This window comes from Medicago sativa, chromosome 8 (assembly GCF_051527215.1).
Source record: "Medicago sativa cultivar Bolivia chromosome 8, Bolivia_mono, whole genome shotgun sequence".
Lineage (NCBI taxonomy): Eukaryota > Viridiplantae > Streptophyta > Magnoliopsida > Fabales > Fabaceae > Medicago > Medicago sativa.
The window spans coordinates 7,358,975-7,475,555 of NC_140756.1; the positions used below are offsets into that span (position 1 = coordinate 7,358,975).

The 116,581-nt window shown below is 35.2% G+C and overlaps 7 protein-coding genes, 2 long non-coding RNA genes and 4 pseudogenes across 27 annotated transcripts; 4 read left to right on the forward strand and 9 right to left on the reverse strand.

Moving 5' to 3' along the window:
• The first annotated feature begins 2,154 nt into the window (after nt 1–2,154).
• On the forward strand, nt 2,155–4,676 carry LOC146896573 (non-specific phospholipase C4-like; annotated as a pseudogene). Its single transcript, XR_015023441.1, has 4 exons — nt 2,155–2,864; nt 3,102–3,511; nt 3,604–3,774; nt 4,150–4,676. The product of XR_015023441.1 is annotated as a non-specific phospholipase C4-like (transcript).
• LOC146896574 (NAD(P)-binding Rossmann-fold superfamily protein) lies at nt 4,511–8,390 on the reverse strand. Its single transcript, XM_085737591.1, has 9 exons — nt 8,099–8,390; nt 6,539–6,651; nt 6,194–6,247; nt 5,960–6,044; nt 5,706–5,811; nt 5,319–5,405; nt 5,130–5,227; nt 4,920–5,029; nt 4,511–4,761 (listed from the first exon to the last, which is right to left on the reverse strand). The coding sequence occupies exons 1-9, from the start codon at nt 8,361–8,363 to the stop codon at nt 4,696–4,698; spliced, it is 984 nt and encodes a 327-aa protein (XP_085593717.1). The 5' UTR covers nt 8,364–8,390; the 3' UTR covers nt 4,511–4,695.
• A 22,846-nt stretch (nt 8,391–31,236) lies between these two features.
• Nucleotides 31,237–33,777, reverse strand: LOC146896575 (uncharacterized). Its single transcript, XR_015023443.1, has 4 exons — nt 33,632–33,777; nt 33,272–33,343; nt 32,935–32,981; nt 31,237–31,669 (listed from the first exon to the last, which is right to left on the reverse strand). It is a non-coding gene; the product is annotated as an uncharacterized LOC146896575 (long non-coding RNA).
• On the forward strand, nt 31,569–33,622 carry LOC146896576 (uncharacterized). The gene is made up of 2 exons (XR_015023444.1): nt 31,569–31,708; nt 33,340–33,622. It is a non-coding gene; the product is annotated as an uncharacterized LOC146896576 (long non-coding RNA).
• Nucleotides 33,778–34,159: 382 nt separating the features above from the next.
• On the forward strand, nt 34,160–63,484 carry LOC146896577 (uncharacterized). 13 transcript variants are annotated; one of them, XM_085737610.1, is made up of 13 exons: nt 34,160–34,373; nt 34,482–34,839; nt 34,964–35,182; nt 35,297–35,356; nt 35,479–35,529; nt 36,084–36,145; nt 37,906–37,971; nt 38,147–38,364; nt 38,668–38,777; nt 59,207–59,299; nt 59,411–60,718; nt 62,103–62,862; nt 62,998–63,484. In XM_085737610.1, exons 10-13 carry the CDS (start codon nt 59,239–59,241, stop codon nt 63,173–63,175), a joined length of 2,307 nt encoding a protein of 768 aa, XP_085593736.1. In that variant the 5' UTR covers nt 34,160–34,373; nt 34,482–34,839; nt 34,964–35,182; nt 35,297–35,356; nt 35,479–35,529; nt 36,084–36,145; nt 37,906–37,971; nt 38,147–38,364; nt 38,668–38,777; nt 59,207–59,238; the 3' UTR covers nt 63,176–63,484. The 13 variants fall into 13 exon arrangements, with proteins under 13 accessions (XP_085593736.1, XP_085593730.1, XP_085593731.1 ...); XM_085737604.1 differs by lacking the exons at nt 37,906–37,971; nt 38,147–38,364; nt 38,668–38,777 and adding exons at nt 58,640–58,681; nt 58,721–58,961 and having other exon boundaries at nt 34,482–34,559; nt 34,671–34,839; nt 35,096–35,182; nt 59,207–60,718; XM_085737605.1 differs by lacking the exons at nt 37,906–37,971; nt 38,147–38,364; nt 38,668–38,777 and adding exons at nt 58,640–58,681; nt 58,724–58,961 and having other exon boundaries at nt 34,482–34,559; nt 34,671–34,839; nt 35,096–35,182; nt 59,207–60,718.
• LOC146896578 (uncharacterized) lies at nt 39,298–40,489 on the reverse strand. Its single transcript, XM_085737613.1, has 2 exons — nt 39,624–40,489; nt 39,298–39,546 (listed from the first exon to the last, which is right to left on the reverse strand). The coding sequence occupies exons 1-2, from the start codon at nt 40,350–40,352 to the stop codon at nt 39,448–39,450; spliced, it is 828 nt and encodes a 275-aa protein (XP_085593739.1). The 5' UTR covers nt 40,353–40,489; the 3' UTR covers nt 39,298–39,447.
• Nucleotides 46,798–49,825, reverse strand: LOC146896579 (uncharacterized; annotated as a pseudogene). Its single transcript, XR_015023442.1, has 2 exons — nt 49,691–49,825; nt 46,798–49,615 (listed from the first exon to the last, which is right to left on the reverse strand). The product of XR_015023442.1 is annotated as an uncharacterized LOC146896579 (transcript).
• Nucleotides 63,485–65,781: 2,297 nt separating the features above from the next.
• Nucleotides 65,782–66,552, reverse strand: LOC146896580 (peptidyl-prolyl cis-trans isomerase FKBP65-like). Its single transcript, XM_085737612.1, has 3 exons — nt 66,454–66,552; nt 66,193–66,368; nt 65,782–65,925 (listed from the first exon to the last, which is right to left on the reverse strand). Exons 2-3 carry the CDS (start codon nt 66,334–66,336, stop codon nt 65,800–65,802), a joined length of 270 nt encoding a protein of 89 aa, XP_085593738.1. The 5' UTR covers nt 66,337–66,368; nt 66,454–66,552; the 3' UTR covers nt 65,782–65,799.
• Nucleotides 66,454–67,837, reverse strand: LOC146896581 (uncharacterized). The gene is made up of 7 exons (XM_085737615.1): nt 67,771–67,837; nt 67,555–67,629; nt 67,289–67,438; nt 67,125–67,210; nt 66,939–67,019; nt 66,665–66,840; nt 66,454–66,552 (listed from the first exon to the last, which is right to left on the reverse strand). The coding sequence occupies exons 1-5, from the start codon at nt 67,820–67,822 to the stop codon at nt 66,978–66,980; spliced, it is 405 nt and encodes a 134-aa protein (XP_085593741.1). The 5' UTR covers nt 67,823–67,837; the 3' UTR covers nt 66,454–66,552; nt 66,665–66,840; nt 66,939–66,977.
• Nucleotides 67,838–70,386: 2,549 nt separating this feature from the next.
• Nucleotides 70,387–80,554, forward strand: LOC146896582 (pre-mRNA-processing-splicing factor 8A-like). Of its 4 annotated transcripts, none has more exons than XM_085737595.1 (6): nt 70,387–76,890; nt 76,993–77,271; nt 77,384–77,626; nt 77,856–78,079; nt 78,250–78,300; nt 80,289–80,554. In XM_085737595.1, the coding sequence occupies exons 2-4, from the start codon at nt 77,014–77,016 to the stop codon at nt 78,048–78,050; spliced, it is 696 nt and encodes a 231-aa protein (XP_085593721.1). In that variant the 5' UTR covers nt 70,387–76,890; nt 76,993–77,013; the 3' UTR covers nt 78,051–78,079; nt 78,250–78,300; nt 80,289–80,554. The 4 variants fall into 3 exon arrangements, with proteins under 4 accessions (XP_085593723.1, XP_085593721.1, XP_085593722.1 ...); XM_085737597.1 differs by having other exon boundaries at nt 78,250–80,121; XM_085737594.1 differs by having other exon boundaries at nt 78,250–80,554.
• A 930-nt stretch (nt 80,555–81,484) lies between these two features.
• LOC146896583 (Putative membrane lipoprotein) lies at nt 81,485–82,228 on the reverse strand. The gene has a single exon (XM_085737614.1). It carries the CDS (start codon nt 82,144–82,146, stop codon nt 81,631–81,633), a length of 516 nt encoding a protein of 171 aa, XP_085593740.1. The 5' UTR covers nt 82,147–82,228; the 3' UTR covers nt 81,485–81,630.
• Nucleotides 82,229–84,097: 1,869 nt separating this feature from the next.
• On the reverse strand, nt 84,098–88,762 carry LOC146896584 (putative disease resistance protein RGA1; annotated as a pseudogene). The gene is made up of 3 exons (XR_015023445.1): nt 88,614–88,762; nt 85,711–88,464; nt 84,098–84,683 (listed from the first exon to the last, which is right to left on the reverse strand). The product of XR_015023445.1 is annotated as a putative disease resistance protein RGA1 (transcript).
• Nucleotides 88,763–107,132: 18,370 nt separating this feature from the next.
• LOC146896585 (uncharacterized) lies at nt 107,133–113,746 on the reverse strand (annotated as a pseudogene).
• Between the last annotated feature and the right edge of the window lie 2,835 nt (nt 113,747–116,581).

The window sequence follows — 116,581 nt, forward strand, 5'->3', positions numbered from 1 at the left end:
AATCAAACAAAAAAATTCAATTGTAAATATTTTGGATGTGTAAGTTTGTATTTGGACTAAGAAGCATCTTGGTTCGCCCTCTCTCATTGAATCGTGAAAGACATGATTATAATTAAGCCAAGAAACGTTGTTGTAGCAAATATAAAAAACATAGATGAAATTATATTTTTAGTCCTTTAACTTAAATTCGGGTAACAGTTTGGTTATTTATCTTTTTTCATTTCAATTTTATCATTTTAGACCATTCGCATATAGATTTTCAAGCTTCAAATTTAAATTTATATGTAAACAAAGATGAAAGACCATAGATTTGAAGATTGAGAGACCATAAGAAAATAAAAACATGAATTTTAAGCTTGAAAATCTATATGCAAATGGATTCTTGAAGGTCAAGTATAGTTTTGTGAATTGTCACCGCTCAACGTAGAATTGATATTAATAATTAATAGTGAGAATAAATGAGTTAATAATAAAAGAAAAGTAATATTCTCGCCAATAAAAAGAAAGTAATAATATAGACTGAAGTGGTCCCTATCGAATAGTTCCTGCTATCATCATAGGCTGTGTTTGGTAAACAAAAAAAGCTAGCTTATAGCTTGTTGGACTAGCTTATAAGCTCGTTGGATGAAAACGTGATGTGTTTGGTAACAAGCTTTTTTCACGAGCTTATAGCTTTTTTTGAGAAGCTATTTCAAGTAGCTTTTTAGCTTATAGCCGATAGCTTTTTACATTTTCTTCCAATAATAACCTTATTATTTTATTTTTATTACTTTTGTACCCTTCGTAAACAAAAGCAACTGTCCCACTACTCACCACTCACTCACGTTTCATTGTTTTCCTCTTCGGCCAAATTTCTTAAAGGAAGTAAATTTTTGTCATTTTTTTTTCTCTTTTAAATCAATGTTTTTAAGATACACAAAGTCTAGTATAGTTCTTTAGATTTGTGAAATGATAATTTAGTCACTTAAATGTATATGATCGAATTTATTCTTTTTCAAATTTAGCATTATAGAATGTTTAATTTCATGTATGAAGAAGGGACCAAAGACAATACGTGACTTTCATAGATTTTAATGAATAAATATTTTCAAGGGTTATATTTTTTTTGACATAATTTTGATTTTTTTTTAAATTAAATTGTCATGTACTTTTAGGTCATTTTATATTTATAACGACTAATTTTACCAAACACATTATTTTTAATTAGCGAGCTTTTCGGCTATAAGCTATCGGCTATCGGCTACAAATACCGGCTATCGGCTAGCTTTTCGGCTATCGGCTAGCTTATGACTTCTTTTTACCAAACAGAGCCATAATCAAAAACTTTCACGTTTGGCATAATACCGGGAGCATGATTCGTTTGTGTGCATGTTCGGATTTCATAATTCATAAAAGTAGTAGCTTAGTATCAAAGAATTGAGTATTGAAAAAATTGATATATATGTATCATTGCATTATTCTATTATTGTTGGTTAGCGATATGATTCATTAATTGTAGAAAGAAAACTCAATAGTCAATAGCGTGAACATGATAGTTATCGTACAATAATATCATTGTGAACATGTTAAGGTTCCCCATATGCTAGCTAACATGCACCTTATCACAACCCACTTAGGTTGGCCTTTGGTGGTATTGGCTTGGGTCTTGGGAGTGTGCTCCTCCGCAAGGTCTCAAGATCGATTCTCTCCGGTGCCAATTGTGGGCTATTTAGCTTCTTCAAAAAATTCTTCAAAAAAAAAACATGCACCTTATCACTTGTCTGTTACATTTCATATCCATTTTCCATCACGACAAGTTAAAGGAACACATGCATATTTATGTTACATTTCATATCCATTTTCCATCACGACAAGTTAAAGGAACACATGCATATTTATGATATATTTTCCTTATTTAACAAATTGTATGCAGAGGATTTTAATTTTATTTAGATACTTGACTTGAGTCTATTTTTCACTTAATTTTTTTTTGTAATTTATATAAAATTAGTATATATAGATGATATCTTTTTTTTTTAATCAAATAAAGAAGTTAATATGTCAAATAGTGCATTATAGTATATTCTTTATGCCTTCCTAAGTTGCTTCACCAAGAATATAACTTCACCGCATGATTGAGTGTATTATATATATGTCTCGCTTTCTCGGATTGGTATTCCCATTTGAGAATTATCAACAAAATCCACACACAAAAAAAGGAAATTTTCAAGAAAATGACTTCAAATTCTAGCACTACTATTCATAGCTGCCCCATAAAAACGGTGGTCATTTTGGTTCAAGAGAACCGTTCTTTTGACCACATGTTGGGTTGGATGAAGTCCCTCAACCCGGAAATCAACGGTGTTATCGGTACAGAGTCAAACCCAATCTCCACGTCGATTCCAACTCCAACCGGGTTCAATTCGGTGACCGGTCAATCTACGTTGACCTGCACCCAGTCATTCCATCCAAGATATTTACGAGCAAATTTTTGGAGAACCATGGAGCGAAGCCTCAGCAGCAAAAAAGTTGCCTCCAATGATGGATGGCTTCGTTCAAAATGCAGCGAGGCAAGAGAAACCAAAAAACGCGACGGTGACAATGACAGAGGCGGTTATGAATGGGTTTAAACCGGATTTGGTACCCATTTACAAGGAGTTAGTTAAAGAGTTTGCGGTTTGTGATCGTTGGTTCGCTTCGGTTCCCGCATCAACCCAACCAAACCGGCTCTATGTGCATTCGGCCACGTCACATGGCTTAACTAGCAATGACACAAATAAGCTCATTGGAGGGTTACCTCAAAAGACCATATTTGATTCTTTGGACGAAAGTGGTTTCAATTTTGGGATCTATTATCAACAACCACCATCCACCCTTTTCTACAGGTTTGTTCATTTCCATTTTCGTACCTTATAATATCTTGTATCAAATTTGATTGCCTTTGTAATATAGATTAACGTCCATTTTAATGAAGTGAAAATTAGTTTTTTTTCTATAAGCAAAAATTTAGAGAGAAACTTGGTTTTAGAAAATCTTTTTAAAAGCTAGATTAAACATTAGTTCATGCTAGCTAATACTATACTCTTATTTCGCTGACAAATAATTCTATTAATCACTTTCAGGAGTCTTAGGAAGCTGAAATACATAGATAAATTTCATGAATACGGGTTAACATTCAAGAAGCATTGTGAAGAAGGGAAATTACCAAACTACGTGGTGATAGAACAAAGATTTTTCGACTTGTTATCAATACCTGGAAATGACGATCATCCATCTCACGATGTAGGAGAAGGACAAAAATTTATAAAAGAAGTGTATGAAACATTAAGAGGCAGTCCGCAATGGAATGAAATGTTGTTTGTGATTACTTACGATGAACATGGAGGATTTTACGATCACGTGCCAATGCCGGTGGACGGAGTTCCTAGTCCAGATGACATTGTTGGTCCTGAGCCATTCAAGTTTAAGTTTGATAGGCTTGGTGTTAGGGTTCCAACCATCTTTATTTCTCCATGGATTGAGCCAGGAAAAGGTAAGAATAAGATGCATATTCATGCAAACTAAAATAGTTCTTACACTCATTATTATTACACAGATTAATCATAACATGGTTACATTATACAGTATTGCATGAACCTTCTGGACCATTTCCAACATCACAATATGAGCATTCATCTATACCAGCAACTGTGAAGAAGATATTCAATCTCCCTGAATTTTTGACAAAGAGGGATGCATGGGCTGGAACATTTGAGGGCCTTCTAACTTTAAGCAGTCCACGAACTGATTGTCCAGGTAAAATATCAATATTTGTTCTTTATGTTCTTCACCTTTCTTCTACTGTGACTATATTGTATTTTTATAATTTTATATACCTTTTGGGTGTGAAGTAAAAATAGTATTTTACTATACTATATTCTAATGCATAAGAAATTATCTAATATATGTGTGTTGTTTGAGCTTATAATAAATAAAATGTTACCTCAATTCATGTTGGATCAGACTGCTCTAAAGTAAGCAACTTACTTTAGAGTGTTGAATAAAGTCGATCAATTCTGTTTTCAGTGATTATAGTGTCTATCATTAATCAATTATTGATATTACATGTACGTGAATAACAAATTCGACCATCCATCGTGTTTCTTGACTATTTAAGTGTTCATTGTGCAGAAAAACTGCCCGAACCAATTAAGCTGCGTGAAGCTGCTGCTAAAGAAGAAGCCAAGTTGAGTGAATTTCAGGAAGAATTGGTACTAATGGCAGCTACTCTAAATGGGGATCATAGAAAGAGTATATATCCCGAGAAGTTGATCGAGAACATGTGTGTTTCAGAAGCAGTTAAATATGTTGAGGATGCATTCAATACATTCTTGAATGAGTGTGAGAAAGCAAAGCAAAATGGAGCTGATGGTTGTGAAATTGTTGATTGTGCTAATACATGCAGTACACCACCCAATTCCAAAAATTTCTTTCACAAGATGTTGTCTTGTATAACCTGTGATCGGTGGTGAATAATCAACTTTGCACATAATTTATTTATGAAACAAGTGCTTATAATTGGCAATATTGTCAATGAAACTACCCTGAATAAGAAGTTTATATTCACCTTCCAATAATGAATGAAGAAGTATATATACAATAATTGTAAAGCTGAACTCCCTATATGATGCATATAAATTGCTTTTATTTGTATACAAGTTTTGATTACAAGTCTAGTCAGCTAGAGCGCGCGGCCACAAATAATTCTTGCCACTTCTGAGCATCATTTCCAGGACCTTCACCCTGAAACATATGCATTTCAGCATGAATAATAAACAAATCTTAAAAATATTAAGAATTTTACGGTTTTGATTCTATAATGGGATTTTGGATCGCATATACTTAACACATCCATGTATAACTATATATACCTAAAAACAAAATTACCACTGAAAGTTTACCTCAACAGAGTTAACTTCGTATATTTGGTTTTCAGTGACTTCTAGATCTAGTGCCTGTACGCAAGCTTCAGCAACCACAATTCTACTGGCTTCACCCACTAGTTTATCTCCTGAAAGCCGTCACAAAATTTCTAACACTTTAAGCAAAAACACTTTTAGAAAAGGTATAAACTATCATATAAAATTATGCGATGAACATTATTGGCATACCTTGACCTATAAGCACTGCTCGCCGTTGCCCAGCTGTTGCTTTGAGTAATGTATTGAGATCATAAGACGTGTATGGTCCATCTGTCAACCTTCCAGGTCTAAAATGCATTTTAAATATATGAGGAGATTTCGGGAACATTCAACATTTTGGTTATCAATGTAACAATATCTGCAACATTTTCATCTTACCTAATTATAGTATATGGAAAGCCAGAATTCTGAAGAAATTCCTCCCCCATCTTCTTGTACTTCAAGACACCAAATAGGTTCATAATGCTACGTGAAAAATGAAGATTAACAAGTCTATGAGAGAAGTCCATTTATCAACATAGTTTACATAGTTTTTTTTTTTTCACTTAATGAAACCGAATCTTAAATCAAGAAAGGCCAACAAGTAGCATGGTAGTAACCATACGTAGTGAAACCGAATCTTAAATCAATAAATGCCAACAAAAACAAGTATCAGCTAATTCTTCCATTAAGGTCACACTAGATGCTGGAATAAAGAGTTTATAGCCGATCATGGATAGGCTACACTAAAGTTTAAACTGAGAACTAATTATTAGGTATGCTTACCTCCATGGCAATTCATTACACTTGGTCACACCTATTGATGATACAAGAATAACTCTTTTCACTGAGGAAGGCAACACAGATACTAGATTCTTCACTCCCACCCAATCTTCAAATAAATAAAAATAGTCGAAATCAAAATATTGAGATGTGCTTGAAAAGTTGACGATTAAGGAATTTTCCACACACGAAACTATATATTTCAATTTAGCTATGAAACCGAAATCTGCAATATATATGCAGAATGTGATTCTTACCAACTCTTTCTGGTGTATTTTCATCATCCCACCGCCTTGAAGGAAAAGCTGTTGTTCCTGTGCAGCAAATCACATGAGTGACTCCCTACAAGGATAATCAAAGAGAAAGAAACAAAAAATATTACCAATTTACCATATATTCTCTTGGTTGGATGAAATGATGAATCCAAATAAAAACAATACTGATGAAACAAGTATCAGTTATGTATTTGTCAGGTGCATTGAAGAGTTTACCTCAAACATGGATGGATCCAAATCATCATGCTTCCTTGTGTCTCCTTTGAATACCTATCATATTCAAGAGCTCTTTAAGAAAATATATTGAGAATGAATGACATAAAATTGAGCCACAAAGCTTTTTCTTCCTTGGTGGTACCACAAAAGCAATTAAGGGCCTTTTTGTTAAAAAAATAAAAAATATCAATATGCTCTCTGTTCTTACTTGCAATCACAAAATTGTCATCTGATTTTTGTATTTATATGTGAAAATAACGAAACAGAAACAGAAATTTTTCCCTAAACCGAACAAGTCCTAGACTTACACTGTCTGTTAACTATAGTGTAGATGTCGTGATATACCTGCAGTTTCTCTTCATCTTGTTCACCAAACAGTGTCTTGGCTTTCTCAAGATCCCTAAGTATCAAGCGCAACTTAATATTCCGCTGAAGCAGTGATGCTACAACTAGCTGCCCTGAATATTAAGTCAAGTCAACTGATTCACAAACTCCCCGAATCAAAACTATTGGCATAGATTATGTATGCACTTCCACATTTTACAGTTGTTTTCTGAATGCATAAAATAACACTAAAAAGGAATTCCTTATTCCACAATGACAATACGACATATTACCAACAAGGTTGTTAATACTATTCATCAACAATATTAAGTTGAGTCTATGTCACACAAGCTAGTATAGCTCACATGTCCTTGGATCGTAACTAGACTCTGATACCATATGAAAGTAAACGATGAGAGAAGATGAGTGAAACATTTGTCATTGATCTCAACGGAATTATTGAATAATGAATGAAACACGTCTTATTTACAAGATCAAAAAGTTGAACTAAAACAAACAAACTGAAACAGAAATCTAACCAACTGTAACAGATTGCCAGCAACTAACTACTAACTGATATAACTGATCTAACATAAAGTCAACATAATAAACAACACCCACCGAAATATTTTTATAATTAGTAAAAAAGTCAGCAACCACTAAAGGCCTCTATAAATTAGCTTATTAGAGCTTATCCACTAACATAGATACTAGTGATACTTTTTGGGATAACTTATGAACACAGCTTATCACATGTTTATGAGCTGCTTTCAGCTTAGTTCCATAAGCTCCTTAGGGTAACTTATGAAAACAACTTATAAATTATACAAAAACAGTTTGACTTTATTCTAACCTGTGTTATTGAAAGAGCTTATTCATAAGCACTTATGCTATAAGTTGCAAAATAAGTTGTTTATCCAAACATGGCATAAATGTTTGATACCTATTTCAATCTTCAAATATTTATTGAGATTTCTCAAAAATCCTGACCAGGACTCCCCAGAGTAAAAAATCCCAACGGCCACTGCAGTATGCTAGTTCAAGCCATTGGATACAAATCAGATGGCTCAAGGACTCAAGGTAAATTGGTCTCAAGTCTCAACCATTTGATTTTAATCATCGTAAATGCATCTAGAGTGACTAATCATTCTATTTTTTCTACTGAGTTAAACAATATGTAAATATTTCGGTATGAAACATTAAGAACCTGTTTGGATTGAGCACAAACACTTGTGATACTGGTTTGGAGAATTTATGAAAATCGCTCATGACATGTACATAAGATGTTTTCAGCTTATTTTTATAAGCTATTGAAGATAACTTATGAAAGAACTTATTACACATACGAAAACAATTTAACTTTTGTTTATCTTCTGTTATAGAAACAGCTTATTCATAAGCGCTTATAATTTAAGCTGCAAATTAAGTTGTTTATCCAAACACGGTGAGCCTAAAGCAAATTCAAAATCAAACTAATTTCACTCAAGGAGATAACAACATGTTTGATTTCAGAAAACAAGTTATATTTTAAAATTTGAATTACAAATGAAAGAGAAGGAAGAAGAATGAATGAATGGTTACCAACACCGCCTGAACCACCAAGAACAAGGACAAGTTTGGAGGATGATGATGAGGGAATGTTTTGGTTGTTCTCAATGAGAGGTTTCTGTGAGTCAGTGGAAACAGCTTTTGAGTAAACGCGCTTATAATTGAAAGCACGTTTAGAAGTAGAAGATTGGGAGATTGGATTGTTGTAATTAGGGAGTTTGGTGAGGAAGAGTTGATGATTAGAAGAAGATGAAGAAGAAGAAAGAGAGTGAAACTGAAGGAAAACAGTAGAAGCCATTATTCAACTTACACAAGTACACAACACACAAAATCTAGTTACTTACGTTCTACATAGTACACTTCAACTCCAACCTTAATTAAGCACCACATGTTTTTTATTTTCCACTAATAAATGCTGACCTCATAACTCACGTGTCATTCTTAAGAGTAAAATCTCATTTTCCTCCTTCATTATTTTCTTACAATTCAATTTCATCTCTGAAAAATAATTAATACACCTGACATTTTTAATCTAAAGATAAATTAGTCTTTAGAGTTCATTATAATACAAACACTAATTTATTTTTAGTATGAAAATGTCAATCGCTAGTTTTAGTATTATTTTTAAAAGAAATGTTAACAAATGACCTTAGAACATTTGTTTAGAAGTTTAAAGTAAAAAATTTATTTTAAAAATTATGCACATTGAAACAATAAAATGTAACTTTTTTTCCCATAAAATTTATCAATTATTTCTATTTTTGAATTCTTATAAAATTTATAAATTATTTTTATTTTTGAATCCTTAATAAAAACAACAATTTTTAATTTTATCTTAAAAATTGGGTTAGAGACACCGAAACACTTGTTAGTATAACTTTATTTTTCATCATAAACTAAATTGAGAAAATTGTGAGTTGCTAAAATATGTTTTCTCTTTTTTATAATAGTGATGGTTATGAAATTATTATTTTTTTGACGTTAAAGACAATTTCATTAATGAAAGTCGGCAATAAATCAAATGCCGAGACCGAAATACAAGGCGGAGTTTCTTCAATCCATATGCAATCTAAATTCTTAAGAGCATATTTTGCTAAAAAAATGAGCACATTGGTTGGCTTCACACCTAACATGTGAAAAATTTAAACTACGAAAATTACCCTTAAAACTAATTCAATCTTGAATAATTGATCCAACATAGTTTGGAGATTGTTGGTGAGCATTCAACGCTAAAACCACATTAGAAGCATCGATTCTCGCTATAAGATTCGAAAAAACATGTCTTTTGCAAATTCCAAACCCTTCCGCATTGCTAAAGCTTCGCAACCTCTAAATCTGGTGATGAAAAGACTTGCCAAAGAACTAGCCCCAACGACAACACCTTCATTATCTCTCACCACAGCACCAATACCCCACTTATCACCCTCTATCGGACTGCCGCATCAACATTAAGCTTATAGAAATCACTAAAAGGAGGTGTCCAATGAACATCGTATATTGGCAAAATTGGACCTCCACTTAGAGTCTCCACCAACACCGTACTAGCACTCTTAAAATTCACAATAGATCTTTGTGCCTTTTGAACAGATCAACATCGGTCCCCTCAAAACATTTCTTGTTTCTAGCACACCATATCTCATAACACAAGGCCAAAACATAGACTATAATATCCTCATCGACATCAATAATATTTTCCTCCAACCACTTATGAAAAGGAACATACCCGGAATCATGTGAATTAAATATCACGCCTAAAGAGGAAGCAACCCATATCCGCTTTGACCAATGACACTCCAGAAAGAGTCGTGAAATTGTCTCATTATGTTCCCCACAAAAAAAAACACAATGGATCGTTACTCATTCCTTTTTTAAAAAGATCATTTTTTACCGGTAGTTTTTCATGTAGAATCCTCCAAGAAAAGTGGATGTGTCTTGGAATACTTTTTATTTTCCATAATTTTTTCCACACTTGGCGATTATTGTCCAGCATTGAGCTATGTGAGCCAACCGCTTCACGTCTTGCCTTTAAGAAATGGTATGAACTCTTCACGGAAAAAATAGCCGACCGCGAAGCACCCCACATAAATTCATCTTGCAATTGAGAGAAAGAAATTGACAATTGAAGAATTTGTTGAGCCTTAAAAGGGAGAAAAATTTCATTAATTAAAGGAGCATTCCAACATCGAATATCATGGTGAATGAGATCCGAGACAAACATAATATCACAATTAGGAGGTTTAGGGGACCAAATCTTGTGCCCGTTTTGATAAGGAAGCCAATTATCCTCCCATACATTAATTAGACGACCGTCTCCTACTCTCCAAGGACCAACTTTCTCAATAACATCCACTCGTGCTTGCAAAATACTTCTCCATGTATAACTCGTGCGGTAACCGGTTGAAGCTTTCAAGAAATTGCTTCTAGGAAAATATTGTGCTTTCGGACATTGTGAGATCAATAAGTCATCGTTGTGCATAATACGCCAACCTTGTTTAGACAACATTGCAAGGTTAAACTCATGAAATGTTCGAAAACCTATTCCACCTTTCTTTTTTTCCTTACATAATGTCTCCTTTTTAATCCAATGAATTTTACGCTCACCTTGTTTGCTACCCCACCGAACTTACCGATCATACTTTCCCATCGGAAGTAGAAAACAGCTCATTACATACGTAGGAATAGCTTGAACCACCGATTTGATCAAAACTTCTCTCCCGGCGGTTGATAGAAATTTTTCTTTCCAACCTTTCGGCTTCTTCCACACCTTATCTTGGACAAAATTGAAAACATGTTTCTTAGACCTACCAACAAAAGCGAGGCAGTCCCGGATACTTTGAATGACACTCAACAACCTTAATTTGCATCCAACCTTGGAACAAGATTTACGATCATCGTGTATATTTCGGCTAAAAGAAATTTCAGATTTGTCCAAATTAATAAGTTGACCGAAGCAGATTGGTAAGTATTAAGAATTTCTAGAATAGTTTGAGAATCTTGAAAAGAATCCCTACGAGAAAATGAGGCTATCATCCGCAAAAAATAAATGATTAATTTTTGGAGCTCCTCTAGCAATTTGAATTCCATGAAGACCATTGTCTGTTTGTGCCTTATTTAGAAGCCCGAAAAAACCTCGGCACATACGATAAATAGGTAAGGAGATAAAGGGTCCCCTTGACGGAGGCCTCGTTGAGGATAAAACTTCGACAAGGACTACCATTCAACAAAACAGAGAAAGAAACAAAGTGGAAATACAATTGAAAATCAAGTTACGCCATTTCGAGAAAAACCCATAGGCGAAGCACCTCAATCAAAAAATTCCACTCGATACGATCACATGCTTTTGACATATCTAGCTTTAACGCCACACACCCCTTCTTGCCTTTTCTTTTTTTTTCTCATATAATAAAAGACTCAAAAGCTAGTAAGGCATTATCGGTAATTAAACGTCCCGGCACAAAAGCACTTTGGAATTTTCCAATGATATCCGGAAGAATCAATTCCAACCTATTCACAATTGTTTTTGTAATTATTTTAAAAATGACATTGCAAAGAGAAATAGGTGGAAATTCCATGGCACCTTCGGCTTCTTCTTTTTTGGAATGAGACAAATATATGTATAATTAATGCTGCTCGGATTTCCACCACCATTGAGAATCTTCAAAGCAAAAGAAGTCACATCTTTGCCAACTATACTCCAAAATTGTTGATAAAATAAAGCGGGCATTCCGTCCGGTCCCGGGGTAGCTTGCGGCTTTAAAATTTTAGCGGCTAAGAACACTTCATTTTCTCGTAAACTCGGGTTCCAATATGTTACGCATATCATCCGACAATCTATCTTTGACCACTTGCACAACTTCATTAATTCTTTTTGGGTGACTTGTAGAGAAAAGATCTTGAAAGAAATTATTAAAAACTATGGCAATGTCATCCTCATCATCAAATTTTTCCCCATGATCGTCACATATAGATTCCACCCAATTTCTAGATTTTCCGAGAAGCTTTATGATGGAAAATTTTTGTATTTTTATCTCCATGCTTTAACCACAAAGCACGAGACCTACCGAGCCCACCAAATTTCTTCACTCTCTACCAAGTCATTTAATTTAGCCTTAACTCGTCTAATTTCGACATCACCCCCTCATGTTGAGTTTGCTTATTAAGATCATCCAATTTCTTTTGAAACATTTTTATCGATTGGGGACATCACAAAAACGATCCTTACTCCGAGTTAGAAAGATCATTCACACATCGATTAATTTTGTCGGACATAGAATCCCCCGCCACCTCCCAAGAACCTTTCATCGCTTCCAAAATTCCACTATCACGCAACCAACATTCTTCAAAACGTTGTAATTTAAGAACATTTTGTTTTTTCTTTGGCTTCCTAGAGGCAAGCCGCAACCACAAAGGTAAATGATCCGAAGCATATCTTGTTAAATGCACCATCGAAGCCGAAGGATAGCATGAGGACCAGTGGCGTTGCTACCATCCTATCAAGGCGCGCCTTGATATTAGCCACACCATCTTGTCTATTATGCCAAGTAAATTTATCCCCCTCAAAACCTAAGTCGAGAGATTGTGATTTTGAAGAGTGTCCCGAAACATCGAAATCATATGAGAGCTTCCAAAATTCCCACCTTCCTTCTCATCCCGTGAAAGAATTAGATTAAAATCCCCCATGAGAAGCCACTTATCGGTACTTTCCACCAATGATAACCGGTTAATTAACTCGCAAGTTTTATGCTTCATCCGAGACTCAGGAAAACCATATACCCCGGTAAGCCTCCATTTCTCATCTTCATTCTCAACAACAATTAAGACATCAATATGGTTAGAGGAAAGGGATAATACCTCCACTTCAACTCCTTCCTTCCAAAACATTGCAAGACCCCCGACACGTCTATTACCTTCTCCCGAACACCTAACGGCAACAACACTAGATAAACCTTGAACGTTCCGAAATTTGTTCATCTCAAAATCTTTTTTCTTTGTCTCGAGAGAAATACACATGTGGGATTTTTATCTTGCAAGAGCTTTTTGAACGCACTAATCGTTCGCAGATTACCTAGCCCACGACAATTCCAAGCTATGCAACTCATTGTCTCCGATAAACACAAAAACTCCTTATTAAAAGGGAATACAATACTCCTTATTGAAAGGGAAAAAAAACAATACTCCTTATTGAAAGGGAAATTCGGTACTCTTGGGAAAACCAAAAAACATTCTTCATTAGTAATTCATCAAATAAGTTGAGGATATCCTTACTTGATATTAATAGAGGTGGATGAATGAATTTCAATGGTAGCAGCACGAAAAAACCCTATTTGGAAATGCAAAGCGTATGTTTTCTCAACGATCAATCATCCCGTCAAAGTCAATAATATGTTGAATTTTTTAAGGATAGCTAAAACCCTTTTGATGAACCCACCAAGTAGTGCTTCCAATACTTATAAATTGAAACAACACAACAACCCCTACCGGCTTTTGCAATAACTCAATTGTCTTCAACACTCATGATTAAGCAAGGAGTGATAAGACAAAACAAGAGATGTGGCACCTAAGGGAATATTTGGTTATACATGTACGCTAAAGAATTCCAAAACGGTAATCGAAAATCGCACCGCTTCAAAAGGCTAGTTGTTGTTTGAAGGTTATGAAATTATGATTATGAGAACAACGATTTTATTATAGTTACACATTTTTTAACATACTTATTATTTTTTCCTATTGAAGGGCTAATAGACTAAACAAAATCTCCTTAGAATACGAACAATTTTTTTTCTTTCTATTTTGGTTGATCATATAATTATTTAGTGATTTGTTTGTGTTATAGTTTATGTCTGTTGTTGGTTGACAATTGTTCTTATGTTTGGAATCGTATGATTTGTTGTGTATAAATATGAGTTAAAATTATCTTCATTTAAACTGTTTTTCATTTTTTCCATTTGTAGAGATAAATACATAAAAATCTTTAAAATAATTAATGATAGTGGGACTTATTTTTTCCATTTAAACTATTTAGTGATTGACTTGGTAGCAAGTAAGTGTTGAGGTCATTGTTCGTTGTTTGTGTGTGGCTTATGTTTTAGAGTAACTTCAATAAGTTGAAAGACAAAAGCCGGTTGTTTTTTGCTACGAAGCGTATGTTGACTTCAACCATTTTATTGACATACCGTCCGTAGAAGTTTCCTTGAAAATAATTTGCCGTCATGAAATGAATAAGAAATGTAGCGTAAAAGAAAGAAAACTATATTGAAATGTAACAAGGCAACATGTTAGCCGGCAATTGGGGAACCATAACATTTTGTTTATGAATAAATAAATTGGGAACCTTAACATGTTTATAATTGAGTCAAAATCCACTTTATTTATGTTTTTTTTATTTCTTTCGTTTACAAAGATAAAGATACATTATTTTAACAAAAAAAGAATTAAAGATATACAATTTTGAAAAACATAAAAAAAATAATCAATGACAATGAGACCCACTTAATAGACATTCTATTTTTTCTCGTATCTCTTTTTAAATGACATTCTCCATTTATTTTCATACGACAATGATCATGTTTACGCTTGTATTTTATTTCTACAATTAATGGATCATTTAACTAACCAACACTAATATAACAACAATGTTCTTTAAAAAAAACACACTAACATAACAATGCAATAAATACATTTGTTTTTTATATTATTTATAGCTAGTTTTACATAACACGGTCATAACTTAAATTATTTAAGCACATAAAAATAAATTAGTCACATCATTCAATACTATAAAACCATTTTCTCTTAAAAGAAACATTTGTGTTAATTTGTTAAAATTTTACCTGATACTGCATTTGTGAGAGAAAAACCTTTATTAATTTGGGTTTGCCTTTTTTTTTTTTATGTGTTATAGTTGGATATGTTTGGGTTTATAAGATTTTTTTGTGGTTAATGATATAATTATTTAGTGATTTGTTTGTGTTATAGTTTATGTATGTTGTTGGTTGGTTATTGTTCTTATGTTTGGAATCGTAGGATTTGTTGTGTATAAATATGTATTAAAATCCTTAACATGTTTATGAATAAATAAATTGAGAACCCGAACAATTCATCGGCAAAAATTCAACCGAAATGGCGGCAACAAACGATCTCACAGATTTAATCGCCGAAATCGGTCGTCTCGAAGGTCTAGTAGAAGGAAATCAAAGGATGATAACCTTTCTACAGAGAGAAATTGATGGTGAACCAGCAACCAAAGTTCGTAAAGCACAACTACTCAATGAGTTGACGATTCGGCAAACGCAACTTAAGCGAAGCTTGAAGATCTAAAGCAAAGAAAGAAAAATTTGTCATACATGAATGAGAAAAATTGATTCTAAATATTGTTGGCATCTTGTTTTTTGCCTTAAAGCATCATGTTTTATGTTGACACTAAAACTCATTTTTCATGTAGTGTAAACATCGAAACACTATCATGGCCGTTGAATATCCGTCCAACAACATCTATCCAATCACTAAAACTTATGATTATGCATGGGAGGAAAAGGTTAGTGCCGCATCCAACAACATCTATCCAATCACTAAAGATTGCATTGGAGTTCGAATTGTTGTGGCTGGAGACAAGGATACGGGAAAATCCTCCCTCATTTATGCCCTAGGCATGACCGAGGTCGATGTTGGGGATGAGGACTACGATGAGGGCTACGATACAAATTTCTTGAGCGTCCTATCCTTATTACATCCCTCGAAGTTACCGATCAACTTTTTTCCCGATCCGGTGCAAGCCACCATTGTCGACACCTCTTCGAGGTATAAAATTTGAAGTTCTTATGATAGAAAATGAAATGTGTTTTGAATTTATTCTTTATAACATATTTACTCTATATTGACTTCGATCGAAAGAATCTACCGTTGATTCCGAACTAAAGAATGTTGATGCTATAATACTCACTTTTGATTGTGCTCGACCTCAAACTCTTCAAAATACCGAAACAATATTGGTTGAATCGTGTCGGCAACTTGGAATTGAAGGTTCTAATATCAATTTTTTGTCTTTTTTTTCTTCCTCAACTCCATTTCCTTTTTCCGTTTGTTTTTTTAAAACACTCACAATTGTGTAAAATCATCTATTTACGTACAATTGTTGTTCCATTGATACTCGTTGGATGTAAAAGTGATCTGGCGTATAACCTTTATACGGTCAAATCGGATGTAGAAAAAGTAATGAAAGATTTTCCCCGGTTCGAAAAGTACCAACCGTGTTCGGCATTTCAGCGGGACAATGTAACGACTCCTTTTGAAATCTAATTCTAATTAGTTCAAAGTGACACAATTATATCCGGATAATATAATTTCCTTTTTTTGTAGATCGAGGCAGGTTTTTATGATGCTCATAGAGCTGTTCTCTTTCCGAATTTCCTTTATTTCTTCGGAAGTCAAACTATGTAGCTCCAACGCCTCAATTGACCAAAGCTTTGAGGGCCATTTTTAAAAAGTGTGACCGTAATGAGAAGGGATACCATAGCTCGGATGAATTGAATGATTTACATGTTTTAGTTTTTTAACATTGGCCACTTGTTTATTATCCAAGTATTATAGCATGGTGCATTTTAGCTTTATTATATAAGCTTATTAAAAAAAATAAAAATTATGACAAGTTAATTGTTTCATGGCTCCTTTGCTCGTAGAGAAAAGGAATGAACTTGGAACTATAAGCCGAACACGAATTTATAACTCTTATTTGCAATCAATTTGGTCGTCTTGAGATAATATGGACTTTACTTCGAAAGTATGGATATGATGATGGTCTTGCATTGCCTCCTTAAAGCTTGCACTTTATAGATTCAAAGATTTCCAATCTCGGTCATGGCAGCGCCGTGGCGAATTTTCGAGGTAGAATTTTGGCTTTCCGCCGTGGCCAATTTATTGAAGGATGGTGGCACGATGACGCCATACTCGGATATGGCGGCACCATATGTTGGCCGGTATGCGGGTTTTTGGCTCTCCACCATGGTCTACCATCGACAATGCTTGGAGCATGCTCTGGATCGGGTACGGTTTATGTTCACTTGATCTTGTTAGTAGTTACATTCTTAGGTTATCTTGCTAGGTTCCTATCACCGTAACTTTGAAGGTTTTATTGTTTTCATAATCATTGTTTACTATCGTGTATTGGACTACAACCGGTTGTATTCCTTATACTTTGCAAATTATCAATACATCATTCTCTATACAGATTTCTAAAAGATCTATAACCTTGTACTTATTAGAGTTTCCCTAATTAATATATGAATATAAATCTAAATAGCTTTACATTTTCATCAAACATACACTTTTTTGAATGTAACCTTAACTGATTGGTTTGCCCCTTGCTTGAGTATATGTTCGTTTCTAATTTAAGCCGAGTGAGAAACCATTATGCTAGTAGTTTTTCTTAATATATAATCAGTAATCAAATCAAAGTCATAGAAAATACGCATTTCAACATTATTTTACATATAAACAAGAAACTAGCTATCCAATGTTCCGCATCCACTTCATACCTCCCGAAACATGGTCACCGTGACTTGCGGTTTTTGTGATTGAATGCTAAGTGCATCTTGAGACTTAGGTGCCCCTTGTGGTAGGGTGTGATCTATGATTCAACTTTTAATTATTTAAATTTTATGTTTAAGAAACGACATAATACCGATTGTTACAACCGAAATGTTATAGCATTCCATTTGGTTGGAAATTGCCTTGTTTTTATCTTATACAATATTTTTTTTGTATTTTTTAGGATCATGACCGGGCGCCGATAGCCTTCGAAGGTTGTTGTCGGCAAAGCTGATCAAGGTATTTTGCAATATGTTTCATTATGTCATAACTCATCCATCTGAATGCAATAAATTTGTCACAGATGCTTTTGTTTGTATTTTTGTTCAACCGTGGTGCACTACTCTTAACAATCGTATGCATTATTGTAGGAACATGAGGATTGAATGAGATTGAAACATTTATAGTATAGGCTTACTGTCTTTACTTCTCTTATCTTTTGGAAGGGGGTTATCCTCTAGATCTTGTTTCACACTTTGGATAGCCGCAACCGCAATTTTGTTTTGACAATAAAATTTGAAGTTTTTTCTCTCTAGCAAATCGCATTTTAACTATATGATCTTACCGATTTGTTTTTTCGATCTCAACTCTAGTGCATTTGAGTTTATTTCTATGTTCAAAACCCGACTTGAACTTGTTGCTAGACATGTAACCGATGATTGTCCGAACTCGCTGCGGTTTATTTGTTTAGAACAACAATCGAAAAAGAAGTTACCGTGGAGGAAGAAAAAGATGCATCCCCAGCACCAACCGCAAATCTGTGGAGGAAGCAAGCTATGTGTTTTTTATTTTAGCCTATTTTTAACTAAGCTATGTGTTTTTTGTGTATCTCTTTTTAAATGACATCTTCCACTTATTTTTATACGACAATGATCATGTTCACGCTATTGTATTTTATTTCTACAATTAATGGATCGTATCACTAACCAACACTAATATAACAACAATGTTCTTTAAAAAAAAACACTAACATACCAATGCAATGAATACATTTGTTTTTTTTATATTATTTATAGCTAGTTTTACATAACACGGTCATAACTTAAATTATTTAAGCACATTAAAATAAATTAGTCACATCATTCAATGTTATAAAACAAATTTCTCTTAAAAGAAGCATTTGTGTGAATTTGTTCAAATTTTACCTGATATTGCATTTGTGAGAGAGAAACCTTTTTTAATTTGGGTTTGTCTTCTTTTTTTTTATGTGTTATAGTTGGATATGTTTGGGTTTATAAGATTTTTTTGTGGTTAATGATATAATTATTTAGTGATTTGTTTGTGTTATAGTTTATGTATGTTGTTGGTTGGTTATTGTTCTTATGTTTGGAATTGTAGGATTTGTTGGGTATAGATATGTGTTAAAATCCTCTTCATTTAAACTCTTTTTCATTTTTTCTATTTGTAGAGATAGATATATAAAAATCATAAAAATAATTAATGTTAGTGGGATTTAGTTTTTTCATTTAAATTATTTAGTGAATGACTTGGTAACAAGTAAGTGTTGAGGTCATTGTTCAATGTTTGTGTGTGGCTTATGTTTTAGTGTTACTTCGATAAATTGTAAAACTAAAGCGGGTTGTTTTTGCTCCGAAGAAGATGTTGAATTCAACCGTTTTATTGGCATACTACCCGAAGGAGTTTCCTTGACAACAATTGCTGATTTTTGTCATCTGGGAGGAATTGTAAGAGCCTTGAATAGATGGTTCAAGGATGACTTTACCGAAGAGAAGTACAAAGACCGCCATTCCCGCTTGAATATTTTAAGGCATTGCGACAACGTCATGCAACGAAACCGAAACGGGAACCAAAGTTAAAACCAGTCATCTTAAAGCATAGCGCACAACCTTTTGAAGTTGGTTATACTAGTTTGCCGCAAACGAAAAGAGGAGCAGTGGTCTATGTATATGTTTACTAATGGCATCGTAGACGTTGTTGAAGAGTCCGGTGACAATGTCTCGATTACGATACCGGTTAATAGATGCCGTAAAATATGATCCTCTCGCAAGCAAGTTCTTGGACTTAGCTCCGGTCTTAATCTCCATAATTCATTGTTTTTGGGCGGAGTAAGCGAGGCCTTGAAAAATCCTCTCCATAATTCCTAATAATGTGTCTCACTAACATTAAAAATATTGGTGATATTTATTATCCAAATTGAGATAATTTTCATAACAAAACAAATTATTTTTCAATTGAAAATGATCCTACGAAATTAATCTTAATCTTGACTTTCTTGAATAAATTATATCAATATTGTAATGTCAAATTTCTTGAATTGATTGAAAATATTGCAAAATTGAATTTGATAGTGCAAGATCATGCGAGACACATTCATGATCATGAAATCGATGTGAGACGCCTTCATGATCATTTTCCAGGTGCTATTGTTCTCTTCTACGGTGTTTTATTTTATTTTGGTGTCTATAAAGTATTTGATTTATTTTCGGACGTTGCGTAAAAAAATTATTTGGTAGTGAAAAACGGTAAAAAAACAAAATGAAGAGCTAATAAAATCACAACAATGAGCAAAAAAATTATGGCGTATTATATAAGGGGCCTTTTTCTCATATCATTTCTAAGGTCCGTAAAACTCTAGGAACATCCCCGCTTATCGTAAAGTTGAAGGTTTATCATTTGTTGCATCCCTCAAATGATGCAAATCTATTTTGTGATGTATTTTTGATCCAAAAAATTTATGGTTTTCAATTTGGATGTATAGTTTATTTGGGGTGTATTTTGGATGAATATGGATGATGCAACAATATCATCTTATCCATTATCATTTTGGAACTTCTACGGTACACCCGTAAATTAAGGTGTATCGGTACTCCTACTTTAAAAAATGTTAAATTAACTATTATTTTAATGGAATAATAGCTATTTGTTGATATTTATATTTTAGAAAATGTCATTTCATAAGAAAAAAATATCATTTCATTGTTTATAAAAATAATACTAATTTTTTTCTTTTACATTTTATTGTAAAAAATAATCAAAATTCTCTATTATGAGTACTAAAAATTCAGAAAAATTAAATTTTATTTCGTCGACGTTTTTGATAAAATAAGATTTAATTATTATAATTATAGGTGATAGAAAACAATTTTTCTCTTAAAAAAATATCACAATTTTTGGTACCAATACACTCAAATTTTTAAGTGTACCATAGAATTTGCCTTACTCAGTTATTTCTTGTACTCTCTTGGCATTTTAATTAATGATTGTTTTTCGAACATGGGCTATCTAGCCATATATAATACCTTGCAAATAATGTTTATCATCTACTCACTACTCTTTTGTTCTCTTTGGTTCCATTCAAAGGGTGAAATTAACATTTATCATTTTTCCTATTTGTTCGTTTTGGTTTGTTTCAATTTCTCCACCGAATGCTAATGAAGAGTGCATTTGGTTTGTTTAAGTGTGTTTTTTTTTCTTCCATTTGTTTCACTAATAATTAAAAAAAATGTTATCTTGTTTTCATTTTGTTTTTTGATTTTTAAATTATTTGATGATAGCATACAGCAAGTCTCATGCGACTCTTTCTAATTATACAAACACCTTTTATGTTCTGTGCTTAAAAATTGAATACAGTATGTTTTGTTGAGATCAATATCATGTAAATAAAAGAATTATCGATTGAGAGAAACCCTCTCAGGAAATTTATAATGCTAACTTATTTACATTTTAGAACCCAAATACAAGTAGAAACTCTTTAATTTAATACTCGGTAAATTAATAAACTCTCTAAAATAATAAATTTGTCCGGTCCCGACTTGGGCCAATGTAAAAAATTGAAAAACTCGATAAAATAATAAGATAATAATTTTTCGGGAGATCCCTTTATAATATTCGGTCCCAAGAAATTCATAAATTAATAATTCATAGAAACCGAGAAAAATATATTAAGAATACATTGAACACATTTGTTCCTCTTGTTTACATTTACCGTACTTCAAAAGTCATTATTGATTTCCAATGCATATGAACACCGTAGTTACTAATTTACGTTGAGTCCCAAAGTTCGCCGCAATGTAATTCTAAGAGGCATAGACTAATTTGCCTTTTTGTTTGGTATGTACGGTATAATTACTTAAAAACTCTTTAAATTAATAATTATTAATTTATCGATAAATTAATAACTCTCTAAATTAATAAATTTCTCCGGTCCCGACATTATTAATTTATAGAGTTTTAAGCGTACCTGAGTTTTAAGGATCAATATTCATAATTATAATACGATTCTATTGCTAATTGGAAGGGAAATCAAAGACTATCAATACTACCTACCAACTTGTGCACATACATACATTATATGCATGAATATTTTTATATATGTATGTTATCCTTGGTTTTCGAAGAGATTTAGTGAAGTCGATAGTAATTTACTAAGCCTAGCCTACTAAGTTATCTTAATATCTATTTATAGAGTTTTGAAAACCTGTCCTCTTCATAATATCTGGCACTTCTCTTTACATATACTTGTGCGATTGAAATCCCTCTTATGATAATTTTCTGATCAATTTGCCGTTATTTTTGTTAACCCAAAATCCCTTAAAAAAATTAACAGGACAGGATTTTGATCCCACTACCCTCCTCATAAGTTTATGACGATAACATAATTGTTTTGGGGTGGTTTAGGGAAGAAGAGAGTAATATCTAATTAAACGTGGCATAAGTTTGTGTAAATAAGTTTTTTACACTGTCAATACATAGAAATTAAATTGAACACTGAATATTACATGTCCATAAGAAAATACTATAAACTCACAGGTCCAAGTTACTCTAGAAACATCAACACATTTGCGTCAAGAAAAAAAGAAACATCAACACACAATTCACAGCATATTGTATGTACCATCTTTGGCCCGAATTTCTGCATGCTCGATAAATGTACAAGATTAGATACGGAGACAATCTAAATAAACCATCTATTTTTTGACTTGAACTTGACATCATATGCAAATGCCAGGACAACCCTTGGAGTGTTTCCTCCTGCATGAAAGTTTCCGGTTCGCAGCCAACGTTTTAGTGCCTAGTCGGTAGAAACAGACTTTTGAGTAAACGCGCTTATAACCGAAAGAAAGCACGTTTAGAAGTAGAAGAAAGGGAGACTGGGTTGGTGTAATTAGGGAGTTTGGTGAGGAAGAGTTGATGATTAGAAGAAAGAGAGTGAAACTGAAGGAAAACAGTATAAGCCATTAGACCATGTACAATGGCATCAAAAACTCAACACCACTTTTTCTCTTCCCTAAAACACTCCACGTTATTTTCTCTCTCTTCCACGTAATAACTCAACAATCATTCAACTTTTACCCTCTCCAATAGTTTTTTCTTTCAACACTCTACCCCACCACTTTTTATTTAATATTGTTAATTAATTTTATATTTTTGTTTTTATGATTATATAAAATTACAATTATCGATTATAATTAAATTAACATAATAAACCCTTAACAATTTATTTTTTAGTTTTTTGTAAGGCTTAATTATATAAATGGTCCCTTAAATAATTATGAAATTTCAATTTGGTCCCTTTATTAATTTTCGTCCTAATTTGGTCCTTTAAATTACCTCCGTCCATCAATTAAGTCCATTACGTTAAATCTTGTGGAAAAAACGTTAACATTCATCATCTCTCCTTCATCATGTTCATCATCAAACGCAACAACATTCATCATCTTCATCAATAAACCCGGCAACATTCATCATCTTCATCATCAAAACCCAGGAAAAAAAATTAAATTATGCAAATCCGGTAGAACGAATTCCAAAACAAATCAAACGAATCCATTAACGTTTTTTGTACAAATCAAAACTAATTCATCAAAATCAAAACGAACTCCAATCAAACTTTTTATCTCAAATCCCTTCAAATAAATTCATTAACCCTTCTCAACTCCAAACTTCAATTTCATTTTTGTTCTCGGATTGAAATCGGACATCTCAATTCCAAGATTCTTGAATTTGCAACTCATCCATTATGATAATAATAATAAGAGGAATGCTAGGGACACACTTCCTAACACACTCTTTTGACACACTCCAATAATAATAAGCCATGTCATCCATGTTTTTCTATTCTTTTACCTATTACGGTTGCACAACCGGTTGCACGAGTTCTATGAAACAAGGTAAACAATTTTTTTGAATTAAAAAAAAAAGTCTTTATCCTTCCTGTCTCTCTCCACACTCCATTGCGTCTTCGGGTTTTTCCATGAATCCTTCGGTCCGATGCGAGTTCTATCGTATTCCTCGCGAAGTTCGATCCGTCTCATCTCGCACTCTGTCGGCATCATATACGTGGCAAGATTGGTTGGCCTTTTTGTGTCTATTCTCTTTGTTGCAAATTATGGACAAATACAAATAACACAAATTAAGGAAAATCCACAAGCGAGGTTCAGCTCATTATGGACAAATACAAATGGAAGGTCAAGCTTCTCTATGTTGAGTTTTAAATTAATAAAAAAAAAATTGTTCTTCAAGTCATTAAATTTCTTGGAAACATTCAACCGAAACCCAAAAAGTTGAGAAAATGCAATACATTGGGGTTTATTTCCCCAATTTAATCACTCGGTTGCTATTGTCATGTTTATTGTGCTTTCTTTATTTATTTTTTTCAATTTCATATTTCACCCTTTGCCTCATTGAAAACCAAAATTTGTAGAGGGTTTCTTCTTGTTGTTGTTGCATCTCGACCAAAGCTGCAAAATAATCATGCATCACGTGGCTTGAATCGCGAGATTCATTCGGGTCGTATACAAGTCTTTTGACCCGGTTACAGCCGATATGGATTTGGGGAGGTTGGTGTTGTTCTAGTGAGAAGAGAGAATAAGAGACGTGAGTTGTGTGGAAAAGGGAAAGGGGCGTGTGAGAAGAGAGAAGAAGGAGAAGAAGAGACGTGAGGTTGGGGAAGTAGAAGCAATTGATAATTAATTTTTTTTAGTAAAGCAATTGATAAGTAATATTACCGGTTTCCCTCAAAAAAAGTAATATTACTGGTTGTGTTTCAATTCATTTTGGAAGTGGAACAGGGAAAGCTTTTATTTGTTTTTTTTTTTTGAGGGAAGCTTGGTAAATGAGTTTAATTTGTTATTTGGTGTTTTGAATTTATGGGTTTAAATTTTGTTAATTTTAGTTTTTTTTTTGATTTTGATGATGAAGGTGATGAATTTTTCGGGTTTATTAATGAAGATGATGAATGTTCCGGGTTTGATGATGAACATGATGAATGATAGATGAATGTTAATGTTTTTTCCACAAGATTTAACAGAACGGACTTAATTGATGGATGGAGATAATTTAAAGGAACGAATTGAAGCGAAAATTAATAAGGGGACCAAATTGAAATTTCATATTTATTTAAGGGACCATTTATATAATTAAGCCTTTTTGTAAAAACAAAATTTATTTAAATAATTTATTTTTATTTTATTAACTTAAAATACAATACAATAAACTAAGCACGCGACACACAAATAACTTAAAATGCAAGACAACAAACTAAGACATAACACGCAAGTAACTTAATTAGTAGTACAATTACGGACGTTGAAATGATTATTATTGGGATCCATTTCACTAAAAAGAAGATTAAAATGAGCAATATAGCACAAATAGAAAGATACTAATAGTGAAAAATTCGTTTTTTTTTGTGTCCAAATAAAATGAATCAAGTCTCTATTTATGGACAAAAAAAAATCATTAATTTTGGTAAAAAAAAATTAATTTGGAATGAAATAATTGAGTTCAAATTATTAAAAAGATAAAAAACCATACAGCGAATCACGTATCGCCACGTGGCGACTAAATATCTTTATCTTCCCTTTCTCTCTCTAGCGCTGTAGGCTCACTCTCCTTTGTCGCGTTTGTACCACACGCTCCATTTTGGGCCAATGACAAGCTTCCGCGTGTTCTGTCTTTTGCAGTCAAGTGGTGTTGAGTTTCTCAACTCCTCCTCTCATCCACCTCAACAAGTACGCACACAACACACAAAATCTAGTTAGTTACTTACACTCCAACCTTAATTAAGCACCACATGTTTTTTATTTGTCTTTTTTATTTTCCAACCAATAAACGCTGACCTCATAACTCACATGTCATTTTTTAAGAGTAAAAACTCATTTTCCTCCGTCATTATTTTCTTACAATTCAATTTCATCTCTGAAAAATAATAAATAATACACCTGACATTTTTAATCTAAAGATAATTAGTCATTCGTTATAATACAAAGACTAATTTATTTTTAGTATGAAAATGTTAGTATTATTTTTTAGAGAAATGTTAACAAATGACCTTAGGATATTTGTTTAGAAGTTTAAATTGAAAATTTTATTTTAAAAATTATGCACATTGAAACAATAAAAAATAATTTTTTTCCATAAGATTTATCAATTATTTCTATTTTTAAATCCTTATAAAATTTATAAATTATTTCTATTTTTAATCCTTAATAAGAATAACAAGTTGGGAAATGTTAACTTGTGCCCTTGAGGCACAAGTTTAGAAACTAAACATAAAAATATTTTATTGGAAATTGTGCATTTAATGCATTAAAGTTTTAAAATTTTATCTTTTCAATACAAAAGTTATATTGGAAATTGTGCATTCAAGACATTGAAACACTTGTTGGTGTAACCCTATTTTTCATCATCATAAACTAAATTGAGAAAATTGTGAGTCACTGAACTATTTCTCTTTTTTATAATAGTGATGGCTATGAAAAATTATGATTATGAGAACAACAATTTTACTTTGGTTACACATTTTTTAACATACTTATTTTTTTCTCACTATAGAAGGGCTAATAGACTAAACAAAATCTCCTTAAAATACGAACAAATGCAACAAATGAACCAATTATATAGAAATGAAATGATTCAATTTCTCTAATGTCATATAGATGAATTTCTTGTCAAGATTGGAAACTTGATGAGATTGCGAAGATGGGATGTATTTTTGAACAATTTGATATAGAAATGCGTTATGATTCTAAATAGCACACGATCATATGCATTTGGCATAACCTAATTGATTGAGACAAATTAACATGTGATTATCGGTTTTAAAATAAAGGAAGTTGATGTTGTACTTAACTAGGGAAATGATGATTAATAGTGAGTATGAAGAAAAATGTTGAAGTCTCACCTCTCTCCCTTTGGTACTCTCTAGTACGGTGATGACTTAGTCTTAAGACTTGGTTTTCTTCTATCTTTCCATTTCTCTTCTATGTAATAAGAACGCCAAATCTAATTGGATTCTCTTCTATCAATTTTATCTTTGAGTTAATAATCAATTATAGTTATCCATTTATTTCATTCTCAATTTTGAGAACCAATACAAAATGATGCAAGTTCTTAAGGAGCTCACATTGTGTTGTTTCTTACTTTGAACTTGACGAGCTCACTTGTATTAGGCGCGACCTTGGAGAAATAAAATTACGCAAACAACTAAGCAAAATATCGTAACATTCAAATGTATTAGGATTTGTCGAAGAAAAAATATAAATGTATTTTTTTTAAGAAACAAAAATGATATATTATAACCAACGAAACGCTTCAATAGCACAAGGTGTGCCGAAGAAGTCGCCTAAAGTTTACAACCACAACCTGCTCGACAAGAAAAAAAAAGGCAAATCAACCAATGTCCAAACAAACAAGCGGGCAAGTCCACCAACGCTAATGGCCAAAAACAAAAGTGACATTAGTTGCCTTTAGCCACCAGAGTGAATGAAATTTTACGCTATCTAGCAACCGATCTATACATTTTTCTTCTTGATTGATGAGTCTATTATTTCTTTCACTCCACAAAACTCAAACACAAGCAAGCCAAATTAGCCGCATCAACGAACGCCACGCTTTTAAGGAGTCGGTGAAAAAGTGAACTCGAACAAAATAATCATAAATACCGTTCGGCTCCGCCGTAGATACACCAATCCAATTTCGCACTAGGGGTCGAAAGCCCGAAGCAAGTGCAAGAAAGAAACAAGTGCATAGCCGATTCCAATTCACCGCATCCATTTGCACATAACCGCAAGTCTTGAGAAATAATACCCCGTGCCGTCAAGTCTTAAGGAAGAAAGAAGATTATAGTGAAATGTAACATGTCAACATGTTAGCCGCAATTGGGGAACCATGACATTCGTTTCGAATAAATAAATTGAAAACTACTCCTTTCGTCTTAAAATAATAATCGTTTAAGGCCCGTGTACGATTTTTAAGGAAATGATTAATTGTGTTTGGTGGAGGGATATCGTTATGTTACTTCACGGGGTGGGTTTAGAGGTGAGAAGTTGGTTTGACGATAATTTATGACGAAAAGTTGGCGATGGGGTAAATTCGTTTGTTTTTGTGGACCCTCGATTGGGGGGTTGAAGGGCTTTGTGCGTATTGTTCCCGAGGTTGTTTGAGTTACCGGATAATAGGTGGGAGGTGGTGGCCGGTATGTTCTCTTTGGGTTGGGGAGAGGGAGGCGAGACTTGGAAGTGGCGGAGAAGGTTGTGAGCGTGGGAGGGTTTACTTCTTGATATTACTTTGCAGAGTTAATTTCGGTGACAAATGATTGTGGCATTTAGATCGAGTTACTTTCAACCACAACTTAAAGTGCTTTTACGGTTTGATTGTCTCCTCTTTTTCTCGCCTATAAAATTGCTTGTGTAAATGTGCTCCTCTATTTTGTATTTTTCTAATACCCTTTTGTTTTGTTTGTTTATTTGCTTTTTTTTTTTTATAAAATGTTTGTGTTTTTCTAACCGTGTGTTTTATGATTTATTTGAATGTTGTTTGAATGGTTATCATCTTTCCTATCACGCGAGCACCAAGCACATGATAGAATAAATGTGTATTTTGCAACTATCATATCGTATCCTTCTTTAACCTTTTAGTATATCATGTTTCTATCATATTCGTACATCAAACGGTTGAGTCCACCGTGAACCGTTGTTTAATACGTGACCCATACACAATAATTAAAAAAAAACAAGGGTTAATTAGGTATTTAATTCCCACAAATACGTCCCGCTATGTTTTTAGCCTCTATAAAAAAAATCATACTTTTTGAATAATGCTATGTATCCCGACATAAACAACAAAGAATGCCTCGCAAATAACATGCCCACAAAAATCACACGCGTAGTGTGTTGGCCATTCGGTCATCTCGTACGCTATCACACAACTTATATGATGATTAACCTTCCAAGCATCGTCAATTGCATCATCGCCTATCACCTCGGCCCTTGCTTTATTAGATTTAAGTGTCTAAAATTGATCTCAAAATGACAAATTCGAAGGTTGTAAATAATAAATCAATCAAGATTAATGTGATAATTTGATTGCTTTATATTTAGTAGTAAATATTTGTATTTAATTTATGTTTTGTTAAATTTTTTTATTTTTTCTGGGAGAAATTCTTACAATATTATAATTTTTTTTAAAATTTTATTTTAAAATATGAATTCTAAATATGAATTTATTGAAAAGGAGAGAACAAAAGTGAAAATTGAAATTTTTTGAGAACTCAAAGTTGAATGTTTTTTAAAAGGACTAAAATGAAAAATTAAAATATTTATTTGAATAAAAAATATATTTAACATTTTTTTAAAGACTAAAAAGTTAGATTTTTTTATAATAACTAGTAACAAACCCGTGCCGACGCACGGGTACAATAAACGTTTGTTATTTGTAAAAAATCATTAATTTATATAATATATTATAAATAATTATCATAGGTATAACAAAAGTTATAAACGAAAAGTTGAAAATGTAGAAGTCAAGAATACTTAACCGGTTTGGTTTGTTCAAAGTATTTCCACCATAACAACTTCTCTCGTGTATCATAATTAGTTTAGTCAAATAACAACTCATCCCGTGCATTTAGATCTACAATTTTACTCAATGCTCGTTTCTCCCATGCATTTTATTTATTTACAATATTTTAGACAACATCCATTTATCATGTGCATTTTATCGGAGAGTTCAATATAATTTTAGAATTAAATTGATGTAATATTCTAAATAGTATACACGTTTTATCGGGAACAATTTTTTATAAATGACAACTTGTCCCATATATCAAACTTAATTTAGTCGAGATAACTTATCACGTGCATTTGAGTTACTTCGATATTTGAATCAATGCTCGCTTCTCTCATGCATTTTATTTATTCACGATATTATAGACAATGTCCATTTATCCCGTGCATTTTAGTTGATGAGGATTCGATATAATTATAGAGTTAAAATGATGTGATATTCTAAATAGTATAAACGTTTTATCAAGAATTGATTTTAATAAATGACAACTTGTCATGTGAATCAAAGTTAATTTAGTCGGTGTCAACTTATCTTGTACATTTGAGTTAATTCTAAAATTTTAGTCAATGCCCACTTCTCCTATGCATTTTATATATTTACGAAATTTTAGACAATGTCCATTTGTCCCGTGCATATTAGTTGATGAGAGTTCAATATAATTGTAGAATTAAAGTGATGTGATATTCTAAATAGTAAAACGTTTTCGCAAGAACAATTTTTTATAAATATCAACTTCTCCCGTGTACCAAAGTTATTTTTGTCGGTGACAACTTATCCCGTACATTTGAGTTACTTATGTCAATGCCCGCTTCTCCCGTGCATTTTTTTATTTACGATATTTTAGACAATCTCACTTATCTCGTGCATTTTAGAAGATGACAATTCATTATTATTGTAGAATTGAAGCGAGGTGATATTCTAGATAGTATAAACGTTTTATCGGGAAGAATTTTTTATAAATTACAACTTGTTCAGGATATCAAAGTTAATTTAGTCGGTGTCAATTTATCTTGTACATTTGTGTTAATTACGAATTTTTAGTCATTGCCCACTTCTCCCATGCATTTTATATATTTACGAAATTTTAGACAATGCTCACTTATCTCTTTAATTTTAGTTGATGAGAGTTCGGTATAATTGTAGAATTAAAGTGATGTGATATTCTAAATAGTATAAACATTTTTGCTAGATCAATTTTTTATAAATGACAATTTGTCTCGTGTATCAAAGTTAGTTTAGTCGATGACAACTCATACCATGCATTTGAGTTACTTTTGGAATTTTCTTGACCGTTTCTCTCATGCATTTTAGTTGTTTACAAAATTTTATATAATATCCATTTATCCCGTGCATTTAGGAGTGATGAATTAGTTATTGACAATTTTTCCGTGTATATTAATTATTTACTTGTTTATTTTGAATTATAATTATTTTAAAATTTGTTTAAGGGACGACTTGTCTCGTGTATGATAATTATTTTAAAATTTGTATCAGCGATGATTTGTCTCGTGTATAATAATTTTTAATAAACAACTTGTCCCGTGCATAATAATTATTACTAAATTTGTATTAGTAACTACTTATCCCATATATAATAATTATTTTAAATTGTTAGCGGTGACAATCTATTCTATGTATAAAATTTATTTTAAAATTAATATCAATTACAACTTTTCCTAATACATATATTTAAATAATTAATTGAGTTCCTTGGAGAAAAAAATAATTAATCTCCCGTATACCATAAAAATTGAAGGGAACTTTTGGCAAAAAAGAAAATCTTGAGATGCAATAATTTTTAATAAGAAAAAATAAATAACAGGCATGGGCTTGTTTAAATTTCGGCCCAATAAAAACCAACAACCCAAATATAAATACCAAGAAAATCATAAACCAGTATTCATTTCAGCTTCCCTTCCTCTCTCTGTCTTCTCCGCCCCTAATAGAAACCCTAGCCGCTGCCACTCTCTTTCTGGCCACCAACCCCTCCGTCCAGCCTCCTTTTTCCAAACGAAATGCATATTTTTGATGCTCCCTTCATCCTCTATCCTTCTATCAAATCATAATTACAAAAGGAGGAATCTTGAAAATCAAGTAATTTTTTTTATTTGTTTGTAAACTTTGACCATTTTTTTCTGTTGACCACCGTACTGAAATTTTCACCACCGTATCAGAATGTTTGCACAGTAACAACATGGTGCTATTTCTTCTCAACTTTATGCATGCAACAACATAAGAGATAGTCATTAAAATGTAAGTATCAAATCTGGTTTGGATTTGGGAATTTTGTTTGCTAAAATGTTCCACAGGTAATTGAAATTTAGTTTCATCTACAATTTTAAGTTTCATCTACAATTTTAGAGATTTTTGAGGCATTTTCTTTCATCTGGCTATTGGTTTGTGTTGATACATTCTCATGAATTAACTTTGTTGATAAATTAAGCAAAAAAAAAAAAAAAATCTAAGCCATATGGATTTGCTTTCTTTTTTACTGTTTGCATTTCTCTTAATTGATTTTTGTAATAGAAGTTGTATGACATGATTTTAAAAAACATGATTTTCTAGATCCAAAAACTCATGTGCAATTTTGTTTTTACAATGAATAAAAATTGGATGTATCATTTGTTCCTTTACATAACATAAATAAAGTAATGAATACATAATATTTTTATTTCCATATCTGTTCTGTAGAAAAAATATGTGAGCAGGACATTTATTTTTAATATATAATAACTAAAAATAGTGCTTAAATAGTGTTTTTTTATATAGTAACATTTGTTGCATCTCTAGAAATAGGTTAGCATAAAAAGACCATTTATCTTGTGTTTTGAAGAAAAGAAAACAGAAAGAGTTCAATTATCCTCAAGGCACTATTGACATGGATTTATCTCCTAGTTCATCTATCTGCAACAAAAAATTTCAAATTTTTTTCTTTTCTACCACAACATTATACAAAAAAATAGTGACACCTATCACCACTGTTTTTTCTATTATTATTATTATTATGATAATTTTTTTATCACACATCAATTCCTCAACTGTTCACACGTGATATGTCATAACCACAAATCAATGACCCATCAACTTTTTCTTAAAAAAATACACATCAACTCTTTATTTATTGTTATTTATTAATAATGAATAGTTATTTTTTTAACCTAACCAAGTAAACATAATTTTTCATCTCTATGCACCAAAAAAAAAAAAAACTTAACCTCCTTTGCTTTTTCATCTCCACCGTGTACCACCAATTACACCAACCACCTTTCAGTCACACCCATTTCACCTCCGGCGAGTTATATATTTTTTTTTTGAATATTATCCACCATTTCATTCTCCTCTCTTTCTTTTCAAATCAGATTTTCAGAAGGAGTTACCTTTAAAATTCATCACTTTTTTAACTCATAAAATTGAAAAATACATTTATGACCACATAGAAATATTAGTACTCTTATAGCTGTTTTTCATCATTTATTTACCTTCTTTGATGTTTCTTGGAGAGATAGAACATTGTTTAACATTCCTACTAAGAAAAAAAAAATTCCACTGTTAAAACAAATGAAGTTAAAGATGACTATGACAAATAATGAGATTAGCATTTGAAGGATAGATATTTGAGCATTTGATTTTGTAACACAAGAAAGCATGTCTATGAATGAAAGTAGAAATGTGTCCAAACATGTATTTTATGTAGATTTTATTTTATTTCTTGAACTCTTATTTTGACTTATTAGTTATATATATTTTTTTCAAAACAGCAAGTATTACTAAAATCCAATAGAAATGGAAGAAAAAAAGAAAGGATCGTTCACTTACCCATGTTTTCTTATCATTTACTTCTGCTTTTCTTTTAACTTGTATGTGCTTTTCTTCTTGTTTTATAGTTTGCTGGAGACACAAGAAGATCATTCAACATTCTTGTAACATATATGAAGTAGAGATATCTAAGATAAGAAGATGAGAAGATGCAAAAGCTATAAAATGTGTCCACTCACTTCTTCTCCCACTTATTCATTGTTTTATTTCCTCTTATATGTATATTGTTTCTTATGCATTCATGGAGAATCTTACAAAAAAAGAAGCTTCATTTAACATGTTATAGAGATTTGATATGAAGAGGGAAAAAAATTAAAGACAATGCACAACTAAAAAGTGAGTTTATTATCATCTTCATACCTTTGTGATGATAAAAGAAGTTTCATTTATCTTCATGTGTTCAAGATTTTTCTGCAAAATAGAGATGAAAAAATGGTTAGAAAAAATTGAGAAGAAAAAATAGTATACATAAAAACAGTGAAAGAAGAAAAAGGGAGAATGATATAATAGTGAAGGAGTATTAGATGATATATAAAAGAGTATTTGAATTTTGAAATTTGAATTTTTGCCCCCCAAGAGTACAACTTGCAGCATTGGTAAATGATATAAATGCTGACGCAAAAGTAATTTATCTAGTTGCAATGTAAGTGAAAGATTGTTTTTGTAGAGCAAATAAACTAAACCAAATGCCTTTAGTAGTTACATGACATCATCATAGTTAATTTTGGTCATTTAGTTCAATAAAGTATTTTTTAGACAACTTTTACCCTCAATTGTGTGATTTGGCAAGCAACCAGCTTAGGGTAATAATATATTTTCCACAACATCTTCTCTTCTTATATTAAGAGAGAGGATTAAAAACCAAACTGAAACGTAAGTACATCGACCAAACCAAACATAAAGTACGAGAAACATAAGTGATGTTTCAAAAAGAAAAAAGACAAAGAGGAACATAAGTGTTCGACGAGATCTATCCCTAACATAAAGTACATCTATCCCTGAGTACTGCGACGAGATCTGGATCGAGAAAAGAGGTTTCGATGATAGAACACCATGGTTGTTGCGTTTTTTCGATAGAGAAAATGGATAGTTGAACGAAGAGGTATTGTTTTTACCAGTTTCAATCTTTTATTCGTGAACGAAACAATATTAAAAAAAAAAACTATCCTTTTCATCTGATTCAATTTTTACATAATTTTTTATTTTGTAGGTCTGGATCGAGAAAGGAGGCTTTGGTTTTAGAATTTGCGTTTTTTTGAGAGAGAAGAATGGATAGTTGATCGAAGAGGTATTGTTTTTACCAGTTTCAATCTTTTACTGGTGAATGAAACAATATAAAAAAAAATTATCCTTTTCATCTGATTCAATTTTTATATAATTTTTATTCTGAATTTTGTAGGTCTGGATCGAGAACGGGGGCTTTGTTTTAGAATACCATAGCTCTATCCCTAAGTGTTGCGATGAGATCCGGATCGAGAAAAGAGGCTTTGATGATAGAACACCACCATGGTTCTATCACCAAGTGTTGTGTTTTTTCGAGAGAGAAGAATGGATAGTTGAATGAAGAGGTATTGTTTTTACCAGTCTCCAAGTTTCAATCTTTTATTGGTGAATGAAACAATATTTAAAAAAAAAAACATTATCCTTTTCATCTGATTCAATTTTTACATGTAAAAAGTTGTAATCTTGTAGAGAGTGAGTCGGTGGAAAGCCCTAGAAACTCACTTCGCAATGTCTCTTGTTAATCAAACACCTGACGTCTTTGCGATTTCAATCATTCAAATGAGGGTTTAATTATTCAGATTTTGGTTTTTTCTATTTTAGGTTTTTGTTGAACTTGCTGAACTTCAGGATAGAGAAGTTGGAGATGGTACCACTTCTGTTGTTATTGTAACTGCAGAGCTTCTCAAAGTAAATTTCCACTTTTTTATGTTTTGTTTATTCTCTCCATTTCATGCATTTATTTATTTTATTTTTCTCTTATGTAACATGTGTTTTTTTATTTGTTTTTGGTGTTTTGAGTAGAGAGCAAATGATCTTGTTAGGAATAAGATTCATCCAACCTCGATTATCAGCGGATATAGAGTAAGTTTTTATTTACCTTTTCAATTTTATTTGTCATCTTTTCTAAGACTCTTAATTTAATTGGGAATTTCTGTAAGATCTTGTTCTTTTTTTAACTAATCTGTGTTGATTGTTCTGAATAGCTTACCATGCGAGAAGCCTGTAAATACGTAGACGAAAAGCTTGCCGTCAAGGTAAGATTTCTCAAATATACCATTTTCCTATACATTTGTTATGCGTGTTCTTTTCTCACTTTTCTCGCGTTTTATGGAGTCATTTATGTCCAGAGCAACTTTATGTTGTAGCTCTACACATTTTGAGTATAATTTTTTGATTAATCTTTCCTATTACCAGGAACATCCTGATTTTGTTTGATATGCTTACTATTCCTGTTTTTATGTTTAAATCACAAACATAAACAAACAGGAAGTTTTTAATGTAATATGCATATGTATTCACTTCAATTTTTTATACACCAGTTGAATTTTGTAGCATGTTATGTTCGTATCGAAGGTTTGAACCCTGGACTTACTTGGGGACTGTATATGTATTCAATTGATTAATTAATTGATTAAGTAAATAATAAATAAGATTAATGAAAGCTTGCATAACTTGGCCACTGTTCCCTGTCTTATTTCTGGAAAGCATTCAATGGTTTCATTGTTTTGTGACTTTTGTCTGAAAGTTAATGCATTTAGAAGCTGTTGTATTTTGTGTTGCTTAGTCAGATTGTTCTCTTCACTTGTAGGTTGAGAAGCTTGGAAAAAAAATTCACTAATTAACTGTGCCAAGACCAGCATGTCCTCAAAGGTGATAGCCGATGACAGTGACTTTTTTGCCAATTTGGTACCTTGACATCATTTATTTATGGGTTAATTATGTTTTTGGTCCCTACAAAATTGCGACCTTGTAAGTTTAGTCCTTATTTAATTTTAATAGCTTTTTTAATCCCTACAAAAAATTTCTGCACTCAATATTAGTCCTTACTCAATCCAAATTTGTTTAATTTATGCTTAAACTCTTAAGTTTTTCAACAATTTTTTACAGGCGTGTTAAGAACGTTATTAAAAGGTCCTCCGAAAAAAATATCGCAAAAATTTAATTTCTACGTCTATATTTTTGTTATATCTTAAACTTTTGTCGTTTTAAAAAATTCATATTTAATTTATTTCATGTTAAAAAATTATAGATTTTAGTAAATGAACCTTTCATAGTGTTCTAAACTTATATAAAAAAAATTGTTAAAAAATTTAAGAGTTTAAGGATAATTAAACAAAATTTATTTTAGCAGGGACTAAAATTATAAGTAATTTTTTTTTTTTTTGTAGGGATTAAAAAAGCTATTAAAATTAAGCAAGGACTAAACTTAGATGGTCGCAATTTTATAGGGACCATAAACATATTTAACCCTTTATTTATTTATATTGAATGTTGGCCGTTTACATCACTTTAAATTGTTGCAAAGCAACCATATTTTGTAAATACTAGTTTGTTCACATCCAATTGTTTAAGCTTATATACATCATTATGTTTCGTCTCTCAAATTTTACTTGGACTATAAGTTGAAAACTTGATATTGACCAAGCTATATATAGCATTTACTTTTCCCCATCACAGTTATAATTATCATAATTATCGAATAGCTTTCGTAGGTTTTCCACTTTCTGCTTGAGAGGAAAGGAATTCAAGTATATTGTTGGTTTTCTCCCGGTTTCTACTCTAGTTGTGCATTCAATTGGTTGATTGTATCAGTCAGCAATGTTCTGAGAGATATAGAAATGATTATACCAACTATTAATTATTGGTTTTCATACTATTCTAGATATGTTTTAAATCATACCAAATTGCATGAAGTTATCAACTGTTTGCTATTGTAGTTCAAATTTTGCATTTAATGGCATGAACCTATCAACGTTCTATGGTTGATTTGAATATATACTGTCGCACGCTGATAATTGGCTTTGTGGTACGTTAGGTAACCCAAAGTAATTGATGGAATAGTTTTATGGAATGATTCATTGAGATTAGTAGAGAGGTATCTCCTCCTAAAGTCTCCCCTAAAAAACGATTTCTTCATTCACCAAATTTTACAAATTTACAGAATGGTCCCTTTATTTATTTAACCAACACCTTGTATCCATTTGATCTAACCTACTGCCATCATTTCCTTACCCCCTTAGGCATCCTCCTGTCCTAATAGTACGATTGCTTTCACATGAAACTGCAATAAAAGCTTTATCCTTTTTTCTTAAAATTTTAAAAATCAATCCCAATGATGTCGATGTTATAATGACTCTGAAACATTTGTTGTGGAGAGGGTCATTGGATAATAAAACCTTTGATCTATTGATTTCACTGACTGGACAGTGTAACTTTTGTAATCACGGGGAATGTAATTATTAAAGGCAGTTATGATTCTCATAAGTTGTTCTGAATGTATTGATTGATTATTAATTGATTATGAACAAGATGCTAACTTCTGTTTTTGATTGAGTTTTCTGGCTGTAGGTTTAGGCACTTGATATTCGTTTCAGTTGTTAAATTTACTTGGGGGTATGAAATTCATGCAGGTTGTAGAAGCAGTGCAAGCTGTAAAGATGACTAATGCACAGGGTGAAGTCAGATACGCAATCAAGGTTGGTAGGAGAATTTGTCTGATACATTCTCACGAGGCTCTGCTTTGCTTCTGGATGAAAGATGTCAATTTTGAGCAATATGTTGAACATCTGTAACGTGCAGCTCTATTTTGCTTATGTGGTTTAACATACTTTGAATGAATTTAATTCTGTTTCATTTTGATTCGGGTTCCAGGGAATCAATATATTCAAGGCACATTGTGAAAGTGCTAGAGACAGCTTTTTGATGAATGGTTATGCTCTTAATACTGGACGTGCTGCCCAAGGAATGCCTCTTAGGGTACCCCCTGCTAAAATTGCTTGTCTTGATTTCAATCTTCAGAAGACAAAAATGCAATTGGGTGTTCTAGTATTAGTTTCTGATCCCAGGGAACTCGAGAAAATTCGCCAAAGGTAGTCTGTCTGGCTTCTACCGTTCTATGTATTACCTTCCTAGTTCCACTATCTTTCCTTTGATATAGTAAGAATAAATTTATTATATAGCTTGTAAAAGTATTCAACAGTATCGGTCTGATGATAAAACATGTAGATTATTCAAAGTACTGTTAATCTATAAGCTGGAAATATTATGATTAATCATTGTGGAAATTTGATCGTGCTCGATTTGGGGCAGTTCTTCACCATTGTCGTTTTGCAGGATTAAGCAACATGTATGTAATATGTTTTTAACAAATCATCACTTTTTTCCTCTTTCAGAGAGGCTGATATGACTAATGGAACGCATTGAGAAATTACTGAAAGCCGGAGCCAATGTTGTTCTGACTACTAAAGGAATTGATGACATGGCACTAACCGGTGCAACATTGGTATGCCTTTGTTTAATTTAAATCTATTTATTGAAACTGTGAGATAATCTAGTAAGTTTGGCAGTAAATCAGAGTGTCTATAACCATGCACTTTTGAAAATGCACTGTTTTCCGTTCCTCCCCTTTTCTTCTGGAGTTGAATAAAATATTGGCTATGTTGTTCCCATGTCTTTGTTGGCGAATTTTCTCGAGTATTAGGTGTCAATCTTTGTTGGCGAATTTTCTCGAGTATTAGTTGAATAAAATATTAAGAAGTGTCAATCTTTTCAAAAGACTACCATTCTACGTATGAAGAATTCAGCATCAATATCTACTTAATGCATGGAGACAAAGACATGGTTTGCAGTTCTAGTCCACAAAAGTGCAACATAACCATGTCTTTGTTTCCATGCATTAAGTAGATATTGATGCATTAAGTAGACAAAAAATGCAATTGGGTGTTCAAGTATTAGTTTCTGAACCTAATAAATTCAGGACACATGTTCTTTATTGCACGAGCAACCAATTCAGATTGTTAAGATACACCAAATTACTGATGCAATGAGCCAGTGACGAAACTGATAAAATTTTAGAACACCATCCTCTAAAATATTACAATTTTTTTTTGTAGACTTTGTACCTGCTAAAGAAAAATAAAAATTCTGTCCATAGTCTCCTCTGCTAGTTGAACCTACTTATCCGGCTCTAAATCCTTATCATCCTTTGTCTCCTTTTCTTCATCCTTAGAAGCCTTTTTCTTTGAAGCTGCTGATGATCTTCTAGGAGTCTCCTAAAATTAAATAATAATTAATATTTAAATAACAATAAACTTCTGGAAATGTATTTTTGTTTATAATTTGGGCTAACCTCAGGAAAGACATTTTTAACTGCAATGATATCATCTTCATTTGTTTCTTTTGCGGACATCAATTTCCAATTAATTTGGTAATTTGCTTCTTTACTTATCTGCACTGCCTTATTTGGGCATACCACTGTTGTAATGAATCCCAATTTTCGCATGTGCTCAATCACATTCTTATACTTTTTATCCTCGCCAATTAAAACAAGATGATGATCATTTTGAACCACAAGTTTATCTATGACTTTTGATGTTGCCCAATACTTCAAGATTTTCCATGGTGCACCAACTTTTCTCTCTCCCCACAGTACCTTGTAATTCCAGAGAATAATTGCTTTCATTATGTCATAATCAGTTTCATCCCTACCATGCGGTGTAGGAACATAATTGATTCCGTCAGCCATTTCATGTGTCATTCTCTCTGTATTTGAGTATAACGTAATTGAGAGATCCTCCTCTTCTATTGACTCTATGATCTTATTATTTGTCAGAACTTTTTCCAATCTCTTCTTAAATTGAACTAGACCAAACCCCATACCAAGTGATAAGTTCTCAAAATCCCACAATACATTAATTTGTGGGATTTTCTGATTTTTGTATTTCGAATGGGAGTTTAGTAAAAGAAATGTGAACAACAGTAGCTCATTTGTTTTTGTTATATCCCTCTTTTTGCTATCAACCAGCTGGACCACAACAGATCTCAGTATTATATCAACAATATCTTCCATAAGTTCCATAAGTTCCAAATATTTGTACAACAAATCTGATGTAATCCTGAAAACAATAAATTGTATTCAACTACGTTACTAAAATTTAATATATGGACGGTGTAACAGTGTTGTTAAATAGTGGCTTTAGCGGCGCTATACCGCTATTCCGTAGCAGAATTTGAACAAATTGCTTCCTTGATACGCTATTTAGTACAATATATTGTGAAATAGCGGCTATGGCGACAGTATAGCACTGTTGCATAGCATGATATGAACAAACAACTATTTTCTATTATTTGCAATTGACATCATTTTGGTGTAATTGATTTTAAAAAGCTGATCTTGATGCTACAATTTGTACATGTATTACAGGTCCTCATAGCAATGCTCATAAAAACCATGTCAATAATGAGAGGAAGAAGAAGGTTCAGGTATTAGTATTAGGACTTTGTTTTTCATCAAGTTTCAAACTGATAAAACAAATCCCTACTAAAATTGTGTTGATATTTCTTTAGGTGGTTATGGCATTGTTTACTGTGCTCATAGAACAACTGATGGAAAAAGACTTGCTATAAAATGTAAGTAACACCTATCTTTTATGTTAAATGTGTATCTGCTGTTCCTGAAGTGTTATGCTAGGAAAACGGAAAGGGATAGGGTCAAGGGTCCTTTATTTGTACTCTACTGGAAAACAAAACTGCTTATTTGTAATCAAGAATCCAGTTACTTGCATCCTTTTTCCAACTAAAAATATAAAACTGGAAACAATTCTTTGTTTGTAATTGTTCTTGTATTAATAGAAAAACAAACATGTGAAATATAATAGGCAGGTTTGGAAACATACCTAGCTATAAATTGGAGATCTTTCTCCTTTTCTCTTCTTTCATCCTGACATTTTCTCTTCTTTTCTTCTCTTTCATTTGCCAAAGGTGAAGAATCAACTATAAAGAATAATCAAATTAAAGTATTAGTATTAGTATTAGTATCTCTTATTATAAAAACTAGGGAGAATTACATTGACCTCCCTGAGGTTTTGTTAAATGTCACATATCTCCCCTCTAGTTTCAAAAAATACATAACCTCCCCTCAACTTAACCCTGTTAACCATCTGTTAAGTTGAGAAAAACTTGTCAAAATAGCGATACTAAGAATTACCAATTAAGCCTGTACAGCCATTTAATTTTAACAACATTAATCTAAATTCTTTAGGGAATGGATACAGGCAGTTTTGCGGTGGCAGTGTGTTCATGTAGATAAATTTCTCTTCCTTTTTTTTCTCTTTCCATTCCCAATTTTATCTTTAAACTCTGGTAATTAACTTCAAGTTTCACACAAAAAGAAAATCAAATTTAAGGTTCGTTTTCCAAACCCACCGGAGGCTCCCAACCAAGTCTTGGTTACCACGATAGTGATTTATCAAACATATATTTAAAATTGAACTGGCTTGTGGTTAATCCTGTTCATCTGCAAGTCCCCTTTTGATATGTTTTAATTTTTTTTTTTGTCTTTAAGCTTGTATGCTTCAGATGTAGGGTGAAGCTTTGTTTCAGAAAATTTAGAGCATCTTGCTATGATGGAGAGCTTAACTTCTTGTTGCCTTGCATATTCAATTCATCGGAGGACTTCTCTCAAGGGTTTAATAAGCCATTTGAGAGTGCTGTAGATAACTCACCCAATGAAGTAAGTTATGGACCAATCCCATCTATATAAAACTTACACGAAGTTTTTGTTCCAAGTTAAGCTTCCTTGATTTGGTATATTTATTTTGTTGTTTTCTGTTTGTAAATAGGCTTTACTGTCTGAGGAGGAGAATATCTTGATCATAAATCGTCTGCACCAAGTTGAGACCATTTATACTTCAGAGGCTTAATTACAAGGTCATTAATACTCAACTTTGAACTTATTTCTTACGTCTCCTTAAATTTTCATATACTTGTGTCTATGAGCACAGTTTGTTATTATCTTATGTATATATACTTGTATGTCTTATGAGTTATGATTCTTGTTTTGATTCTTATAATCAGTTGTTCACTTAGTAGTACTTGAAATAATTGTATATTATTATCCTCATCTATTTTTGAAGGAGGGGGAGACAGGGCATGCTACAATGCATGTACAATATGACTTTTTTTTTCTTTTCTTTCCATTTGCAGGTAGATCACTATATACCTAAGCATTATCTGCCACCAATTATTAGTCTTTGTGGGAAGCTTGAGATGTTGGACCGTGTTTTACCTAAATTGAAGGCAACAGATCACCGGGTATGAAATCCTATATGTTTACGCTGGATTACTGCATCTAATTTCCATCACATTGGTATTGACATTTGTTGTTATATCTGTGATGAAAGATATTTTGTAAACTTACTCTGGATGCTGAATGTGTATGACAGTTTATGTTCCCTCTGCGAAGTCTATGGAACTAAACTGGTTCTTATGTTTTGGTCAATCTTTTGAAAATTTAATTCTTAATGTTTGATATCGCTAATGCTTTTACAGGTTCTTTTCTTTTCGACGATGACTAGGCTTCTGGATGTTATGGAAGAATACATAACTTCAAAACAGTATCAGTACCTCCGGTTTGATGGGCATACATCAGGTGATCGTGGTGCTCTAATTGACTTATTTTACAAACCTGATTCCCCATATTTTATTTTCTTACTCAGGTAATTTTATTTCCCCATATTTTATTTTCTTACTCAGGTAATTTTATTTTCTATTAGAGTACTAGGTGTGGTTGTGAAATAGTCAATTGTAGCATTAGATTTTGGAAGGAGGTTTATATTTTGGGGTTTTGTTTCCAAGAAATTTTATAGTATTTAGTCAATGGAAACATTTGAACCTTAAGCCATATGTTGTAACTGGAACAACACGATGGAAAGTATAACTTTCATTGACTAACTTAAAGCTTTGTACTGGTTTTTGGGATTAATCGATCTTCATCTTATTTTTTGTACATGAACTGACATAAAAATATTTTTCTGATTTTTATATATTTAAATGATTTCTAACTGAAGATTTTGATTTAAAATGCATCTGACTAGTTGGAAATTTATGATCAGAAATATAGAATATAAGAAAACTTCAAGAACCATGTATGCACTATAATTTCTAGTTAATTTCTCCTTAATAATTAATATGATGACGAGTTACTCACTGGTTAATGTAGGCTTGTTATTCTCAGCTATCTCCTTTTTCCATGCTGTTCCAGATGCTGTTTTATTGATCTCTGTAAAAAAATAGTAGACATTAAGCGGAGTTTATTAAATGAACCATATAAATGGAAATGGAAATCTAAACAGATTTGTCACTTTACCTATCTTCATCCTTAAGCAAACAAGACCTAATGGTGTGAGTGTCGTATTTAGTGGGGCCAGAATGCTTTGGCTGATAGATTGTTGTCTCTGAGCTGCTTCCAAATACGGCACATTTTTAAATTTTTCAGCCAATGCATTTTTAACCAAAAGAGCAGTTTCATGATGGTAATCCCTAACCCCAGTTGCTTTCTCAGCATTAAGGACCTGTACAAAGGAAATGATTTATTAAACATAGTGTATATACAAAAATAAATTTGTGTAAATAACATCAGTTACCTTAAGTGAAAAAGATGTATTCAGTGTAATTTGTAACATGTCTGCACTGTGGACCAAATCATTTGTAGTTTTTAAATGTTGCTCTTCCACGGAAACGGTCTTGACAACACGGTCCAGAAAAGGGACCGTGCGATGGAAACCGACGGGCAAGGCTCTATACTTGCCAAACCTTGACATAATCAGCACTGATCTCTCTTCAACCATTCTAACCCTGATTTTTAGAAGATCTAGCAAGGCTTCACGGCACTGTCCCAAATTGGACTTTAGCACCTTTTTCCTTTTATCAATATCGAAATTCCTAACCCTCTGTTTTAGTTTATACGCAATAATTGCTCTGCTGAACCCAAAAAACTTCATAGCTATACAAAAAAAATGAACAAAATTAGGTTAAAGATAAAATGGGAAAAACAGTGTTATACACATTGATTCAAAGAGTAAAAGTAAACGGAAAATTGGGAATAAAGGGGATAATTGAGTTAATGGAAAATTGGGAATAAAGAAAGGGGTTAATTCAAATTCAAATTATAGAGGAGCGAGAAGAATAATAATAAATTGAGTTTAAGAATGAGAAGATTAATAAATTGAAGTTGTACCTGTGAGAAAGAGTAGGAATGAGAATCTGACTTGTGCAGGAATGAAGAAGTGACTCGTGTAAGAACGAAGAAGGGAAAGAAGAAGGGAAAAAAAAGAACAAAATGAAATGACTCGTGTAAGAACAAAACGAAAGAAGAAGGGGGAAAAAAAAATTAACCCACGCGCGTGATGCATAAAATGTTATCTGTTTATATTGAATTTTGATACATTCCATGATGAAACAAATAATAACTCAATTAGCGCTCTTGACGAGTGATGCATAAAATGTTATTTTTGGTATTATTTAGATTGAAGGTTTTATTGATTACAAATTTGAAAAATAGAAAACGTAATTAATATTTTTAAGTTAAGGTTTTAATTTGTATGCATCGATAGTGTAACTTGTTTTTACACATGCATCTAATTGAATCACACTATGTAGATATTTATGAATGAGATATTAAAGGAACTAACAAGTGGTATTCGGTGTGATTTGATTGATGTATGTGTAAATAAAACTTACACCAATGCCTAAAAATTATTCTCTTAAATTAAAAAGTAATTTATTCAAATAATAATAATCAAAACGCTACTCTTTCAAAAAATAAAATCAAAACGCTATTTTTTCTTTTGCTCTTTGCCATTTGCTTGCACTTCTACTATTTCTTCTATCATATGTTGGATTGCGATTTAGAAGTCACGGTGACTTTGTGCCTATCTTATATTACTTTCTCTCTTATCTTTTTACGTACACCTCTATAAAAATACATATAGAGGATCTGCAAATTTACATAGTATTTCGACTAAGCCTCAATATATTTTGAATTTTTTACCGAAACTTGTAAAATCGCAATATTTTTCTACCTCTGGAAAAGTTATATAGAGGTTGAATTTTTTATTACTTTTTGCACACATGTTAAGGACATTAAAAAAACATTTTCCACAAAAAATTAGAATTTTCCGAAAACGGATGGATTAAATATGAATTTTTTAATGCACCAAAAACTCAAGAAACCAAAACATCAAAACGTCAACCTAGAAATTGAATTTTGAGCTGGTTTTTTGCCGACAGCTCTATAAAAATACATATAGAGGGTCCGTAAAGTTTCATAGAATTCCGAATAAACTTCGATTTATTTCGATCGAAACGCGTAAAATCACAATTGATTCTTCTCCAGAACCGCACTTAAGTGCGTGCAGCAAAGCCGGTTGTAGTTAATCGCATGCGAGAGTTAGTGGTAAGCGGTAGTAACTACCGTTAGGGGCAATTTCGTAATTTCCTTGTTTTTAGGAACTTTTTAATGTCAAAAAAACTAATTTTCATTATATTAAAATACTAACTGGGTCATCAAATTTGACACAGAAACACTATTGGTTGGCTAGTACCAGTAGTATGAATTCATCCAAATTGCTAAATAGATGGAAGGGACAACAATTAAGTTGATGCGCATCGGTTGATTTTGTGAGTTTAAAAACAATTAATTAATCATTTTGTAGTTCAACCATTGATAGGAGCTGCTAAGGGATTTTTCTTTTTACAAAAAAAAAAATGCCAACATTTTTAAAATCTGCAAACTGCAGAGTTGCCTTGACTAAATTTTTGTAAAAACTAAAACGGCTCAAAAATTTTGTTGGACAAATACTATTAGACTACTTCAATGAAAAAAAGTAAGAAGACTGACGTTGATTGTACAAGGATGTTGAGTTGAATGTTTTACGAAGTTTGTGTTCATTGAAAAAATAGAGGGGATGTAAAAAATTGCAAATGAGACAAATAAAACTTATAACCCTTTATTTTGTCCATGATGGTAAAAAAGAGTGATTGTAACATGCTAAACGGTCATGGTATAGTTACTATATTTTTTAAAAACTTCTTAAAATCACATCGTAAAAGAAGCATGAAAGGAGAGAGGGGGAAAAAGAGATTATCTTCATCATGGCTACTCAAGTCTACGGTCATACACAAATGCAAAGAGAGAGATATCCATAGAAAATAATAAAATAGATATGGTTGTAAACTCTCAGTTCCTGTCTTAGTTTATAGCCCAATACTAGACTATTCACAATATAACTGGGATTCAAAAGAACTAGAACAAAAGCCACGGATGCAACCAAGAACCGGCACAACGCCAATTTTTCCTTCAAGAGCTAGCCAGAACAATACCAAAATGTTACACCGGGCTATCATATCAGCAGACACTAGTTTCATGTAATTACAAAAAGCCAAGTCTCCAAAGAAAAAAATCACCAGTCTAGCAAATTTCAAGGATATCAGTCGCCCAAAGCTTCTTACTCACCAAGCTTCATCTAAGGCCATAGGAATGAAGGCGGTAGCGCACCCGGATCAAGTTCCCAGAAGCCTCTCAGATCGCCATGCTCTTCTGTTAGTTTGAAAGCTGGAATTTGGTGAGACAACCTAAGCAATTCTTTTCTCGGTAATCTCAAGTTGCCTGAAGAACCTTCTATTGACTTTCCTCTAAAAACACAACTAAAACCAGTAACACACTCCAAAATTGAAGTCTCTATAAACAAATCAGCTACTTCAAGAACTTCCACTATGTCATACTCCCAATTTTTAAGGTCAGAACACTTGATTTTGTGTAATTCTTGCCAATAGGATCAGCTTGTACTTGATGTGAAATGTGAAATAAAAGACAGGTTACTGTAAATAGAGAGAATCTTTTGTTTTAATGACTTTAAATCTGCCACAGGAAGTAAGCATGCCGTCATCTTCCCATTTAGTGGTATTCTCTGGCAGCCAGCAGCAAGCAAGCAATAAACATGCAATTCAATAGTAGGACCAGTGACAACTTTTTTAATCTGACCATAGTATTTCGGCATTCCATCCTCATCACTGTAAAATGCCCATATTTGACCAACCTGGAACTTATCAAGGGACCTCCCAGTTTCAAAGTTGAAGAATTGAGCATCTGGAATTTCAAAAGCTTCTGGGGTTGAAGCTGACGCATGGCAGTCATCCATATCATCAAGAGAATCCTTTACCTTAGTCAAATTGCTTGTTTCAACTTTGACCTTGGGAATGGATACAATATCTTCAGGTGACATCGAGGGTTTTGATCTTTTTGAAGTCCTTGCATTCTTGCTGCCACATGAACTATGCCCAGTCTTCACATCCAAATTTTGAGTAACAGCAATCTCTTCAAGATTCATTGGTAAAGATGCAGGATCAAATTCTAAATATCCTAAATGAACACCTACTCCTTCCTGACCAGTCATTTTGAAAGATGGAATTTGAAATGGCTGGTTATCTTCTTTCATAATTTGAATGAAGATGCTTACAAAACCTTTCAACTTACCTAAGTATGCAACATATACACCCTCACCTTCAACATAATCTGACAAGATTTCAACAAACTCGTATTCATACTGCCTATGAGATTCCACATCCTTGTACCATGTGATATCCCAGTTTTTGAAAAGAGCCCAAGTTTCTCCTTTTCTAGGACACACTTGAAAAGTATCGCGGCCATTCCTTTTGAACATAACCGGATGAGAAAACGTCGGATGATCTTCAATGATTTCGGTGTTACAAAGTTTAAATTTCCCACAAGCAACGAGGCAATTCCTCATCTACCCATTTGATTTCATCATTGTCATCCGGATGTGGTTCAAGCCATGTTGCTCGCAATCGAAATCCGGGAGAAAGCCCTTTTCTAATTAACGCGTAGAATCTAGGCATGCTATCTATTGAATCATAGATAGCCCAAATCTGCCAGTGCAAAACATTCTTTTTTTCTCGTCCTTGTCAAAATCATCGAACTCGCATCGGGATAAACATAAGCATTCGGACAATTTGATGTCTTGGAGGTTGAACCCGGAGAAGAATGCTCTATAGTTTTATCCATCTCGCTTTGACCCTTCCGCAGCCTTCTTTTCCGCCTGCCCTTGTCTTTTCCGCCGTTTACGTTTTAAATTTTCATGTTCATCTTTTGGATCGAGTTTGCTAAACCATTCGATCATTTGTTTTAGCGATCTCCCCGTGACTTTGACAATCACCATAATGTGATCCATTCTCCCGACTTGTTTTTGAAGGTCATAATAAGTCATTGTCGGTGCCATTCATGTTAACACCGTAGGAAACATTATGCTTCGTCGCACGGATCTACGTGGCTGCTCAGGTTGAATGGTTTCCTACACTGGAAAAACATTCTTACCGGCAACTATTTCATCTTCGTAATCACTGCCGCTTGTAGAATCGAGCTTTGACTAAATTCTTCCACTTGATTCCTCTTTCTCTTCACATCCGGCTTTCTAGAGACACCAACGGGGACTTTTTTCTTGAAAGGCTTTGTATTGGACTTCTCGGCGTGCGAGTTGCCTTGAGATCCAACATTCACCTTTTGGAAGCTTGCCGACTTGGGTTAGTTGTTGGTGATGTACCATGCATATCCGAATATATGCAACGAAGAGCCTATGGCATTGTTGACAGCGAAGACATTTATTCAAAATTTCTCTGTAGTACTCATACTTCACGGAACAAAATGGGCGAGGCGATCCGAAAGTACGGTGCACCTTTGTTCTGCTTTGCGGAGGCCGCTTCTTCTTCTTTGGGTATTCGAGTTTGTAAAATTGGGCCTCACATTGTTTTTCATTGTAGAATTGAAATTCGTAGGAACCTTCGGTTGATTAGAACGCGGCGGCATAGCAGGTTTTGTTCACATTAAGCTTCATGTCATACCTAGTTCGTTTTTCTCTGTCCGAAAGCAGTCTTTGAGCTTCTCCAATCGGCTTAAATGCGGCTTACGCACAAGCAAACTTTTTTTTATCGGGATGAAGTTGAAGAGCAAACTTTCGGAATCGCTTCTTAATCATTGCATCACCAAATGTGCGTTATAGATGAAGAATTCCATACCAATTGATCTCATCACCAAATACTTTACGCTCGGCGGAAGCGGTGCACGTCACAAACAACAAGCATTTGAGCTATATTTTCCAAAACGGGATACGAGACCGAGCCTTAAGAGCAAATTTACGTGCCCCCACAAAATCCCCGTATTCTATCCTCTTTTCCGCGATTTCCTTGGCCCTTAAGGCCTCTTCTTTGTTGCAGTCCATCAATGATCCAAATCTTAAAACCGTAAAGTGAGGGATGTAGCCAAGTGCACTGCCAAAAAAATATAAATTTAATTTGACTCGCTCCGAGAACAACTTAACCAAATTAAAAAGCGAGTAAACATACCTTCCAATACCCCACCTCCACCAGCCTCCCAAATGATATACAACCTTCAAATTTACATCCGCCTGCATTGGTCAATTCAAATCTTGAAATAATGTGTGCACCGTTGAAAAACTTTTGATATTAAACATAATTCCAATCATAAAACATTGTATCGGCATAGATGGAGTGAACACTTGAATCCATCCAAAAAGAATAGTACAATCAATAATAGAAGCCTCGACACAAATTGTAAGCGACCCCATCTATTGTGTGTCGGTTAACTTGTTAGACTCAAACCAAGCAAAATGAGTACAAAAAGTGAAAATAAGGATCCCTTTACTTTTTGAAAACCATGCACACATGAATGAAACCGTAAAGCATATCCGCCAAACGGTCTCCTTAGACAAAATCCGGTTCCAAAATTTGTCACGGAAATTTAAAAAAATTACAAAACAACTAAATGCGGGTAATCATTTCCCAAAACAATCCCAACCCTTATACACAATAACCTTAAACAAGAAACTCAAAGGAACATTCACTCTTTTCGGTTTTCAAACTTCGGCATACAACTTTGGAACAAAAAAAAAAAAAACACTTAAAACCACAACTACGAATCACGAGGCAAAGGACACCTACGAAGCCAATGCCAAATCCTTCTAGAAACGAATAATACAATATGTATTATTCCTTCATGCCAAAAAACAATAAACATGCTCATAGTTATGGTAACAAACAAACACAAATTTCCAACACATAAGTTCGGGCAAACTACGAATTTCAACCCTATTCCCTTCTTCACTCATTTCCTACAATTAAATACCCCTTGAAATTCCATCGTTCCCAACTCCTAACTAGCATTTCATCTTTTCTCTATCATTTAATGCACCATCCCTAACTAGAGTTTCATCAAAGACATATTTTCGCAGAGTAATTAGACCCTAAATAAAAAAACATATTCTAGAAAATAAAAAAAGAAAATTTCTCAAAGTAAACAAACCCTAAATTTTCCGGCTCCCCTCCTCCGCAATTCATTCCTTTACTTTCAGGCAGCACATAAACCACCAAATTCAATTATTCGAAACAGCCCAACACCCAACGCATGTTAGAAAAAATGCTTCAATCGAACAACAAAAACGGCCACTAAAAAACCCTAATCCAACTACTACATCAAAAGCGATCAAACAAACCAAGACCATTTTAAAAAACAATCAAACAAATAAAAACCATTTTACAATCCAAATCACATCATCATCAAAAGGGTTAACACACAACACATTCTTCAAACTCCAAACCAAAACAAAGTTCAAATCAAATGACGAAAACCCTAATTCATTTCAAAATAAACCTCGGCAAAACTAAAATTGAGCAAAAAAAAACACATTACGAAAAATCTCGAAAAAAATAATAAAACGGTAGCATTTGATTCATGAACCGAGATATATTAGATTCATCACCTTCTTGGTAAATGCACGCAAAAAAATTAAACATGCAAAAATTACAGAGTAAAACAATTAAGAACCCTAAATTTCAAAGAATAAGCAAAGCGAAAAAACGGAATTTAGAACGAGATAAGATCGAAAGAGAAAAAAACAAGCAAAGAGTGAAAATGAATTGAGAAATATGGAACCTTGGCGAATCGGTTATGGTGAAGAAGAGAAATTGAAGTGTAGACCAAGCTTCCGACTTGTGAAAATCATAAGAAAATTACGTTTCTAACATAAAAAACTTCCTAATAACACATGAAAAATACTAATTTACCCCGAGAGGTAGTTAATTACCGTCGACTAATCCGGCAACGATTAACTACTGAAGCGAGCGATAGTTAACTACCGCCGGCCGACGGTAGTTATCTCGTTCTTTGCGTTCCCGATTCAAATTCCGGCAGCTTTTTCCTTCCCGTTTCCCCAACATTTGATCATGTTTATACATAATATTTTGAACACATTTTTTTCACTCATTTTCATCCAATTTCAAATTCATCAATTCTAAAACATATAAAAAGTAAAAATAATTTTAACATGATAAAAATAAAACGCAAGAAATAATATAAGGTACGAAAATGTCATAGAAATATCACAAGGTACGAATCATGTCATAATAATACATCACCACCATCAAAGTCAAAATGTACATTAAAAAGCCTAATGATCAACCCCGATGCCTACGATGCTTATGCCCCCTGCGCCGCCCGGCAATCGATACATAAGGGCGGGGCGACCGCATTGCTAATATGGGTCAAGACCTGCGCAAGTAACTCCTCTCAACTCGGTTGGTCGCTCATGGCCAACGCTCCATCCGACATCCGAACATCTCACCGATGATCGTCAATGTGTCCGACATCTCTCCGACATGCTCCTCCTCTATAAGCTGCTCCCGCGTTCTGGCCCGGGAGGAGATCCTTCATCATGTGAGAAAATTTGAGGGTGAGAGACTTTGACATACAAAGCCATGTAGCCATGCTTATGGTCCCATGCTCTATCACACCTCTCTCCGCAATCGCTATAGAACCACAAATGGGGGTCTTTCAACACAAGAGCCGCCTTCTCCTTAGGAATCTAAGGGACATCGTCGGATGTATGGGGATGTCTGTACAAACCCAAACTGTCTCTTAAACCGCCAAGGTAAATGACGGTACACCATCCCTTCCCGCGCATCGGCCATCCCGAGTAAGTGCTAATAAGCCGAAAAGGGCGCACCGCTCGGTGATCATCATATGTAGGCCACTTCACGTCATCCACCTCTAAGCAATCCAGCCGTGAGCGGTAATGGTGCACAACTGTATGCCCTCTCGGTAGTAAGCCATCTCCCCGCACATGGTCTCTCCGCTTCCAACTCTGTTATGTTTCCTTGGGTACCGACTTGGCAAATGCTTCAAAATCCATCCCCGCAAAAAAAATAATACAAAAAAAAATATTCAAGTTAAATCTTAAATAAATCTAACAAAATGATAACTTACTTGTTAATGTTTCATTGCATGCAAACAGAAGAAAATAACTTACTTGTTAATTACTTGAAGAAATCGACTCAAATTCATGCAATTAAAGTTGTAAGACTTGATGATATAGGTGAAAATTAGGGGTGGACAAAAACCCGAAGTCCGACCCAAACCGAAAAAACCGCAAGCAAAGCACGAGAGAAACGGATGGGTCTAAACAACCCGTCGGGTTATCGGGTGAACCGTTTCGGTCTTGTGTGAGTAAGAAGGGACGGGCTCGGATATCCAAAATGGATCCGTATGAAACCCGATACCGACCGATTGTTAGTGTCCCATTGTATCCATATCACAATTATTAGTCAAATAGTAGTACTATAACATGTGCTTAGGATATGAAGAGACAACACGGTCTCGAGACTCCCACTCTGTCGAGATGATAATAATGATACTACTTGGAAAAAACCAAGATAACGGTAAAGTATTGAAATGTGTCATAGAACTATTTTTCTAGTATTGTTATAACAACTCATGATAAATAAAGTTTAATCTTTTTTATTTTGAAACATAGTGAGACGAGAAACTACATTCTTTTAACAAAAAATTCATTATTTTTCATCACCTCTTGTTATTCTCTCTCTATTGTATCCATTTACAGAGAAAAAAATTACTATAGTTTTAGTTTTTAGTTGTATCCTTCTAGTTCTAATTTCTTCTTCTTCTTCTATCATGGTGAAATACTTGAATGGAAACTTGAAGGTACGCCAAGAGAAATTGGAGGCTATGAACAACACTCAACTTTGTTGTCTTTCTTTTTTCACCCATTTGCGAAAAACTTCGCATGCAGAGCTTCATTTTTAACTAACTCTTTCTTCTCATTCTTTTTCTTTCATCCGCTTCAATCCGTCCGATCAAACCGCTACCCGTACTACCCGTCATCCGATCAAACCGAGAGCTTGAATGGTCGGAGATGGATTGATGGTTTCTAGCCGACGGATTACTTTGAGTGGAGGTTTACGGTCCGGAACCGACCGGAACCGCCCGCTTGTCCACCCCTCACTGGAAATGAAAGAACCTCATACCTTTGCTAATGATTTACGTATATCAATCATTCCTTTTTTGATGCTTTCACGAAGACTTTGACACGGTAAACTATCATCACTTCCAAAAGCGTATTTTTGTCTCTTTTTATATTGTGATTTGTTGCATCACGATGTCTATGGTGCACAAGCGTGCACAAAACATTTTGGGAGTTACTTTTCCCACCCTATGCCTTTCCTAGCGCGCCTTTATTTTTTTCCCAAAATACCCTTCGTCCGGATTATCTATTCGAACCGATTCCGAATACATATTCCGGATTTATTCGTGTAGTTTGACACCATTCACCCCGATGGTTGATGATACCGATTATAAAAATAGTGGTCCGGATTATATAATCCGAAACGTTAGAGATATTCCGGAGTATATAATCCGAAACATGTAAATCACCCCGTTGAAAGTCAACAAAAGGGGGTGAACGACGATTCCGGATTATATAATCCGGAAAGCGTTAAATATGTCCGGGGTTTATAATCCGGAGTGCGTCGATTCAGAGGCGAAGCCATCCGTTTTGGCCGAGCCTCGTTTTAGAGCAAATTCGGTCAATGTTTTTGGCCTTTGACCATACGCAAACCGTAAAATAAAATTATAACATCAAAATTAACAACATAATATAATTTTTAAACTTTAATAAAATATCAAAATTATCCAAATGGTACATAACATAATTATCCAAAATATTCAAACAATAAAATTACATAAAATTATCGGTCCCTAATAACTACACCTCTACTACCACCGCCGCCACCACCTCTCGCCACCACCTCTCGCCACCACCCCCGCCACCCTCGCAGCTTTCCGACGACGGTAAACTTTGGCATCATGCACCTCTCTCAAGGCATCCTCCAAATGCTTGCCATTTCTTACTCCCTTTCGGCACCGGACCGCTTCTCATCACGGCATAGATGTGGTCTGCGATGCGGCTCATCCTACCGCTAAGCCGTACGTACGCAAGGTCTCCATCATCTTGAGCAGCTCGGGCATCAAGGACCTCACGCTCCGGTGGCCGTGGCACCGGTACCGGCATGTCCGTAAGAATCATGCGTGGATGAGACACTGGTAAAACCGGTCGATGTATCCATCCGCTACCTCCACACCATGAACCGCAACTGTCCCAACTCCTAAGGTGTCGGCGCATAATCAAGTGCACGGCGAAAGCGGTTTGTGATCTCCGCCAAGTTAACATCAACGGGTGCACTACGAACGGGATGTCTCGGTATGGTCGAACCCACCCAAACTAGCGAAGCACCCTCTCCCGACGGTATCTCACCATGCGCTCTCCGCATCTCGGCCATCCGCAGTAAAGGCTAACCCGCTCAAATGGACGTGTCCGACGGTGCTCTCCATATGGGGCCATGACAACCCTCGTCAAATCCGGCGCATCTAGATAGCTCTGTACCGGTCCACCGTGCCTAAACCATGCGGTGGCACAAAAAGCATCGCGCGTGGATACAAATTCTCCACATATCCCTCCCGGACATCCTTGCGCCCATACCTATGAAGTGATGAAACACCCAAGCCCGCACCAAAGACAACCACATATAAATATACAAACCATATACACTTAAATTAAAAAAAATAAAACATAGTTCTTAATTTATACTGCAGCAAACTCGGGTATCTTGCCACTCGACCGGTGTTCCAACGTGCGGCATTGTTGAGCTCCTTATACAACCGAGTTAGTGCCGCGGTTCCCCACGAAAAACCAAGACAAATATCAAGGTCTACGAAGTACTTCGGGTAGACAACATGGACATTCCACGGCTTTTGTCACCGAAGATCGTGATGCCCACCAAGTACGGCAAATATATGCGGACGGCTGGTCCCGCAACCTCTCCACCTCCTCGGTCACACCATACTCCTCCACCAAATCCCTCTCGCTCCTTCAACCGCTCCTTGAATATCCTCTCCAAGTAGTTAAATCTCGCAATGTGCACCTTTGGTCTTCTCGATCTCTTTGAGTGCATCACCCATATCGGACCCCAAGTACTCCACCATCCATTCCACCGCCTCGTCCCGTGTTATGGACCCATTGGATAGGAGCATGCCGTCAATGGGGATATGCGGCAAAGCGGCCACATCATCAAGTGTGACCGTCATCTCCCCAAACGGAAGGTGGAAGCCGGAAGTCTCCTCGTGCCACCTCTCCACGAAAGCACATATCGTGCCATGATCAATAATCGTGTAGCTCGTATCCTGGAGCCAACCAAGGCTGTGCGACGCAATCTGCTCTCCCACCACCGTGCGGCCATGATAGGTACGGTATCATCATCATGCATCACCTCTATCTTCTTTCCGTTGTTGATGCATTTTAATTTTCCACGCCATCGCATATATTTAAAATTAATAAAGTGAGTTTAAACGGTACATAAACGGGCGAGTTCCAAATATAAATCATATATAAAGTGAGTTTAACGTGCATACCACGCCATCGGCCGCCTTCCCGGCCACGTGCACATGATACCTCCACATCGAGTCGGGCTGGTGTGGGCCACGGGATAGTCCCGTAGTGGCTCGGGGTCCACCACCTTCTTCTTCTTCTTTCGCCTTTCTTGTGGCTCGGCATCTTCCATCTCCTGGTCCATACCCCGTAGCTCCTCCTCAAGCTCCCGCTCCTCCATATGCCGCAATTCCACATCGGCATCGGCCTCGCTCCCGCTCCCCGCTCCATATATTGTTGATGCTCGACATCGGGCTCGACATCGGCATGTCGTCCTCTACCACCCCGACGCCTCGGACGAAGACCACCTTCCTCCCGCATCCGTCGAGAACGCTCTCTCCTATGGGAAGCATGCCTGCCTCTCTTACGCGTCGGGTATCCGATGTTGAACCTTCGTAACATTCAAATTAGGGTAATCAACAATAACAATCAAACGGCACAATCAAACAAAGCACAAAACGAAACAAAACAACGTTACGGGTTACTCCGGATTTCGTAATCCGGAGGAGCAACAACCTAGTCGGAAAACGAAATCCGGATTTCATTCGAACGAAATTCAAAAAAAAAATACGAACTAATTGAACTTGCTTGTGTAGAGAAATCGAACTTACCTTCCATGATGCTTCGACAAGGGTTGAAATGCGGTGCTTTTGAGCAAGAAAACTCCAAATTTGGTCAAGATTTTTGGTGTCGGATTTTGGGATAATGTAGAGAGAGAGAGAGAGAAGTGAAACCGTAAAACCGTAAAAATGGGGGGTGAAGTTCCTTTTATACCTCGCAATCGTCCGGATTATATAATCGGAGGTTTTACCTATATTTCGGATTACATAATCCGGAGGGTATGTTTGTAATTTGCGTAGGGCGCGCGAGGAGGCCATAGGGTGGGAAAAGTAACACTCAAACATTTTTATGTGCTGGATAACAAAATCACACCATATATTTTATGAGCCCGTTGCACTCGATCTTCTCATCATCACCAATAATACAATAATAGTGTGGCTCCCACGAGGAATCTATTATTGTTATCGTGTTTATCCCAACTCTAAGATTTCCTAAGCCGTGATGCTTGTTTAAATTTTGTTTTTGGACTAGTTTTATTAATGCTTTTTGGACATGTTTAATTTGTGTTTTTTTTGGATATGTAATGACTTAAGAACATCAAATGACTTGATGACTATGTAATGTTATTTTTGGCTATGCAATGACTTATGAACATCAAATGTATGACTTATGATAATATGCAAATGTACCGTCCTTTTACAATCAAAGTGTCTGTCTTTTACTTTTTACTTTGTTCGGCAAATGTATGCACCAATGATCACGGTGATTTATGTTGTAAAAATTCAAGGACTTATTTGATGGTAATTTCACTAATTTGGGGATCGATGTGATGGATAGACATACAATAGAAGGACCAATTTGATTGAAATTTTTTGACGAAGGGTTGAATTCATTCATTGACAACCTCTTTTCATTACAACATTACACGGACTTGACACAATACAATGACATTTTAAACAACTCAATCAAACAAATTACTCCTATCAATATCTTAATCTACCTAAACTCACTTCCTACACAATCAACTTTATCCATCAACCTTGCCCTCCTAGCCTCTTCTCTAACACTATCCTTTGGCTTCTCCAAGCCTCTTCTCTAACACTATCAATATCTTTCACCGATTTTTGAATTTCGAATTGAATCAAAAAAATTAGGGTTTTAAGTTTTTGAATTGGGAAAAACTTTGGCATCAATTCATGGAAGAAATTTTGGAGATTTTGAACTCTAGGTGACAAATTATAATTCCAAATTTATATATTTGGGGAAGAAAGAGCCGTTAATGAGAAAGAATCGTTGAGAATTTTGCAATTTTATGAAAATCAATCAATTTGGTCCGTGCTTGCGTGACATTCGACGTGGTAAACCTTGTAAGAGGTTAACGTTACACGTCACATCCGTTAACGGACCAACTTAACGAAGAGACCGATTTGATTGACATTTTGTAAATTCGGGGACTAAATAGCTATTTCGAAAAAATTCAAGGACGAATTTGACCAACTTTTTAAAATTCTAGGACGAATTTGAGGTATTAGTCATAGAAAAATAAGATGGAGAGACCAAAATTGTCAAATTTTAAAATAGAGGAACCAATTCCGCAAAATGGTGAAAATAAGGGGATTAAAATTGTAAGTAAGGTTTTTTTTTTTTTTAACACAAAAAACCATGTAAATCAAAAAAGCTGAAAAAAAGATAAACAGAAACGCAAACGCCTTCTCCCCCTCACTGCAATTTCATCTCCCCGCCCATGGCCGCTTGAATCCGACAAGCTGTCATCGAATCCGACAACTGTCGAATCTGAAACCTCCGCCCAATCCAAACAAGACTCACAACTTCGCCGCCGCCAATCACCCTCTCCGCCGTATCTCACTTCGACGCCGTATCTTTTCCTTTCTCCTCGACAATGTTTCCTCTTTTTCTACCTTCTCGTCTTTCTCGCAAGGTTTTTACTAGGTTTAAAGGGCGTGGGTTCTCATCATCATCATCATCATCATCATCATCATCATCATCATCATCATCATCTTCTTCTTCTCCTCCCGAGGTTTCAGTATGGTGGCACCTTGACAGCTGTCCCGTGCCCTCTGGGTTTAGCTTTTCGAAGGTAGCACCTGCAATTAAGGCAGCCGTTAGAGCTAACGGAATTATGGGTACAATTCATATTCACGCTTATGGTGATGTCGACAAAGAGGCTTTTAATTCAACCAACATTACTCTACACTCCTTTTCCGACGATTACCCTTTTGGCATTCACAAAAGATATAATGGTTCGTTCCTTTTTCTCTCTATTGTTCTGTTCATGTCAAAATTCATCATGTATATATTGTGTTAGGACTTGGTAATTTTTTATTTGTATAACCATTTTTTTACAACTTTCTCTCTCTCTCTTTCTCTATTGCTTTGATTTTTGTGTTAATACTTCATTTTCTTTGTAAAATTTTAGTTGTCTCAAAAGTTGTCATATAGATACCACAACTCTTTCAAATAATAAATAACGACTATATTGTTGCAGTTACAAAGAACAATACCTATAAGCATTTTCTTATGGATCTCAATGATTGGGTTTCCACAAATCCTCCACCACTACACCTCTTTTTGATAATTGGTAAGGAAGAATTCTCTAGCAGTGGCATATTGCACCGGTTAAGAATGTCCAACTACAATATCTTGCTTGCATGTCCCGGAAGGGCTCATGTTGCTGCTCTCTGCCATGCAGCAACTATAATGTGGGAGTGGTCTTCCATGCTCAAGGGGGATGACCTTACAGGAAAACATTTCAACTATCCTCCTGATGGTCCCACTTATTCATGGTATGAAAACTCAAACGTGCCTCTTGAAAACCCCTTCTCAGTTGTTGAGTTGCACACATCTTCACAAAATTCGGAGGAGGAGATATACAAACCTACCTTGGACATAAAATTAAGTCAAGCTTCAAAATCATTTTCTAGGCAGGTTATGAAAATATTGTGTTCGCATCCAAATGGGATCTCCATAGGAGATCTTCGTGCAGAGTTGACAAACTGTGATATCCCTTTGGTTAAACGTTTCTATGGAAATAAAAAGTTTTCCAACTTTCTAATATCTATATCATATGTACAACTCCAGTATTTAGGAGGAGATAATTTTTGGGTTTGTTTGGTCCCATCAACGACATCTGCTGTTAAGAATAACCAGAACGATGGCGCCGCAATTCAAAAGTTGCACAATGACGATAAAAATATGGATAGATGTGCAGACGGGGTTCCCAAAATATCCTCATCGTGTGTTAACAGCGAGGGTGATGATTTAAAATCATTCCAATCTATCCCTTCACAAGGAAAACCTCTCGGGGAATACGCTGATGGTAAATCATCAACTCCTTTGTTCATGGACAGTATTGTGCATCAGCCTCCAAATGAGTTGCAGAAAAAATCTCTGGAGTTGGATGTGGCCCGTGCACCATTGCCGCAGATTCAACTTCTTCCAAATGACAACAATATTTCCAAAAAATCTGACAATGACGTTGTTAAGTCTGATGATGGAAATCCTGAAATTCTTGAAAAAATAAACCCTTCACTGAATCCGTCTACTTCTAATGATTGCACCATATTGAAAAACAACCATGAGATTCCAACTAGAAAGGAGGTTGATGAAGTTTGTCGTAGCCCATTTACTTCAACTTTCTGTAGTTGGATTAGTAGTTGGTGGACATTTTGGAAAAGCAATGCTAAGTCCGAAATAGACCATAGTGCTAGTCATTTTGAAGAGCCCCAGTCATCAGAACTGCAACAGGATCTTAGTCATCCTCTGCAACCTCATTGGGATAACTTTAAATTTAGGGTTGCAGTATGGTGGGACTTTGACAGCTGTGGCGTCCCCTCCGGCATTAGCTTTTTGAATGTAGCACCTTCAATTATGGGAGTTCTTAGAGCCAACGGGATTAAGGGCCCAATTCATATTGACGCTTATGGCGATGTTTCTCAACTTTCACAGATCAAACAAGAAGCACTTTTCCTATCTGGCATTGTTCTCCACCACATTCCAGGTTCTTTTTTCTTACCTTACAACTAAAACTATTACCATCTTCATTTTCAGTTCTATTGTTTTTCTTTCTTTAGCAGAATTTAAGGGGTGTATTGGTTTTGGATTTTATAGGACTGTTTTATTAGGAAAAAAGTCCAATATATTTTAAAAGACTTTGGAGGAATTTCCCGAGTTTTAAGATTCCTCCGAGCTTTCAAAACATTTTTGTTTCGATTTTACAGGCGTAAAAAGATTATTATGGCATAACCCAATTACATCAAAAGAAACTTCATCAAAAAATTAAGAGAAAACTTATTAAGATTATTATTGCAATAGGATTTTACTTTTTTTTTTATATATTTTTTATGTGATCTCCTTATACTTTTTGTTTTTCAATTTTTGTTATCATTGATCAACATCTCTATATGATTACAATACCAAGGGTAAAAATAATGAGAGCACCTAACAAAGTTTGCTGATAGTGAGATTAAGAAATTGAGAGCAGAATCAAGAGTTGTAAAAGAGCAGTTGCTGATCACATTTTTTGCAATACATAGGATAGGAGTTATAATGATGGATAAACTTTGAGTAGAAAAAGGAAGAGAGAGATAGAAATACTCACTTGAAGAGGTCTACAAGCAGGGAATGATAGAGTTAAAAAGTCCCATGAGTTTAGGTGGGATTGTTTGCTGGGTGTAGTGTTTATAGATTGTACTTGTTGAATAAGAGAGAAGAGAGACATATGCTAAAAACTGTGTCTGAATAACACTACGGAAGGTCTATTATATAGGAGATTACAAAAGGAATATTCTACATAATATTTTATCCTAAAGTAAGCTAGAATATATTTACAATGTAAATATAATTGTTTACTATTTAATTAAATATTAACGGTACTAAAAAGTCTTATACAAAATCTATTTAGTAAAGTAATTCCTCAAAATCCGTGTTTTTTTTCTTTCTAATACCGACGGATTCTTTTTTAAGTTGTAAAAAGTCTCGAATACAATTGAGTTTTGTGAAACTCTCTTTAAAAAATCTTGAAAATCCTAATTGAATACCATAAGATTTTTTATATTATATAAAAGTCCTGATTAAATACCGCAAGATTATTTAGTCCAAAAAAGTTTTTTAAAACTCCATTCTAATACACCCATATCAAGAATCAATTTTTGAAATGTTGAACATTGCTCTTTAGTTATCACAATTAGATAGACGACTCTTTTGTAGTTTGAATGTAGTGTCCTTGTTTGTTATGGAGCTTGGTTCTTATGGTTTGAGATGGATGTGCAGCTAACAAATCAGTTTTAGAATCTTGTCCATACGACGACTTACTGAAATGTATCATTCAATCTTATCTACTTTATCTTTTAAAATAATAATGACCTTTAACTACTCTGTTACAGGTGGAAAGAACAAGAGCAAATGCTTTGCGGATTGGTTTTCTCAAAATCCCTCACCCATACACCTCTTTTTGATATCTGGTGATAAAGACATAAACTTCTCCTGCATATTGCTTCGAAACTTTCATAGGAGGAACGACAACCTCTTGCTTGCATGTCCAGGAAAGGCTGAAGGTTATGTCAGCCTAAGAGCATTTATAGTATGGCGGTGGTCTTCAGTGCTCAAGGGGAAATATCTTACTGGAAAATATTTCTGTTATCCTCCTGAGTGGTATGCTAAGGCGCGGGTGCCTCTTGAATATCCTCCAGAGTGGTATAGAAACTGGAAGGTGCGTCCTAAAAATCCCTTCTCAGCTGCTGAGGAGCCCACATCTTCACAAAATGCAGAGATCCATATACCTTCCTCGTTTTTTAGTGAAGGTCAAAGGGTGTGTTATAGGCCGGTTAGGGAGGTATTGAGTTCGTACCCGAACGGAATCCCCGTCGGAGAACTTAAGATGAGATTGGGTATTCCTGGAGATACTAAAATGTTTTCCCAAGTGATAGCATCTATACCACAAGTGCAACTCTTGTATATAGGAGATGATAATTTTTGTGTACGTTTGATCCCATCAACAACATCTACCGTTAAGAAGAAGAAGCAGAGGGTTGCTGATCATTCAGAAATGCGTGAGTTATTTTCTACTGATTCTTTTGGGGATGATGTGGAAACTTTTGTTTTCTCATCTAGAGGATCACGTCTTATTTCCCGATCAAGAAGCAGGTTTGCTAGTTTTGTAGTTCTTTTCTTCTTAACTACCCCTTTCGCTATGCAATATTTTTTATGATCATTATGTAGCTACTTGTTGAAGGAATAATTCAATAGTAATAATTTGCTACATGTTTTTTATGTTGACAGGGAGGATCTGGCTCATAGATTACAAAGGCATGGACCCATGATTTTTATGTCTCTCACCGAAAATGAAATCCTTCAATTGGTGGAATTGTTAATAACAAAGTTGAAATGGTTGAAGGAAGGCCCCTCAGAAGTATTTCCTTTTATTCTAACTCAGTCTGTTAGGCTAACTATGCCCTAACTATGCCTACTTTATATGTGAGAAAGAGCTGCTAATTGATGGCACATGGCGCAGAATTCTTGAGATCTGTCTTTCTCATCCTCTCCCTCTGTTTAGCGAGCCCGATAAGTTAAAGGATCAATTAAACCAATAAGATACTACGTACCTTAAAGCAAGATTTAAGTACTTTAGCTTTGAATTAAATTTTGTAACAAGTTTCAGAACTTGTTCTGCATTAAAGGCTATAGCCCAATATATGAAAATAAATCGTAAGAATAGGTATAAAAAACCCTTTCGAATTTGAATGAGAATTAAAAATTAGTTGTCCAATCCTTTTATTTATTCTGTTCCTGCCCCTTAGTCTTTTACTAATGTTTTGTTCAAATATATTGCATTTCTGATTTAATTAGTCATTTTCTACAAATGCTAGATATCGTATTTTTCGTGAGCTTCTTTAGAATGCAAAACAAGAAGAGTATCATTTTACCCCTAGTGTAAAATCATGTATTCCTCTTGGGTTACATCTTACATGTAAGATTTTTTGGCTTAAATGCAATTTTGGTCCCCCTATTTTCATAATTGTTAACTTTTGATGTCCTTCTTTTCAAAATTGGATAATGGAAGAGTGTGTGAAGTATGTATAAGAAAAGCTTCGTATCTCCAACAAACATGTTCTCTCAAAAATGTCTAAATTTTTTAAACGAGGTGACCAAATTGAAAATTGATTTTTTTTCATCCTCAATATTTTTTTCTTTTTTTTTCTTTTTAAAAATATTTCTAACAACATTATTGGGACACCCATCATGGTTGTTCCACGAGTCACCCTATGTAAATAAGTGATTTACATCGTCAATACATAGAAATTAAACACTTGATGAAATATTACAAGTCCTTTAGAAAATACTATAAACTCACAAGTCCAAGTTACTCTAGAAACATCAACACATTTGTGTCAAGAAAAAAAGAAACATCAACACACAATTCACAACATGCTCAACAAATGTACAAGATTAGATACGGAGACAATCTAAATAAACCATTCATTTTTTGACTTCAACTTGACATCATATGCAAATGCCAGGACAATCCTTGGAGTGTTTCCACCTGCATGAAAGTTTCCGGTTCGCAGCCAACGTTTTAGTGTCTATGCGCTTTAAGTTGAGATCCCGCTTGTTCGTTGTGTAAAACAAAGTTACCGATTATTATTAAACAAGAGATGTGATTTTCTATAAGATGGGAGACAACAACCATACCTTAAAATATTTATTTGCCCGTTCATAATCTTTCAATTCCATCAAGCACGATGCATTGCCCAGATTACAAGAAAACCTCAAGCTAACAATTTCCCTATCCTCATCGGGAAAGGAAGTATCATACTTTATAAACTTCAGAGCTGCATTACGAGTTTCGGTTTCGGAAAAGATACCTATCAAATGATAAATACGAGTGTAGAGGCTCTACAAGGGTGGAGTAACGAGAATGAAAGAGATGAACCGAGTCAAAGATTCCTAAAGAGAGCACTATGCTCCTAACTAGAGAGAAACTGCGGTAACCAACTCTAATGATATTTCGAATGCCTTCTCCACTACCCATCCCCTCTCTTTTATCTCCGTACTCACATGAGATTGGGGCACAAGTCACTAACCTATGAAGCACGGACACCTCTAGGATTACACGTGTCGCAGTTGTCCGACACGCCTATGACACTCGTACGACACACGTTAGACAAGTGTACCAAATAAATGTTTTTCTCCTTTATTTTAACACTCCTTGACCGGCGTCCAACACCTATATAAAACTTATACTCCCTCGGTCCCATTATAAGTGAGTTTTTTTGTTCATTTCACACCTATTAAGAAAAGGTGAATAAGTGAAAGAAAGAGAAAATTGGTTTTGAGTGTTTTGTCATTTATTGATGCATTCTTCCTTATCATAAATGCAAAGTAGAATATATTGAATTAAGAGTAATGAAAGTAGTATTAATTAGAGTTATAATTGGTAAAAAGTAATTAATATTGTATTGAAAAGTGAAATGATTCAAGTTTTTTTGGACAATATTTTTTTGCACATGACTCACTTATTATGGGACGGAGGGAGTAAGAGGCATGTCGGACAACTCAAACAAATGTCCGATTTTTTTTCTTCCTATGCTTCCGGACATAGTATATTCAAGAGTTAAAGACGTTCGGAAAATGTTGATCAACGAAGAGCTATAAAGTTGATTACAACGTGTTTAAATTTTTCGATAGTAGATGGATAAATAAAGGCCAAATACTATTGTAACTTGTTATAGACCTTTTTTTTTAATTAAATAAATTGCTCAAGTTAGATACATATGTGATTCTCAATTTAGATCTTTCATAAATAAATTAGTATACAGTAGCGATGTCGGTGTCCTGTTTGTTTTTTTTTTTTTTTAACATTAGCGGTGTCGACGTGTCGGTGTCGGTGTTGTGTCGGATATCCGTGTCGGAGTCACTAACTAACTTATTATCTCACTAGCCCCACCTTTCTTCCCCTCATGCACTCCTAGATGTTGGGCTTATGCAGATTTGTCCTAATGCTTAGCTCATCACGTGGACCATAGGCTTAAGTGCCCTATCACATTGTAGTGGATGATGGTGAAATATATTGATGTAACCTGGTTACCTTCTGAAATTTTTAGAAGCTCTTGCATATTCAGCAGCATAAACTAATGCTAGGCCTTCTTGTCGCTTCTCAAGAGCAGCTTCTATCTTCTCTTCAGTGTTCATGTCCGATACCTCCTTAGCCTAAAGCAAACAATGAACAAAGGTATAAACGCATAAAGAAAGTTGCAATGGTATCCAACCAATAATTGAGAGACAGAAGTCAAGCAAAAAATACATCGTTCTTATTTAAATCCCGCTAACCGATGTCCTAGAAAAAAATAAAAGGCAGATCCCTGCTTTGTTAAACACCAGCTGCTAGTGTTCCTTTTCAATAATAGAATTTTAAAAAACAACAATGAAATACGTCACAATGCACAATTGCTAATTATCATCAAGTTATTTATTTACCTTTACAAATGATACTAGCTCAACCTCATAATACACGGTTGAATTAGGAGGAACCACTGCCAATTCCTGCAGAGACTCTGATGAACCAAAAGCATATTCAGGCGCAATAGTCAACAAAGCTACCTCACCCTTCTTCATGGTCATTACAGCTATATCAAGCACATCAATCACTTGATCTGCTCAATACAACAAACATTCACTTTAGTTGATGTAAAAACAAATTATGGTGAGAAGGTGAAACATTGGGAAAATTAAAATTACCCTCGTCTGTTTTAAATTCAAACAGATCCGCTTCATCACCATCACTATAGCCCTTGTTCAAAAATACAGTGCCATCTTGCAGCTTACCAATAAGTTTCACTACAAAAATGCAAAATGAGGAGATATCACATTAGAACCGATGCACTAAATCCATTAAAAAAAAGAGCCATCATAATATATTAGCATCAATCAATGATGAATGATGATTTACATTTCACAAGAGCTCCCTCATTTGACGGTCAGCTCCTTCTCCTTCCTTGAGGAGCTGCTTATGAAAAGTTGCTGCTTTGTTCCAAGAAACTAACTCGAGAGTGATCTGCAATGTTGCATTAGGCGGAACTGAACCTTCATCACAGTGAGCTGGCTTGCCCTTGTCACCAAATCCATCTATAACAGAATACGAAGATTTGTAGTTATGTTCCGTTCTCAAAGAGTAGTGATGCTTGTTTTGCAAAACTTGTTTAGTTAATTTGTAGACTACTTACATTGTGGCTTAACAGTTAAAATGACTTTTTCTCCGATCTTCATGGTCTTAACAGCGATTGACAATGCAGGACAAAAATGACCTATGAGATGGCGTAAAAGAATGTAAGATCGACCCGGAAAAGGAAAATACAAGAGAGTAGTATGTATAATAAAAGTTGTAGGCAGTGACTGAACGACTAACTGACCATCGTTGAGTGTGAACTCCACTCCACTCCATCATCATCAGATTTTTTAACAAGAGTTCCATCATCAAGACGTGCTTCGTACTTAACTGCAAAGCAATAACACCAATTAAGATCCAGAAAATGAGAAAATAAAAAATGAAATATGATCATGAATGTATTTATACCTAAAACATAATCATAATCGTCAACATGTTGATATTTGTCCCCGGGCTTGAGTATCTTCTTTACCAAACCTCCATCCTCACAAATATCCTCCGAGCCGGAGGATATTTCAACTTTATTCTTGTATTTGCTGAGTGGAATGATATATCTAGCTGGCCAAATGAATGGTAACAATATCAACCAACTTAACAAGCATAATTCAATAAATTGAATGGCACAAGAACATAAAAACCTTAATCTAACTAATTGTATTTGAGAATAGTATTACCATCATATTCATCAGCAGTAGGAGCATCAACTTTCTTCTTGTATTGAATCAAATCCCATTGTGTGATGTGTGTCCCTAGAAAGCCAAATGAATGGTAACAATACGATGCAATTAACAAACAAAATTCAATAAATTGAATGATTTAAATCAATTTAAAATAATACAAAATAAACAAAAACCAATCAATCATAACGTTTGTTCAATAAACTCACTCACTTTTTCCATACGAAGATTCATCAAATTGACTGTTAGCGTCGCCGCCATACATTTCCAAATCAATCTTCTTTTACAAAATTCTGGAAAAGTAGAAAAAAAAAGTGAGAGAACCCTAAATAATTATCTAGAATATATATTACATGAGGTGTTATGATGGTGATACTCGATACTTAGTTACAATAAAATAAATCAAGGAATTAACATGTTCAATCGAATTCGACTCTAATTATACATACTTGTCTTAAACATATAAGTACAAGGTACATAACCAGAATACAACATAGTTTTTCACAACGGATAATCAAAACACATTTCTTAATCATTAAGGACATAATATGATATATAGGGAGCTACATGATAATTCATATCAGTCAACATGAAATTTCATGAGATGAAACATAAGACACAACTAAGCTTCAACTAAATGGCCTTCTCTTTCCCTTTTGATACTTGCAGTTCATATGAAATAAAACGTAAAACAATTGGGATAAAATTACATCTCAGTAAATTCCTTACTAAAACCCTAAACAGTCTAATTCCTGACTAACTACATTGTAGTCTTCACTAACACAATTAATCAAATATGTATTCAAGTGATATGATATGAAAATAATAAATGTGTATCATAGAATGCATAATCTTGTCAATTAATATAAACACTTCTCATTATTCAAATTCTAGTATATTTGTATAACTCACTACCTTGATTTACTATCAAGTAGTCATATCTAGTTCATACTAGAATTTCTACGTACCTGCTTAAGTTTTCTACTCATTGTAGTTACTTACCTAATCCCTAAGGTTTGTTTGCGAGTTTGGAGGGGAGGGGAAGGAAAGGCTTTGAGAGTTTGAAAATATGAGGGAAAATGGAGAAATCTTTCAAATTTTTTAAAAGAGTAGTTTTTTAGAGAATGATGAATTAATGCATATGATAACTATACTTTTAATTTTAAAAATAATATAACAACATAGATTAAATTTGAAAAATTCATATAAACCCTCCAAAACCCCCAAAACCCTCCTCCAATACAATTTTTTAGTTCCCCCAAATGAGGAGGGCTTAGTATTACGAAGAAAAGTTAACCCCCCAAAGCCATCCACTCCCATTTTCCTCTATTTCTTCCACTTGCTCATTCCTTTTTTCCCAAGTCTTCCCCTCCCTTCTCCTCCAAACTCGCAAACAAAGCCTAAGTCTCTAAACTTATCATAACAAAGTTTCTACTAAAAAACTATTTTTTCATAAACTACCCTTCCAAACTTATAAATAATATATTATAACTTATTTTTTTATAAGGTATTTTGCATAAACTTAAAAATAAGTCAATTCAAACGGGCTCTTAATATCATACTACATTTTAGTGCTAAGTTTTATTACTTCATTCATTATTCATGTGGGGGCATATTCCAACCCAAGAATAATTCAATTTCTTTTATTTGAGTTGATTTAATTTGAAATTTTCTTAATTTAAATACTCCATCCCTCTATTTCAAAATGAGTGTTGCTTTATCCAATTGCTACACATATTAAGGAATAAAATAATAATTAGATATAACACTTTTACTAAACTGCCTTTACTTTATAAGACAATGACAAACTTAAAGTTGCATTGAAAATTGTGTGAGAGAAAAGTTGGAGTATTTATTGAGGATAAAGTTGGAAGAAAAAAATTAAAGTTGTATTGGAATTGTAAATTGGCATTCATTCCGAAACAATTTTTTTTGACTAAAGTGACACTCATTTTAAAACGAAGGAGTATAAGAAGAAATATTTTAGTCAAGTTTCACCAAAATAGTGTCTACGTGGTTTTAAGCTTAGTTATTAGAGTTTGACTTTATACCTCAAGCGACTTACTTTGTTCAAATCCCACTCATGACAATAGTAATGTTTTAATGTCATTGCTATTAAAAAAATTACATTCCCCCCAAAAATGTTTTAAACAATAGTAATATTTTTTTATTTACACCTTAAATAATAATAAGTTGGTGATTTTAGAAATGCATGTTTAATTTTTTTTAACAAATTACCTCTAAAAACAAAATTACCAAATATTTTTTTTGTTATTGACAAATCGATTTTATTATGCCTAAAGTTAACCTTTAAAGAATTATTACGGATGACTCGGATTTGATTTACGATAAAACAATTATTTATCATACTATTACTATAGCACCACGATCGATTACCGAAGTCTTCTTTCACGGTGAATCTAAGAGTTAACAAAAATATGTTAAGTTTTGATTTCTTATTTTTTTTACAGTTTTCAACAAATAAAGTTTTAATTAAAATACAATTTTTTTGAATGTTTATAATTAAAATATTTTTTAAGAATAAGAAAATAAAATTTAGTCATGTTTTAAAAATTGTAAATCCTTTTTATTTACCCTTTTTATTAGAATAATTAATTTATCATAATTAGTGATATAATTTTGGTATATAAATTACAAAACATTTACCGTAAATTCTAGAAAGTGAAATATTCCTTTTTGAAGGAAGAAAGTGAAATATTTAAAACATAACAAATCTTCTTTCAATTATTTTTTTTAAAAAGTAACAAATATTTTTATAAAAGAAACAAATATTTTCACGCTTATAAATAACAACAAATCCTATTTCTCAATAAATTGATCACACAAGTTTCTTTTTTCAACTAAGCTTCTTCTTCTTCTTTCGATTCTGAACTCTTAAACCCTCAAAATCCAAAACCACCGTTTCAAACAACCATCGCCACCGTGAACCACCTTCAACCCAAATTCCTAACCGTTCCGAATAACAATCGCCACCTTGAACACAAAACCCTAACTGTTTCGAACAACCATCGCCATGTCGAACAACAACCACCATGATTCACCACCGGGAACCACCGTCCCTCACTTTCCTCCGCTACCGGCCGATTCAGAATCACTTCTCGATGAGAGAGCTAGAAAATGGAAGAAGCTGAACTCAAATCGTTACTGCGATAGTCGAAAGTTAGGGTTCATCGAATCTCAGAAAGAACTCATGCCACCGGAACACGTTCGTAAAATCATCCGCGATCACGGTGATATGTCATCAACGAAATTCCGTCACGATAAGCGAGTTTATCTCGGAGCACTGAAATTCGTACCACATGCTATTTACAAGCTTCTGGAAAATATGCCAATGCCATGGGAGCAAGTTCGAGATGTTAAAGTTCTGTATCATATTTCTGGTGCTATTACATTTGTGAATGAAATTCCGCTTGTTATTGAACCAATTTACATAGCTCAATGGAGTACAATGTGGATTATGATGCGAAGAGAGAAGCGTGACCGGCGATGTTTTAAGAGGATGAGGTTTCCACCGTTTGATGATGAGGAGCCTGTGATTGATTATGCTGATAATCTGTTGGAAGTTGAACCGCTCGAAGCGATTCACCTTGAGCTAGATGAAGAGGAGGATGGTCCTGTGTTTGATTGGTTTTATGATCATAAGCCACTTGTGAAAACTAAATTTGTTAATGGGCCGAGTTATCGAAAATGGTGTCTTCCGATTCCGGTGATGGAAACTTTGCATAGGCTAGCTGGGCAGCTTTTGTCTGATTTGTGTGATAGGAATTATTTCTATTTGTTTGATGTGGAGTCCTTTTTTACTGCTAAGGCTTTGAATATGTGTATACCAGGTGGGCCGAAGTTTGAGCCTCTGTATCGTGACGCGGAGAATGGTGATGAAGATTGGAATGAGTTTAATGACATTCACAAGCTTATTATAAGGTCGAAACTTAGGACTGAGTATAGGATTGCTTTTCCGCATCTTTATACCGATAGGCCGAGGAAAGTAAGGCTTGGTGTTTACCATACTCCCATGGTTATGTATGTGAAAGCTGATGATCCTGATTTACCTGCATTTTATTATGATCCCTTGATACACCCAATAGCTGGTGCTGGTAACAAAGAGCGGTGCGAGATGGAAATCTGCAATGAGGATGATGATGATGACTGGATTTTGCCGGATGGTGTGGAACCTTTTCTCAAAGATGTGGAGCTTTATACTGACACTACCACCGATGGAATGTCATTGCTTTTTGCTCCTCGTCCTTTCAACATGAGATCGGGCCGAATGAGGCGTGCAGAAGACATTCCTCTTGTGTCAGAATGGTACAAGGAGCATTGTCCTCCATCGTATCCGGTTAAAGTGAGGGTTAGTTATCAGAAGTTGCTCAAGTGTTTTGTGTTGAATGAACTGCATCATAGACCTCCTAAGTCTCAACAAAAGAAGAACTTATTCAGATCACTTCAAGCGACAAAGTTTTTCCAGACCACAGAACTTGATTGGGTTGAAGCAGGTCTTCAAGTTTGTAAGCAGGGGTACAACATGTTGAATCTGTTGATACACAGGAAAAATTTGAACTACCTTCACCTTGATTATAATTTTAATTTGAAGCCTGTCAAAACCTTGACTACAAAAGAGCGTAAGAAATCACGATTTGGTAATGCTTTTCATCTCTGTCGTGAGATCCTTCGTTTGACGAAACTTGTGGTGGATGCCAATGTTCAGTATCGCTTGGGTAATGTTGATGCTTTTCAGATGGCGGATGGCCTCCAATATACTTTCTCTCATGTTGGTCAATTGACCGGTATGTATCGGTACAAGTATGGGCTTATGCGACAAATAAGAATGTGCAAAGACTTGAAACACTTGATTTACTACCGTTTTAACACTGGCCCTGTCGGGAAGGGACCCGGTTGCGGGTTTTGGGCACCAATGTGGAGGGTTTGGTTATTCTTTCTTCGTGGTATTGTGCCCCTTCTTGAACGATGGCTTGGAAATTTACTGGCACGACAGTTTGAGGGACGCCACTCTAAAGGAGTGGCGAAGACCGTCACTAAGCAACGTGTTGAAAGCCATTTTGACTTGGAGCTTCGGGCAGCTGTTATTCACGACGTGGTTGATGCCATCCCGGAGGGTATGAAGGAGACTAAGTCAAGAGTTATATTGCAGCATTTGAGTGAAGCATGGCGATGCTGGAAGGCAAATATTCCTTGGAAGGTTCCTGGTATGGCTGTTCCAATAGAGAATATGATCCTTCGATATGTGAAATCAAAAGCAGATTGGTGGACAAATGTCACCCATTATAATCGTGAGCGTATAAGAAGAGGAGCAACTGTTGATAAGACTGTTTGTCGCAAGAATCTTGGAAGAATGACTCGTCTTTGGCTGATGGCAGAGCAGGAGTGCCAATGCAATTATTCGAAAGATGGCCCATATGTTACTCCTGAAGATGGTGTTACTATTTATACAACTATAGTCCATTGGTTAGAATCTCGGAAGTTCTCCCATATTCCATTTCCACCTCTATCATACAAGCATGATACAAAGCTGCTTATCCTTGCACTTGAGAGGTTGAAGGAATCCTACAGTGGTTCAGCAAGATTAAATCAATTTCAAAGAGAAGAGTTGGGGCTGATTGAACAAGCTTATGACAATCCACACGAGGCATTATCACGAATCAAACGACACCTCCTCACCCAACGTGCATTCAAAGAAGTTGGAATAGAGTTTATGGATTTATATGGTTACTTGATTCCGGTTTACGAAATAGAGCCTCTGGAGAAAATTACAGATGCATATCTTGATCAATATCTGTGGTATGAAGGCGACAAACGTCATCTATTTCCCAACTGGATCAAGCCAGCAGATTCAGAGCCACCACCTCTTTTAGTTTACAAATGGTGTCAAGGTATAAATAATTTGGAAGGCATCTGGGACACCAGTGATGGTCACTGCGTTGTGATGTTGCAGACCAAGTTTGAGAAGTTTTTCGAGAAGATTGATATACTAATGTTAAATAGGCTTCTCCATTTGGTTCTAGACCACAACATTGCTGATTATATCACTGCAAAAAACAATGTTGTGTTGTCATACAAGGATATGAGCCACACGAATAAATATGGTCTTATACGTGGACTACAGTTTGCCTCCTTTGTTGCTCAGTATTATGGCCTGATATTGGATCTCTTGCTTCTTGGATTGACTCGAGCGAGAGAGATTGCTGGTCCGCCGCAGATGCCTAACGAGTTCATTACTTATTGGGACACCAAAGTTGAGACCAGGCATCCAATTAGGCTGTATTCCCGGTACATAGATAAAGTTTACGTGTTATTTCGTTTCACACATGAGGAGGCTCGGGATCTCATTCAGAAATATCTCACTGAACACCCTGATCCTAACAATGAGAACATGGTGGGGTACAATAATAAGAAGTGCTGGCCAAGAGATGCAAGAATGAGGCTCATGAAGCATGATGTCAATCTTGGGAGGAGTGTCTTTTGGGATATGAAAAACCGTCTTCCTCGAAGCATCACAACACTGGAATGGGAAAACAGCTTCGCTTCTGTTTACAGCAAAGATAATCCAAACTTGCTTTTTAGCATGTGTGGATTTGAAGTGAGGATACTTCCTAAAATTAGAACGACTCAAGAAGCATTCGGTAACACAAGAGATGGTGTTTGGAATCTCCAGAATGAACAAACCAAAGAAAGGACAGCTACTGCTTTCTTAAGAGTTGATGATGAACAGATTAAAATGTTTGAGAATCGTGTGAGGCAGATTCTTATGTCTTCGGGTTCTACTACATTCACAAAAATTGTCAATAAGTGGAATACAGCTTTAATAGGACTCATGACTTACTTCCGAGAGGCAACTGTACATACTCAAGAGTTGTTGGATTTGCTTGTCAAATGTGAAAATAAAATTCAGACTCGTATCAAGATAGGACTCAACTCAAAGATGCCTAGCAGATTTCCGCCTGTCATTTTCTACTCGCCCAAGGAAGTTGGAGGACTTGGAATGTTGTCTATGGGTCACATTTTGATTCCACAAAGTGATATACGGCACAATCAGCAGACAGATGTTGGTGTAACCCACTTCAGAAGTGGGATGAGTCATGAGGAGGGTCAGTTGATTCCCAGCCTTCATCGCTATATACTGCCCTGGGAAAGGGAGTTCAATGATTCACAACGCGTCTGGGCTGAATATGCAGTGAAAAGGCAGGTAGCACAAGCACAGAATAGGCGCTTGACCCTTGAGGATTTGGAAGACTCATGGGAGCAAGGGATTCCACGTATTAACACTTTGTTTCAGAAGGATAGACACACTTTGGCTTATGATAAAGGATGGAGGGTACGTTTAGACTTCAAGCAGTATCAAGTTTTAAAACAAAATCCCTTCTGGTGGACACACCAGAGGCACGATGGGAAGTTATGGAACTTGAATAATTACCGAACTGATGTTATTCAAGCTCTTGGAGGAATTGAAGGAATTCTTGAACACACTTTATTCAAAGGAACATATTTTCCAACTTGGGAAGGTCTCTTCTGGGAAAAAGCATCAGGTTTTGAGGAATCTATGAAGTATAAGAAGCTCACCAATGCACAAAGATCTGGTCTCAACCAGATACCCAACCGTAGATTTACGCTTTGGTGGTCACCAACCATTAACCGAGCCAATGTTTATGTTGGTTTCCAGGTGCAGCTAGATCTTACTGGGATTTTCATGCATGGGAAAATTCCAACTTTGAAGATATCTCTTATTCAGATATTCAGAGCTCACTTGTGGCAGAAAATCCATGAGAGTGTTGTCATGGATCTTTGTCAGGTATTGGATCAAGAGTTGGACGCTTTGGAGATTGAAACTGTCCAGAAGGAAACAATCCATCCTAGGAAGAGTTACAAAATGAACAGTTCTTGTGCAGACATCCTTCTCTTTGCTGCCCACAAATGGCCAATGTCAAAGCCTAGTCTTGTAGCTGAATCTAAGGATGTTTTTGATCAGAAGGCAAGCAATAAGTATTGGATTGATGTTCAGCTTCGATGGGGTGATTATGATTCTCACGATATTGAGCGTTACACCAGGGCCAAATTTATGGATTACACAACAGATAATATGTCTATATACCCATCTCCTACTGGGGTTATGGTTGGCCTTGATTTGGCATATAACTTGCATTCTGCATTTGGGAACTGGTTCCCTGGATCAAAGCCACTACTTCAGCAGGCCATGAATAAGATTATGAAGTCAAATCCTGCATTGTATGTTTTGAGGGAACGAATCCGGAAAGGTCTGCAGTTGTACTCTTCTGAGCCCACTGAACCATATTTGTCTTCCCAAAACTATGGAGAGATATTCAACAACCAAATCAAATGGTTTGTTGATGACACTAATGTGTATCGCGTTACAATTCATAAGACTTTTGAAGGAAATCTTACAACAAAACCCATCAATGGTGCCATTTTTATCTTCAATCCAAGGACTGGGCAGTTGTTTCTTAAGGTTATCCATACGAGTGTATGGGCCGGTCAGAAGCGTCTCGGCCAACTGGCGAAGTGGAAAACAGCAGAAGAAGTTGCTGCTCTTGTAAGGTCTTTGCCTGTAGAAGAAGAGCCAAAGCAAATTATTGTTACCCGTAAAGGAATGTTGGACCCGTTGGAGGTTCACTTGTTGGATTTCCCCAATATTGTTATCAAAGGAAGTGAGCTGCAACTTCCTTTCCAAGCATGCTTGAAAATTGAGAAATTTGGGGATCTTATTTTGAAGGCCACAGAACCACAAATGGTTTTGTTCAACATTTACGACGACTGGCTGAAGAGCATTTCCTCATACACTGCATTCTCCAGGCTGATTCTTATTCTGCGTGCACTTCATGTGAATAATGAAAAGGCAAAGATGTTACTGAGGCCTGACATAACTGTTGTCACTGAACCTCATCACATCTGGCCTTCTCTAAGTGATGACCAGTGGATGAAGGTGGAGGTTGCATTAAGAGATCTTATACTTTCTGATTATGCAAAGAAAAACAATGTGAATACTTCAGCTTTGACCCAGTCTGAGATTCGTGATATTATACTTGGAGCTGAGATTACCCCCCTTCACAACAGCGGCAACAGATTGCAGAGATTGAAAAACAGGCACGCGAAGCAAATCAGGTGACAGCTGTAACAACACAGACTACAAATGTTCACGGTGAAGGACTGATTGTAACCACCACTAGTCCCTATGAGCAAGCTGCTTTTGGTTCGAAGACTGATTGGCGTGTCAGAGCAATATCAGCCACAAATTTATACCTTCGAGTAAACCATATATATGTGAACTCCGAGGATATAAAGGTTGGCATTATTTTTCTTCATTTCTTTAAATCTTGTTAATTGTTTTTATACTCATTAAGTCACAACTCCTATCATATTTTAACTTTGAATTTTGCGGTGCAGGAAACGGGCTATACTTATATCATGCCAAAGAACATTTTGAAAAAGTTTATATGCATAGCAGATCTTCGAACGCAGATTTCTGGGTATTTGTATGGTATAAGTCCTCCTGACAATCCTCAGGTTAAGGAAATCCGGTGCATTGTGATGCCACCACAATGGGGGACTCATCAACAAGTCCATCTCCCATCAGATCTGCCAGAACATGATTTCTTGAATGATTTGGAGCCTTTGGGATGGATGCATACTCAACCAAATGAAGTTCCGCAGTTGTCGCCTCAGGTTGGATTACTTTAGTTTCAATTGCAACTTTTTTTTTTTTGTTGCTTTTTTTCATGGAAATATATTAATGAATAGTGATAACATTGTCTAACCTGAGAAATTATCATTGCAGGATCTCACTTCACATGCTAAGGTCCTAGAGAACAATAAACAATGGGATGGGGAGAAGTGTATTATCTTGACTTGCAGTTTTACTCCGGGTTCTTGTTCTTTAACTGCATATAAACTAACTCCATCTGGTTATGAATGGGGACGTATTAACAAGGATACAGGAAGCAACCCACATGGTTATCTTCCCACTCATTATGAGAAGGTTCAGATGCTCCTCAGTGATCGCTTCATTGGTTTCTACATGGTAAGCTTTACTGCTTCCTGAAGTTTTCCTACTATTATTTCTTCGCATATTTTTTATTTTATTTTTTATTTCTTCGCATATAATTGAATGACGGAAATATAATTATATTAAATTTATCGTATTATCAATTAATGGTTATATTTCTTATTATAATTACAGTCTTGTTATTATTATCATTATTATTTTACTCAATGTTTTGATGTTTTTTTTTTTTGTCACAATTTCCTAGATTCCTGATAATGGTCCATGGAATTACAACTTTATGGGAGTGAGGCACACATTAGGCATGAAGTATGGAGTGAAGCTTGGGACCCCTAGGGAGTATTACCATGAAGATCATAGACCAACCCATTTCTTAGAGTTCAGCAATATGGAGGAAGGGGAGACAATCGCCGAGGGAGATCGAGAGGATACATTCTCTTAGAGTGTGTTTGAGTTGGAGATTGTAACAAGGTAAAATACTTTTGAGGGATTTAAAATGATTTGCCTTAGTTGTAGCACTATTTCTTCAAACACTATCAATTTGTATGTTGTAGCATTGCTATATTGAACACTGTTCTGGAAATTTCAACATGTTCTATAATTTCTTTTTGAATTTTTGTTGGTTGATTCTGTTTGTGCAGAGATCAAAGCCTTGAAGCTTTATTAACTACTTAGTGAAGGTCATTGATGAGGTTACCTCTAATTTCTCAATTACTGGTATTTTTGTGTATTGGTTTTGTGCTCTGATATTTAGTAGGTGAAATTGCCACTGCTTATGTTCAGTTTCGAAGATTGATTGATAAACTCAGTCAAACATAGCTCTACTAAGTAAATAAGAAATCTAATGGAAGGTATAATTTTCACTTTCTCTTCAAGTGCCTGTGTGTGAAGTTGCACCTGTAGAACAAGTTAGAAAAAACACTTACAAGGAGTACTTTTTGAATCAAAACATTGTATTTCCAGCCTTAAAACCTGTTAAACTTGCTTGCGAAGTCTTCATATGCTTGCTGGAATAGCATATCTTGATATATGTTAACTAGCTATATGTTTTTTTAGACTCTTTTTTAGTAAGTTTTATTTGCATATATGTAAATCAAAGTTTATCTGGTTTATCTAGCGGTTCTTATCCAAACACTAAATTGATAGGGGGTTGCAAATTACTATTTTTCCAGTTTTCTTGTTAAAACCTATACAGAGTTTCTTCCTTTTGTTTGTTTTATAGATCCACTTAAATGAATTCTATCTCGGGTTATTGACTCCACTCATGTACATGTTTTGAGAGTTTGAACCTCAGTCCCCATAGCTCATTTTCAACAATTTTAAATTTGATATTCAATTATCTGCTCGAGTCAAAATCTTTATCTCTTGTGGGTTTTCAATTTATCACTTGTTGTTGTTTCCATGACTTACTGAATGTAGTCCTTATTTGTAGTATATAGTTTCCTTGTTTATTAGTTGTGACAAGATAGAAGCATATGGAGCTATATTGTCTGGTCAAAGCTAGGCAAGTTGTGCTTCTTGACAACTAATGGCAGGTTGGGTGGGATGATAAAATCATCCTCCCAAATTATCAGTTGCTTCTGCCCATTGGATTAGAACCCAATGTTGCAAAAGTTAGACTCAACAGTAAAGGGAAACTTGGAAGAAATGTATGCTTATGCATTAGTATTGTTTCCTTTATTGCTGAGATTTGATTATATGTAACAAAATCTGCATGAGTATCAGTTATAATTGAATTTGATATCTGACCAGATGCTAGGATAATAGTTTTTTTTTTTTTTTTTTTTGAAAAAGGATAATAACCAAGTTATAATTACTCAAGTTCCTTCATAGTCAATGTGCTTAAGGCATCACGCATCAACTGCTTAAGTATATGATGATAATTATGGGCAATAGTTAGATTATGTTAGTTATGGGAAATAGTTAGATTAACACGGAGAACTTCATTGTCACCAAGTAAATTATATTTGTATGGAAACTATATATATATATATTCATAGTCTATCAATCTAAAATAATGGTATGGAATAGTTAGTGGCATGTGAAACATAGAAACATAGGATATTTTGTTTGATATTGTTGACGAAGATGAAGGTAGTGGCATGTGAAACATGTGACTGTTATCTTCCTCTCCAATGTCTCCAAGGAACATTTTATTTCCATGATCATACTCCATGATAATAATTATTACAGCCAGTAATTTATTCAGCTAAATATGCCTTTGATGTTGAATATGTCAAGCTTGTTTAATTTTTGTTGTTTGGTGATTTATTGAATGAATCGGTCTAGTTAGAAGTTAGGACCGCCTTTTCTGTTTTTTTTTTTTTACAAGTCCATGGTTTCAGCCTTGTTATAACTTAGAAGAAGCCTTTCATCCATGGTTCAGATTGATTCAGACTGGTTTCAATGGTTTAGAATTGTGCAGTATCTGTGTAGAGATTCCTTTATTTTGGTTAACAAATCTGGATATAGGTTGTCGTTTGTGTTACTTACACTCCTCACTTGGATAGTAGGTATGTATGTATCTATTTTTTGTATACATTTGGATTCTTGTTGCGCATAAAATAACATTTTCCATTTCTAATATTTTAGCATGGTTGGGATGATTGTTTTGGAGATTGATTCATCTAGTTAGCGACTAACTGGTTTCTAACTGGTTTTGTATATCTCTGTAATGTAGTGGTGAAGATGTTTGATTACAGCTGGATCCTTGTGGATAGTCTATGGGGCGTTGGATTCGGCGGCTGTTTTTGGCAACAATGCGCTAGAATTATCACACACTGTAATTTTGTTTGTACTAAATTTACAGGTTTTGCTCAGCTAGAACTTGAATTACATAGTCACTGCACATTGAGAATGTCTCAACTATTGTTACACTGAACTGTTAGCAATACTTGTTGGCAAATGGTTAGAGAAATAAATTTCTGAGTTAGTTTTGTTTTTTAAGTAATCAATGTACAACTCCTCCAAAAGTAATCATGTACAATGAATTTTTGAATTCTTTATTTCGCATGAATGGTCTCTATTCGACCAAGCAGGAATGACAGAACTCACAAGTGCTAAGGATTTGACTGCTAAACTCACCTTTCATATAGGATCACGATTCATATTTGTACATGTACAAAAGGATCATAATTTAACCAATGAACGATAGAATCACTGTTTATTGTAATTTTTACTTCCCAGAAACTCTAAATCAAAACATTTGAGGATAAATATTGATATTTGCGAGTGAGCTTAGTCTTACTAATTTCATCCCTGAAAATTGATTCAAACTATATTCTCTTTTTATACAACATCGCATCATTATTGCCATCATTTGGCATTTTGGGTTGTTGAGAGAGTCACCCCTTAATTAGTATGCAAACAAATGTTAACAGAGACTAATAACATAAAATAATATATTTGTGGAGACTAAAATCATATTTAAAACTTTTTTCTATTACATTTCTCACGTAGTTATCATTTACACCACATATCATTCAATCAGTACATATAACTCAATATCATGGAGAATCTAAATCCTTAATTTTCCTTTTCAATTTTCTTTAGAATCACTACTCAAGGACATAAATATCATTGTGGATTCTTCCCTTTTCAACTTTGCTCTTTTTCTACAATATGATGCCTCATTTAGTCACTCATCTAATTTATCTCATCACTATGATCTAATTATGTTGTCTCGTGTACGCAAGCCCGACTAACTCCTACAATAGTCTCCGAACGTGTAGCCGAATGGTATGAAAAAGGTTCAAAGTTCGATCTCTACGGTTAATAAATTTTTTCCTCCTCCTAACAAAATTTACTACTAACATTTGCCTATAAAAGAAAAATAAAAACTAACTCTTACAATATGACCATGGTGAAAATTACTACTTGCCCTGAATATGTAGCATGTATGCATCAATTCAACTAATGTACATCATCATCACTTGTGTGTATTAGACTCCAATATCATATACATATCACCATGTGCATTCAATCCATTAAGACATTTACAACGGAATTTCACTTTATCTAGACTAGTGTTCAACCGTTATCAATGTTTGTGGTATGTCTTGTTCTTTTTTGGACTCATGATGCTCAACAAAATCTTCATTATGGTGGTGTTCTTCCCGGTCGCCGCCACCAAATTCATCTCCCATCTCCACAACTGTCCCGAATTGAACGCGACGCTCTCCGCCGCCACCACCAACAGGGGAATGAGAAGGGGATTTTGTACCACGAGGGCTTCTAACAGCAGTAGCAGCTGTTTGTGGAGATTTCGGTGTCCAAATTGCACCAGTATTACCATAATTGTTTGTATGATGTTCATCAATTTGAACATTAATAGGTCTAATGCATCTATATATCAAGATGAGAAACCAAGATAGCCATGGAATTGCAACCAATGCCATGCCTGCAAAGAGATACCATGGTACAGATTCAGAATCAGGCAGGAATATGTACATGCAAAGGAAAATTCCTCCTCCAATTGTGCATGCAAAGAAAAAACAAGAGATGACGTATATTCTAACATCTCCTTTTCTATCCCCCATTGAAGAGGAAGATCAATAATAAGGATAACAATTTTTTTCTATATTAATTGTTTTGTTTTGTTGGAGGATTTTTTTGCAGAAGGTGAATGCATGGTTGTTTGTTAAGAACCAAAGATTAGAAAGTTTCTAAAAAGAGGACACATTGAAGCGATGAAATCGGGAGATAGTTTGTTGCTCAAGCAAATATGACGTTTGAGATTGTCTATATTTTATTTTATATATACACAATTAAATAAAATGAATAGGCTCAAAATATTTATGTGCACAGTATATATTTTCACGATACTTTGTTAAAAAAAACACGGTGCATTTTTAACTCAATATGAAGCCTTTTGAAATTCCCCTAAAGAATATGAAGCATTTTGAAATTATTTAGTTGTATCCACTCCATATTTACACCTTTTTTTACGGTATAAGTACCTTTTCTTTTCTTTTCACTTTCATTAAGAATAAATGGTAGTGTATTTAATGTGTCAATTTTATGTATAAATATGTACCTAAAATATCTAGTATTTTATCAATTTTATGTAGTATGTGATAAATTTTGCTTTTTCTTATTTCAAGATATTTAGTGGTATTTTTTTTTTTGAAGGAGGATACTTAGTGGTATTTATTATTGTTTATTCGAAAAAGAAACAATAAATAATAAATGTATATAGTATTTGAAAATGATAGCTCAATTGATAAAAATGTCGAAATTGGTAGATTGAAAGTCATAACCGGTGTTCAAACTCGGGCACCTCCATTATTGTTCAAACTATCATTTTGTGAAATTTACACAAGTAGACAATAACTTAGGACTCTATTAAAGAAGTTAGTCTTCAGTTAATTAAGTGTAATAATGCTCATAGGAGTAAAACATAAGCATTCTTGAAGTGCTCATAACTACACCAAAGCTATTGGAACTATCCTTAAGCTAAGGCTCAAAGTTGTTCTTTATGAAGATTTAGTCCAAATTCGTAAAAGCTAAACATGTCGAATTTATGTCTTTATGAAGAACCATATTGAAACAAGATAAATCTATGCTTAGGCTCCAATATTGGTCTTAATTATGATTTAAGTCCAAATTTATAACTAAATGTCCAAATTTGGTCTTTCTCAAGAACAATATTGAAACAAGATAAGTCTATGCTTAGGAACCAAGATTAGGCTCCAATATTGGTAATTAAGTACAAATTTTTGACAACTAAACCTAACCTAACTCTTCATTAGTTAAAATCATCACTTGAAAGACCATGAACAGGAATCAGTTAAAGTTATTGGTACATAAGCTTCACCGTTTGGAACAAGCTTCAAAACAATCATCCCAAAGCTGAAATACATCATCTAAACAAGAAGGAGCACAAGGAGAAAATCATTGTACAGGTTCAAGAACGAAGTTCAAAAGAAGACTTTTGAATATCACAAGACTCGGTACATGGCAGCCTGAAAAGTAGAAGTCACTTCACTGATCAGATTACTTTAAGACATCTTCAAGCAACGACTCTTTCCCCTGAATGACAACAACTCTTTTACAATTACCATATCTCAACGACTGTTTCACCCAACAGCTCTCTTCACAAGCTGTAAAAAGAACGTCTGCCTCATAGTTGAAGTTGATGATCGACGCCAATATGTGCACGTGAGACATTTCTGAGGAATGTACATGTGAGGAAGAACAGAAGAAATTGACTTGGCCTTTACACCAAGAACTTAAATATCTTGGCATCCAGTTACCATTATTATCTCATTAATTTAATGGATTTATGACGTAGCACAACTTTAACCTTCTATATGTATGATTATGTGCTCTTCTATTAAATTATTAATCTGATTCCTTTTTTAACATGGTCTTTAAAAGATGAATACATGTTGCGGAGGAGATTGAGACATTAAGAACTGACACTGCATGCATTCCTTGAAAGGAAACTACTTTTTCAGAGAGATTACTCCCTTTAATCTGGATTATATAATAAACAAACAATGAACAATTATATTGATATATAAAAGAACTGAAAGCTTTCTTGAAGAGTTACTTCTCATAAGTAGTGCTTTAGCAGCAGAAAATACATAAAAATACAATTGCTGCATATAGCAAAGCTTCTCCTTGAAGTGCAAACCAGATATATACAGGCATAGCAGAAAAATGTAACACCAACCAACAATTGATCCCTATAACTTTTTGAGAGTTAGAGAAGAAGAGATTGATAAATATACAAACTCCTGTGATAATAATACTCTAGCAAACTCCAAAGAGTTAGAAATTTCCTCTGATATTTGAAAGATTTTCTCAAGATGATTGATGTGAATGTTCTCTCTCTTCTGAGACCTCTCAGCATTGATGACTTGATACAAGAAATGCATTGGTAGTGGAAAAACTTGTATCTGAAGAGTTCCTGTGATAATAATTCTCTAGCAAACTCCGAAGAGTTAGAAATTTCCTCTGATATTTGAAAGATTTTCTCAGGAAGATGGATGTGAACGTTCACTCTCTTCTGAGGCCTTTCAGCTTTGATGACTTGTTACAAGAACTGGGAAAAACTTGTATCTGAAATTTTCTGTGGAGAAATTCATTGCATTAATTTTGTAATACGGAAATTCAAACCACTTGTTAATTTCATAACACATGAATTCAAACTGATTGAGAATCAAATCTTACTAGTTACTACTTTTACTAATTGATTAGGCACAGAATTCAAAATAGGAAATTATTGTAGTATAAATTAGACATGACAAGACTTGTTTCATGCTAGACATGAAAAAAATAAAATCAAACACCAGAGGATAAAATCACAAAAATAAAAAAGTCAAATAGTTCTAAAAGCCTACAAAAAAGAAAGACCACTATGGAAAGCTTTAATTAAAGATCAAATAAACCAGCCTCTTATGTTCAAGCATAATAACATTAACAATACAAAAAAAAAAAAAAAAAAAAAACTAATTAACAATCAGAAAATTTAAAATTTACCATCTTTGGTGACCATAAAAGAAGGTTGAAGCAAATCATCAGTTCATGATATATATACCTGTCCAAAATGCACAAATGAAAGTAATATTACACTTTGCTTCATCTTCATACAGCTACAGCAGCTATATGTTTAGCACAAACCTACTTATTTTTTCATTTCTTTTATAAAATCAAGTGTCTTTTATCTATTCTGACAAATCAATGAGACAAGATAATAGCTCAAATCAGCATGATAGTCTAAAAAACATATCCTGGAGAAGATAGTTTTCAAGAGTATAGGAAGAAACTGGTGAAGTAAAATTGGCATGCAAATAACATTATTGTAAAGAAGCTTATAGCTATCTAATACTACATGTGATACAAATCTATTTTCTAGGTAATTAGTTGAAGGTACATATGTAGTCCAGAAACAGGAAACTTAGGATCATGATATATTATAAACCAGTAGAAAACCATCTTTGTGATAGGATTTGAAAAATATTCACAGCCAATAGCTTTGAAAAATCCAGAAAACTGGAACCATTTACTTTTGAGGTACAAATGTTACAAGCCATTTACTATGGAAAATTCATAACATCTAAAAATAGAAACAGTTGTTTTAAGAGAATATATGGTACCTTTCTAAGTGAGATCCTGTAAGATTATATTTGGGATGTGAGAAATTTTGGTCCAAGTTGCATTTGTTTGATCCTCACACTCTTTAACTAAAAGGGGACATCCAATGATTTCCAGGGACTGCAATTTGGTAAGACGAGGCATTCCTTCAGGCACCGATGATAAATGTATGAAATACCTTATGGTCACATGTTGAAGTGATGAGAGGCTACAAATCCAGTCAGGCAGTGCCTTTAGGTCATCACTATGTTCTAAAGTAATTTTTTGTAGAGAAGGAGGACAGTTGAAGTCGTCATTAAACCAACTAGCAATTTCATGGAATTGTTGACTTGAAAAATATTCAATTTGAAGGTGTTGGAGAGACGTAAGATTTTGCATCCAATTTTCTTGGATGTTATTGACAGAAAGTGTATGTCCACCAATACACAGGGATTTGAGCATGGAAAGAGCAGGCAATGAGAGACTCTGATTGTTTAGTGTTGCATTCAGTGCCTCCACAGGACTACCATTTAACTCCAAAGTCTTGTCGAGTTTTGGAAAAGTAGGCATGCAAATCAAGTTCTTACATCCTGTGATTGATAATTGAGAAAGAAGAGGAAAGGGAGGGAAGGATATATGACATGGTTGTGAAGAGTCAATATAACCTCCTATCCTACACCATCCCCTGAAGCTTGAGCAACCCTCCAATCTGAGGATCTCCAAAGAGGGGAAGAATTTTTCAGGCAAAATAGGCTTTTCATAATGTATGTATTCTAGAAAACCAAGGAATCTTATATGTAGTGACTTAAGGAACGGAAGACGTTCCAATGGGGGAGAAACCGCAAACGAACACAGTAAGTGAGAGAGATTTCAACAATATTTGTTAGTGAAGAAAGCCACTTTGAATAAGTACTACCAATAAATTCCATATGAGTGATTTCATGCACTCGCCATTTCAGTGTTTGTAGGCAAACAAGATTGCTTATGGATTTGAAAATATCTACTGAAGCCTTGCAATCATATAAGTCAAGGCATCTTAAATGCTTTAATTTTCCAATTGAACCAGATAGCTTGGTTAAAGAAGAATCTGACAGTTTCAAGACGCGCAAGTATTTGAAATTTGAAATAACTGACGATTCATCCCCGTTCAATCCTGTCCAACTGGGAGACGAGGACAACAAAACCAAAGTTCTCAGCTTGCTTGCATCCAATGAGTCCAACAAACCAATGGCATTACGTTGAAACGATACATGCACGGGCCTTCCTACTAGTTTGTTTGCATCGCCATCCAAGGAACAACAATCTATGCCAGCTACTTGCATTGCTAGATCATGAATTAAATCATGCATTTTGAAACTATATATATCACCATCTTCATCCATTTTTGCATCTTGAAAAAACGACTTTGTTAAGAAAATTTTCACGAATTGGTTACCAACATCTTCATTGAGCTCAACTTCAGGTGAGCAATCAAGATAACCTTGTGCAATGCATAGTTGAATCAACTCATCCTTCTCTATTTCCCAATCCTTAGGATATATAGAGCAATATGCAAAACATTGTCTCTGTTGAGGCGACAAGTTCTGGTAACTCAATTTGAGAACTGGCATGATGCTATTTTCGTCTTTGCATAATCTCCAAAAGTCACCTTGTAAGACATTGTTCCATTCATTCTCTTTACATTTACTCTGTAATAAGCCTCCTAGTGTTCTGATAGCTAGTGGAACTCCACTACATTTTTCTGCTATCTTCTTACCAATTGATTCAAGAGTTTCATTCATTCCTTGGGCCTCATTCCCATATGTAATGATGTTCTTTAACAAATCCCATGATTCTTCTGGAGTCAAACCATTCAAAACATAAGGTTCGCCTACACCCATTGTCTGTGCCACAGTTTTACTACGAGTCGTCACTAAAATCTTACTGTCTTTAGCACCACACATCAAGTAAGTTCTCAATTCAATCCATTTTTGATGACTCTCATTCCAAATGTCATCTAGACTAAAAAGTATTTTCTTCCCGATAAAATTTTCCGGAGGTTATTTTGCAAGTTCTCTAATGACAAGTTTTCATGAACTTTTCCATTTAATAACGACTCCAATATGTTCTTCAAAATAGTTTTGACATCAAAGTCTTCAGACACACATACCCATATCTTCTTTTCAAATTTTTTCTGCACTTCCCCATCATTATATACCAGCTGAGCAAGAGCTGTCTTGCCTAAACCACCAATAGCAACAATGGCAATCAAGGAGACATTGTGGTTCCTATGTGGTTGCCTCAAGAAATTTATAATCTCATTTTTATTATCTTCTCTACCAATGATATCTGATTCTAATACAAAAGAGCAAGTTTCTCTCCTTTTATCGTCACTTTGCTTAACAACCACAATATTTTGGCTCAAATTCAACTTGGTCATTTCATCCACTACATCATTAAATCTTTTTCTTATTTTTTCAATCTCATTAGCCATTTTACGGCGAAAAGCAATTCTTTTTGGAGATAAGGAATGCAATACCTTGGACACTTTGTTCTTCTTACGTGCTTTCATTTTGTGTCTCATGCCTTCAATAACAAATTCGTCTAGCAAGTCATCAGCAGGATGAAGCACATCATTGAGTCTTCTAATCCAGTTTTGAACAGCATGGTTTTGTTCTTGTTTCTCCTCGGCATCAAGGAGCACAGCTTTGATGGATTCAACCGTCTCCCGAAGCCTATCCACCTCATACTTAACACCATATATCTGTCGAAATTCACGACAGGCCTCAGAAGCCAAGCTGTCAAAAGAAACAAAAATTCAGTACACTAACTAAAAGTTTTCATTTTGAGATTTTTCTTCTAACAAGGTATTAAATAAAAAACCATGTATGTTAGATGTTACAATTATAATGAAATGTGTAGAGTAAGGGATGAAAAATTTGTTCACCTTTTAATGATGCTTTCAGTAAGGCCATATGGAATTTGTTCAACCATCCTTCAAAAAGAGCAGATTGATCAAAAGGAAGATTGAAAAGTTGAAGAGTTTGAGAGTGAGAAAGAAAGAATGTAGGAAAATAATTGGTGTCCAGTGTACATACATAGGGAAGGGACAAAAATGGAATTATAAGGTGAAAAGTAGTCAAGTTTGTGCTGCTAGGTGGACCAACACAACACTACCTACCAAACAATTATTGTAAAGTCTCTGTCGTTATTATTATACTTTTCACAAGTAAAGATCGGTACTCCCTCCGTCCCGAATAACCGACCTATTTTCTAAAAAAAAAAGTCATTCCAAAATAACTCGACTCATTTCAATTTTCAATACAACTTTCATCATTTCCAATACAATATAACACTAAATAATACTACCTCCGTCCCTAATTATAAGACCCTTTTGAGAATTTTTTTGTCCCTTTTATAAGACCCTTTGCTATTTCCAACTACATTAATTATTTCTTTACATACATGCCCCTATTTATTATACATCTTTTTCTTCAATAAGTAATAAATAACATGTTGAAAACATAAACCAACCCTCTCTCTTAAGGGATAAAATTGTAAAACCAATAGTAATTACAAACATATTTAATACAAATATCCACTATCTTAATTCCCGTTATTTTTTCAAAAGGGTCCTATAATTAGGGACGGAGGCTACTTTTATCATTCCCAATACAATATATTTCACTTTCCCTTTATTTATACATTTTTCTTAATCTGTGTGAAATGAACAAGAGGTCAAATAAATTGGGACGGAGGGAGTATAAATTATTGTGAATGCATCAATTTCCACCAATTTGAATTCTATTGGTTCTTTTTGGTCAGTTGATGTGGGCCTCTTCTGATATTGCTATTCTATTGGTTGGATTTGATTCTCTGACCAGCTCAATGCTTCTTTGGGATAATAAAATGGCCTAGCAATCAAAAACAAAATTAATTAATTTATAAAAATTAGCAGAGTAAACATAAACTCTCCTTCCTTTGAATTAAAGAGAGGACACTCCAAATTTAATTATGTTCACCAAAATAATACAATTTTCTATATCAAAGGCTTATTTAGTTCTTGATGACTAACAAGGAAACCAAGTAACTAAAGTATTTACAATACAAATTAATGAAACTTTTTTACCATATATGATTTGAGGTATATGAAATAGTTGACGACTTTCTCTCTAATGTTTGGTTACTATTGCTGGACAACATGTCAAGTATACCTTCGAATCAGTCAAAGCTTCGAGAACTTTGTTGAGGTAATGATCTGCCTCTGATGATAGAAAATGTATGGACAGAATTTGATTTGAACTTCTTCAATATTCTAGGGTTAAATTTCTCATCTGAAGGAACATAGATAGCAAAATTCAAAGCTTGTGGCTTGTTCCAAGTTGATTGACCTAAAGTTTTCCATATAGATATCCATTAACCACCAATCAACTCAAGTATTGTCTCATAGAGCAAGTAGGCTATTTTGCAGAAATAGTGTAATGTTGACCCTTTGATTTCTTAGGGGCTGCATTCAGGTGTGTTTTGCGCCCGACACCGAAACATGGTTACATTCAATCACTTTCACTTTCTTAAATTGTTAGCAGTGTCGGTGTTCGTGTATGTGTCAGTGTTTCATATGTTATTATAACCTTGAGCCACCGAAGATATGTGTAATATGCCGTGGACCTTTGTGAGGGCCACCAAGGTCCCTATAGTTATAGCAATCATAGTCATAGGACCTTTGGTAACACTGTCATGGCCACATAGTTTTGTAACTTCCAGCAGTATAACAACACAAAATTAGCAAATAAATGAAGTATATATATCTTGTGAGGAGACTAGATCTATTTGAGAAAATAGTATATAAGATTTTGGCCTTCATTGTATAAATCCAGGAATTGTACTCAAAGTGAATGATGTCAAGTCTCAATAAATGCAGCAGACTAAAGAAAGAGTTTCTTCTTGTATTTTGTTTTGAATCACAAAAACATAGTAAGATGTCCAGCTTGTTAAAACGAATCACATAAGCATTCTTTCATATTATTTATTTGATAATCCTTCTAAATTTTAAAAAATTATATAATTAAAGAAATTAATTGTAAGTTCCAGTAGAGCTTTAATATGGGAGTCTAAGCTCAACCTAGTACCCCAGGTTATTATGACAGTATTGGCTGTATTATCCGTTTAACAAAAAGAAAATTGCAATAAGACATCGCGCTCCACTTGATCAATTAAAATCGGTATAAAGTTTGATGGCATAATTCTCCCATGTTCAAGAAAGTAATTAGTATAATGAACACCAATACTTCTATACAAATTCTCACGCATATGTTCATGCCTTGACTTAAAAATCGCGAACATGTAGAAGTCAAGTATTGATATTTCCATAAAGTACATAGTTATTAGCAAAAGGATGTTCAATATGAAAATCCAATCATTAATATCTTATGCTTGCACAACAACTTTTTAAGGTTTGTATTTCATGTAGTGTTTTATCTTGGTTTTCGGGTGTCAAACATTGATTAAGTTTGAACCTTTTAAACCTAGTGATATCTTATTTTTTCTTGGGAAGGGAAAAAGTAAGCAAAACCCCGAGAATCGAGGTCGGGAGTTGTTTTCGCTACGGGAAGGTGTTAGGCACCCATAACGACTATAGTATCCTATAGGAACCGTCTTTAATTTCTACGCGCGCGCTTTATTTTTAAATGCTACTTTGAAAGTATTTATTTAAACCTAAGAGTTATTCTAAGTGAAGAATTGGAGGGAGAAGAATGTTTTTGGATTTTTATTTTAGTTGAATTGAAGGAATTTTGTTCCTTGCCTACGTACCCGTTTAAGGGATCAAATCCACCGTAGTTCTCTTCCAAAAAGGTTTTTGTTTTTGTTGGTTGATTTTAAGTTTGAAAATTGGAATTTTGAAGAATGAGAGAAAGAGGCCTCAAGGGCATGAGATTATGAAATTGTGAGGTTGAGTTAGTCATTTGCAAAATGTGGTCTAAACATGATTATTTTCATTGAAATTTGATTAAGAAAATGAAAAAAGGAAAATACAATGGGATTTTGATCCCAAGGTTTATTTCAAAAATGATTTGAGTGAAGTTTGTTCATATTTTTTGGAAAATGATTTTTCTAAGTGTAGAGCCTAAACATACATCTAAACATACAATCCTAAACATACATCTAAACATGCATATTCTAACTATATAGTGATGTGTGTGCATGTGTCGGTGCTTGTGTCGGTGTACATTATTAGAGTCCATTGTCCTTTACATCATATCCTAGATACATTCTATGGCCTCTTTGCCAAGAAAATTAAAAGTGCATAAAGGAAAAATATTACAAGACTCCTAAGTGTTTACATTCTAATTTTGGTACAAATTAAATTGTAAGAAAGAAATAGAGATGAATATGGGATGAAATGGAGATGCTTATGAAATGATGAAACATGAAATGAAAGGAGTTAGTAGCATAGGGTGAAATAATGCAAGCAAAATGTCATGATAAAAGCATGGAAAAAAAGGAACCAAACAAGTGTAAAACTATGCCAAAATTTACTCATAAAAATGCAAGAGTCATGCAACCTATAATTCTTATATTCCAATGGAAATTTTTAAGATTTGGAATCAAATTTTAATACAAGAATTAAAGCCACATGATGATCTCACATTTACAAAGTAAACCTATGTGTTTCTTGCATTTATTCATACACAAAAGTAACTTGTAAAGCAAGTAAACAATTAAAAATCACACACATACAGCAAAACGGTAGCAAAATATTCACAAAATCAATCAGCATATATCATCAACATATCAAGGATTTGAAATAGAATTTTAGACTATTTTCCATGAGAATTTTCACACAAAATCAGAAATAATGCAAGAAAATACAAGAATATTTTTTATCAACATTTTCAGTAAACAAATTTCTCATGAACATCACAAGAATTATCAAGAATATACACAAAAATTTGTAGAAAATTTCAAGTGATTTTGAGCATATACGAGAGGTGTAGAAAGTAAAAAAAATGTAAGAAATAGCAAAAATAGAAGGGAAAACGAAGATCTCGCACAAAAGGAGGTTCGAGCCCAAACAAAAATGGATCCCGGATCATCCAAACGCACCAGGGGCGTTAGATTGATCCGGTACCTCTCAACCCTAGATCTAATGGTCCAAAGGCCGGGGAACATGCCACTATAGTGTACGCGCGCGCGTGTGATTAACACGCCGGTATATAAGCTCGAACCAAGGGAAACATCACACAAACCTCAACCACTTCTCTCTCTACAATGTTCTTAGAGAGAGAGTACGCAAACTCTCTCTTCTCCGACCTAATGCCGGTCGTCTTCAACCTTCCTCCGACGCGGTGGCCGGCGGTGGCGCCGCCGCGTCGGAGCCCCAAGCCACCCGGATCTACGACCCGATCACATGTTTCGACGCTCTTTCTCTCCTCTATTCGATTACGAAGCTAGATTTCTAAAAAGATCTTTGGATTGACGTAGATCGAGAAAGGAACTTACGGCGTTTTGAATCTTTATCGTTCTAAAAATTTTCTTGGAGGAAAACGTTCTACATCTCTCGATCTACGACATTCAAACTAGCAATAGAGGATTTGGAAAGAGGAAGTTGAACTAGGACTTTACCTCTGTGTAATTCGGAGATTCGAACGGAGAAGCTTGAAGTGGAGCTTCGTTCTTCGTTTACGGTGAATGTCTCCTTGTTGCCTCGAACAGATGAACACGTTCTTCTTCTTCTCTCGTTCAACTTCGAATCCGATTTTTCCTTCTTCTGGTTCAGTTCCGAATTCGATTTCTTCTCTTCTCTTCTCACCAAATCCCTCGTGATCACGTCGTATTTGTCGCCGTTGGTGATGAATGCGTTTGAATTGCGAGGGTGAACTCAATGATGATGATGATTCAGGAATCCGAGAGTTCTCTTCTTGCAAATTCGCACCGTTTTTTTGTAAATTTTTGTGGAATTGAAATGGATTTTGATGTGGTGATGATTCGGTGATGTTGAAATTCGTATGAATTGGATGCTTCAAGGTCGAATTGATGATGATTTGTTGCGAAATTGATATTCCGGGATGATTAGGGTTTGAAGGTTCTTCAAACCTTCATCATTGTTCTTGCAATTTTTCTCGTTTTGATTCTGTTTTGGTGAAGAGAGAGTTTGTGATCGTGTTTTTGGTGAGTTGGCATATTCGAATGGATTTGTGATGATTTGGCCCCTTTTATAGATCGACACTTGGACAGCCGGACCAATAGAATAGTGACACCTGGACTAGACTTGTAAATCGACCGGACCAATGCGTAATTAACACGTGGACTGAACTTGTGACTAACTGGACCAATGAAAAATTGACACATGGCACCGAACTAATGACTTGGACAAAAATGGACTAAAATGCAATTTTTTTAGAATTTTGGGACTTAAAATAAAAAAAATAAAAATAAAATGAATTAAAATTGGTAACTAGAAAATAACGTAAAGTGAAACGATTAAAATTGACAAAACGGACTAAAACGAACCAATGGCCTAAATGAGGTACTTTAAAGTAACCTCTCTCTGCCAAAATTTCGTGTGAAATGACCAAAATGCCCCTAGGGCTAAAACGACTAAAAATGACTCGGATGCAATTTAAAAATGGATTTTTAACGAGAACTTGAATCAAAGACTCATACAAGCAAAATTAAAAGACTCAGAGACAATTTTAAGAGTTTAAACAGAGCTTTGACACTTGAAAAGACTAAAATGCCCCTAGGGGCAAAAGCCGACTCAAAATGACTTCAAAGGCAATTTTTAAAATGGGTTTTGACATAGAATGAAATGAAGACTTATTCAAACTACTTGACAGGACTCAAACAACACTTTAAAAGACTGGAAGAAATTTTGACATGGGAAATGACTAAAATACCCTTGCATGTAAATTTTGCAAATAACATTGAAATAGAATGCAGAGACAGATGCGATTGATAAGAGACAGTTCAAATGGCTTGAAATGCAAGAAAGGAAAGATTGATTAGTATTTTTAGGTCCAAAATTAGGGTATAACAGCTTGCCCCTATTTAAGTTTCTTTGTCGGAGAGTCAAGAGACGAAGTCTTAGAGTTGACGGGACGAAGATACTTAAATATTAACATTTGCACTTGCTTTTGGACATAAAAATACGTTTTCGTACTTGAAAATATGAATGCCATGCAATATTTTGATTATGAATGCAAGACAAACAACCGGAGTCCTGGAACATGTCATGTCACCGGGGATTCGGACGGACATTGACGGGGTGGACGGACGGGGAGTAGAAAATAGGGTACAAGTTGTTCTTTGGGTCGAACTAGCCACTTGACCAAGGAATACAAAACAAGAGATAGGTACAAGCTGTTCTTTTGGGCTCGAACTGGGCACTTGACCGGAAATACGGACATATAGGCGGACACAAGTTGTTCTTTGGATCGAACTCGACACTTGGTTGAAGATACCAACAGATAGGCGGACACAACCGTTTCTTGGGATTGAACCGGCCGTTTGGCCGGAGATATAGACAAAAGGGTTGATACAAGCCGTTTCTTTGGATCGAACTTGCTTGTGGGATTATCACCACGTCATGTGGGAAGGTGCAACCGTTCTTCTAGATCGAACTTGCCGTTTGACGTATAACAAAGCATAAGCCGGGTACAACCGTTCTTCAAGATCGAACTTGCCGTTTGACCGATAACAAAGCATAAGTTTGGGTACAAACTCGTTCTTCGATTGAACTTGTCGTTTGTCCGGAGGCATAGGTATAAGCGGTACAAGTGGTTCTTTTTGGATCGAACCCGGCACTTGACCCAACAAGATACAAATAGAAAGTCCGGTTTGACAAGATACCAATTGAGGGTAAATTGTCATTGACTTGATTTGAGAATAGACATGACCATTTTTGTTGGCCCAAGAGTAAATTGAGAGTGAATTGACATTGATTTGAATTGAAAGTTGACATTGAAAGAGAGATTGAAAGTTGAGATTGAACAGAGACATAGACATTGGATTGGAGAGTTGCAATTGACATTGAAATTGGATATTGGAATCGAATTGAAAATTGACATTGACATTGACATTGGATATTGACATTGGACATTGACATTGACATTGACATTGGATATTGACACCGGACATTGACATTGACATTGACATTGACATTGGATATTGACATTGGATATTGACATTGGATATTGACATTGACATTGATATTGACATTGGCATTTGACATTAACATTGACATTGACATTGGATATTAACATTGACATTGAAATTGACATTGACATTGGCATTGACATTGACATTAACATTGACATTGACATTGGATATTGACATTTGACATTGACATTGAATATTGACATTGAAATTGACATTGAGACTGCTTCGAATTTGACAGTTGAAATTGAATTGAACTTGACAGTTGAAATTGAGATTGACATTTGGAATTGAAATTGAAATTGGCATTGAATTTGACAGTTGACGAGTTGGATATGCAACATGTATGTATGGTATAGCAAGATTATTGGATGTATGAGCACATAAAATGCATGATTGTGCATGTATGAATGCTTGAAATGCATGATTGGTTTGTAACTTGGCAGAGAAGTTTCACAAAGGCAAACAAGACATTGGAAGATTGGGCACGTAGTGGCTCGTGCTGCAACATATTCACAGGGGAAAACCTCTTTGGAGAGACCGTCGTTGAGAGACGTATCGAAACCATGGCCGAGGGCAATAAAACTTGTAAAGGAGGACCCTTGGAAGGTTCTTGGATACAGGTCGCCGTTGCTAAGCGTGTCGGTTGTTGGGTAAACATTGGATGTTCGCATCCGTGGTCAATGCTTCTTCAATATTTCATTCTTTCATTTTTCATTTTCAAACCCCATTTTTGCTCGAACCGCCCTTTCGGGTTTTCGATTCACCGGAATAAAATTCTTTTCATTGCCCCATTTTTGCCTGAATTGCCTTCATAGGTTGTCAATCACGGGTGCTCATTTTTGCCTAAGCCGCCCTTTCGGGTTTTCAACTTAGCGAGCTCTTATTTTCATTTTTCATTTTTTCATTTTCATTCTCGTTTTTCATTCTTGCCATTGACCACGGATCATCCTGGGGAGTAACACGCTTGTAACATGTATTGAAATAGACATTGATATTCATTTATTCATGCATGTTTCATTGAAATGCACCCTATTGCTCGGGTTTGCTTTCAAAATAGCCGAAAAAGATGTTTTAATTTTCAAAAATGTTTGTTTCGGACATTGACATTATCAAAATAGAAAGAAAATATTTTGCATATAGCATTGAAAGTAGAAAGAAAAATAGAGTTTCAAACAATAGCACGGGCTCAAATTGATGTAGAAGAGTGAAAATTAGCCAAAGGCATAACTTCACGGATTTACAAAGCTTGGAAAATGGTAATTTTATTGGTTGGTGATACATTGAACACGATGACCGCTACATTTCATAGAAATTTTGAATTCACAAGTACGAAGCATCGATGAAGATGATCATTGACGATTGCAGATGCCCCAAGGGGTGATGGTGATTCGCCAGGATATAGTTACTTGTCTTTTATTGACCTCATTTTTGCATGAACCGCCCTTTCGGGTTTTTGGCTCATCGAGGCGCTCATTCTTGCTCGAGTTGCGTACAATCTCGCCGAGCTTTTTCACATTCATTTTTTTGTCCCTAACTTTTGCCTGGATCGCCCTTTCGGGTTTTCGATCCACCGGAAGCGCATTTTTGCCTAGGCCGCCCTTTCGGGTTTTCGACCTACCACGCCGTGTTCTTTTCTTTTTAGACAAAGTATTTCTTGACTATATCGGCATTGACGGGATTTGGGAGTTCAACACCATCCATGTGTGTAAGAATCAAAGCACCACCAGAGAAAGCCTTCTTGACAACATAGGGACCTTCATAGTTAGGTGTCCACTTGCCCCTTGGGTCGGGTTGTCCGACTTATCCTTCTTTTCAATACAAGTTCGCCTTCCTTGAATTCTCGAGGTCGGACTTTCTTGTCAAAGGCATTCTTCATTCGCACTTGATACAACTGTCCATGAGCCATGGCATCCATACGTTTCTCTTCAATCAAATTCAATTGGTCATACCGACTTTGACACCATTCGGCCTCGGTTAACTTTGCCTCCATTATTACTCGAAGAGATGGAATCTCCACTTCCAGAGGGAGAACTGCTTCCATGCCATATACCAAAGAGAAAGGAGTTGCCCCGGTTGAACTGCGCACCGTAGTACGGTAACCATGCAAGGCAAATGGTAGCATTTCATGCCGGTCTTTGTAAGTAGTGACCATCTTCGAACAATCTTCTTGATGTTCTTGTTAGCGGCCTCGACCGCACCATTCATCCGAGGTCTATAAGGAGAAGAGTTGTGATGTTCAATTTTGAATTCTTCACATAAAGCTTGCATCATGCTATTGTTCGATTGGAACCATTGTCGGTGATGATCTTGTTGGGAACACCGTATCGACAGATGATGTTATTCTTGATGAACTTGACAACCACTTGCTTGGTCACATTTGCATAGGAAGCAGCCTTCAACCCACTTGGTGAAATAATCAATTGCCACTAGGATGAAACGATGTCCATTGGAAGCCTTCGGTTCAATTCTTCCGATCATGTCAATGCCCCACATAGAGAAAGGCCATGGGGAAGATATGACATTGAGAGCGTGTGGAGGCACATGGATCTTGTCGGCATAAATTTGACACTTGTGGCATCTCTTAGCATGTTTGTGGCAATCACGCTCCATAGTTATCCAAGAATAGCCGGCTCTTAGCAGCTTTTCTTGACATGGTGTGACCCAAAGCATGGGTCCCAAAAGTACCGTCATGTACATCATGCATCAATTTCTCGGCCTTCTTGTTTGTCAACACATCTCAATAAGACCATGTCATAGTTCCTCTTGTATAGGATTTCTCCGTCCGAAGGAATCTGCTAGCCCATCGTCTCAAGGTCTTTTTATCTCCGTTGGAAGCACTGTGTGGATATTCACGATTCCGCAAGAATTGCTTGATGTTGTAATACCAAGGCTTTTTATCATTCACAACCTCATCGGCTTGATTCGGCATATTTTCAATGGTGAACACATGAGCGGGTCTATCAAGACGCCGTACTTTGATTACTGTGCACGTCATTCCGGTGATTGACATGAAACATGGAAGACAAGGTGGCAAGAGCATCAGCCATCCGATTTTCATCCCGAGGGATATGGTGCAGCTCAACCTTGGTAAAGTACATCAACGGACGTCTTGCATAGTCACGGTAAGGGATCAGGCTTCTCATGATGAGTCTCCCATTCACCTTTTATCCGATTAATAACGAGTGCGGAATCTCCATAGATGTCAAGGTGCTTAATTCTCGGATCAAGGGCTTCTTCAATGCCCAAGATGCATGCTTAATATTCAGCTATGTTGTTTGTGCATTCGAAAGTTATTCGAGCGGTGAAAGGAATGTGGTGCCCCTGTGGAGTTACAATGATGGCCCCAATTCCTTTACCATAAGCATTAACAACACCATCAAACACCAATCCCCACTTGCTATTGGGGTCCGGCCCTTCATTGATCGGTGGTTCTTCACGGTCTTTTGCTTTCGGATACATAATCTCTTCATCGTGGAAATCAAACTTAATCGGCTGGTAGTCATCAAGAGGTTGACAAGCAAGATGCTCAAGGCAAGGACACTTCCTTTGATTGCTTTCGAGCTTTGTACACAATATCATATTCGTACAATAACATTTGCCAACGCGCAATCTTTCCAAGAATAAAGAGGCTTTTCAAAGATGTACTTGATTGGATCCATTTGGGATATCAACCAAGTTGTATGATTCACCATATAATGACGCAGGCGTTTGGCAGCCCAGGCTAAGGCACAACAAGTCTTTTCAAGCATCGTATACCGAGTCTCACGGTCGGTGAACTTCTTGCTCGGATAGTAGATAGCATGCTCTTTCTTACCGGTCTCATCTTGCCGACCGAGAACACATCCCACCGAATCATCCAACACCGACAGATACGTAATCAAAGGCCTTCCTTCCACCGGTGGGACAAGGATAGGTGGTTCCAACAGTATTCTTTGATGCTATCAAAAGCTTCCCGGCATTCATCATTCCATACAACAGCCGATTCTTTCGAGCAATTTGAAAATGGGACCACAAGTAGTAGTCATGTGAGATATGAATCTTGAAATGTAATTCGGACGTCCGAGGAAACCTCGACTTGCTTCTCGGTTGAGGGGCCGGCATCTCTCCGATGGCTCGGACTTTGTCAGGATCAACTTCAATGCCTCTCTCGGGCCGACAATGAAGCCTAGCAACTTTCCGGATCTTACACCAAATGTGCACTTGTTAGGATTCAACCGCAGCTTGTACTTTCTCGCCCTTTCAAACATCTTTTTCAAATACACAACATGCTGCTCTTCATCACTTGACTTCACAATCATATCATCAACATATACTTCAATCTCTTTGTGAATCATATCATGAAACGAGTTGTCATACCCCTTTGATAGGTAGCACCAGGCATTTATCAAACCAAACGGCATTACTTTATAACAGAACGTTCCCCATGGAGTGATGAAGGACGTCTTTTCTCTATCTTCGGAGACATCCGTATCCGATTATAACCAGAGAAACCATCCATGAAAGAGAACACTTTGGATTGAGCAAGATCGTCAACAAGCACATCAATATGAGGCAATGGGAAGTTATCTTTTGGACCGGCTTTATTCAGGTCTACGTAATCAACACACATTCGAACTTTCCCATCTTTCTTTGGTACCGGTACGATGTTGGCAATCCACTCGGGATATTCGACCGTCATGAGGAAACCCGCATCAATTTGCTTTTGCACTTCAGCCTTGATCTTAAGAGCCATGTCCGGACGAGACCTTCTCAACTTCGTTTGACAGAGGACATTCGAGCCTTGTCGGTATCCGATGCTCCACAATCTTGGGATCTAGACCCGGCATATCTTCATAGGACCATGCAAAGACATCTCGGATAATCATGGAGAAGCCGAGTGATCTTCTTTTTCACTTCGGCTCTAGTGCGGCACCGATCTTGATCTCTCGCTTGTTCTCTTCGCACCCGCATTGATAAGCTCAATTTCTTCCCGGTGAGGCTGAATGGCTCTTCTTTCTTGCTCAAGCGATCGAGTGATCTCATAGGGTATCTCTTCACCATCATCCTCATCTTCAGCTCCATATACAGGGAATTCAAAATTTGGAGGAACCATAGGTCACCGTGTTCAACGGGTTTATTATGGTTCAATCTCGCATAATATGATTGGGATGATTTTTAGAAAAATGTTTTTCATGCGGATTTTTGAAATTAATAAGAAAATACAGGATGTTTTGGTTTTTACGGCATTACCATTATTTCCAAGAAAAAGGCACTAAAAAGTAAAAAAACAAAGAGTCGTGAGAAAGACGACAACTTTTATTGATAACGGCAATGCCGAAACAAACATGCCCTTACAATGATATCACTTTCGCCTTGGGCGAGCGAAAGGATTGTTATTTTGAAAACGAAGAAAACATGAGCAACAAGACACATTACATGGAAGCATGCATGACTAAAGGAACATCAATGGCTTCCCAATTTCTCACGGTGCCTCCTGGTATAACAAATGTAGGCACGTAACTACTCTCAAAGGCATCTTCGGTAATAGCATTGATGAACCCAAAGATCGTAGAAAGTTCTGTTGAAACACCGAGAGGTTGGGGAGAATCCAAGGCCCTCTTTACGCTTGTTTTCCAAAATCCGAATCACTCTGCCCGGCCCACAGGCTTGTCCTTCTTGAACGGCCTTCGGGCGTCTTTCGGTGCAGCCATAGCGGTACCGGCCCTCCGGGGCTCTGCACCTTCAACGGTCAAGCCTTGAAATGACGTCCCTTCGGCGGACCCCGCTTCAACACAAGAGAAAGATGACACTTGGCTAACCGGATATGCTTCTTCCCCATGCACGGTGACAATCTTACCGTTCTTCACAAACTTGAGCTTTTGATGCAAAGTAGAAGTGACTGCCCCGGCGTCATGAATCCACGGTCTTCCGAGGAGACAGTTGTAAGAAGCATTGATGTCCATGACTTGGAACGTGATTTGAAATGTCTCGGGACCAATGATAATCGGCAAGTCTACTTCCCCTAGAACATCTTTGCGAGATCCATCAAAAGCTTTAACCAGATAGCCGCTACCCCTCGTAGAGATTCCATGATGATTCAATTGCCTTAGTGTGGATTCAGGCATTACGTTCGTAGACGACCCGGTGTCCACCAACACGTTGGATATCATATCGGACTTGCAGTGCACCGAGATATGTAGAGCCAAGTTGTGGTGTTTCCCTGCTTCGGGGAGTTCATCGTCACCAAACCCCAAGTTGTTGCAAGCGGTAATGTTACCCACTATTCCATCAAACCGATCCACAGAGACTTCGTGATCAACATACGCTTGTTCCGGTACTTTCATCAACACTTTCCCGTGAGCTTCGGGCTCATGAGCAGAGACAAGATAGATATCTTTGACGGAGTTTGCAGCACTCGGTCAACAATTTTATAGTCACTCTTTTTAATAAGCCTCAAAATTTCGTCCAAGTTAGACTCTTCAATGGGCTGGCCCGAGGGCCTGGCATTCTCTTCCTCAAGGTTAGCCATGTTTCTTCTCTTGTACAATCTTGTCTCGATAAACTCTATCCGGTTGGTGAATCTTGCGAGCACGAGCCACCTTTCGCATCGCGGCAGAAGAACCAGGAGACAATGAGCACGGGAAGCCATTTGTGACCGATGAATGATGCATGATATGCAAATGCAAAAAGACTCTCCTTTTTTTTTTTGTCGGAAGACTTGTCAAAGTGGTTGTGAACATCACGGAGAAACACGGTTTTATTTGAAGATCTTGAGCAAGACTAAAAGTTTAGTTGAGATGGTATCACTTGGCGTTCACATCCGTGATGTTCAAAAGATGACTTGTCTAAGTCCTCTCGATAAATGCATGGGAAAAAGTTTATGCATGTATGCATGTATGCATGAATGCATGATTATGTTCAAGTTCGGAGAAAACATGGTGGGTTTGAAGTTCAAAGTCGAGGAGTCATGGGTGGACACGGTGTCCGGTGAATCTAGGGCTTTAGGATAATAGTAACCGGGTTCTAAAAGGGTTCCCAAGTTGCAACCTCTCCGCCGTATATCACGGCGTCACGAGACAACACTCTCTCCGTGATTACCCGTGGAAGGTCAAACTTGAGTGTAGTATCGCGTGACGACTAAAACTCGAGACAACACTCGGTTTAGCCTCCGCACTACGTCCTAGAAAATGGCCATGGATGGGTTTGGTTATCTACGGTCCATAGCGTCATAGAACAATTAGAAGTAAAGTGCCTAAACGCGACAACACGCGCCGACAACATCACCCCCAAAATGCCTTAGCTATGTGGGATTGATCGCATAATCCAAAACACGAGGCAACCCCCGAATGAATTGTCGATTATATCCCTCCTAAATCCTAAGTTCACTCAGCCCGGGTGCAGGGACTTTTGATATTCTCACCCCACACGTTTGCAAGAAATTAAACATTTATTCACATAGGAAAGCAAGTAAAAGAAACAAGTAAAAAGAGCGCAAGCGTGGAAATAAAGACTAGGCGTAACTCTCGAATCTCCCCGGTGAAGTCGCCAGCTTTGTTTTATCTTGGTTTTCGGGTGTCAAACATTGATTAAGTTTGAACCTTTTAAACCGGTGATATCTTATTTTTTCTTGGGAAGGGAAAAAGTAAGCAAAACCCCTGAGAATCGAGGTCCGGGAGTTGTTTTCGCTACGGGAAGGTGTTAGGCACCCATAACGACTATAGTATCCTATAGGAACCGTCTTTAATTTCTACGCGCGCGCTTTATTTTTAAATGCTACTTTGAAAGTATTTATTTAAACCTAAGAGTTATTCTAAGTGAAGAATTGGAGGGAGAAGAATGTTTTTGGATTTTTATTTTAGTTGAATTGAAGGAATTTTGTTCCTTGCCTACGTACCCGTTTAAGGGATCAAATCCACCGTAGTTCTCTTCCAAAAAAGGTTTTTGTTTTTGTTGGTTGATTTTAAGTTTGAAAATTGGAATTTTGAAGAATGAGAGAAAGAGGTCTCAAGGGCATGAGATTATGAAATTGTGAGGTTGAGTTAGTCATTTGCAAAATGTGGTCTAAACATTTTTATTTTCATTGAAATTTGATTAAGAAAATGAAAAAAGGAAAATACAATGGGATTTTGATCCCAAGGTTTATTTCAAAAATGATTTGAGTGAAGTTTGTTCATATTTTTTGGAAAATGATTTTTCTAAGTGTAGAGCCTAAACATACATCTAAACATACAATCCTAAACATACATCTAAACATGCATATTCTAACTATATAGTGATGTGTGTGCATGTGTCGGTGCTTGTGTCGGTGTACATTATTAGAGTCCATTGTCCTTTACATCATATCCTAGATACATTCTATGGCCTCTTTGCCAAGAAAATTAAAAGTGCATAAAGGAAAAATATTACAAGACTCCTAAGTGTTTACATTCTAATTTTGGTACAAATTAAATTGCAAGAATCCTAGATACATTCTATGGCCTCTTTGCCAAGAAAATTAAAAGTGCATAAAGGAAAAATATTACAAGACTCCTAAGTGTTTACATTCTAATTTTGGTACAAATTAAATTGCAAGAAAGAAATAGAGATGAATATGGGATGAAATGGAGATGCTTATGAAATGATGAAACATGAAATGAAAGGAGTTAGTAGCATAGGGTGAAATAATGCAAGCAAAATGTCATGATAAAAGCATGGAAAAAAAGGAACCAAACAAGTGTAAAACTATGCCAAAATTTACTCATAAAAATGCAAGAGTCATGCAACCTATAATTCTTATATTCCAATGGAAATTTTTAAGATTTGGAATCAGATTTTAATACAAGAATTAAAGCCACATGATGATCTCACATTTACAAAGTAAACCTATGTGTTTCTTGCATTTATTCATACACAAAAGTAACTTGTAAAGCAAGTAAACAATTAAAAATCACACACATACAGCAAAACAGTAGCAAAATATTCACAAAATCAATCAGCATATATCATCAATATATCAAGGATTTGAAATAGAATTTTAGACTATTTTCCATGAGAATTTTCACACAAAATCAGGAAATAATGCAAGAAAATACAAGAATATTTTTTATCAACATTTTCAGTAAACAAATTTCTCATGAACATCACAAGAATTATCAAGAATATACACAAAAATTTGTAGAAAATTTCAAGTGATTTTGAGCATATACAGAGGTGTAGAAAGTAAAAAAAATGTAAGAAATAGCAAAAATAGAAGGGAAAACGAAGATCCGCACAAAAGGAGGTTCAGTGCCCAAACAAAAATGGATCTGGATCATCCAAACGCACCAGGGGCGTTAGATTGATCCGGTACCTCTCAACCCTAGATCTAATGGTGCAAAGGCCGGGGAACATGCCACTATAGTGTACGCGCGCGCGTGTGATTAACACGCCGGTATATAAGCTCGAACCAAGGGAAACATCACACAAACCTCAACCACTTCTCTCTCTACAATGTTCTTAGAGAGAGAGAGTCCGCAAACTCTCTCTTCTCCGACCTAATGCCGGTCGTCTTCAACCTTCCTCCGACGCGGTGGCCGGCGGTGGCGCCGCCGCGTCGGAGCCCCAAGCCACCCGCATCTACGACCCGATCACATGTTTCGACGCTCTTTCTCTCCTCTATTCGATTCTGAAGCTAGATTTCTAAAAAGATCTTTGGATTGACGTAGATCGGGAAAGGAACTTACGGCGTTTTGAATCTTTATCGTTCTAAAAATTTTCTTGGAGGAAAACGTTCTACATCTCTCGATCTACGACATTCAAACTAGCAATAGAGGATTTGGAAAGAGGAAGTTGAACTAGGACTTTACCTCTGTGTAATTCGGAGATTCGAACGGAGAAGCTTGAAGTGGAGCTTCGTTCTTCGTTTACGGTGAATGTCTCCTTGTTGCCTCGAACAGATGAACACGTTCTTCTTCTTCTCTCGTTCAACTTCGAATCCGATTTTTCCTTCTTCTCTCGGTTCAGTTCCGAATTCGATTTCTTCTCTTCTCTTCTCACCAAATCCCTCGTGATCACGTCGTATTTGTCGCCGTTGGTGATGAATCTGCGTTTGAATTGCGAGGGTGAACTCAATGATGATGATGATTCAGAATCCGAGAGTTCTCTTCTTGCAAATTCGCACCGTTTTTTTGTAAATTTTTGTGGAATTGAAATGGATTTTGATGTGGTGATGATTCGGTGATGTTGAAATTCGTATGAATTGGATGCTTCAAGGTCGAATTGATGATGATTTGTTGCGAAATTGATATTCGGGATGATTAGGGTTTGAAGGTTCTTCAAACCTTCATCATTGTTCTTGCAATTTTTCTCGTTTTGATTCTGTTTTGGTGAAGAGAGAGTTTGTGATCGTGTTTTTGGTGAGTTGGCATATTCGAATGGATCCGTGATGATTTGGCCCCTTTTATAGATCGACACTTGGACAGCCGGACCAATAGAATAGTGACACCGGACTAGACTTGTAACTTACCGGACCAATGCGTAATTAACACGTGGACTGAACTTGTGACTAAGCTGGACCAATGAAAAATTGACACATGGCACCGAACTAATGACTTGGACAAAAATGGACTAAAATGCAATTTTTTTAGAATTTTGGGACTTAAAATAAAAAATAAAAATAAAATGAATTAAAATTGGTAACTAGAAAATAACGTAAAGTGAAACGATTAAAATTGACAAAACGGACTAAAACGAACCAATGGCCTAAATGAGGTACTTTAAAGTAACCTCTCTCGCCAAAATTTCGTGTGAAATGACCAAAATGCCCCTAGGGCTAAAACGACTAAAAATGACTCAGGATGCAATTTAAAAATGGATTTTTAACAGAACTTGAATCAAAGACTCATACAAGCAAAATTAAAAGACTCAGAGACAATTTTAAGAGTTTAAACAGAGCTTTGACACTTGAAAAGACTAAAATGCCCCTAGGGGCAAAAGCCCGACTCAAAATGACTTCAAAGGCAATTTTTAAAATGGGTTTTGACATAGAATGAAATGAAGACTTATTCAAACTACTTGACAGGACTCAAACAACACTTTAAAAGACTGGAAGAAATTTTGACATGGGAAATGACTAAAATACCCTTGCATGTAAATTTTGCAAATAACATTGAAATAGAATGCGAGAGACAGATGCAGATTGATCGAGACAGTTCAAATGACTTGAAATGCAAGAAAGGAAAGATTGATTAGTATTTTTAGGTCCAAAATTAGGGTATAACATGTAGTTATTAAAAAATTTCTTAGTCTGTCAAGTCCAAATAGCCATCAAATAGAAGTAAAGGAAGCAAAATATTATCGACAGGTACTTGTAAGTAATTAGGTCAAACAATAATAAATAACAAAGGCGTCTAGCTCAACAAAGTCACAAACCACTGAAAAGATAATAAAATGAAGAGAACAAGTAAACTTAAAACATATTCTGTAAACAGACACACATAGTAACGGGAAAACTAATGCAGAAGACTTAGTCAGAAGGGAAGGAAGAACTGAGGAACTTCTCATCCTCAAAGAAAATCTGTAAATTCTTGGACTCCATGAGAAATTCAATATCTTCATTCTTGAATTTCAGCATAAAACCCAATGTGATCAGTTTAGAGAGAGCAGGAACAAGATCATGATTCTCACACAAAACACCTTCTGATATTGCTTCAGAGAAATATGTGGCATATTTCAGTGCATTTCCCAGAGGCTTATCCATCTTCTGGATGAAGAACTTAGAACTTTTCCTTTCCCAGCATACCATTTTGTCATCTTTCTTTTTAATGATGTCCCCTGATGACAGTGACAAACTATAGCTTACCGTGACCGGTACCATTGTCTCATGGAAGCTCAGGTTCATAAGAATTTGAACAGCTTCATGCCTCTTCTCTGGTTCCATTTTCAGTCTTGAACAAGCAAGGAAACCAAGAATGAGCTTAACCAAACCGCTTAACCAAACCTTTTAAGTTGAAAATACTATTATGATCAACTTGCACCATTTCAACACCATCATTAACTAAAGATGATTCTTCTTTGCATAGTGATTCAGAGATATTTCGAGCACCAATGTTTCTGTAGATGTCATATAACTTTGAAATGGACGATGGCCCAAAGTTTTCCTGAGGATACCACACAAATATTTTCTCCTGCTCAAAAAGCTTCTTCAGATAAAGATTATCAGGAATAAACACGTCTTTTTTATGCAACAGAAATATTTCTTTGCTGCCTGTTGTTAGGTAGTTTGATCAGCCTCTCAGAAAGTTCTTTCTCTGAATTTTTTCCCAAGTGTTTCAGGATAAACATCCAGAATTTCCAGCACTTTTCATATGACAATCCTTCTGATGATCTTTCCCATTCATTCCAAACATCAACATAATCATGAAGTGAAGGCTTAATCCTGACTTCCAATGAAAATTTTAAAAAGGGAAGAAGCATCATTTCATATATATCTTCAAGAACATAAAATTTTAAACTAAAAAGTTTATCGGGGTCATGTATGATGCATTTTCCAGATTTGACCCACATTCCACCTTTAGTTCCATTCGGAATCCAAATTTTCTTGTCGGCTTTCTGCTCTGGTTTCCAATTGTATGCAGACAAGTACCTACATATTTTCACAATATTATCAAAGTCAGAAAGAATGTTAAGGTGACTAGAAAGCAGAAAGTAAAAAGAGATACATAACATGTTGATTAAATGAAGTACCTATATATTTTGACAATATTATCAGTGTCAGAGAGATTATGAAGGTGTCCGGCAAGCAAGGAGCACCCTTTCTTTAGTTCAATAGTGACTCCTATTGCACCGAGTTCTTTCTGGAAAGATGCTATCTTAGTTCCATAAAAATTTGCATCAATAAAAGGTCCATCAGTTGGATTAAAGAAAGAACTCCACTTGGAATCAAACAACAAACACATCTCTGGAGGCCTATAACCAGCATGTGTCTTTAACCAATTTCTGGACAATTTCTTGCTGAACTCATCTTCAATAGAAAGACTATGCTCTTGCACAAGACTTCGGATGCATTCCAGCAAAGAAAACACACTTTCAGGACTAATGGTGGAGGGATCTGAAGGAAAATTCAAACATGTAGGCACAAACCTCAATCCATTTTTCAATTCAGTAACAACACCAATGCTCTTCAGCTCTTCCTTGTATTCATGTATAGCCATACCATAAAATTTGTCACTGTCGTCAATGAAAGGGAGACGAGTAATCGAAGATATAGATTTCCACTCCGGACTGTATAAAATGCAATATCTTGGGCACATATAACAACCTACCTTAGTATACAGCCACTTCTGATTACGTATGATGGTTAAGAAATCAGATGGAAATTTATATATAGTTCCTTTCAGAAGCCTCCGACAAGAGAGAAATGACATAACATGCTGTTGGTTAAATGAGGATTGTGATGCCTTCTGTTTGAAGAGAGAAGCAAATTTTTTGATAGCATCTCCAAAATCAACCACCACACCGATTTTCCTCAGTTCATCTTTGTAATCGTAAATCTTCTCTCCATAAAATTTATGGTCAATCACAGGAAGGCCATTGAATACATACAAAATGCATCCCCACTCCTGGTCATACAGGTAACATTCACTTGGTATTTGGAAACCCATATTTGTCTTCAAGCAGCTTGTTCCCTTCAGTGAACTTGAGAGTATACTAGGTGCATTCAATAATCGGATGCACTGCAATATCAAAAGAACAGCCTCGGCTGACAAAGAGGCCAAATTTGAGCGTGATTTTAAATGCTCGATAACAATTTGGTAATTTCCAGATAAGCCAACTATCACTCCTAGCAACTTGAGCTCCTCTTTGTAATTATAAATTTCTTCACCATAATAAGATTGATCAATAAAAGGGATGTTACTAATTTGGGATGCAACTTGCCATCCGGAATCATTCAATACAGATCCCACAGGACACCTACGACCCCAAGATGTCCTAAGCCAAGGCTCATCTCTGATGCTGTTCAGTGTTCACAAATTTGTCCAGAGGAAGAAGACTTTTGCTGAGATATTGGATGAATTTAAGCATTAAAATAACATGATTCTTGCTTAAAGCGAAGAACGATGCATGAGACATAAGTTCTTTTCCAATGAAATTGCATGCTTCCTCACAACTGAACATCACTCCAATTGTTTTCAACTCCTCTTCATACTTATTTATTCTATCCCCGTAGAAGCTCTCATCAATCAGGGGAATATCAACAAGAACTGAACCACTTTGCAAAATTTTCTCCAATGGTGAGCGAATTAAGAATGACTTTGAAGGAGCCCTGAATCCACCGGCTGTAACTTTAAGCCTGCTACCATCTTTTATACATTTCAAAAACCTCTCTGGTAGGTGCGCTCCCTTGTACTTCAGATTCCGAATCCAATCCAAAAGCAAAAAGACATTGTCTTTGGTAAGTGGTGTATCAACGGCGGAAAACCCAGCATTTGGAGGAGATATATAAGGTATGTCAGAAGCTCCAACGTGAGTTGTGAGGAAATTAATTAGCATCCCGGAACCTGTAAATTGACCTGCATGAGATGATGAATTTAGGTATTCATTTCCAAGCTCGACATGATTTTCATTCCTCCAAGGATTAGAAACAATCAAGTCTGCCCATTTGCTCATATTTGCAGGCACAAGAACCCCCTTTCTTCTTAGTGTGACACACCCATAGTTGTCAACAAGTGGCAGAGAAATACATAGACTATCAACTTCCCGCTTTGAAAAAAACCTTGTGACAAAGAGTGGTATAAGAAATGAGCATATGTAATGGCATGTTTTTTGTTATTTTTAGCAGAACTGTATAGGCCGTCGGCAAAATCATGCATACTCAAATTAGTAACAGAAACTTCTTTTGTAAGCCATTCCATCAAAGTCTGTTTATGGGCCAAACACAATATAGCTTTTTGTGTGCTTTTTGGCATGAAAAACAAAAACCTATTTTCTGCACATGCAAACTCCCTGTTCCAATTGATCATCCAAGAGCAAGCATTAGGCTGACTTGAGTCTGTTATCACTACTCGCTTACCACCTGCATAGTGCTGTGTGCATTCATGAAGACTGAAAGAGGATAGAGTTCCATCAGAAGCCACATATTTTATCAATGGAATGCTATTAATATTTGTGCCCTTGAATCTTGAAGACCAGTATTTCGCAACAAACAGTAAAAGTTGAAGATAGAGATCTTCTGATACTGCATCCACAAGATTAGAACTCTTGATGCACTTTGCATACCAATTATAAGTCACTGATTTAACCCCTAAAAAATTGAGTACATTATCATACTCTCTTTTATCAAATGCAGCGCTCAAGATCTTCCTCCCATCATGAGAAGATAGGTTAAGCAAGTGCATGCCTTCGTCCCGGGCTTTAGACAAAATATTCCAGAATTCAGGCAGCAACCTGCTAACTTCACCGGGCTTATAGAAGTGCTTCTGCTTAGAGTACGTCTCAATAGGAACAATACTTTCATCAACCAATTTTGCTTTGATTTTGTCCCTCACATAATTAAACTTCTCAAATGTAGAACTTTCAATGGGAAGGAACTTGAACATACTAGCCAAACTAGATAGTGGAGCTTGAACTGATCCTATGACAATTGTTTTGAATGCATCTAAAAAGGCCGATGGAACACATTCAAGTATCCCTTGGTTCCATTTATCATCCAAGAGAATTGTCTCCCTTGATGAGGCAAGGACAAAATCTGCTTGAATAATGAAAGGAAAATTAGTGACCATCTCTGTAGGAAGAAATGCATAGACCCCTGGTGAGCTTTTGCCTCTATGAAGTCTTTCCTGATTAGGGAAGGCCAGTGTCACAACCCATTCTTCCACATCTGATCTCCTTTCGACCACATTTTCTGGCCTGACCGGAAACTTTTGCTTCCACATGTAGTAGCTGCATTCCTTCTCAGCATCGCTATTTTCTTCTGCAGAGAGATGGATTGTGTAGGACTCAGCATTCATGTTTTTTCTAGTCACGAAGTTAATCTCACTTGAAATAGATACATCAGTTACAGTGTTCTGTTTGGGATTCTCACTAACTTCCCTGACAGAAAGGTGTCTGATTTTCGTTAGGAACAGAAGGACTTCTGGATGAAAGCTTGAGAGTTGCTGTTTAACAGGTTCGACCTTATCCGACTTCAGGGGTAAGACAATTGTTGTAGTTGGAAGGGAATCTTTACCAGCACCATATATCTTTTGTATGTCAACAAGGGTCGGCTTCTCCTCAACCCATTCAGGAACTATATACCCAAGACTGCAATGCGGACAAGGCTTCTCGGTGAACCTGATCTGATATCCGTTGCTAAAAATATAAGGCTGAGCAGTAACCAGAAACACACTCTTGAAACCAATTCCTGAAATTCAACCATAGCAAAGATTCTGTCAAATATTTGCATCAACTTTTTCAATGGCCACTCAAATAGATATCCATAATTTTATAGTATTCCTTGAGTATCAAGTATTTCTAATAGAGACAGAGTTTTGTCTATAGAAAAGTAAACATGTTTAAGTTTGACAAAATAGATTAACTTACATTTCAGATATTAAAAAAATAATTAAACATTAAACTATAATTCATTGAAAGTAAATATTTTAGCAACAGTCCTTCTTGAGTCAAAAGTACACAACACTTTAAGAACCATTCAAATATGAGAATGTAATGTACCTTTCTCTCCTATATAACCACTGCTCCTATTGCCTTTCTTCGTTGACCGTCCAACACTACAAATGGAGTCAATGTTTTTTGAAGAGAAACCCTTTTCATTATTGAAAATAAGCAATGTGGCTGGAGCACCAGTACCAGTAATGTCATCAGAAGTTATGACAAATTCAAGTGTTGGACTCACTGCTTCATTATAGTGGTTATCTTCAGCATTCTGTAAGAGTTGACAACAAAAAAAATTATGGAAAAGAATTTTAAGCAATATAATTCAAAAATAGAAATGTTATTTTGACAACAAAATTGGTGTCCACTGTCCAGCACCAAAAATATATAAACAGCTGGAATATATTTCAACTTTTTATATTATTTTTCTCTTTCTCATTCACATTAGCAATTTTAGAGGTGTATAATCTATTTTGACTCCATAATTGATTCTAACTTGAAGTTAGGATTGTAGTTTTTGACTCCAAACATGATTTTCACACTCAAATTCATTGATCAACTCAATTTTACAGATATGTATCCAAACATAACTTACTTTATATTCATCTCACTTTTAACAAAAATCAATTTTTTACCAAATCAACATTCAAAATCAATTATTGTCACTGCAAAATCTAACATACACTAAATAGTGTATTTTTTACAGCTCAATAAGATACTAATTTATTTATTTTCAAATATAACATCCCTCATTTAGAAACATATGTAGCACCAATACTTCGATCGAAAGTGTGTCCGGTGGTGTTCGACACCGACAAATGTGATCACATTAAATTATGTCATTTTTTTTTCAAATTATTATCAACTTCGATGGAGTCATTGTGCATGTTATGTCCGGTGTATGTGTCTGTGCTTCATAGGATAAATCTAAATATAGAACATCACTCCTTAACATGTATAAGTATTGTCATCTGAATCGTGCATTGTATCAAAACTAATAAATAATGAAAACAATTAAAAAATACAAAATCAGAATAAGCATGGTCTTAATATTGTGTAACTCGAAACCTACACAAAAAAACAACGATGATATAAGATTTTCACAACATTATCGTTAATATTCATGCATGATTACACTATAAGAAATAAAAATATGAAAAAGTAAAGAATGTGTACTTGAATGAGTTCCATGATAAAGTGAACATCTTTAGCGTAAAGTTCACGAGAGAGATTTTTGACGGCATGATGAAGATCTTCGGTCAACGGATTAGGTTTCCTGCCAATGGAAAACTTTGTTCTACGTATCTCTTCTATGTGTTCCTTTGGCGTTGCCATTATTCTTTGATAAACCAGTTAAGCGCAAATACTACACAGTGAAAACTGAAAACGAAGACTCCCTGGAGAAGGAAGGTTAAAAAAATAAAGGCTGAACCCTAATCTTTACTTTATTTACGGCTCAATCATCTAACAAAATATAATTTTTTTTTGAAAGAATCTAACAAAATATAATATTAGGCCATAAAATCTAATTTGTCTCATTTTTTTAAAGGAATTTGTATCATGTTTTTTTAAAATGTCACGAACTAATTTATTTATTTATTTTTTAAATATTTATCCAAAAAATCTATTAATTTGAATGATCAGCCTCATTGTTGTCCTTGTGAGCATAGCTCAGTTGGTTTGGACAATGCATAATTTGTCCTTGTGAGCATAGCTCAGTTGGTTTGGACAATGCATAATATATGCAAGGTCCAGGTTTAAACCCCGGCCACCACCAAAAAGATCGGCCTCACCGTTTACTAGGAGAGACTCGATTGAAGCCAGAGCAAAACTATGTATTCATGACCCAACACAAAAATTGTCAGCATCTAGACGATATTTAAAGCTGAGAAACACAATTTAAGTTTCAAATTTACACCATCAAGCCAACCCTCAGAGTAATTTGTTAATACTTAAAGAGACTAATTTGTTATTTTTTTTTTTTTATCAATGGCAGAATTGATTTGCTAGCCAATTTCAAGTGACTAAATTTGGTTCCATTTGTAAAAATAAAAATCAAAACTAAGGGATTAAAAGAACATTCTTAAACTCACTAAATAAAAAAAGACTCCAAAATATATATATTTTTTGAATATCCAAAATACATATATGTTTATTCGTTGATCCATAGAAATGATGGAATTCATAAATCAATCAACATTTCAATTTCCTTCATGCAATGTATGACTAGAAGCGTTCTCTTACATTAATCACCTCATTTGATTTATTTTTAGTCAAATTCACTCTCTTTATAATTCCACCAAGAATATTTTTGGTGGTCCTTCTCCTATCCCTACTCTTAGACCGGTTTCTTTGCGCCATCCTTCAAATGATGTTATTAAAGTTAATGTTGATGGTAGTTCGATTTGGATCATTGGTTATGCTTACTACTAATATTAATGCGAAGCTTCGTGCTATTTCTTATGGTTACAAATCATTTGGGATCATGGTTTTAGAGATATCATTTGTGAGTTAGACTCTCAAACGACATTGACTCTTATCAAGGACGGTGTTCTACTTACTCACTCTTATCATAAGTCGTGTGCACCTCTTGTTGATAAAATTTGTTCTTCTATGTTGAGAGAGATTAGAATGTTGGTTTTGATCATATCTTGCGTGAACGGAACTCTTGTACATATTAGCTCGTTAAACCGGACGACCGGCTTACTCATGAGTTTAGGATCATTCTACTTGTCATTCTCCTTTATCGAGATATTGTCTAACTGAGGCTAAGGGAACTCAATTCCCCCATTTGTAGTTTTTTTTTGTTGTTGTCTTTTTTACTGCTTTTGTTCTTTCTTTTGATAATAAAAATCAATTATTATTGAGTATGACTAATAATTGATTGCCTAATCTATTATTAGCATACATGTATTTTATTATTATGATATATTATATTAATATATTATTTGTTTATTTAATATTTTTTTAATAATATTTATTTTTTAATTTCATCTATTTTTGTAGCATACATATATTTTATTATTATGATATATTATATTAATATATTATTTGTTTATTTAATATATTTTTAATAATATTTATTTTTTAATTTCATCTATTTTTGTACTACTTCAAATGGTAGAAACATAATCGATCATTGTCATTTCATGGTATTAATTTTTAATACATTATAAGTTATATTTAGCATCTAATTTACTATTTTATCGTATTTTCATAATATTAATTAAAATTATAAATTGTAATTTATATATCTAAAAACTAAAATTATTAGACCAGATGCTATGATCGGGGTCTAAATCCCGACTCCTCCAATTGTGTATGTTGAGTTTTCAAATTTTTTTTCTGTCTATCTATATAAAAAAAGAGACATATTTGATAGTAATTTTTTTCTCACAAGTTTATTTCATTTTTACTAGTTTATAGTTTTTTTTAAACATCTTCAAGTATTATTTAAGCTTATAGCTTAAAACTTATTATTTGTCCTATAAATTTTAATTTTACTATCTTAATTGACAATGATTAAAAATTAATTAAAAAAATATAAATATTTATGTCATCTAATATTTATCAGCTAATTCAACCAGTCCTCTCAAAAAAGTAAAAAAATAAATGAGTTGAACTAGTAATTAATTTCAACTAACACTAAAGATTCTATCCATTATTTGTCAAAAAAAGAAAATTTATCCTACTTTGTTCATTATCCTCTATTTTTTTGTCAAAACATAATATATTTATAATCAAGGAACAAAATCCAAGGATTTGAGATGAAAGATCTTTGAGTCTGGTGCAAAACAAAAAAACTCAAGACAGGTGCCCCTCTTTTTTTCTTTAACATTAACAACTAGTTATTTTCTCAAGAACGATAAACAATTCAAATGAAATGTTTATAATTAGATGGTGGGAGTATGCAGAAAAGGCTTACAAATGCATTCAATCATATTTTGTCATCGAGAATAGTAGATGATAGATGATACAAGTGATAAATATTTAAGTCTCTCAACAATTTGTAACCACATTTTATAGTTTTCATAAAAAGAAAATTTTGTAACATCGAGGAACAAAATTTAAATATTTCTGGAAAAACATGTAACATTTCTTATACTACATGTATTAATATTGTTTTAGAAGTTTACTCTTCAGGATGGAGAATTAGCTAACTTTTTATAA

What these genes read in the sequence shown, in the direction of transcription:
- LOC146896581 (XM_085737615.1), bottom strand. Translation starts at nt 67,822, where the DNA reads ATGTATGGCGGCGACGCTAACAGTCAATTTGATGAATCTTCGTATGGA. An exon ending in TACTGCTGATGAATATGATG is followed by an intron (nt 67,439 to 67,554) that starts GTAATACTATTC and finishes TCATTTGGCCAG; the next exon opens with CTAGATATATCATTCCACTC. An exon ending in CGATTATGATTATGTTTTAG is followed by an intron (nt 67,211 to 67,288) that starts GTATAAATACAT and finishes ATTGCTTTGCAG; the next exon opens with TTAAGTACGAAGCACGTCTT.
- LOC146896583 (XM_085737614.1), bottom strand. Translation starts at nt 82,146, where the DNA reads ATGGGGGATAGAAAAGGAGATGTTAGAATATACGTCATCTCTTGTTTT.
- LOC146896582 (XM_085737597.1), top strand. Translation starts at nt 70,592, where the DNA reads ATGTCGAACAACAACCACCATGATTCACCACCGGGAACCACCGTCCCT.
- LOC146896578 (XM_085737613.1), bottom strand. Translation starts at nt 40,352, where the DNA reads ATGGAACTTATGGAAGATATTGTTGATATAATACTGAGATCTGTTGTG. An exon ending in TTAAAAATGTCTTTCCTGAG is followed by an intron (nt 39,547 to 39,623) that starts GTTAGCCCAAAT and finishes ATTTAATTTTAG; the next exon opens with GAGACTCCTAGAAGATCATC.
- LOC146896577 (XM_085737598.1), top strand. Translation starts at nt 58,601, where the DNA reads ATGTTTCCTCTTTTTCTACCTTCTCGTCTTTCTCGCAAGGTTTTTACT. An exon ending in CATTCACAAAAGATATAATG is followed by an intron (nt 58,962 to 59,206) that starts GTTCGTTCCTTT and finishes ATATTGTTGCAG; the next exon opens with TTACAAAGAACAATACCTAT. An exon ending in ATTTCCCGATCAAGAAGCAG is followed by an intron (nt 62,863 to 62,997) that starts GTTTGCTAGTTT and finishes TTATGTTGACAG; the next exon opens with GGAGGATCTGGCTCATAGAT.
- LOC146896574 (XM_085737591.1), bottom strand. Translation starts at nt 8,363, where the DNA reads ATGGCTTCTACTGTTTTCCTTCAGTTTCACTCTCTTTCTTCTTCTTCA. An exon ending in TGTAATGAATTGCCATGGAG is followed by an intron (nt 5,406 to 5,705) that starts GTAAGCATACCT and finishes TTTTTCACGTAG; the next exon opens with CATTATGAACCTATTTGGTG. An exon ending in TTTCCATATACTATAATTAG is followed by an intron (nt 5,228 to 5,318) that starts GTAAGATGAAAA and finishes AATGCATTTTAG; the next exon opens with ACCTGGAAGGTTGACAGATG.
- LOC146896580 (XM_085737612.1), bottom strand. Translation starts at nt 66,336, where the DNA reads ATGACCATGAAGAAGGGTGAGGTAGCTTTGTTGACTATTGCGCCTGAA. An exon ending in AGCTAGTATCATTTGTAAAG is followed by an intron (nt 65,926 to 66,192) that starts GTAAATAAATAA and finishes TGTTTGCTTTAG; the next exon opens with GCTAAGGAGGTATCGGACAT.